The 144179-nt window shown below is 36.6% G+C and overlaps 1 protein-coding gene across 4 annotated transcripts; it reads left to right on the forward strand.

Annotated features, from left to right (window-relative positions):
* The first annotated feature begins 16215 nt into the window (after positions 1-16215).
* Positions 16216-87271, forward strand: LOC131425141 (methyl-CpG-binding domain protein 5). 4 transcript variants are annotated; one of them, XM_058586759.1, is made up of 9 exons: positions 16216-16961; positions 36712-37446; positions 64076-64199; positions 70543-70669; positions 70915-73991; positions 74055-74148; positions 74751-75005; positions 85122-85440; positions 85622-87271. In XM_058586759.1, exons 2-9 carry the CDS (start codon positions 36731-36733, stop codon positions 85983-85985), a joined length of 5076 nt encoding a protein of 1691 aa, XP_058442742.1. In that variant the 5' UTR covers positions 16216-16961; positions 36712-36730; the 3' UTR covers positions 85986-87271. The 4 variants fall into 4 exon arrangements, with proteins under 4 accessions (XP_058442742.1, XP_058442743.1, XP_058442744.1 ...); XM_058586760.1 differs by lacking the exon at positions 85122-85440 and adding an exon at positions 75297-75366 and having other exon boundaries at positions 85622-87270; XM_058586761.1 differs by lacking the exon at positions 85622-87271 and adding an exon at positions 75297-75366 and having other exon boundaries at positions 85122-85380.
* Positions 87272-144179: the final 56908 nt, after the last annotated feature.

A 144179-nucleotide genomic window follows, 5' to 3' on the forward strand; every position in this document is an offset into this window, starting at 1 on the left:
TCTTCCTTATAAACTAATACATAAGAAATAAATTTCTTTTGAAATCGTTAGTCTTCATGCTGAAATTTACTCTGCTGATAGATTTTAAGAAACCGAGATCGGTTTAGTTATCTCCAAAAAAAACAGAGCAGATTGAAAAAAAAACGTTCCGGCCCTGGAAGCAGATACATGTTTCAAAGGTCATTAAGAGGAATAATAATGCAAGGTATCTTACCAAAATTGAAAAAGCTGGAAGTTTCCATTAACTGTTAGTAATGTTATCTGCAATCTGTCAATTTTCACTTATTCAGAGATATGTTAGATTAAAAATAATAAGCACTAATCGAATAAATAAAACAAAATTTCAATTTACCTTGAACTAACAGAGCAATTTTCGAACGCAGATCATTTTTCAGTTTGTTTGTTTATTTGAGCTCCTAGTGTTCCTTGGTAACTAGTTCGTAGCAACTAAAACAGTGTTGCTCTAGAAGATTATTTTTATCATTTCCAAGGGGTCGCTATATTTGTGGTAAATGATGGTAAATCGTTCACGAACACTTTTTATTCCTATTTTTCTTCGAAGTGTCTGGTCGTGTCGTCGATGGCACCCTCAGGCGAGTTCGCATTGAATCTCATACATAGAAGTAGGGGAGAGAAATGTCAACTTCTTTTGGCGCGCACGAATAATACGCGCCCATACAAATGACATGATATGTTGAATGTGATGCCGTGCGATGGCGTTACTGGACTGAAGACTAATTTCGCTCCAAGCTGACAGGGTCTGTTAAAATTGACTTCCTGCACGCAACTCTTGTAAAGGGCGAACAGTACTTAATGTTAAGTATTTTGTTGGCTAAGTATTGAGCAAGCACCAGAGAAAACAGATATTTTCCAGAGCTGTGCGCCGCCGCGCCACGCCGCCGCCGCCGATAATTTCAACACGCCGCCAATTTAAGAAAAAGATGATCAGCGCGCCATTTTAATCGTGCCGCCGATAATATTACCACAGACTAACAGACAGGACACTCAAATTAGATTCTTCAATCATTTTAACGGTCATTTCGAATATTCCTTTATTTGGGACAGTACTCACATGTGTCATGATGGCGCCACGTTAACCTATCAAAAACATCCTGTCTGTCATCTAGACTGTGTTTATTTTTTTCATTTACCAACAGAGTTGCCATTCATGCAGAATTACCTGTAATGTATTGATTTGTATACGTCCATGCGAATTTCATGCAGGATACAGATTTAATACATATTCACTTGCTTCTGGTCTGCCGCCACTTAATTTCGGGTGAAAACTACCAACACAATAAAAAATAGTCTAGATGAACAACGTTGAGTCAAATAAATGGTTACCTTCCAACATCGCGAAAAAGTTAAATATATTATCAACGTAATCCAATAATTTATTGTGACGATTCATTTTCAAAAATTTTGATGAAATCAGGCATCCCTGCAAGCAGCTGATCGGTGCTGACAAACGAGGGGAAACCAACTAGTAAAAAAAACTTTTACGTAACACAAGGGGTGTACCGATAGTAAATAGTTCGCGCAGTACAATATAGGTGGAACTAGTGCATCACGAAAAATTATTTTTATAAGAATTTACTCATACTGTCATGTCTGTTAGTCTGTGATATTACATCAGCCGAAAAAATGATTTTGTCAATGTGGAAAATTGTTTACAGTTTTCATGAAAATTCATTGAAAATTACAGTACAGTCACTTTCCTCCTACTTATACTGAAACTCAGTACTACCGTTGTCAACCGAAGCCAATGTCATTTGATTCAAAGTCTATTTTCTGTCTTTATTTAAAAGGTTTTGAGCTATTGGCACATTATCGCAACATTATCGGTCGCAACATCTGAAAATGAAAAATGGAACCAACAAAAGGAGGGTCCTTCCGAAAAAAAAATAATGTTAGGTTTTTTCGGATTAACATTTTTTTTTAGAAACCAGTGTAGTGTTGATTTTTAGGGTACTAGAATGTTTAGCGATCGAGTACCATTTATTTTGGATACTTTATTTGTTATTTTCGGGCATTTGAAAAATGGTATTGAACAAAGTTTCATGCTCCATTCTAAATAAACGTTAGTTTTCGCACAATAAATTAAGATCAACGTTACCAACTCAAAGTAAAAACATTTTCTTCTACTTCTACTATGACTTTTCAAATGAATTTACCCGTTTTTATAAGAAATCGTTACAAATGTGATGTAATTAAAATTTGAATTTGTTAATTTGATATTATTTTTGATATCTGAATGAATTTGAGCGCCAACTCGATTTTATGTTAATTACATACGTACGAAAAAGATATACTTATTTTTTGAGTTGATAAAACGATTTTTATACATGATAATTATCAACTATGTAAAAAGCGATTTGAAAAATAGTTCCGAATAAAACTTCATATTTCTTGCTGATAATAAAAAAATCCCTTTGTATATGAATGAAATATTTATTTAAACAATAGTCAACCATCTCCAAATAATCGCACTTATACTCATCTCAATTTCTCTTCTAATTCGATGCATTCAAAACCATTTACCATCTCTATTCACTACGTTGGCTTTAATGGATCACATAAACATTAGGATCTTTGATTGTAGGTCGACAAAACAATAAGATAGAGAAATTGTTGTCAGGAAACAGCGTCACGCCGATTCGCCGCCGCCGCTGGTCAAAAAGACGTTTCAGCCGCCGATGTTGACATTTTTGATCGGCGCACAGCTCTAATATTTTCTCTTATTGGGAAAATTACACATAAATTTATTGCACAGCGTCTTTTGATAATTCTAGCAAAAAAAAAGACGCTGAAAGAGTCAATTCCACAGCGGGAAACACGGCTTGTTTGAGCCCAGGGATATTTCAATTTTTGAAAATGTAATTTGTTCGGCTGTGAACCTAAAATTAATATTTTCAATCAAATATACTTTCTTGTTTTAATCAATTTTCATTTAACTGGTGACAAATATCGATATTTATCGATAATATCGATATTGAATAGAGATATATCGATATTATCGATAACAGATTTTATTCGATATTTCCAGCCCGGTGGCAAGGATAGGGCGCTCCAGCAAGTGCTAGCGTGGCCAACATTTGGGGCATTTGGTGGGCAATCAGAGCGCTCAAAGTACGGTAAACAAACATTCGAGCATTTCAATTCGAGTAAAATCTTAATTTCCTTATCATAGTGATGATATTCTGATCGATAATTTGCGGGGAAGTGCTTTAAAGGGTACGGAATAAACAAGTAGTTTGTAATATCCAGATTTTTGTTAGCCATTCTTCTTCATTGTTTTGGTTTTTGCAGAATGATGCTGGCCACAGTTTCATGACGTCATAGCAGGAGGTTGGATATTTCCCATCTCTAATAGAATGTGGTGTTGGGCAGAGATGCCAGGTAAAAATTTCAAATTTGTTCAGACAGGGTTGCAAAAGTCTGTAAATCCGAAAACATCTACACTGAAAATAATTTGCACGCTACAATCACGTGTAATACTATGTTCACACTGGCCGAAAATAACATGTTTTAACGATACACTGAGCAAAATACCATAGTAACCGTAGCCTGTTATCCATTGTCATTTCAACTATACGCTTAAATAGTAGCAACAATCATGATATATGACTATTCACCATCTGTATTGTATAAATTACTAGACAACAAAGACTACGACTTGACTAAACTATTTGTATTTATGACTTTTCTGTCATGGTCATCCTGACAATGGTAGCAAAGACACCATATCAACAAGATAGCCAGCTCTCACATTTCCCGAACAAATCTTTGGCAACATCCTTTTTTGCTAGCATGGCGCCCTCAGACGAGATCGCATCGAATCTAGTACATAGAAATAGGGGAAAGAAATGTCGAATTCGTGCGCGCCATAATAGCAGCACTGCGCACCCATACAATTGGCATAATATATTGAATGTGATGCCGTGCGATGGCGTTGGTGAACTGAAGATTGATTTCGCACCAAGCTGACAGGGTCTGATGGTAGTCATCTCAAATATAAGAACAAATAGTTAAACTCACAATTTCTAGTAAGGTGAAATTGCTCTTGAGCATTGACGAAATAGTTATTGTTACTATGTGAATATGTTCACAGGATAATAATATTACAATAAATAGATACATGGTTTAAAAGAAATTATGAAGTTTGAAAACACTATTCATGTAGTCCATATCAACAGAATTTATGTAGTAAGCACATTATCGTATAGTGTTTTTTAACCGACTATGTTTTTCATTTGTGCTGACAATACAAATTGTCAATAAACGGATATACTTTGTTATTGTCACATAAAGTTACAATACAGCAGACAATTTCGTAACACATCAGTGAATGATTTGAAAAAAATGTATATTGTGATTTATATTGTGCAATTTGGAAGGTCTTGCAGGTGAGTAAATTTTGTAGCCTAACTAGTTTTCGTCGTTGAAATTAATTTTTTCAACAATTTTGCCGGTAATGGCTGTTTTCTAGTGAAATCGATGTCCTGTATAATTTTTATTATTCGTTATCGGTCGCTGTAGAAACAACATCAAGCGATTGATTAAAAACGACGAACATCATCCGATTCCCGGATTCAAATCGCTCGAATCCGACGGAAAAAATAACAATATATGGCAGGTGGGTATTGAGGTTTGCTTCTGGACTTGGCTATTAATTTCTTCCATTTCTTCTTCAGGAAAAACTTCACCGAACAGAGCCTGGGATTACCAGTTGCAACTAAGCAATGCTGCTCCGTGTCTACGTTGATAATCAATATTTCACCCTGCACATCATCATTTTATTTGATGCAAAAATAAAATAGAATTCAATGAAACTATTTTGTTGTTCTTGTTCTAGAATTCAAATTCATGAAATTTTTTAACATTAGCTCATGTTTTGCTGATCTTCAGCATTGTTGAATCAACCACTGCTTTTAGTTTCAAAATAATCAGAAGTGAAATGTCAAAAATACCATGACTCTGGTTATAGCAAAAACTACAATGTAAAAAAAATATTCGGTCATGGTTAGGCTAACCATCTCAATCGTATTAGTTATTCATACAATACACTGTTCAATATTACTATTCTAGAGCCGATACCATTCATAGTAAACATGAACTTGACTATTGTTGAAATCATCTGATTTCATAGTCGGCTGAAAACCACTATACGCTCATGGTCAAGTTGGCCCTCTATATAGTAACAGTTACCATACTATTTTTCTGAGTGTAGTAATATAAAGTTAAAACCGCACTGTTCACACTAAGAAAAATGGTTGTACCTATCTGCGTTGCCAGGTCATTTTTCCAAAAATATGTAGTCGGCGCAAAAATCTATCTGTATCATATTGGTATCAATATCTCTTCTACATAAGTAGTAGAAAAGGTGAGCGAAAAAAAAGGTCCCACGACAACCTTTTCTCATGTCTATTCAAGCTAAAAACCAAAATCGGTACTTATCTGTGTGATCCGTGAATTATCGGTATTTTGGGAGAGCATATCTGTATTGTGATATAGAGGTCAAAAATCTGTATAAATACCGAGAAATCGGTATACCTGGCAACGTTGGTACCAGTTTTCAGTTTTGTTCTGTTATGATTACATGGCTACTTTGATGGAAAACTGCTGTTGTTGAACAGCTTGTCAATTGACATAGTCGAAAAGTGAAGGAAAATGCTAGCAGGGTTGTGCTTTACTGACAATTATATCATGTTATTTCGGGAAAACATGTTTTAATGTGACGTTTATGAATATTAAATAACGCAAAAGTAAAACATGTTATTTCGCTTAAAACATGAAATCGGAGTTATAACATGTTTTAACTCATAGTGTGAACACAGTATAAAGCATTTCACGCGTTTTTTTAGAACGGCAAATAAGCCACCTGTCATCTTCCACCTTCGAAAGAAATTGCAAGCGAGCTATGAACGATAGATTATTAAATTTAACACCAGACGAAAGAGAAAACTTTTCTCTGCCGTTTACTATTATGATTTACTCTCAGCGAGTGCCGAGTCATTCGAACTTAGTTTCCAAAGTGAATGTTGATGGATGGCTTATTAGCTGCCCTTACACGAATCATTAAAAATGTCATTACTAAAAAATAATATCATTTTAATGAACGTATATGGTGCAGAAATGACGAGTTTTCCATCAAATTTGAAATACATCATTACTTAGTCATCATTAAAAATGACAAAAATAATTCTCGTGTAAAGGCCGCAAATTCAGCAGCTGCAAGATTCATATGCGTGGTCTATAATGTAACTGAAACTGAAAAACAAACGTATCCCCAGCAAGCCGTTTTAGTTTTATTCATTCGAATAGTTCTACTGCCATATTTATATATATTTGAAACACAGATAAAACGCTGCTGGAGCTAGAAGTTTTTTTTATGAATTCTTGATTTAAATTTTAAAACTGAAATAAATAATTCATCTAGAACTAGAACACTCCTGAACGTGCCCTCACTGCTTGTAGAACAGATGAAATTCGTGAAAATATACACTTAACTCATAAAATGATATACCCAAGTAGCATGTTAAGTTGCTGTCCTATATTTTTCTACTGATTGTGCAATTTATCAAGTTAGTTTATATCACTATTCTAGTAACTGTTGTGTTATGGAAAAAGCGCAATTTTTCTGTGTTGTGCAACAATACTTTCAAGTTCATCCGTTATTACGAACATTTATTCACAACGATTGTGCAACTGATAGAAAAACTCATACGTCGATCCCATCACAAAGGCAGTAATAAAATCAGCAAAAAAAAAAAAACAATTGTGAAACTCGTGAGAACTACTAAGTAATGTAAATAAGAAATGGAATGACGTTTACCAAAACATGCAAACTTAATTTCTAATGATTAAGTTTCACATTTGATTTTCAATACAACTGCTCTTAACATAAACATGGATCTTATGAAATAATCTGCACATGAAAAATTATAATGCGACATAATGTAGAATAGATCTTTTGTGTTTTTGTAAATGAAAAATCGATAACGAACTGTATTTTTATAGTGAAACATGTTTTCGTACGCCCGAAATTTTCAAGCGCCTTTGAATTAACGTGTTTTTATGATTCTAAACCAATTTCTGTGAAAATCGTCGGGATGGTGTTTAAAATACGTGTATTCAAACATTCTTCAAAATTCTCAGACGATTTTGATCAAACTAAGGTGTAATTAAACCTGAAAAATCTCGAAATGAGTTTTTCTTGAACATTTTCCAATATGGCATCGATGGTAACAGTGAGTTGAATAGAAAATGGTTCACCCAACCTAATTACATATATTATCTAAATAACAGGAAACATTAGCATGTTAATATTTCGGAAAGTAATTCCACAGACTAACAAACAGGACACTCAAATTAGATTCTTCAATCATTTTAACGGTCATTTCGAATATTCCTTTAGTTGGGACAGTACTCACATGTGTCATGATAGCGCCACGTTACCCTATCAAAAACATCCTGTCTGTCATCTAGACTGTGTTTATTTTTTTCATTTACCAACAGAGTTGCCATTCATACAGAATTACCTGTAATGTATTGATTTGTATACGTCCATGCAAATTTCATGCAGGATACCGATTTAATACATAGTGCCAAAATTATATACATAATTTTACACATGTGCCTACTTCTCATCCTCCAACGCAATACAAAATTGAACCCGTCTTGTTACAATATTTACTTGCTTCTGGTCTGCCGCCACTTAATTTCTGGTGAAAACTACCAACCCAATAAAAAATAGTCTAGACGACACGAAACTTATGAGTCCAATCATCGAAATTCGGTATCGAAATATGAACGATCAAACTGAGTCGATCGGGTATATTTGTACTATTCTACGAGATGCATGAAATTCGAGTGCAGCAAATCGAAGATACTTAAATATTCGAGCTTTATTTTTTTAATCCATTCCAGAATCGCACTTCGTATACAGGTACGAATACACATATAAACCGAATTCATATTTGCTCTTTCTAACGACTTTTGAAAGTAAAACTATTTCAATTGTTCCATAAATCTTTTTAAATTTACACATCTGAGTTTGTTCCAAATCGTTCAACCCTCGTTGCTGATCAGCGTACATGTTGTAAAACATTACGCTGTCATATTTCAGACATACGAGAAACTCCTCTACTCCTGCTCTGTTATTTGCAGACCTTCGCAAAACATGTGTAAAATTTGTTGAACATGAAAGACACTTGAAAAGTGCGGGAATCAAGCTTCTTAGGATCTGATCAAAATTATAGGTGCACATTGTGAACCACCCATAAAAACAAGTTTCCTTCAAATAATTTGATAATTTATTCTCAAGCTGAAAATAGTCAGTAACTACGATTTCCGGCGTCTGAAACCTGTTAAAGTAGTCAAATGTCATTTCGGATACATTCAAACAATAAATTTCTTCGCTTGTTCCGTGCAGACTGGCACGAAATTTCTAGTTTGATGACAATATATTAAGCTATAGTGATGTTTCGGAAACTCGATTGGATATTCCTGAAAAGAATGACCAGCATCATGAATGAGTTTGATAACACTACATTACAGGTAGAGCTACTGGATAGCAATGATGATGATATAAGATGACGCATGTCTGTCATGTCAAATTTGGATATTGGGCACCTAGTTCTAGTCCCAGTTCGGTTGGTGCAAATCCAAAAAGTTAAAGTTGTAGATTGGGAGAGTTTCTGAATCTGTCACCAGTCACGTTGAACGTCCCCAGAGGGACGAGTCCCCGACCGATGGCTCGCGGCACCTTGTACAGCTACGCACATTTTCGATTTCTTTAGAATAATCTTTCGTTTTTATTAATTTGACACTGATGACACACAATTTTAAATAATATAACTGTTTCAAAACTTTCTCAAAAGGTTTGTTTATTTATTATAGGGCTCCTTGGTAACAAGTTCGTAGCAACTTAAACAGTATTGCTCAAGAAAATTATTTTTATCATTATCAAGGGGTCGCTATATTTTTGGTAACTGGCGGTAAATCGCTCACGAACACTTTTTATTCAGATTTTCCTTCGAAGTGCCTGGTCGTGTCGTCGGTCTAGATGAACAACGTTGAGTCAAATAAATGGTTAACTTCCAACATCGCGAAAAAGTTAAATATATTATCAACGTAATCCAATAATTTATTGTGACGATTCATTTTCAAATATTTTGATGAAATCAGGCATCCCTGCAAGCAGCTGATCGGTGTTGACAAACGAAGGGAAACCAACTAGTAAAAAAACTTTTACATAACACAAGGGGTGTACCGATAGTAAATAGTTCGCGCAGTACAATATAGGTGGAACTAGTGCATCACGAAAAATTATTTTTATAAGAATTTACTCATACTGTCATGTCTGTTAGTCTGTGGTAATTCTCTCCTTTTTTATCAGTTTAAATCTTCTAGTTGAATTAAACAACAATGCAGTATAGTCATTTATCTTAGAGGGCCCGACTTTTGTAATACGCACTGTGGGTATTATTTTGGCAAGTCCGTGTGCTGGATTTGCAAAAACAAGTTGCACAAGCGGTAATATATAACTATGGGAGTAACTATGATGACATTAACTTTTCGTTCAATATCTTTAAAAAGTGATGTCAGTTCTGCTTAATTTTTTTCGCGAGATGAAAACCGAATACAAATTATCTGATTGATTTTTGTTTGCATTGCGTATATAACGCTCTATTCCTGCAACTTTTATGATAATAATCTCATATCTGCAAGTTTTGCGTTCAATTCAAACAGATAAATCGTGCACAAATTTTTTGCAAGTTTTGAATTTTATATCAATGTTTTTTCTAAAACTGAAGAAAACTGCGCACACTGATCTAAAATTTCATGAGGCAGCCGAAACAATGCGGACTCTGCAGAAATATATTTTTAGCAAGGTTATTAATTCGGCTTAGCATTTTTGCCTTGCGGAGAGCATCAATCATTTCAGTAATTTTTCTTCCACAAGAGATTTATAGCAATTTCGACGTATATTGTATCCGGTACAATTATGACAGCCGTTTGGAAAATTTTTGGCAAGTTGTACGCCTAGCACAGACACGCCCTAGTATAAAATTTGGCTAACCCCTAATTGAATCTAATCTCGCATCTTAGTGAGTTTGCACATGAAATTTTGAAACAAATCGCTTTGGTTATGTATTGAAAAGAAAAAGCATATTCAATTGAAGTGATGTTTACATATGAATCGATCGTGCAAATTTTTATCAGTATAAGACAAGACCTGACAACTGGGGGCTGCTTTTGTTCGAAAATTATTCATTCACACTTGCTGGCGATAACTGTGAACTCAAATGGAAACAGTCACCTTTAGTTTATTAGGTTTTGCACGATAACGAAACAAACGAACTGCTGATGAATCAAGTTCATCTTTGACAGCTGCCGTGTGTTTGTTTTGTTTTGCGACTGCAAATTTAAAATTGAAAAATGACGAGAAAGTGCCTGTTAAAAACGTGTTCCAAAGTGAAAAGAACTGAAAAGATCGTCCTGTATGCGTTTCCATCTTCAAGGAGCGATATTTGAATAAATCTGTTTAGCGTGAAACGACTTTCAATTTTCAAATTCAAATGATGAACCTCTGATGAACTTTTAAATTGTAAACAAATACAGGGCGACTGCCAAAAAAAGTTCATTCTGTTCATTTTTGTGAGGTTAGGTTATGTTCGTGTACCGGTCGGAATAGTTTTCTGTCATCGAGCTGATGTTCATGCCTATTCATTCGAACTTGTTCACTTTCGGTGGCTTAGGCAGAGAAATAGGTGGGTTTATGCGCTCTTGGAACGGAGCAAGCGGAACTTCAAATGACTAGGTGAGGTTATTCAATTGACGATGAATCCAGGGGATCTCACTGGATTATGACCACGAAAGTCAATTGAATGATTTGGAATTCACTGACAGTGAAAGGCCAGAAATTTCATTTTCATCAAAATAATTTCATTCGAAAATGAAATTTTACAGCACTGCCACAGGCTTCAATTTTTCTATAAAGTATGATACATAAATCCGACTTGGCGAGGAAAAAAAAACCTCGCGGAAGTTTTGAAAGTCTGTTAATTTTGACGAAAGTCTGCGAAACACTCGTTTTTCAAAAAACTGCAAGAAAAGTCTGGAACAAAAAATGTCTGCAGCACTATATAAGGGCATGTTTAGGAGTGTTCCAGTTCTAGATGCATAATTTATGTCGGTTTTAAAATTTGAATCTGAAAATTATAACAAGAAAAGCTGGCAGCCCCAGCAGCGTTTTACTTGTGTTTCAAAAATACCAAAAATAAAACGGCCCTGTATACCAGTTTTAAATTTGACAGTAGAACCGACGACATGACCAGACACTCCGAAGAAAAATCAGTATTAAAAGTGTTCGCCAACAATTGAGCAACCTCTTGGTAATGATGAAAATTATCTTCTGGAGCAACACTGCTCTGGTTGCTACGAGCTTGTTACCAAGGTTCTTCAAAAGTTCAAATAAACATAAACAACTTAAACAAGTAACGAGAAGAATTTTCCAATTTTCATTCAAATTCAACCGACTGTTTCCTCTATTGCGGAAGATGATTCAAATTTGGTAGGGAATCGTCATCCAGTCACTCAACAAATTAGCAGCTTCGATCCCTTCGGTGACTATTGCGTCAGTGATATTCCATTAACGGAGCCTTACATCCATTGGATACGAAAAGAGGTCTATTGTATTCGCATATCGTTTGTTGTACATTTCTAAAAGAAGAAAACCAGAATCCGGTACTTCAATTACCTGTAGGTAAAAGCTTCAAACATCAACATTATTCAAACGTATAATATCTTTTTAAAACTTTCTATCAACTTCTTGGTTTTTAAGGTAATCCAAATTATGTTGTTTGCGTAATTTCTTTTCGCAAAATAAGCTTTAAAGAATGGGATGGGAAAATTAAATACTGATTGTTACTATACAAGCATTTCCACATATCAGTTCGAAATGGATATTCGCATAATACCGATTTTCATATGAGACTGAAATACTAGAGATTTTCTCTTGGCAACGTAATATCACATTTTAATAATGTTGGATGATGATTGATGATATAAATTAAGATATTGAATTAAAATACTATTATTAATGTTAATATTATAAATGTTTCATACAAAATTGTTTAAGACAAAACCAACAAATATGTGAGATATGGACACAAACTCCTTAACAATAAATTTTAGGGACCGGTCCTTTAATAAACGGAAGATATTATCAGACATACAATAACGATATGTTAATTATTTTTCATTCAATATGGAATTTTTTTTAATACTATTCACTCTGATTAGATCGAAATACTGGCTCGTGGTGAATGTATGTATTAGAAGAATTCCACATTACATGAAAAATTATGAGCAGATATTTACACAATCTTCTCATTTTATTGGTTGACATACAGACAAACCCGTGTTTTTTGTCACAAATTGTATACTACAAATTTACACGAAATTTATTTGTTTCTATTACCGAAACCGGTAGCCACTGTGAAGGTAACGGCTGGCTGGGGATACGTTTGTTTCAGTTTTAGTTCTATTATAGATTACCCATATAATACTTCCAGCTGCTCAAGTTGCTCTAAGAAATCTGTAGATTTGCAGACAAATCTGCAGACCTGGCATCTCTGGGGCTATGCCAGAGCAGCGATGCCAGGTAACAATTTAAAAAAATATTTTCACAGGGTTGTTTATAGCGAGGGGGTCGACAGATCCGGATAATGCCAAGAAAAACTTGAAAAGTCAATAGTGGCCCTTACACGATCATTAAAAGTGTCATTACTAAGTAATGACACTTCTGCTCAAACGCTCGTCATTACTGCATTACTGTACATCATTACTTTTTAGCATTACACGTTCATTATTAATGATGAGTATTTGTAACTACTCCAGCAATAGCAATATTTTTATTTTCGTTTAGCTGAAAATAAATTTGATTTGCCATTGAAACGTTAAGGTTAATGAAATATTAACAATTTAAATCTACACTTTGTCATTTTTTCGCGTATAGTTCTAAAGATATTCATCACTTCCACAAAAAAATAAGAAGAAGAAATAATGTTGGTAATGATGGAAAATCCACAATTCCATCATTACTGAACTCGTAGACCTTACACGATCATTAAAAGTGCCATTACTTTTTAGTAATGACACTTTTAATGATCGTGTAAGGTCTGCTAATGGAAACTAATCAAATTGCATTTATCTTCATTAATACATCTAACCGTTGATAAGAAAGTCGAAGCACATGCGATCTCCCCTAAAGTATTCTTGTATTTTCCTTCATGACATTTAACGAGTTGTCAACACAACGCAACCAATCAAGAAAATAAATTGCTGGATAAGAAAATGCGTTTTGTGGTGCATTAAATAATAAAAAAATTCATGAATTTAAATATTTGGCTTGTTAAGAACTATAAACATGAACGCGGGACTATGTTTGACATTTTGAAGTAGAATTTTGAAATGCAGTATAGTTACAGTTCGATAAAAAAATCTAACTATATACAAATACAACTACTCGAGAATAAATTGTTATTGGTTTCCTATTAGTAAAACTGTCTTAATCGCTAAATTTTGCGAGAATTTTAGACGTATTGAACATCATCTCTACTGCAGGTTAACATAAATCGAGACGCCAGAACTAAAGCTCTTGCACGAAATAAGTCATTACGCATAGCTGTAAAGTACCACATCAGCAAATGTTTCGCAACTAATTTCTGCAATGAATATTGAAACGTAAAAGTAGTAGTTTTACACAATAAAACTATTTGTATTGAATACAATTACAATTACAATTGAGAGAGTATGGAAATTAAATTCGATTGTGCTAACTGTGATATTTGTTCAGAAGATCTTCAGCATAGCTTCGCGTCGAGCTTATAGCTGGTTTGATAGCGATCGCCTTCTTGGCTGAAAAGCAATTTTAACAGATAATCTCGGAAGTATTTATCACTCTATTATGTGATATTGTTCTCTACTTTCGAAATAATAATATTTCGAACCATCAAAAACCGAAAAAGACGATTAATCCTTTTGGATTAGGAATAAAGTTTTTAAGTGTCGTCCCCCTCGAAATATGCATCGATCTCTTTCTCAACTTGGCGATGATATGCAATTAGTGATGTATTTTTTTACTCGATTAATCAAAATAATCGATTAAAAGGCTAAAGTGATCGATTATTTGTAATCGATTAACGACAGTGCCACTAATCGAGCTAATCGATTAATAGCAATCAATTAATCGAGATTTATATCAGTTAGACTGTGAACCATTTCGCGATTAATTTTAACTTTTGGCAGAAATCTGACACTTGAGTGGTTATTTTGATGTTGTCAAAAATAACTCTGTTCGAGAGCATGGTTATTTTTGACAGATCGATGGTTATTTTCCGACACTGAAAAAATTCAACCAACAGTTTAAGTTAACCGCGAAATGGTTCACAGCCTTAGTAGATAACGTTTAGCCTTAGGCTGCAGACATAGTGGGCGCGAGAAGCTCAGCCGAGCTGGTGACTAACATTGGCAAATCAAAAGCGAGAATGACACTAGTAGCTAATCAAGAGGACTTAGAGTACAAGTGAGCAATCGGCTCAGCTTTCACTCTGACAGGGTCCCTCTGTTTTGCTGTAAGTACGTTTCCTGCTTTGGTCAGCACCAAGCTCGGCTCAGCTTCTCGCACTCACTCTGTATGCAGCTTAAGGCTAAACGTTGATATGATGAGAGTTGCAGTTTCATCTGTCTTAATTCAAGGAAATATGAACACAGACTAACAGACATGACAGTATGAGTAAATTCTTATAAAAATAATTTTTCGTGATGCACTAGTTCCACCTATATTGTACTGCGCGAACTATTTACTATCTGTACACCCCTTGTGTTATGTAAAAGTTATTTTACTAGTTGGTTTCCCCTCGTTTGTCAACACCGATCAGCTGCTTGCAGGGATGCCTGATTTCATCAAAATATTTGAAAATGAATCGTCACAATAAATTATTGGATTACGTTGATAATATATTTAACTTTTTCGCGATGTTGAAAGGTAACCATTTATTTGACTCAACGTTGTTCATCTAGACTATATTTCATTGTGTTGGTAGTTTTCACCCAAAATTAAGTGGCGGCAGACCAGAAGCAAGTAAATATTGTAACAAAACGGGATCGATTTTGTATTGCGTTGGAGGATGAGAAGTAGGCACAATTATGTATATAGTTTTGGCAATATGTATTAAATCTGTATCCTGCATGAAATTCGCATGGACGTATACAAATCAATACATTATAGGCAATTCTGTATGAATGGCAACTCTGTTGGTAAATGAAAAAAATAAACACAGTCTAGATGACAGACAGGATGTTTACGATAGGGTAACGTGGCGCCATCATGACACATGTGAGTACTGTCCCAAATAAAGGAATATTCGAACTAACCGTTAAAATGATTGAAGAATCTAATTTGAGTGTCCTGTCTGTTAGTCTGTGATATGAATTTCAGTTTAAATAGTGATTTTTGATCCATTATGCCCACGGTTACAATGTTCATACATTTTACCATCCGTTTGATCATAGATTTTATTGAATTTTCTAGACATTTCAACCACATTTTCTTATATTTTTGCTTGCTGTATGATACACTAATGGTAAAGATTTGATATTCAACACATATTTTCATTTGGCAGCTCAGATTCTGTTTAGAATAATTTGCTCGATTAATTGCATTAATCGATTAATGCTTTATAGTAATCGATTACACTAATCGACTCTACTTTTATTAATCGAATACCTAATAATCGATTATTACGAAAAATCAGACATCACTATATGCAATACAGACTCTCATAGTAACAGACTGTCGAATACCTCTCAGGTAGCCAAACGAACCGTCAAACTCCCATGCTCTAGCATAGGAATTTGACGGTTCATTTGGCTCCCAAAGAAGTATTCGCCGGTCTGTTACTATGAGAGTCTGTAATATGCAAGTATGGGCAGAAGGGCCCCCTTATAATTTACTGAATCTGTGTAAGTACTCAATTTTTACTAATTTCCTAGTAAAGTGTATGTTTTCGAATACTATTTTAATCCTGGCAACACTGGCTTCAAAGAGGGAACGAAAGCGAACACAAGAATAGCGGTCCCTTTCACACATTGCCTTGCACAATTTTTTTCATTCAGCAATTCGCCTGTCATATCGAAAAATGAGTTTGGAGTGTGTAGTTATAGTTGACGGTGGCTGCAGTCTTTCGTGTTTAGCATCTGATTTTTTTTTACCTTGTGAAAGCGTTTATTTTTAGTAAATACACCTAATTCATAGAATTCCAGATTTGCCAACGGATTTTACATCGTTTTATTCATGGATGTCGATGTTCTAGACAAAAAATGTGTGGATGAGTGTTGTGATAAGCCAGAATGGAAGAAATCTGGGTTTGGTGATTTTTTCTTCATTTATATAAAAACTGCTGGCTGAATGGAAAGTGGCTGCTAAAAGAGTATGGGCGGAATAGGGGAAACAGGAGGCTGAAAATAAATTGTGCAAGAAACGAATGAAATCAGAGAAGAAACGGTGGGAATAGCAGTCAAATTGGAGCAGGTGTGATCAAATTTATCAATAAAGTGTGTACAAAATACTCGAATGAAACCGACCGTGCACTGATTTCTTTGTGTTTATGAGAAAGGTTACTAAACATAGTAATGTTGGAATTGTCGGGTCCCTGAGTGGTGATCATTCCGAATAAAATTGTCCGCGGAAGTCATTGGTCTGTGCGAAAGAGATGACCGAAACTAGATTGAAAAGTGGTGGCATAATCTCGCTAAAAGAGTCGCGATGTAATCGCGAGGTGAAATTTTTGTACTAGCTTAATAGTACCAATAATGATGTGGATTTCTGTGTAACTGAGTGTACAAAATATCCCGCTATGGCGATATGCGACCAATGATTCTGCGATAAAAAGGTAAACATTGTCCCGCATTAATATTGATTTTTTTTCATATATCCCTGGTGTACCACACAAAGAACTGCTTTGTTGAGCATTGTTTTGAACGAATTTGCGCAATGATTTATAGTCTGTAAGAGTAGGTGTTAGCAGACATGAATGATGAGTAGTTTGTAAAGGAAAATAAGGTGGAAAATATACTCAATCGTACCACCAGTGGATTCATAATAACTTCGATGATTGTACGAAGGAACAATTTCCTTATGTCCATTTATAAACCGATAGAGCTACTCTGAAAAGAATTTTGGCGAAGAATGTGGACAAATGAGATATGGAACGATGATACCTATTTAGTTATTGATTTAAAGGGATAATATAAAAAAATATTCTGAATATTATTAAAGTGCTATGATGGGACAATTGTGCGATACCCTTTGTATAAAATAAAACACTATACCTAATTATTCGAATTACGATCGTCGATTGCATTGTAATCTTTGTTATTTATTATGCCTTATTATTAAATAATACGGGTTGGCGGTTCAATGAAGCGCAGTATGGTTTGCAAAATCAGTTGTCGTATGTTCGAGCCCCGAACTAGAAGTATCCTTAGGCTGTGGACCATCTCGCGGATTATTTTAAGTTTTAGTTAAAATTTGACAGTCGAGCAGTTATTTTGTCGTCGAAAATAACCCTGCTCGAAAGCATGGTGAATTTTGACAGATCGATAGTTGTTTTCCGATACTGAAAAAATTAAAACAATGTTAATTTCAAATATTTGGTGAAAATTACTTTCAACCGTGGAAAAAACCCAATAAGAAGTTTCAATACGTTGTCAAACGCAGTAGGTTTTACTCGAAGTGTTTTTCTTACGTTTTCTGTATTGCACTTGATACCTCTTGATAGAATTTCAGTGCCATCATTGCTAATCATTGCTTCAGCAAACATTTGAATAGATCATACAAACATTACAAATGTTTGAATAATCTTTTATATTGTACTGTGTACCGAATAATATATTTTTCTATTTCTTTAGTGCAGATTGAAAATGAATAGATTTAGTTTATAAATGGTAAAATTGTTAATCATATCATTATAACCGAAAACAAAGCTGTTATTTACAGATTGCACTTTTTATATTTTGAAATTTTATCTAATTGAGTCAATTTACTATCGTTCATCTCAAATCTCAGTCGCAGTTGCAATAAATCGACGCGTTTGCAATAAATCGACGGTGATTGCCGAAAATTTGACCGAAGCTGCTCGATTTTTATCTATATTGTATACAACTTTTTCAATCCGGTAGAAGATGCTACAAGAATTCGCTCAATGCATGAACCTCGAGAGAATTTTTCTACATTTCTTCGCTCCACTTCATACTTAGTATTTTACGGCCCTTAAAAAATTGCAGTCTGATAATGATCGCCGATGTGTGAAACTTACCAAGAGAGAATCGCAAGTTGACAATTATCGCAGAAAATCGAATCGATGATTCAACTTGATGATTCTCATACTAGGTTGCAATATTTCAAAACCCTTGTGTGCATTCACAGACATTTTCATAGACACAACTTATACAAAGGTTATATGCACATAGTTAGAATAAGCGGCAATAGTAAAATGATTCTATCGCAATTATCCACTGCCCATACAGAATCGGATCGCGAAACGAGAATAAGCGATTCGTTTATTGCTTAAGAGAGAATCCCCACAGCAGCGTGCTAGCCGTTGATTCTCAGACAGGTCATCGAGGGAAATTCGCTCTCGCACTGGTGTCTACTCTATGTCAAATTAACCATGCCGGTTTTTGTTGTTGCGATGATTTCCGTCTCTCTTTGATGGTACTGATACAATCGTGTGAAGAGTTGCGAGTGAGCTTTCTTTGATACGATAAAAGCCATCCTTGGTTCCAAGTATAATTGTCCCATATATACGGAATCCCATACTACATGGGATAATTATGCGTAGAACGGCAATTTATATTTCTATATGTTAGTATATGGATACAAACATGCAAAACGAGTCTATCTCCTTTGTTTCACTTTTGATTATCCAACAAAAACCGAAATACGAACTAATCATAAACATAGAACGCTATTAAAATGCTTTTAATTAAAAATAGATCTTATTATGCACATTTTTTATGTTAAACTATTTCCTTATATGTCAGATGTTAGGAATGTATGTAAAACAACAACCTAAACTATTACATTCGCGATAGAGTTCAAATTAAAATTCGATTCGATTCTTGAAAAAAAAACTGGTTTGATTCAACTAGTTGTGTAATGATGCCTTTCTCATATTATTATTTTCCATATTACCAAGGGATTCATTAGAACACTACACATTAAAAAATTAAGCAACCAGTTTTTAAGATTGCTTCTGCATAAGACCATAAGGTCTTTTGTTTGAATCTAATTCAGTGAAAATCTACTCAGTCATCTATTAGAGATAGTAATATCTTTCATTCTATTCTAAGTCTATGAAAATCGATGTAGCCGTTCCTGAGAAATCGGAGTGAGTTCCAATTCAAAGTGATTGATCACTCTTTCATGTACTGCTGGCAACGAAAACCGAATACCGGTATAACTGATATGATTTTATTTGGCCATCTACTATCACGATCTGCCAACTCAAAGTATCAACCAATTTAAAGGAATTCGTTACTCATCGCATGATCACTTATGAAAAAATACTCTCAAATTTGCCATTTTGACATGGCCAAAATGGTATCGGATGACCGGTAAACAAGAAATTCCGCTAAAACGTACCGCTGGAACGTTTAAAAATCTTCTTCCATAACAAGATAATAAAAGTCAATCACAGTGCAATGAAGTTTAATATAAGGCAGCCATGTTGGGGACACTTACCATGTTTGTGGTAATTATAAAATATATTTCAAGTACTATATAAAATATACACTCAAACTTCATTGGTGAATCCTTTCAGATTAACAGTATTTATAGCAATTTTATCATGGTAATATCCGAAAGTCATGGTAATTCCAGAACTGGGATTCAGTGGTTCATTCTTGATTTGGCTTCTATTATATCTATCCGACCGTGAAATGATGGAAAAATAGGAGACTGTAGTACACTTCACCATTCGCTGTTAACTCCGGAGTTCCTCAAGGAAGTCATCTCGGACCGTTCATATTTTAACATTATCTCAATGATCTGCATCTTTCAATTTAGTGTATCAAATTATCTTTTGCCAATGGCTTTAAAATATTTTATGTTATTAATGCCACAACTGATTCAGAGTTCCGGCAGAGACAATTGGATAATTTAACAAATTGATGTTATATCTACAGAATGGTTCTGAATGCCTCCAAATGTACCGTCATATCTTTTAGTTGCAAACAAATTATAGTGAAGCATAGTATTTCACAAACTATTCTCGAGCGGATATCGTCTGTTAACGATCGGGGTGATCCTAGATTATAAATTGAACCTTAAGCAGTATATTGAATTTAATATCTCCAAAGCCTCCAAGCTTTTAGGATTCATTTTTCGCGTTACGTAACGACTTCGATGATATACATTACTTTGAAGCACTTTATTGTGCTCTACGCTTGAATATGTTACAGTTGTTTGGTCACTATATTACCAAAACGATATCAAACGCATTGAACCAATCAAGCGCAAAATTGTCCGTTTCGCACTTCCCCGCCTTCTATGGAGATACCCTTTGAACCTTCCAAGTTACCATGACAGATGCAAACTAATTGACCTCGAATTCTACGTAAGTATTTCAAAAGAGTCTAAAAACTTTCTCTTTCGACTATATTTGCGTGAATATGCAATGATTCGTTACATATCTGATACTGTTAGAAAGGAGAAAATATTTTCCTGCATTCTACCTGAATATTCTGTAAGTAAACGTGAAAATTAAGGAGTTATTAACAGAAGAGAAAGTATTCATCGTCGTTATCTTTGAACCTATGCATTTCTTCGGATCCTCTACGCTAAAACTAATTACGGATATAACGAACCCATTGTCAGTATGTGTCTCGTATTCAATCATTGGTTCAGCACATTTGACTTTCAGCTATCCCGTAATCAAAAAACTGTTCCTTAGATTACTGTCTAATTAGTTTTAGTTGGGTTTAGTCTAATTAGTATTGTTGTATAAGAACTAGGTAAGAAGAAACTGTGTCATAATAAACAAACAACTTCAATTCATCTGCATTCTTGATTGTCCATTTTTTATATGGCGATACATCAGCAATGCTTTCATTGGAAATGTTCATATAATGGAAATGTTCATATATGTTCATATAAGTAGTTTTCCTCATTTTTTCACTTTAAATTTTTTTCCCCTTAATGGGCTATGCTGGCCGAGGGTGGGGGTTGCAAGGCTCCACACTTTCCATACCGGACGAACTAGGCTATGGCGCCCAAATGAACACTAGTAACAAAGGAGGAAACCAGCCTATCATTGATAAGATCCCTCCAGCATGTAACCCAACCGACAAATTCCTTCACGGTAATCAATTGGCAACGAAAGATACGAGTATCTTCTATAGCAAGTTCGCCAGAGAATTTGTCACTTGGACAGGAAATGTCAATCATTGAGCCGTCTGTCTGTACCGTATCGGTATTTTGTCATTCTACCAACAACTTCTGTGTTTTTAATGTCTTCGTTGATGAAACTTCGGAGAATTTCGTATCGTATCTGCTTCGGTCTTGATCCTGCTTTCCTATATAGTCTTTTATGTCTGAAGCAGTGCATACAATTATTACTTTAATTATCTAGAAATAAGTGAGTGAAGCACTAGTGTGAAACTGAGTGAAATGAACGAATGTCAGAAAAAAGTATCAAGCATTCAACAACGTAATCTAAGAGAGAGCTACATTTACCATGCAATCAAACTACTAGGTGTGCAAATTTTGGACGATGCTGTCCACGCTGTTTGCGGCTTCCAGCGATAACTAAAAGGATACGATTCCATTCCCCTTTCTGAGCCAAAGGACAGGAGAAACAGAAATATAGAATTAATACACATTGCAATCTATGCACACATACATACATACATACCATCAATCATGGGAGATTTGTTTAGCATATTTAATTTCCGTTCTGTCATATTAATTGCAATGTGCTGAGGATTATGAGCAGTTTTATGGTCCTTTGAGAAATATATTGAGTATTTTATTAATCGTAGTTCCGTGCTCAGAGTGATGAAGTTATAGTAAGAAAGAAATGAGGTATTGTGGAAAGAGAAATTACAAAGTATTCTAAAATTGACAACATTGATATCTGTAACAGGAATTACATCTATTTCAGAAACACACATCTCACACTTTCAGTTATAAGTTCTGTGTCAAAGTTGGAGAAATTCAAACCTTTCTCGGTCTGAGAGTGTATTTACACCTGTCCGAATCAGTTTCGTCGTCGTTGCAATGTGTCATAACATCAGTGCCGGTACCGAACCGAATCGGAAAGGCTTGAAAGTTCCTTCACGGTTCAAAAGATGTCAATTTACTTTTATTCCTGATAACAATAGTTCTCCTTTTCGAATTGAATTCACCAGCTGAGGACGAGTATGATGTATTATTATGCATCAAGTTAATCCAAATTAATGATCAATTCCAGGTATAAGAATGCTTGAAACTTGAAAAAAAATCATTTTTTTTACATTTATAAGCGAACGATCGATCTCGGTATGGTCTGATTGCGTCCAACTTCTTTACCTTGTAGGCAGTGTAAATTAACTCCCACCCCCATTCGCCAAGCGGTGGTATGCGCCCTGTAGCTCATTATCCAACGACTAGGGCATTTCTTTTATTTTTTTAACTAAAATTATCTTTTTAATTTCAGTTCAAGTGCCTATTTTAAAACTTTTATAAAAAAATTCGATGATGCCATAACAAAAGAACCATCGAGCGCACACCTACGACATAAAGAAACTGTATTGAAGCTTTCTTTAATATTTGAGTAGAAAGTTTATTGTGCTGGGGAAAACGCGTCATTTAGTCGGAGTACACCCAAACCTCCGTTTACGAACACTTTTTATACGTTACCTCTTTTTACGTATCTCTTTTTACGAACCAAATCCCAAATAACGTAATCTTTTTTTACGAACAAAATCCCAAATAACGTAAACTTTTTTCAAGGAATATCAAGAAACCGGAAGTCACCATATTGGATGTCAGAACCACCTCAAACATCGTTTTCTGATATCTACTCATCAATCCCGTTCCGAAAATACCCATATTGTAAGGGTTTTCAAGCAATATAAAGAATCCGGAAGTCGCCATCTTGGATTTCAGAACTACCTCAAACATCGTTTTCTGATATCTACTCACCAATTCCGTTCCGAAAATATCCATATTGTAAGGGTTTTCAAGGAATGTCAACAAATCGGAAGTCGCCATTTTGGATTTCAGAACCTCTTCAAACATCGTTTTCCGACATCTACTCGTTAATCCCGTTCCGAAAATATCCATATTGTATGGGTTTTCAAGAAATATCAAGAAACCGGAAGTGGCCATCTTGAATTTCAAAACTGCTTCAAACATCGTTTTCTGACATCTACTCATCAATTCCGTTCCGAAGATACCCATATTGTTAGGGGTTTTAGGCAATCTCAATAAAGCGGAAGCCGCCATCTTGGATTTTGAAACGAGCCCAAACATCATTTTCTTGCACTTACTCATCACATCCGTTCCGAAAATAAACATATGATGCGCGGTTTCCACAATAATCACACAAAACTTTTTTTACGAAGTAAATTCCAAATAACGTAAACTTTTTTTACGAACCAAATCCCAAATAACGTAAACTTTTTTTACGAACCAAATCCCAAATAACGTAAACTTTTTTTTACGAACTACCTCTTTTTACGAACCCCCGTTTAGTTCGTAAATGGAGGTTTCGGTGTATAGTATTTCGTCATTTAGTCTGTGTGAGTATTTCGATAGTTTGCATGGGACAGAACTCCTAACCTTTTAGAACCACATGAGTGAGGTTGGACAACTGCACATCATTATAATTTACGATCAAATCAGGCGTTCCACAAGGCGTAATTCGGGACCATAACGTTTTGCATTGTTTTTTCAACGATGTCTCACTTGCTTCCCGAAATGTATGTATATATGTATGTATGTATATGTGAAGACACCATCAGTTCAAGGCATTACCAAAGTATGCGGGTAGATTTACAGTAGATCCGAATTTGATTATCAGATAGCTTTCAAATAACTGCTGTTAAGAAGGCCAAATTGGGTTTTGAGGACCCGGCAATCCACTCCATCATCCAGTCATTCACTCGTAAGATACCCTGATGCACTTCCTACCCCTCCCCATTGGCGATATAATTGAGCATAATATAATATAATACAATATAATATAATGTAATATAATATAAGACGATAATATAGGAAATAATGTGTTATGATACAATATATAACAGTTAATGTCGCAGTACTGCAGGAATTATATTCCTCTTTTAATAATAATAATAATGATAATAATAATAATTATTATTATTATTATATATAATATAATGTAATATAATTCAATTCCATACATAATGAATAATGTAAAAAACAACAAATATATGTTGCAATAAACTATGATGAATATTGCATTTTAGTATAGGCTTCAACTTATATGCAATTTCGCATCCTCTCATTCTGTTACTAACGCAGAATGCGATAGCACCCAGTCGACGCCGTCATCATGTCATCATAGACACACGGGGAGGCATGAGATAGGAACCTGTGAGGTAAGTCCATTTGACGACCATGTCTCACTTGCTACCCGAAATGGCTACAAACTGATTTATGCAGACGATTCAGAATTGTATCTCGTAGCTTGTACTGTGGCGGAAGTTGTAAATGTATGCTACTAAAATGTTCGGTAACGGCTATCCTTCGCACTGCGAGATAAAAAGTCAGACCCGGAAGCTGTTAAAAGGCTTCGAGTACGTATATTTCATCGTCCATCAATATACAAGGAAATTGTTGCAAAAATTTGGTGTAAAGCCCCTTACATGACTTTCTGCAGCAAGATTTTACTTGTCATCACGGTAAGGGACCTTTTTCACTTTGTACGCCTTCAGTCCTTTCCTCTGTTTCACTTTTTGTGTATATGATTTTGACTTCCCAACTTTGCGAGTCATATATCGCACAGAAAGGTTAAAACTTTTCTCAACAATGGCTATCACCTTCCGCCATCCGATCCACAGTCGAGCGCTGGTCAAAGTCTAAGACGAAACGCAAAGAAAAATAAAAACGGTTATGTGCCCCAACCACAAATCTAGTTTAACTTCTAAATTTCATTTTGTTAGTTTTAGTTTCTTAGCAAGATCGCGTACCGATAAATTCGGATTTTGCTGCCGTTCGTATAAAATGCGTTTGCGCACTTCCACTTGATTCGACGTCATGTTTCTGAATGTAACAAGATTAAAACAATGTTGTATCTCATAATAGTAAGCGATTGTTAAAATTTAAAATCTACTCTGAAAGAAAAGTGTCCGAAATTTAACGTGGACAAGCTTTATTTGTGACTAGAGTTAATCGAGTGAGTGATTCCGGAATACAATTACGTCATTACGCATTACGTCATTACGCATTACGTCAATTGGGGTTCATTCGAATTTTTTTTCTCACTGCCTGAAGACATTGTATTGCTCACTTGTTTGGCCTATTCTTGAGAACACGTCCGTACCCATTGCTTATGTAGGGGAGACCGGGGCTAGTTGGCCGAGTTTCGCTTTCAGAATTTCTGTACGCTTTCTGCTTATAAACGCTTTGCTCTGTCATGAAGATACACCTTTTGAGCACATGTGTGATTTTTTCATTCCTGTATGAAAATCAGGAAAATAGCTATTAACAATCAGATGCGGAGGAAAAAATCGGCCAACCAACCCCAGAGCCGGGGTTACCCACCAGCGCCGAAAAAAGAAAAAAAAGTGCTTCTGCACAAACGACAACACAGAAACACCTAAAATTACGTCGGTACGTGGGTGACCTAATGCTCCACCAAAATCATTATAGATGTCGCCACTGCGCACAATAGTCTTTTCAGAAAAGCTGCTCTGCCAAACGGCCGTTCGGCCAACTAGCCCCGGTCTGCCCTACATATTTTTTTCCATTGGAACTATCATTATTAGGTTTTAGAATGAAAATTGTGACTGTGAGCGAGAAAAGGTTATTTCTTAACGTTTACTGTCATGCTATTTGAGTCGCTCATGTGTAAGACCTCCTAAATGTCCATCTATAAAGTACAAAAATCTTTAAGACTTCTGATCGATTTTGAGATTAGTGGGCAACGGAAAACATCTTCTAAATTTGTAGGTCATATTAGTTGATGACCGTACAAACTTACTTTAGCTATAAAGGTTCCTGTATCAGGTTCCGGGTGTAGTGTTCTAAATTTCCATAACGAAACTCACATGTATTTCTTAGAGATGATTTGAGGTTTAGGGACAGATAAAAGTTCGAGGATTGATATTGATAGTACCTACACGGAGAACCCTTCGATCACAAAATTGCGATATCGCAGTTTTTGATTTTTGCGATAGTTGATTTAACTAATTTCTTTTTGATTCAATATGGTTTTTGATTTGCATATATGCAAGTAGTTGAAAAATATGTTGTTTTGAATGCTGTCAAATGCCGGAGACAGTTAAAGCAAAACAATAATCGCAATGCAAAATCAACAACTTTTTTAGTTGAAATCTGTTCGCAGCAATTGACAGCATTTTTTTCAAACAGTTAAATTAGTTGTGTCTACCATCGATTCTGCTAGTCGAAAACCAAAAATGACAGTTTAGTTAAAACAACAATCGATTAGTTGTACCAAATTTTAACCAATCGAATTCTGAAAATCAACTAATATTCTTGTTGAAATGGGATCGCGGGTGGTTCAGTGTATGAGCTCCCTCCGGACAGTACCAGCCTAGATACCGTGTGGAATCCGGCGGAAAAAAATGAACCAAGAACAGATCTACTGGGTTCCTGCTTCCATGTCGTAGACGGGCGACAATTGCAGGAGTTTCTTTTTCCTTTCAGTTTTCAGATTTTCAATGTTTCACTTCTGATTACTCTATTTTACTAAATTATCTCTTCATTCAACCTATCAATTTCCGTCTAGCTTCGGAGAAAGGTTTTGTTTGGAATGTTTTCTTTTTCCATGTTATTGATTGTCTTTCAGGATTATAAATTGAATGATAAAAATCAACTATCGCGCAAATCCGTTGATTTTACAAAGTTAATAACAGAGATAACAAATATCGGTATATTGAATACATAGTAAAAACACTTATTATTAATATTATTATTTATCTTGGTAGTCGGTTGTTGACCTTCATTTGGTGATTTGAAATGATTTTAAAACAACTGTTTAAAATATGCCAATGCAATGAATCAACTATTTTGTCTAAATCCTATTCACTCGTTTATTTTGTATCACGTAATTTCATTTATAAAAAAAACCTGTTTTAATCCACCTAGTGGTGTAATGATGCCTTTTTCATGTACATATAATATTGTGGTATTCTATTCAATTTTTTCTCTTCGATTTTTGAAAGAAATCAAGAGATTGTTTATGCATAACATACAGAATAAAACAGTGCTTTGATTGCGTAAGTCATCCTTAAGAAAACGAAATGGGTTCACTATTATATGCACTTCCGGACCGGAACCCGAGAATCGGTATAATCAAAGTCGGTTCGTACAGCCACCAACTAATATGACACACAAACTCTTCTAGTACGCACTCTAAATTACGATTCAAATGTTTGTTGCATCCGAAAATATTTTAAGTGACGGTGTACAATATTGAACACACTTTACCTTATAAATCTGGAACCGGAAGTCGGATTCGGATGAAATTCTGGAATTCCGTATGGGATCGAAAGACCTTTCATTTGAATCTAAGTTAGTGGAAATCGGTCAAACCATCGCTGAGAAAAGTGAGTGAGATCCATTTTGGTATATATGACTACTATTTCCGGTACTTCCGGAACCGGATACCGGGAACCAGAATAGCCGGAATCAGTTTGTTTAGTTGCCTACTGATAATGACTATCAATTTGTGTAGTTTTGAGACCAGTTTAGAATTTTTTTTACGTTTTTTGTTTGCTGGTTTAAGTGACGGTGTACAATATTGAACACACTTTACCCTATAATTCCGGAACCGGAAGTCGAATCCGTATGAAATTCAGGAATTCCGAGAAAACCTGGTGAGATTATTTGACACATACACACATACATACACACACATTTATTTATTATTATTGTAATATCCATCGGATACGAAATCTACATGGATATGGAATATGGCATCACTTACAATCATTTCGAAAAGTTTAGATGAGGCAGAGAGACTGGTAATCCCAAGGTAATTAGCAACATTTCGCCGATCGCCATCTTTAAATATGGGACAAATGTACGATTGCTTCCATATGCACGGGAATTTTGCCTGCTCAAAAGATCGACTAAAAATTGTACTCAATGGTTTAGCCAATGCACCAATGCATCGATTTAAATTGCTCAGCTCGATGAACTGAGTCGAATGGAATATGACACTTGGCCCTCCGGGCCAATTTTCACTAGTCAATTTTTCAAGTGATTGCATAACCTTTCTATATGAGAAAGGCAAAAAGGGATTTTTTTTATTTACGCGATAGTATTGCTAATTTTTCTTCAGTTTCCTCGAATAAGAGCTGTGAATCAAGACTTCCCGGGACTTCAATATAGGATATTGTTGAAACGTTCACTCGGGAAGTCAGTGAGTTTAGTGGTGCATAAGAGCATCTTGAAACCGGAACATACTGAGTCGCGCGCGAATAATACCAATACTGAAATTTTCACTAACAAATATCATTCTCCCGTGACAATGGTGGAGTGCGCAATAGTATATACGTACGTCTCTAGTAACAACAAGTGTTGGGCTAACTCCCGTTCCTTAGACGAATTCTGGGGTTACCAGTAGATGTACATTGAAGGATGATTCGGTCTTTAATCGTTCCATTAATGCACGCTAATGCTTGTATTTTTTTCTACTTTGAAGTAGTCCTCCAAAAGGATACTATGACAATCTCACAAAACCGGCATCATGATCTTTCCAATCCACTGAGCCTCCCTTCCTGGCACTAGTGCCGCTTCGAAGAACGGCTTCAGTCTATTGTCGGGTAATCACTTTACTCTCTGATGTATAATAATGTATCCAACCAAATATGTACTTCGTAGCGAACATTTTTTTGTTTCTGTTTCGGATTTCGGGAGGGGTACGTGCCTGCTTGAGAATAGTGACCAACTGATTGGAATCGACTCGCTGTAACGCCAGCACCAGCACTAGTAATTGCAAAACTAAATAACGGAGTAATTGAGTTTTAAAAATTGGAACAATGAAAAATAAAATGCATAGCTTTCGAAGGCAACTACTGTGAATAACATCTAATTTTAAACTGTTCATATCTTCTCACATCCCTAGTAATACATTTCCTTTCCTGTGATGTTCGTAGAGATGCTGTATTACCCGCGGTCTCCTGAAGGACCGAATATCGAACTAACATTCCTTTCCTTCCTTTGTAGCACAGGTTTTGGTCGTGGCCAGCGTTATTGTTGGCCATACCATGTAACGTTTGGGTAACTGAGTATGCACAGTGAAAATAGCGTGCTCCTCGTATACATAGATTTGTTGATTAATTGTGAAAAAAGCTCATTCACGAATTGCAACTACAGGCGGTCATTTTCAGCGCAGTTTTTATGCATCGAGAAACTGTTGATTATTATTAGAAAATACAATCAATTGTGAAACTTTTCTGAACATTTTTGAATGTTTTTTTAGTTTTCCGTTATTTCCCCCACTCACGAAGTCTACCGACCATATGGTTATATCTGTTTTATAAGTCATCGTAAATTTATATGCATGTTTCCAGTTCCTCTTCTGCTATTCCGTTAAGGCACAAAGAACGATAACACAGGCAAGCGAAAAGAGTATAAATTAACTAATTAGGTTAGACTGGCTCATATTTCAATTCACTAACAATCTAAAGGAAGAATAAGTTGAGCTTAATTTTGTTTTCGACTTTAGTTCAACTGTGAGTTTGAGCAAATGATTTTCAAACAACACTAATTGCGCGACAGTATAGTTAATAAATGTTACCGTACTTTGAAAATAAGTGCTGGTGGAAGACATTATGTGCAGTAGCGAAGCCTTTGTGGTATTCAAACTTGTTCTCTGCCATACCTATGCTTACTTGCATTTCTCCCCTTGCTGTATGTCTTTTATATAATAATATGTTCTATCTGTTTTGTTATCTTCGTAGTGCGGTTCCAGTTCCTTTTCCGGGCTACCTTCAGGTTGAATTTCAACTGCACCCAACTTCGCTTCTGTTGAAATATAGCTTCAGTCCAGATTTCTAAATTAAACGGTTCACTATCGAGACGATTTAATTTTCAATCATCAATCGTCTGTCGAACGAAACCGGTTCTGTATGAATGTACTGTGTTTTCCGTTTACTGGCTACAAATTGAACTATCGCATCGTGAGCATGGTGGAAGGAAAATCAATTAAATTATATTTGTCTGTTCTTTCCTGACAGTATTGTTTTTATATAGCCGCAACACTTTCGCGCGTATGACTATTATACGAATAGGCTGCACGGGTGAAAATGCTTATAGGGTACTTGTCAGTAGTTTCGACTCTTAGAAATTAATGGGATGCTGAATAAGATAGACAGCACAACAATGTTCTGTCTATTAGTTAGAAACATGTCTACAGGCATACTTTTTTTAAATGGTAATTAATATGTTGCATGATCCATAGTTATATTTGTGTGTGCTAGCCAATCATTTGTATGTGTGTGTTGGAGGGTTTATACTGCTTTCTGTTTTCTTACGCAACTAGTATGCCAAATGGTCGGTGTGATTTGGGCAAATAAACATTTCAATAACATCAATCATCATTATTACTACTTTGTATAATATTACAATTACACGTTTAAGTTTTAAAATTCTGTTGGCGTTGCATGAATTTCGGACAACATTTTAAACAGTGTGATATAAACGTGGCGTTTAACGCGTTAACACAAAATAGCTTTACCAGATACGACATATAAAGGGTTTACAAGACGGTTTCCACTACAAAAGATGCGCTTGTACCGGTAATGATCAACGACCGAGGTGGCAACCTTTTAACCGTATGACTCTGTAACTACCAGGATACTGTAAATACCAGAATTTTTTTATTTGTATTTTGTTGAACGAACAGAGTAGCAAAAGTAAAATTTGGGGTTAGGACAACGGGCAAATAGTGAATTTACCTCTGACAGACGTTAGGCTTAAGTATATTACGGCTATCCGAAAATATAAAAAAAGAAAGACCGCATTTGAGAAAGCGTCGAAATGTCAATTGACTGGCGGGCTGATCTCATATGCTCTATTCATAGAAAGGACACCGTACTCGATTATAAAAACTATCGAGCCATAACGCTTCTTATTACCGCATTACAAGGGCATGTCCTGATGCATACTGCGGTTGTAAGTAGAATCCTTTTGCGGCAAAAGCAAATTCGATGGATCGAAATCGGGCGCCAAGATAGTTGAAGTGAAATATTATCCATCCGGGACGCTAGACGAATTGAAGCAGGGCAATGCATTCTTTTTGACGGAGGACTACGCCTTTCTTTAATATACTGACCTCGGTTTAATTTCGCTAATTTCACTCTGAAAGCGTTATAAAATTTCTCTAGATTTGATTTCTTAATAACTTTTTCTCAGTCTGATTATTTTTTGAAATCAAAAGGAAAATGTTGTTAGATAATATCACATTTATTACGTAACTATTGATTAAATAGTGAAAAAGTAGGTATAAATACTAAACACAAACATCATTCGAGTCTATTATTACATCCTCTTGCATGTTTGCACGTTAAACTGTGAATGATGTCGATGCAGAGCGATATGAAATGAGTACTGCGAATGTTGCGTCGCAACACTGACTGAAATGATAATTTACGGTTTTTTAATGAACAGTGGATGACAACAGAAGGGCGTTTCAAAAATATACTATTCGTGGGAGAAATTTCTTCGCTGGAAGTTGTCTTGCTTCGGATGCATGTAAAAAGTACAACAATTGATAAAAGTATTTCGTTCATGTAGAACGGAATTCGTGTTTCAAGTATCTCGTATTTTTAAGGAGTTTCATGTCTTCTGGTGCGAGGAACAGGTCCATATCTTTCGATTAATCTAGAACATGACAACGTTATTTTATTTCGAAGCATCAAAAAGCATCGAATAGTATATGTTTTTTTAATTTATTGGCGGTGATATCACAGAACCAATTAATCGTTTAATCTCAAATTGTTAATGTGAGGTTTCTAATTGCTAAAGCTAGTTCGTGAACGAAAAAAATTGTCGTTGGCAACGCTTTTGCCTTTTTCTATTTAAAGAATTACTGGAGATACCGAGGGGCTGGGGTCCACTAGGAGATTGATAGTACCTATTAGCTCTCTCCGGACAGTATCAGCCTAGATGCCGTGTGGAATCCGGCGGAAAAAAACTGAACCAAGAATAGATCCACTGGGTTCCTGCTTCCATGTCGTAAAAGGCGATAATTGCAGGAGTTTCTTTTTCCTTTCAGTTATCAGATATTTTCAATGTTTTACTTCTAATTACTCTATTTTACTAAATATCTCTTCATTCAACCTACCAATTTCCGTCTAACTTCGAAAAAAAGTTTGGAATTTGGAATGTTTTCTTCTTCCATGTTATTGATTGTCTGTCAGGATTATAAATTGAATGATAAATAAATAAATAATCTATAACTATTGCGCAAATCCGTTGATATTACAAAGTTAATAACAGAGATAATATTGAACACGTAGTAAAAAACACTTGATATTAATATTTCAAAAAATAAATTAATATTTTTCTTGGTAGCCGGCTGCCCAGATCAACCAATATAACGAATTAATAGTTTTAATAAGTAATTAAAATAAGAAAGCGGAAATAATAAAGAATAATAAATAATAAATAAAGACGCGCGTGAAATCTGTTGACCTTTATTTGGTGATTTAAAATGATTTTATAACAACTGTTTAGAATATGTCAATGCAATGAATCAACTATTTTGTCTAAATCCTATTCACTCGTTTATTTTGTATCGCGTAATTTCTTATATAAAAATAGGGAAGTTTTCATTCTTTGCGCGATAGTATTGCAAATTTTTCTTCAGTTTTCTCGAATAAGAGCTGTGAATCAAGACATGCCGGGACTTCAATATAGGATATTGTTGAAACGTTCACTCGGGAAGTCAATGAGTTTAGTGTTACATCCGAGCATCTTGAAACCGGAACATACTAAGTCGCCCGCGAATAATACCAATACTGAAATTTTTACTAACAAATATCCTTCTCCCGTGACACTTGTGGAGTGCGCAGTAGTATATACGGTCTCTAGTAACAACAAGTGTTGGACTAACATCCCTTCCCATTCCTTAGACGATCTACGTTCTGGCCTGGCCGGCGCCGGTACTGATCAATGAATTCTGGGATTACCAGAAGATGTACATTGAAGGATGATTTACCAGTCCCAGGATGGATCATCTAGAAACTCCCTGTACAATTTCAGCTAATCCCGATCAGTAACGGAGTAGCAACCAGGGGTGGTCGCTCAAGCTCAAGCTCAAGCTCAAAGAATTACTGGAGATACCGATTCACAATTCGATTCAAAACTACTAGGTCGGAAAATGTCTGTGTATGTGTGTATGGGCAACTTTCAAAGATTTTTCTCAACTCAGAAATGGCCGACCGGGTTTAACAAATTTAAGCTCGCTACCTTTGGGATGTGAATCAAGTTCGAAGATCAATTGGCTGGCGGCTCCAGTTCTGGAGATATAATTATATGTATGTATGTATGTGTGAAGCCACCATCAGTTTAAGGCATTACCAGTGTATGCGGGTAGACTTACAGTAGATCCGAATTTCATTATCAGATAGCTTTTATATAACTGCTGTTAAGAAGGCCAAAATGGGTTTTGAGCAGGGCCGGTGAAACATGTTAAGCCCAGGTGGGTAATTTTTCATACCGGGGGAACGACCGACCATTTCCAAGTCTACCTTAATTTACTTCAATGCCCCATAAGCAGAATCCACATAAACAAAATAATGCGTACTCCCCCGCACAATGAACTCGTTACTTGTAAAGTTTAGAATTGGTCATATCTGGTGTTTTTTTGGGATAATAGGCAGTGAACTATGTGTCAACCCTAAAGACAGTGGCGTCTCGTCCTCATGTGCACCTCCTGCACTACACAACCGGTCCCCAACTTCATCCAAATTCAATAATATTTTTGAAATCTTTATTCATTCGATGAAAGCAGGTTGAATCGCACCGAAACTGCGTGTATTTACACGCATCTCATATACATCAGACATAAAATTTCAAGTATCTGTTGTCACTGTGCTAGTGTCTTTTCCGTGCACATGAGTTACTGCACAGATTCAAGAAGAGAGAATTACTCAGTTCAGCTCTGAGATTTGTTTGTTTAATGAAAAATCCCGTCCGAAAATATATCGTTAGCTCATTGTATTGAAAAACACAAGCGAATTTCCATTCTTCAATCTTTAGTTTTCACGTACAACGAACTGTTACATCTACTGTCATACCACATAAGCAGTGCACAACTAGTCAATAAGAGACGCCACTGCTTAAAGTGTGTGCTTTTGTGACTCGATTAATGGGCGAGCTTTGTGACCCAAGGATTCTCGGTTCAAGTCGCGGTAGTCGCTCTCAGTATTTATTTTGTCAACGACCCTACCATGTTGAAAACACCGGTTCTCGTCCGATCACCGAAGTTAAGCAACATCGGGCGCGATTAGTACTTGGATGGGGCCACTGCTTAAAGAGGATCTTCGTATGCTTCAACTCTCGATGAGAAGCATTAATAACAGTAAATAAAAAAAGTCTCTTTTAATCCACCTAGTGGTTTAATGATGCCTTTCTCATATTACTCATATTCTCATATATATTACAGTAAGTCAAAATGCGCTTATTATAGTAATTATGTTTCTTCTATTTTTCCACGGCTGTCGTTCGTCGTTCGACTTAAATTTCCGAATAAAGCAAGGAAGATTGTTTAGACGTCATAGTTTACATTTTCTGTATCGTTACTTCGTTTTTATATCGTTTTTTTCCTCGGTTTAATACAAATTGTGGTCGGTCATCGGGGATCGATACTCTTGACGGCTTGCAATTGTCCTGTAATTTCGAAACCGGGGGTCGGGTCCAATTTTTTTTTCAAAAAATTTGTATGGGTCAGAAGACCTTTCGTTTGAAACTAAGTTAAGTTACACTAGTTGGCGGTTTGAAATTTTAAGTAATCCCCTCGCTGTGATTTCGAAACCGGAAGATAGATCCAGACAAAATTTAGCACTGGCCTATTTCATCGCTGAGTATTCAGAGTGTTTTCCATTTTAGAGTATTTATTCACTATTTCCGGTACTTCGAAAACCGTATACCGGTGAAACTGAAGTGACCTTATTCGGTCATCAATTACAAGATCTGCAAATTGGAGAAATTTAATAATCAATTTTAAGGAATTCACTTCCCTTCACTGTGAAACATTCATGAAACTGCTGAGAACGGGTACGATCATTTCTGTTGAATTAAAAGATGGAGTTTTTGGTCATATGTTGCCATCAAAATATGTATTTCACGTTAACGGCTTATGAAGTACTTTCTCCTGAAAATGACATTTTTATACTGAGCACCCTACTTCTGGAACCAGGGGTTTGATCCGAATGAAAATTGGGATATTCTTATTCCATTTCCGAGAAAAGTGAGTGGCAATATTTGTCACACACACATACACACAGATATTTGCTTAGTTCGTCGAGCTGGGTCGAATGGTATATGACAAAAGTCGTTTTTCAAAGTTATTGTATTGCCTATATGAGAAAGGCAAAAAGTCATTTTTTATTTCAATTGTTGAAAATCACTGTGATTGCACCTGAGTGATTGTTCTGTATGAGAGAGGCAACAAGTTTTTTTTTCGTCTGGTGTTTCAATTAATACTTTTTAAAGTAAATATTAACACATGGTGTATTGTCCGCTTTCACATAAACAGTCCTGTTTTCATGCATTCAGTGGTGTAATGATGCTTATCTCTTTACTAGTTAGTTGATAAATCGAGTTAAGTTCCATTCCGAAGTTTTCTGATCTCTATTTCCGTTGCTTCTGAAAATGGAAATCTCGGACCAGAAAAGCTGAAACGATTTTTTACGCATTTGCATCATCATTTATATGACTAATAAAAATTTTTAACACTCATCATTCTATAATTCCAAAACAGAAAGTTAAATGGGACCATAAGATTTTTCATCTCAGAGATATCATATTCCGGTAACTTTTAAACGCTACATTTGGCATTTCTTGAATCGAAAATAGGTATCTTCGAACTGATTTTGTTTGGCCATCATCTATCAAGATCTGAAAAATTTCACACTTTTTTGGTGTCGTCACAACTATAACGGAATAAAAAGTGACTCCGGAATCAACCGAAAATCGGATTAGAGTAAAATTCAACGACATGCTTGGGAACCGTAAGACATTTCAATTCATCGCAATGATTTCTCTCTTGTACGCTTATTTTCAAATATATATTGTTAAAACGTTTATGTTCGATGACCGATTGTATATCATTGAAGAATATTGTTCAGTTCAGAGGACTCATAAAGTAAACATATTAGTTTTCTGAACGTCATAATCGTATTTGGATGTCTAACATGTAATTTTTTTTTGCTTTTCAGCTGTATCTCCACTGTTTAAATGGCAGCATCGAATGCTGATGTGATGCGTGGCAGCATATCATCTGCTATTGCACCTAGCTCGGCTATTCAGCAGATTGCTCATCATCAGTTGCCGACGAATTTGGCCCACCAACAACAGCAACAACATTCGATACCGAACCATCACATCCAGCAACTGCAAAATCTAACACAGCAGTCCACGACGATCGCAACGCATCATCACATTCAATCTCAAAATGCCATGCACACCCATCATCGGGTGCAACAGCACCAAGATCCTGGTCAATCCCTGTCATCAGGACTGCATCATTCGCCCCATGTACTACAGCAACAAAATCTTGCATCGGTGCAACATAAGATTTCCCAGTACAGTGGGAATATTCATAACTTAATGTTCGCTTCCACCGAGAATCCTTCCGCGGCAAGTGGTGAGACCAGTCTTGCCGGCAGTGCAACTGCTAGAGCTAGTGTTGTGAACAACGTGGTTGTAAATATAGCTAGTGTGAATCAATCGCCCAACATTGCCAGTAAAGAGAGTGTGTCATCTTTGGCAAGCAGTAATAGCAATTCAATTGCAAATCGGGTAACTACAAGTGTTACCCACATTCCCACGGAAAATGTCCAAATCAGTGAATCTAGTTTAGTCAGTACAGTAAGGACCAATTCTGTTAGCCGTTCTAATGTTGCACCCGGGTGGCGAAGGATAAAGTACAATAGCGAAGTGATTTACATCAGGTGAGTTCATTTTACGGATTTACCGTGTTCAATACAACTTCGTTTGATGAAATGCCATATCACTAAACTTAATAACATCTTGTCAGGTGATAAACGACTTTTTTGTTCACTAATTTAACACAGTAAAAATTAGGATGCAAAAAAATGTACCATAAATTAGAAACTACGGGTTGAATACAGTATGTGGTATCGAAGTCTTCGTTTCTACCTACCATTGTTCTGTATGGTGATTTTGTATAAGTCGAAGAACTATGTGTAAGGAAACGGTTAGGAGAAAGTTTTTTGAAGAAGTTCGCTACGCTTACTGGAGGTAGCCTGAAGTGTCAAGCTGTGCGGGGTCATGAGAAGGGATGAATGGTCACACAGTCTGTCCCGAAATAGATTTCGTACATCCGATTGCTAACGTGCAGTTATGTTCTCTGTTCACAGATGAAATTGAATTGCATCATATCTTTCAGAGGCTCATAGCACATGTTAACGGGTGAAACATTAGTTTGACACATTTTTGCTAAATTTACCGCACGTCACCAGTTTGTGATTATCCTGATAAGGTAGTAAGTCTGAATGATTTATTCAATAATAAAATTTAGTATAAACCCCTGTTTCTCCAACTGCCTCACACTCGGCTAATATTAAAGAGAGGAGTCGATCTACTGACAGAGAATCATTCATTGTAACACGTTCCAGCTCCATGAAGTTAGAAAATCGATAACATTTACTGTGTTCTTAAGGTGCAATTTACAATTTTAGGAAAACAACTATTGTTTCAAAACGCTAGAGCAGTTTTCTTCACTGTCGCTGAGCGGAAATTGAAAAACGAAAAATCAGTTCATTTGGTACATTGTCCTTAAAAAACTGATTTTTTTTCTTAAAGATTCATTCGTCAGTAGCGGATAAAGCTGCTTTTGTGTTTTACAACAATGGCTTTTTTCCTTATATTTTTGGTTGAACCTTGAGCCAATATAGAGGTAAACATTTAAAAAGCGCCTAAAAGTAATTGACAGTTTCTTATTGTTTACTCTCTTTTGACTACATCTCCATATCTCCATATCTGGCACTGTTCTAAAAATGGAAATATTGCCTTTCATTCTACACGAATGTTTTGTAAGTAAACGTGAAAATTAAAAAGTTATTAACAGAAGAGAGGGTAAACAAAGAGAAACTATCATTGGTTTGTGTGACTTTATGAAATGTTCACGTCGATATGACAAATCAATTCAAACTAACGGTACCAGTGGTTATCAAATCTGCACCGTTCATCGTATATTGTGTTCATGTATTAGTTAGAGTGAGATCTGCTATCTCTATTTGATACGTTGCCTCTAAAGATACGATAAAAGTGCTGTATTCACTTCGAAATATCAGCGCCAATATAACAGAAATATTTAATATTGTTCATATTAATCTCAGGGCCGTATCAAAGATATTACATTGCAATCAGTTACTTGTAGACCTAGGAATCTGTAAAATAATAACGAATTAAAGTGGACATGTTTTATTAAAATCAACTTTGCGGTACTTCTTTTAACAATGAATGTCGGGTTTCTCTTTTGCTCGAACGAGAACCTGCTATAAGTCATGAAAATAGTGTTTTCAATCCAAACTATTAAAAATTATTTCAATCTTTGTAATTTAATCAATTTTTTCGTTAGTCTAGACAAAGATAATTTTTGATGTCGAATGAAAAAATTGGTTAAAAATAATCATATTCTAACTTCTAGAAATTAACATAAATCAAAGTCAAAAATCTATTAACTGTTTTGTTATTTTTGATATTCAGATAAAAATTGATTGCCAGTATCATGATTGAAAAATTTCGAAAATCATGAAACATATCTTATCATGAAATCATGCCTATTGTTCATAATTTCTTGAGCAAAATGATGCATAGCATGAAAACTTTCATGGGAGATGAGTTATTGTTCATGATATGAGTCATTTCGCGAATAAAATTATGAACAATAGGCATTATCTCATGGGAAGACATGTTCCATGATTTCGTGATATTTTTTTATCATGGTACCTACTATGGATTGTTATCCATGTACTTTTCTATTGTGTTTTCATATAACGAGATTTCATGTCGCTCGTATAATATATTTTGCTCCTATTTAACGCGGAGACGTGATTTTTTTTTTCAAAGTTTCAATTTCAAAAGTGGATCAATACAGCCTTGATTGTCATATCTATGGAACAAATTAAGGGGCGGGTAGGGTCTAGAACTTTTGAAAAATCATTTATTATTTTCTTTAAATTGTCTTATAGTAAAACATTTCAAGAAAATTCTGTGAAGTTTTCAAGCCTGTTGGAACGAAACTCTGGAAGTTATGGACCTTATCTATGGCTATCTCATCCTGCGAAGAAGCAAGAGCTCGTCGCACAGGCCCAAGATTTCTACTTCGATTGACTTCAAAATTTGACAAAACATTCTTAAAATGTTTCATTATAATAAATTATAAAAGAAAAAATATCATATATAAGTTCAGTTTTTGTAATGACTGAGCGGAAACATATATTGGAAAAGCCAAATGAATGAAAAACTAACAGAAAAGATGATTTATTGGAAAAAGATATGCTCAGATGCAGGACTCGAACCTGCGTTCTTATGTATTTCGTGCATACGCGCTACCATTTCGCCACTCTGAATCTTGTTATAGTCACTCTAAAACGACAGTCAGACATGGTAGAACGTACATCGAACATGGTCTACATCCTGGCCGTCACCCGACCGATACCTTACATCCAAACATCTTCTCTGTCCCTCAAACACTAGTCTTCTCGCCTTATACCTATTTTTTTTGGCTTGTCACCTTCTTTAATGGTGACAGTCGGTGGCTGGACATCGTCATTGCAAAAACAGGAAAAATATGATTTTTGAAAATGTTAGACCCTATGGGCTAATGGAGTAATTAATTGTTAGCATTAATTTTACAGACAGAAAACTTTAAACGCATTTTTCTCGAGAGCAGGTTTTGAAAGTCCGTGTCCATCGTCATTCAAAAACTACTGCCCCAATTTTTTTCAAATTTTGAACACATTTTCTACATATAAAAAACCCAGGCATGTCCAAACACTGCACTGCACTGCGTGCTTCATATAACCACCGCCACCGCGTGTATTGAAAATGCCATTGCGTGCCAGTGCACAAAGAGAAACACGAAACGCAATATCCGAAGCCACGGTGCTCGTGGCGCTGTTTTATTTTCGACACTGGTGTTTCAAGCTTCGGCATACACCGAAACCGCGTGCTTTTAGTTTCGTTAAACACCGGAGCCGAGTGTTTTCAATTTCGCGAAGGCACCGAAGAGCACCCATGCGTTGGTTATATTGTCAATCAATTGAATTCAATCAGACGCGTATTGATGAAAAAAAAATTAATCATTCAAACGCATTTTTCGTCATACCGTGGCGCTATAGGTGCTTATAGTACAAGCAACGTATATGGCAAAATCGGAAACACTCGGTTTCGGTGTTTGCCGAAGTCAGGAACACTCGACTTCAGTGCTGCCCGAAAATCCAAGCACCGGTGTTTGACAATTACACGGCCACTGCTACGGGTGCTTTTTCTACTGCGTTCGGTGTGTGTTTTTCAACACGGGCACGAAGCGTAGCATTCAATACTCCTGGTGGTGTGCTCACGAGTGAAGGTGAGTACCGTGCAGAACGGATCCGTGTTTTTGCCATGCCTGAAAAAACCAGACCCCAACGTTTTCTTTTTTGGTGTTTTTTACTTTGGGCAGGTTTAACAGCTACAAAATGGCGGATTTTTTCGTAAAAAATATTAGTTTTCACTTCAAGCAACCACCAAAAATTAAAAAAAATCAAACATAAACGTCGGGGTCTTCTTCTCTAGCTATGTTGCATTCATTTGTTCCCTTCTGATTAGTCTGCGCTGAGATACAGTGGACACCGCAAATCATGATATTTAAGAAGCGTCCTCAAAAATATCACTTCACCGACTTATTCCACGAAAAAAATACAAAATGTTGTTCGAATGTTGCTTTTTATCAAGCAAATATTTGAATTTATTTTGTTGAACAATAGTCCTGGAAAAAATTCGCAAAAATTATGATTTTTTTCATCGTTTAGACCCTACCCCTTAAACAAAGTGATTAAACAAGGTGTGAGACTTTCATGTCAATTTTTATGATTTTTACTAGACGGTGTTAAAAATTTATTTATCGGTTTTTGCTAGTTCTTGGAATATTATTTTAACTGCAACATATAAATATACAAGAATACAATCAAATGTATTTGCTCAAAACATCACTTTAATGTTTCCGCAGAAGTTATAAGTTCATTCATGCAATGCAACTAGTACGAACTTGATTCATGCAATGCAACTTGAACGAACTTTACTTAGAATCAAGTAAACAATTCAATTCTATCAAGTAAACAATTCTATAATTCTATCTATGCATTAATCTATTACATAATCCATCAAATTTATCACATGACTCAAAAGGTTCAAAATGATATCCGGGAAGAGAACTAAAGTTACGTGCTTCGAATGAAGTACATGCTCATGATCTGGGTGATTTTTATCCTAAAATCATGAATAATCGTCATGACTTCTTGAAAATGTAAAATGATTTGTTTCATGACTGTTTAATCATGACAATGGTAACGAATTTCATTCCGTGTGGTAAAATGCAAAAACACCTCATCTTTGATATTTATCCCGATAACTTTCGCCACAAGCACAATGATTAGTCTCGGATAGTCCAATTCGAAGGAGATGTGCATCTAACGTGTAATGATTGGACATGAGTCTGGACATCACACAAATCAAATCCCTACTCACATTCAGTCCCCTGAACCATGCCTTTGTCGATATTTTAGGAATAATTGTATGCATCAATCGACCCAGATCATCTTTATCCCAAGAAGCTTGCCAGCTGGTTCTTAGGTGAAACGCGCTAGTATTCGTTGAAAGCAATCGGTTTCCCATAAATTTCACCCTCAACACCACCACATTTGGCTAGAATGTCGGCTATTTCATTACCTAGAATGGAGAAATGAGCCGGGACCCAGACTATAGTGATTTCATAATTATCATTCAATATGTCGTTCAGGCACTGTTTTATTTTGGCCAACCAAAACGGTTCATTTTGGCAAGGCAAGATAATGCCTTTTGCCAATATTAAGATAATCCCTTTTCGAGGGAATTGGCAAACATCAGAGGATAACAAGAAGGTTTTCTTCGGTGTATTCATTACCCAAACAGCTTTAATCATTCTCTGAAACATTACTGAAAACACCAAATTAATCGCGAAATAAAAAAACTTACAACGTCATTTTCCGGTGCATCATACCGAGTGAATTTTCACTGTCGGTTAGAAAAGATTGCGATGCAAAAAGATAGCGAAACTGTCATTCGCATCGATTCAACCTCTTCGAGACCACGAGTCACAAAAAATATTTTTAAATTGACCGTTACAATGACAAATTTCTATTGTTTAGGTGGATTCATAATGAATTCATTTTGATAATGCGTATGTGATCTGCCATCGGCTAGAACTGGCACGGATTTTTTTAGGCGTGCTATTAAATTATTACAAAAAAATGTAGTCCACTCCAAAAAGTTAGTCGTCTTTGACATTTGTTGATGCTTTCAATGATCAATGAAATAACACTTGTCGCTAAGGAATATTACCAGTTGAAACTGTAATCGATCTCAATCCACCAGTCGATTAATTTCTCTTGTGGCTCTAATGCTAGTTAATTTCAATACAACAGACAGCGAAGAGGTTAAAACAACTGTCCAATATTCTGGCAGAGATGCCAGGTAAAATTTTATGCGTCCGCGTTCTAGAAATGCTTCTATGCGAGCCCAAAATTTAAAATTATGACGAGAAAACCAAACAAAAACCCTACAGTATTAGCAAAAGTCATTAAATTAGAGGTTTGTTTATAAAAACTTCGAATATCGGCAAAAAAGCTTGCTTAATTGCAAAGTCTGCTAACAAACGAAATTGCAAATTTACATACCAATCTGCAAACCTGGCATCCATGGTCTGACGCTCATTATTTCCCTATTCTGTGACGATTCCGTCGCATTCTATGTCCAGCTGAAAACCACTATATCAAGATAAAAATATATTCAGTCACCTCAAATTATTATTAAAAACTCATCCTGCAGACGTTTATCAAGATGTTTAGGGCTTTTGCCAACTTTTGTATGGAGAGGCATATCGGTACGATGCTGCTAAACAAACTTCCCTGCATCTATTCAATGAACAGTTTTATCAAGAATACCATATTAATATTGCTACATACATACAAGTCCCATGAGAAAGACATCATTACACCACTAGGTGTGATTTTTTACACAATCTTCCTTGTTATCAAAACTTACTAAATAGTTATTTTGATCATTTATATTTTGTTAACTAATTTAAGAATAGTTAATTTTTGTTAAGAATTCAATAGTTTAAACAATAATTTTACATTGATACCCTCAATGAAAAACTTTGAAAAAAAAAAATACTATGACTGTAACGCTGGGTTTTCATCTAAAACAGGATTTTTTTCTCAAATCGAAGACTATGGTACATATTTAATGTCTCCGAGTCTTTTTTTTATGTAAAACGGACAATATATTTAAAGTATCTTGTAGTGATTTCCGCGAATTTATTTTTCTGTATATAATAGTCTATAATCACTTCATCATACGTCAGTTTTCTTAGTGTGTTAGCGGTGACTGAACAATTTTCAATATCATTCATATAAACATTATTTAGGATAAGGCCCACGACTAGATTGCGAGACATCGATGTTATTCATTCTAAGAGTAAATTCAGCAGTTTGAAATTTTATATGGGAGATCTATAATAGAACTGAAACTGACACAAACATATTTCCAGTCAGTCATTTTAGTTCTACTGTCAAATTTAAAAGTTTGCTGCCGTTCTATTTTCATATATTTATAACACGAATGAAACGCTGCTGGAACAACCAATTTTTTTATTATAACTTCCAATTTTAAATTTTAAAACTGACAAAAATTATACATATAAAACTAGATCACTCCAGAATATGCCCTAAATGTTATTAAATCACCATACATTTAATATTTCACGGAATCTCTTGCTTTGATTCGACTGAAATCTCGAAGTCAAGTCAAGGTCGGTTTAATGCTAAAGGGTTCCAAACCGATCAATGTGTGGTTAAATTAAATGATGATGTTTTTTTTTAAATATTGATGGTATTTGTGGTTATTATGTTTGGGTAAATATTGATGGGTTATGTGGTGTGAACACTTGCAAAATCCGTTGTTTTTATTGTTAATTCTAAATGGTTATGAATAAAATATATGATTGATTTTTATAATACAAGAAGTAGCGCTATACTCGATATGACAACCTCAAGTATATCACTCCAATACTATTCAGAGACAACCATTCGCATCGTCATTGTCACCAAACAACCACGTTAGCCATTCTCTGCATAGCAGCGACGTGATTTCGTTGTCTGTTTTTACAATATAAACTTGTTTCGTTCGTTTTCGGTTCCACAAAACGTGTTTCAGTAACAACAACAATCACAAGACAACTAGCAGACCAGAAGATCAACGCCGTGTAAAAAGCAAAATATCAAGGTTCAACGCTTGTGTACAAACTTTACGCTACGCTGCCTGTTGTAACCTCAGATTATTAGCGATTTCTCTTTCGTTGTTCGCTTTTTTATGTTTTTATGATACCCCTCTCACAAACTGGAGAGTACATATAGCGGATGGAATTGGTCGACATACTTCGAAGTTGGCATACTTCTCACTCACCTCGAACCGTTGAGTTTTATCCTATAGCATCATAAAACATAATTATTGTCTGACCGCAAGCCTAAGTTCTGCTACACGAGCAGAAGCTCGATGTGAGGAAGCGCTGTGAAATGCATTTTACTGCCAGCCTAATGACTATTGGTTTTATTTTGAGCACTTGATCGCTTTGCTAATGAAAAGAGAATACAATACCAGTAATGAGGCCATCAACGCCCTTCTTCAAGTGGTTTTGTCGATTTCCCGTACATTCTCAGTTACTTCTCCTATTAGGATATATCCGAGTACTTTTGATGAAACCGCAATCTTACCAGACATGAATGTTGGTTGTTTATGTGGTAATAACTATATCACAGGTACTCAGTAACTCAGTATCAATAATGGTTCTGACCAGCTTACAAGTTGCGTTGAAAAGGTTACGGGGAAGGTGTAAAACAACTAGAAGCAATCAATCAATAACTTCCAATAAACCAATAATTAACTAGATGACTATTTGAGCATTTTGCACATATTTGGGCGTTTTGTTGGTTTGTGAAAAAAGCACATGTTTTGTTTCTATTTCTTCGCATTTCGCATTCGGCAAAACAGGATCTGGGAGGAAGCGAAGGAAACTTTCTATATATAATCAACAATAGTTTGTAGTTACTATACTTACTGAATGGATCGTAGATTCTCCTGTCCTCTTTTTAGACTAATTCCATTTTTTTCTAATGGCCACCAGAATTTTTTTCCGAAATATTTTGTCAGAAAATAATTACGCAGGTAATGCCAAACAAAAATGTAACACGTAAATGATAGATGTCTAGCCGAATTTCGGCAAAAGCTAACACATATTACTAAATTTCGAAGACTTATTTGCTGATCTCGGAATAATTGTTAATCACCGATGGGTTCAGCAGAAGATTTTGCCAAATCTCGGCAAAAAGATGTACTTTACCGAAATATCAGAAAATCTACTAAACCAATCTCGGAAAACATAGTATTGATTACTGAGCAATCAGTAAAATTGATCTGTCTCGGCATTTTACTTAACCGAGCTTGAGAATTGGGTTTAACTGTGCACAATATACCAGTGTAGGTAAAAGATTGTATTTTAGAAGTGCGTGTAAATGAACTGCAATAAGGCTCGCATATGAACTGTGTGTAAAATTTCCTCAAGTACATGGCGATTACTTGCAGATGCCACCACGATCGACATGACTAATTAGGTTTGATTGATTCACGTGTTATTCAAACGACATCGAAATATAGTTGTCTTCTACACTTAGAGAAATCGCGTGAGAAGTGTTAAAATGGTTGCAGTTGGAATATTCCTATAACAGGTAGAATAATTTTGTTATCGTTCTGGAACGTAGTGGAACGTATTGAAAGCTCGCAAACAGTCGAGTAGGTGGTCGCAGTGCGGAGAAATGTAAATCAATTGTCACATACGACTATCAACTGGCCACATGTACAGTAAGGTACGCTTGATCTTGCAAACAACTAGCCTAGTGTCTGGGAAAATTAGACCTATACTGTTACCAACACTACAACGCATTGGTATCGAAGGAGTAGCATATAATTGGTTTGAAAGCTATTTATTTGATAGAACTCAGAGAACTGTTTTCAACGATGTTGTGTCTAGTTTCCAGGGTTGTTGTGTCTACTTGGTGTGCCTCAGGGTAGTGTTTTAGGTCCGATTTTATTCATTATGACATGAAGTGAGTTTTACGGTTTTGTGAAATAAATTTGTTTTCTGACGATACTGTTCTGTTCATTACAGCTAAGGATTTGGATGAAGCGGTTGCACATTTGAACGAAAACTTACATTCTCTGGCTTAGTGGTTGAAATTCAAGCAATTAAAACTGAATGTCGCAAAAACTAAATATATAGTTATTTCTTCTTTAAGCACTGGACGTGAAGCCAACATTGAAATTGATGGAGAGATTATTGATCGCGTTAGAGAGTTGAAGTATCTTGGAGTTATAATTGGTGAAAAGCTAACATTCAAATCTCACGTTAACAACATCATCAAGAAGGTTGCCAAAAAATACGGTGTATTATGCCGCATGAAAAATGATTTAACGACCAGTAGTAAAATTTTCCTGTATAAATCAATAATCTCTCCTCACATTGACTTCTGCTCATCGATTCTGTTCCTTGCTAACAACACGCAAATATTGAGACTCCAGTGATTCCAAATTAAGGTCATGCGATTGATTTTGAAATGTAATAGATATACTTCCACTAATATTCTATTGAACGCATTACAATGGCTTTCAGTGAAACAGAGAGTGTATTATTTAACAATGGTGTTCATTTTTAAAATCTTAAATGGAATGCTGCCTCGATATTTGTGTGATCGGATTGAAAGAGGAAGTGACTTGCATAGGTACCATACTAGAAATGCGTCTGATGCGAGAACACCAAGTTTTTTGTCAGCCAGATCGCAAAACTCGTTATTGTACAAAGGGATTAGTTTTTTCAATTCGATGCCAGGACGAATCAAGCGGGCTGCAACATTGTGGGAGTTCAAAAAATTGTGCATTTCGCACATAAAATCTATTTTGTAATTAGATCTTTAATGAATTAGTGCAATTTGATTTTTTCGAAATGACGAAGATTGTATTTATATAATTTTTATTTTTTTTTCAAGTAAGACGCATTAGGTTGTTATGTTCTGTATGATGATGATGGATTTTTCATAATTTGTTTAGTTAAAAAAAAATGAGTTGTCTACAAAAGTATGAGCCTCGCGCGCGCAAAGCAGGTAAAGGCAATCTGGAAATTGAATATGACTGGAACTGGATATGTTCTCTTTTATTTTTGAAAGCTTTAGCATTCTACGTGTCGAGTTCGAATCTTGATTTTGTAAGATTTGCTGAATGATTTATTGATTATATTTCGTAAATAATCGGGATCGGAAGTTGTTGATGGAATTGGGCTTGGCTCTGCTCATCCGCAGTCTCGTTACTCCATCGTAGCCGATGTTTGTAACGATGAACTGGTCCGGCGGGAAGAGCCAGGTGAATTACTGTCTGATACTGACAAAGATATCGGGTTCGATAACCCTGGATAGTAAATCGGAAATATTTGAATGTTTTCTTGTTCTCAGTTGTACTTTAGAAGGAGAATCTATACCTGCTGGATTAACCAGATTGTTTTATATTAAGTTAACTGGTTAAAATATGTGATGCAATACTTATTATCATTTAGATAAATCGTCCAGCTCACACCTTTGTAGGGGTATGAGGCGGGACCATCATCATCATCATATGTGTTATCTGTGGAAATACCATGCCGCAGTGCGGAGAAATATAAATCAATTGTCACATACGACTATCAACTGGCCACATGTACAGTAAGGTACGCTTGATCTTGCAAACGACAAGCCTAGCGTATGGGAAAATTAGAATTAGAATGCAGGGAACCCCACAACAATGTTTTTTAGACTAACTGCGACACCGAATCAATGGACTTGGGACCTCCTTTACTCGCTGTAAATGAACTCCGATGGAAAAATATAACAATATTCAGGTATATTCTTATTTTGTTAAAACAGTCACGTTAAACCTGTGAGAATAGGAAAAAGTGTGCGTTGTTCATACCATTATATCTTCGAAACCAAAAGCTTCAGCCATTTGATTTTTGAACTTGATCAGTAACCCAATAGTGACCTAACAAATGTTGATAGATCTTTGCTTCATTGTAGAAAGTAAATTTTATAAGTATAAAGTATTGCAAAAAAACCTGAATACTTGATTCTGATTTCCCAATTCTCCAAATTCTTCCTTCCAAACACATCAGTCCAAATTAATTTGGGCCAAGTGTCCTAAACCATTCGACTCAGTTCGTCGAGATCGTAAAATATGTGTGTTAAAATAATGCCATTGGATTTTCTCGAAAATTTAAATTGCAAGTCTTGCGGTTCTATACAATTTTCTTATGCTTGATTCGAATCCGACTTACAGTTTCGATATTACAAGGTGATGTACTAAAAAAAAAAAGAAAATGATGATCACTGACTTATGTCATAGATGGTACAATCGAAATCGGTTTGTTTGACCGTCTACTGATAGAAACTATCAATTGGAGAAGATTTTTCGCCCTTTTCAGTGATGGTATATTTCAGGATTCGAAAGTCGGATCCCGATGAAATTCAGGAATTACGTATGGGACCACAGGAACTTTCATTTGAACCTAAGTTTGTGAAAATCGGTCGCGCCATCTATGAGAAAACATAACACACACAGACATTTTGTGTACTCGACGAACTGAGTCTAATGGTATATGACACTCGGCCATCCGGGCTTCGGTTCAAAAGTCGGTTTTCATAGTGATTGCATAACTTTTCTACATGAGTAAGGCAAAAATAGATTCAGATGAAAGATATTCAGTCTTTGAATTTCAATCGGCTCCGGTTTACGGTTCCGAAATTTGTGGTGAGTGTTCAAAATTTTAAACCGTCATAACAAAAGACACAAAAAGTATACGAAATCTTCAAAACAGGCCACAAAACTATCCAAATTAATTGACCTTGTTAGTTGATGGTTTTCGGTTCGGAAAGTGCCGCAAGTTGTAGTCACAAATTCAAAAAAGAAAATTTCATCCATTTGTCATATAAACGTTATTGAGAAAGGCGTCATTACAATACTATAAGGATAAAACAGTTTTTTAACAGTTTTAGTTGCAGAAATTATAACCCTGTTGTGGTAATCACCTATGGGATCGCACGAATTTTCTGACCCCATGTTTTGGGAATTGAACTCAAGAATGCTGCGCTTAAATATGATCGTTTTACCAATCACGCTATGTCCGCACAGTAACATTAATGTATCAACAGTAAAGATAGATTTGCTACATTGTATGTTCTTTTAAAAGAGTAATTTTAAAATATAATTGTTTAAAAAATAATCGTTTCAGCTGTAACATGGCCTATTGCAATGTTCCATTGATGTTGTCGAATTAATTAACGGCAAGCTATCTTACGAAGGCACTACTAACAAAGTCAAAGCTTGTTGGGCCACCACCGACAAAAAAAAACTTCCGCAGGATAACATGCTTCTGGCTGCAAAAGTATTCTGAAAGTTTCCTCAGGCGATTCACATGAGAAAGGAAAATGATGGAAATTAATCAAAAACCTGTTAGGCAGCATAATAATTTGCCGATGGTTCCTTGTACTGCATTTTTGTTTTATTATTTCATATACAGCCCATTATCACTGATGGAAAATTTTTCTTAACAGATATTCAGTATTGTTAAATCTATTACTCGTACTATTATCACTAGTTATTGTTGAAACAATTATTACTTATTACAAATGCTCTGTGAAGCGCATAATATCAATTCGCAAGAACCCAATCAGAAACTTTCTACAAATTTACCATAGGATATATAGGGTAGTAGTAAAGTCAGATCCAGTAGTCATCTCGTATACGACAACTATTAGTTAGAGCGAGATCTGCTGTCTCTGTTCGATAGAATGACCCTAAGGGTAAGATGAAAACAAGTGCACTTCGAGTTTTTGCGTCCTACAACAGCAGTATTGAATAATTTTCGTTAGTGCTTCTTAGAGCCGCAACAAAAATATGCGATTCCATCACAATTCTTTCATTGAAATTCGAGTAATTGGTAAAATATTATTGTGACTCTACTAATGAAATGACTATTGGTAGAATAGTGAACAAGTAATGTGTATTTATTAAAATATCAAGCTTTTATGTGCGAATCTGGATTCGATTACTAACCCCGGTGATCAACAGTTTTGATGATCGACGATCCAAAACCGCTATAACTTTAAAGAAAAGACTTTTTCTACTTCTTGCTGATTGGCGTCGCCTCGCTTGATGTCACAACAGCTCTGGCTATGTTGTCAGTTAATTTTCGTTTACAGTCGAATGGACTTTTTTTCACTGGACTACCAGTGATAGCCTCGCTATGTTGCAACACCAAATCGAGACAGTTATTTCTTTCTCGCGAAATAATCGAATTTTTACACCACACGAACACGAGGCGATTTGCTCACTCGTTGAGAGTTTCACCGGAAGTGGTTTTTATTACTCAGCCTACAATCAACGAACTGTGCTACGATCGAAATCAATATTTTCGCTCTAAGAAACAGTATCACAACAATGTTGTTGTGAAAAATGTGCTATACTTTTGCTAAGGAAACACAACATCCCGAATAGAAGATGGAAGATCTCATCGGAAATCGGAAAATATGTGTCTCTTGAAGGTGATTTTCCAAATTAGTTACAATTCAAATGTAATTTTGATTTGGTTTTCTGATTGAGAAGCTGCAGCTGCAGCAACACGTTACTATAAAAACTCTTGAGAATTCTTAGTCATATTTCTGTGATTCATACATCAATTGTCCTAGAATTTGTCTGTATAGGTTTCACTTAATGTGAGCTATGTATGTATAATTTACATTTACAAGACAAAACTTCATCCGAACGCCTTGGTTTCGAACATATCCATGCCTTGAAAACGTGATAAAATCAAGTTTGTCATTCTTTTGCGTGAACTGTGCGCCGTCTGAGTGGAATTTCAGAAATTATTACGTAATGTCCATAGGTTATCGCATTTAGGCAATCTGCAAACACAAGAGTCAAAAGAAAGGAAAACCGTAATAATGGGTTTGAATGAAGAAGCAAAAGCACAAAAGATTGAAAAACGCACGTTGATCGCTATTACTGTTGGTCTTGTTTTTGCTCGACATCATTTTGTAACAACGATAATTGCTGTCTGCCAGTGAGAATGGCAAAACATCGAAATTATCCTGCGTTGCATCTGCGTTGGAAAGATTGGAGAGTACTTTAAAGAATAAATTTTTCGTGTACAGTAGCTGGTAGGGGAACGCGCCCGGTTGAGTCTTTGCTTTTCTGTGAGTGATTCTAGATGCACTCTAACGGTTATTTCATTACATCACTGTGCATTTTCGAGATGAACATTTATTCTTGATATTTAGAATGTATAATAACTGAACGTCTGAAGTTATATTCAAGTTTTATAGCTAACATCGTTTATTAAAATCTAAATTATCGTTTCAGTCATCGTGTTCAAAATGAGGTCACTGAATCATTGGTTCTTCACAATAGCTTTCTATTTTTTTCATTTATATATTTTTAGTTGCCCACCACACTCCCCCATAGCAAAGAGCTTCAATTAGAAGCCACCTGGTTGTGGACATAACTACTCTCTGCTTGAAAAAAACAATCAAAATAACATATTAATAAAACCTACGCTGAGATTGATTGATGTGCATTTGATTACTACTAACTACTAACTTTAAGTGCAACCCCAGTGGAAAAAAAAAATCTTATTAAGGGATCCACAATTCATTACCCGGGTTGTTGGTTCAATGCATAGGGCGCTGGTCTTACAAGCCAGTTGTCGTATGTTCGAGCCCCGACCTGGACGGATTCTTAGTGTCAGTAGGATCCATAGTACTAGCCATGCAATGATTCTGTACACTAAGAATCGGCTGCGAAGTCTGTTGAAACAGAAAGGCCAAATTCCACAAATGGAATGTAATGCCAGGGCTTTGCTTACAATTCATTACTAAGCTAAGTTAATACAAGTATTAAAAAAAAACAGAGTCTAGCTATATGAATTACTGTTATGCTGTTAATGATCTTTACATTTATTCGGTCCAGTTTGTGCTTGTAGTGGTGCTTCAGTCTAGCCTTGAAAACGTTACTGTAGCTTGAATGTTTCTTGTGACTGCTCGAACACTAAACAAGATATTGTTACGCCGTGGTTTTCGAGGATGATATAAAGCTAGAAACTGCAAATTATGATGAGTTAAGGGGTTACGCAGGTTATCATGAATGAACAGCAATGCTTGAATATCACATAAGTATGATATTGGTGGGATATTATGATTACTATCAGAGTACAACAATAAACTGAAGGCCAGTTAAGTTTTATTAAAAGTGTTTTTGAGACATCTGTTTTGTAAAGTTTGTAGTTTTCTCTAATAAGCTACTCGACTGAACTATTCAGGAAATACCACACACTTAAAACCAATTCTCGAGCTCGGCAAAGTAATGTGCCGAGACAGATGAGCAACACAAAATTTTGCTGATTGTTCAGTAATCAATATTATGTTTTTATTCGTTTAGTAGATTTACTGATTTTTCGGCAAAGTGCATGAATCCACACCTGGGTGAAATCTGTTCCACCGCCCCTGATGCCTATTGTTAAATTTTTCCTGATCTGACAAAAATGTTGGTCGTTATAGATACGAACGTTTGTGTATAAAACAATCTGGTACTGCGAATAAACACGCTAGTGAGAAACAAGTGACCGGCAAGTGATCATCAAATGAAAACAAGAGATAGCTCAGAATTGAAGAAAGAAGTCCAAAATGAATAGATTCTTCTATTGGGATTGTGTAGACGAGTTTTCTAAAAAGTGTTCTAAAAATTGCCGAAATCTCGTGGAAAGTAATATTGTCAAACTAATTGAACTACGATTTGCTTTTCAAAATTTAAATTTTTTACTTAACAAAAATTTAAATTTTACGATTCATGTCGTTTTGAGTTGAACAAACGAACTCCTCTATCTAATAGCGATGACTTATCGAGTAGTTAAGAGAAAGATTTTTGTAAGCATGTTAAGAGTCAGGAAACAATACAAGAAACATAAGAAACACCAATAGAGTCAACAAATTCAGAAATACAAATTGGATTTTCATCCTTTGTTCTACTCCGGTCTAAGAACTTTAAACTATTAACAGGATCAGGAACTCACAACGTGTGTGTATGCACTATTCACGACAATGTTTTTAGAACACACTTTTTTGCTCAGATGTTTATCTTGACGTCTCAGGCGAAAACCAATTTACGACTTTACGACCGCAGACATATGGTAGTCATGTTTTGGTACCTCGTTGGTATCGGTTTGTGCTCAAGTGCACATCACTGTTTTGATTGTTTTACATATCACAATCAGCTCATCAATTTTAAGTGTTACATTGAAAATAAAAAGCCTGTTTTAATCCACCTAATGGTGCAATGATGCCTTTCTCATATCTCTCATATATACATGCGTGGATTTTCGCAAAACAGTTTCCTTTGATTTTTGAAAAAACAAAAAGGTTTGTCCATGAACTAATATACCCTACAGAGTGCAACAGTTCTCAGATCTGTAAGACCATCTCAAAGAAAACGAAGTGAGTTTCACTATTGCAGGTACTTCTGAAAACGGATATAATCAAAGTCGGTTCGAGAAAAATGACTGAGATCCATTTTTGAGTCTCTAGTCACAATCTCCGGTCGTTAATCGAAAACCGGTAACCAGGAAAGCCGAAATTAATTTGTTCGACCGTCTACTGACAATGACTACTGATTGGAATAGTTTTGAGTAAAGCTTAGAAATTATTTTACGTGTTTTACTCACCGCTTTTAGTGACGGTATAAACATTTTAACAATATTCACCCTGTAACTCCGCAATCAGATGTCGGATCCGAATGAAAGGAATTTAATGGGGGACCACAAAACCTTTCACTTTTTTAACTAACTTAACTTTTAACTTGAACCTAAGTTAAATCGGTCAGTCCATCGCTGAGAAAAGCGAGTGAGATCCATATTGGAATATATGATCGCTAATTGGAATAGTTTTGAGGCCAGTTTAAAATTGTTGGTGACGTTTTTGGTATCGCAGCATTAAGTGACGGTATCAAATTTTAAAAACACTTCACCCTCTCAATCCGGAACCGGAAGTCGAATCCGGATGAAATTTGGAAGTTTTGAGACCCTTCATTTGAAGTTAAGTTTTCTAAAATCGGTCACACTATCTCTGAGAATATGGAGAAGTAATTTGAGTTAGGAATTTTTACACTAATCACTCTGTAACTCTGGAACCGGAAGTCGGATCGAAATAAAATTCAGCAACTTTGCGTGTCTCTGTAAAAAGTAAGTGCACTTATTTTCATTTTTTTTCACATATCACCCTGTAATTCCGGAACCGATTTTTATTTCAACTGCATCAATTTTTTTACATAGTCCTCATAATTACCTAAACCATTGCAGAAGATACCAAATCGATTGGACCCACCGTGTCTGAAATATGTATTATTGAAAATTTTCAAGGGATTTTAAACTTAGTCCCTTCTCAAAAGTAAGGCTAGAGTTGAAGTGACAAACTTATGATGCAAATTGTCTCTTTTGATCATAAGGAATATGCAAAATTTTAATCAAATAAAAAATCGACCTACGATGGCATATGGAATTGCTCTCAGGTAACTTTTTGCTATGAAGAAATTTCTTGCTTTGTGAGTATTTTTATAGACTTTAACTTGCGTTGATCCACGTTGGGTCCTTTGCCAACAAAAAGCAATCCGCATTAGTTTTCAATCTTTGCTACATTATGATGTGAAACGGTCGGAATTCGATTCTCACGAGGAAGTAGAAACTTCATTAGAAATATCGTAATCGTAAATCTGAAGAATTGCTATAGATGACACACGGAAGTTCTATGCGAAGGTGAACCGCTTGCGTAGAGGCCAAACGCTACTGGGCGAATAGACTTTAGTGGAAAATTTCTCACGAATGTTTACGATCGTTAGGTGGAAGCAGCACTCTGGTGAAGAATTAGTCAATGGAACTAGCACTGGAATCCGCTAATGGAGCTGAATTGAAAGGGGTTACTGTCACCTTACCGTTCAACTCGAGAAAAATAGACCATGTCTTTCGAATAATCGAGAAAATGTGGAAATAATTTTATTGCAATGAATTACAAAGCATCGAGTAGTACATGTTTTTATGTTTGTGATATTCGCATATCCAAAGGTTAGGCATTCACTGTGAGATCCGATTTTTGTGTCATAACATTCGAGTCAAGTCGTCGAGATCAGCAAATGTCTATATGTGTGTATGTATTTATGAAACATTTGTGTGAACCCAATTTTCTCACACTTTCACAAACTTAGATTCAAATGAATGGTTATAAAATGTCATATAAAATTACTGAATTTTATTTTGATACGACTTACAGTTCCTGAATTGCAGGGTGATTAGTGTAATAATTTTGATTAAAATTATCAAACGTGAAAACTTTTGATTACCGGAAATAGTGATAAATACCTTCGAAACGAAACTCATCAGAATTTCTCAGATATTTTCATCCGATTTTCACAAACCTATCTCACAGAACTTCTATTTGGTTTAAATTCCATCCAGATCTGACTTGCAGTTCTAATAATATTATAAGGTGCCGAATGTTAAAAATTTCATACCGTCATTCAAAGTGACAATGCGAATAATATAGAAACTCTTCAGGACAGTGCTTGAGATTATTCTATTTTGTGGGCCAATCCAACCTACTTTGACTATACCGGTCTCCAGCTTCCGGTTTAATAAGTACCGGAAAAAGTGATACAATATTCCCAAACCGAGCTCACTACGATTTCTCGAAAAGACTGAGCCGATATTCATAAACTTATTATTATTATTAATATCATTTATTTTACCCCGGCTTTAACCTTTTGGTCGTTCACCGGGGGGAAACGAGAATTGTAATTACATGTCATTTTGAAAAAAAAATTGAGTGTTTTTTTTTTATTTCAGTTTAAACTAGGAAGCGAAAATTCGATGAAGAGAGTAACTGGTGAGGTGTTAGACCGGATAGTCCAGTGGATGACTCCAGTTATTGTTTGAGCGGAGCGATGGTGTTTCTAGTTGATATTGGGCCGCGGAGAACATCCCTGGGGACCTACCCCAGCGGATGGCCCACGGTGAAGATTCGGATCCGATGGCGATGGTGTCCTAGATTTCGTTGGGTCAAATGTCATCGGCCCCTCGGTTTGTTCGATGGTGAGATTTGAGAAAAATTTAAAGGAGAAGAGCGTGAGAGAAATTTTTTGTTTTAATGGCGGTATATAGTGTTAATTTTACTGATTATGTTACTTTTCCGATCGAAATGATGGACAGACGAGGGTAGGGGGAAACTAGCAGAGGTGACCGTCGGACCTAGAAAAGTTCGAATTAGTTCTGCGGCTGAGGTGGCGAACCAATAAAGAGTGGGGAGACGAGCGGATGTTAAAGCCGAATCTGGAGACAAAAGCAATATGTTTTTTTTTGTTTGGTTTAAGCGACTGCCGAGATGAAGTGGCGGGCGAGCGGAACGTGGTGCAAGTGCGCAGGTGCTTGGATCAAGCCGATAAACCGGGTGCATTGGATGGCGTTTCTAGTGTAAAAGAGAGCTGATGTTTTTTGGTTCGAGCTAAGCGATATTGAAAGTGTTGTTGATTTTTTTGGGTCTCAGGGTTATTAGGGATTGTAGGTGAGTCTGTATACCATGTAGTTTGATAGAAGGGAGAGGATCAGGGCAGGGTTTATAGGGTGTGGAAGAGGTTGGCGTCTTTTAGTAAGTTGATGAGGGTAATTTCGGCTACTGGGAGTTTTTGATGTCATACTGTACCCGGAGGTTGTGAAATTCCGGGCAGTTGACTAGTATGTGCTCCACTGTAAGCGGTGTGCTGCAAGTGGAGCACATAGGTGGTGGATGCCTCGAGATGTAATGCTGATGGGTGAGGCGTGTGTGACCCGTGCGTAGCCGTGAGAGGACTCGTTGTTCCCGGTGGTCGGTGCGATCCGTCCATTTGGACAGATCCCCCTTAATCTTGGGCAGGAGGCCCCCGGATGATCGCCAGTGCCGTACGAAGTTATCCGTGAGCTTGATTCTAAAATCAGTTAGAATGTCAGTTGACGGCACTGCGGAACTCATCCGAAGGCTTTTCCTGCCCATAGCCGCGAGTAAGTCTGCCTCTGCGTTACCCGGGATCCCGCTATGTCCAGGAATCCAGCATACTGTGACGTTGCTGCCACAGTTTGTCTCGATGGCCTGGACATATGGGTGTCTGGATCTTCCCGTCTCCAGAGCAGTGATTACTGCTAAGGAATCGGAGAAGATCACCGCCTCGGATCCCAGGGGGATGACTTTAAGGCATTCAAGTATGGCTGCGGCTTCCGCCGAGAACACCGAGCAAGAGGGTGGTAGACTACGGTGTATGGAGGTGTTGGGTCCCCATACATCGCGTTAAAAAACGACAGAGACTGCGAATTTAACACTCAAAATTAAACTATGTCAACCGATCGAAGTGCCATCTGCCTAACTGCCTAAAATTGTTTCACAGCAAACCCATCCACGAGTGTTTATTATATTTTATTTTTGCCTTTCTCATATAGAAAGACTGTGAAAACCGACTTTTTAACCGAGTGCCGAATGTCATATATATTTCAGAGATGGCTGGACCGATTTTCTAAAACGTAGATTCAAATGAAAGATCTTATGGTATTAAATAAAGCTTGCTTCAAATAGAATTGGAACAAAGACAATTGCCTGTATTTCAGTTATTTATTATTGTATTCAAGATCTTTTTTTATACAAATGTAGCGTTTTCTTCATACTTTTAAGAAAAAATACGGATAAAATTATTCGTCACGGTTTTGAAGGAATTCTCGAATTTTTCCTGTAACACGGCTCAGTAGGCGGCGCACACCTTCTTCGTCCATCGTTTTAGCTATCTTATTCCACCAGGTCGTCATCTGATTGATGTCTTTGACAACGTTTCCCTTTGCCTTGAGTCTCCTCTTCATGATTGCCCAGTATTTCTCAATAGGGCGGAACTGGGGGCAGTTGAGTGGGTTAAGGTTTTTCGGAACAAACTGGACCACTTTCTCTGCATACCATTCTTAAACGGCTTTGCTGTAATGACAGCTTGCCAAATCTGGCCAAAACATTACAGGATGGTCGTGGGATCGAATGAACGGCAAAATTCGTTTTTGGAGACACTCTTTTTGGTATAGTTCCGATGTCATTTGTCTTATTTGTAACGAAAACTTTCGTTTTTTTGCCGCAGCTGCAAATGCCCGGCCAAATCATAAATTTTCTTGCAAATTTGTCGGCAAAAACAAATTTAAATTTGGCTGGAACATCCCCCCGAGCCGTTGCCAAGTAAAATTTTTGACCTGGGATTTGACCGAAGTCAGCCTTGACACAGGTTTCATCGTCCATCAGAAGACACCCGTTGAACTTGGTCAGCACCTGGTCATATAGTTTCCGAGCACGAATTTTGACCACACTATTCTATTTCATGGTCCGATTTGGCTGTTTGCTAGCTCGATACGACTCGATTCCTTCCCGGAGTCGAGTTCTCCTCACGGTACTATGGGCAGCACCGAATTTTCTGACCAAATCACGGTCCGACAGATTAGGATTCCTCTTAATCGTCTTCAAAATCTTACCACGCAATTTCCGGTCGACAGTTCCACTCCGATGATTGGCTTGAGGCTTCCGAATCGTCGTCAATGTTTTCTTATACCGTTTGATAACGCGCCATACGGTATTTCTGGGCAATTTCAGCTGTTTAGCTAGCCTAGATGCAGACCACAATGGATTTTCCAAATAACTGTGCACAATTTTTTTTCCTTCTTTCGGCTTCCATGTTGATTGTTTACAAAGTACAGTCGATTTTCGGAATGTCAAAAATCATACGTGAAGCTGACAAAATTCCCGACACGTGGGCGCCAAGAGCTTCCAAATCCGTCCACCAGGAGCGCCACAATATGAGCAAAAGTTTGTTCCAATTCTAAATGAAGCAAGCTTTAGCATGCTATTGAATTTAATTTGGATCCGACAGTCGGTTTCGGTGGAACTGCCCAAGTCTCCCAAGGATCGCACAGTGATGCCTCTCCATACAAAAGTTGGCAAAAACCATAAATACGTCGATAAACATCAGCTGGATGATTTTTTATTAATAATTTGAGGTCTTTGAATATATTTCCATCTTGATAACGTATGAAAAAAATATTCGATCCACCTAAAAGTGACATGATGCACCGCTCGCTATGGACCGTAAAATGACGACTTTTTTTAATAAGTTAACTTGTGTATTTTTATTTATTTCGTGATTGATTAGGAGCTTTCATTAATGTTTCAAATAATGATTAAACCTGTATGGAAAATGTATACACAGAGAAAAAAAACCTTTTCCTTATATCTTGAAAATATCAATTTTCTCCAGAAGGGCTTATCTTGATATTTCTATTTTCTGATATGCTGTAACATATAACTGATGTAGTTTATTGCACTATGATTGAAGATGGGAGAGTAACAATCAAAAAAGTGTTTTTTTTTGTTTTTAACAAAAACTCTAATTTTTGGAAAATGCTCTGCATTTTGCATTTTTAAGGTTTTCGACTTTATGAAATAACATAAACACAAGTACAAAATAAAATTTGGTTGAATACTACCGCTTTACTAATAATAGGGGATTTTTATTATGTTAAAGTATCTTATTAAACTATGTAAAATGAAAAATGACGAAAAAAAAAGTCCATAAAGTGGTTTTTGTGGTTCAAATTTGAAAATTTTTATATGGACTGCAAGAAAGTTCCGGAGAACAGAAAAAGTGCATGTGGTGGGATCAACTGGGCGCTATTTATTATGAGCTACTCAAATGCGTTTGGACAGAGCATTGCATGAAAAGCGGACGCAATATGAAGATCTTCATGGCATAGTATTTTTTCTTCATGCCAATGCAAGACTGCATGCTTCGAAAGTTGCAATGCAAGACTGCGTGCTTCGAGGGTTGTCAGACATTGTTCCATACGGTTGCCATTTGCTCCAATCCATGGCGCATAACTTGTCAGGTCAGTGTCAAAAACTACGACACCACCAAAAATTGGATCGATTCGTTTGTCGAGGAAAAGGAATTTTTCAAACGTGGTATTCGAGTCTTAGTGGTGGTATATAACGCTGGACGGATCAGGGTCATGTCGCCGAAAGCCATTTCGCCGAAAGCCGTTTCGCCGAAAGTCATTTCGCCGAAAGGGTCATTTCGCCGAATGTCATTTCGCCGAATGGGCCACTTCGCCGAATGTCATTTCGCCGAAAGCCATTTCGCTGAAAGGGTCATTTCGCCGATTCCTGCAATTGTCTTAAACTCGGAATGAGAATCGTTTTAAAATAAAGACAAATTGAAGATGATAACGTTAACGCCCGTTTTGTTGACCTACAATTGTACTTCTTGAATAAAGATTGATTCATGAACCTCAGAACGGAGTTCCCAAAGAAACTTGTTGACTATTACCCTTTAATCATCAAAGCAAGTCCATAGGTATCTACCAAGCAAATGTATGTGGTATTTTCCGTTTACTGAATAAAAAAATATCTAATGTGGCTTCGCCACATCGATTTGATTCGTGTGCTGTCCGACCTCGCTACCGCTCGTTCGGACCTAACTAAAGCAAAGAAACCTAGCTTTGAGTAGACCGGGCAAACGAGGCGGTTACAGGTCTGTATGCAAGAGGCCGCCGCTTCCGACGGCGGGTCGGCGGCCAACTCAGCCGGCGTCGCCCCGGCGGCTTTATGCCGCCGAGCCATCTTGGCTTCGGTTATGTGGCTGCGCCACATCAGCTATACAGGAGGCATAATAGCACAAAAAATAATTTTATGTATTCGAAATTACCCTTTTGGCGAAATGACCCTTTCGGCGAAATGACCCTTTCGGCGAAACGACTTTCGGCGAAATGACCTATTCGGCGAAACGACTTTCGGCGAAATGGCATTCGGCGAAACGACTTTCGGCGAAATGGCTTTCGGCGAAATGACCCGCTCCCACGCTGGACTATACTTTGAAAAACGATGGACTATGCTTTGAGAAACGGTACTGCAATGATACTCTCACTAAAATAATGAAACTTTAATAATTTATTCCAACACCTGATATACTATAAATAGATTCATATAACGACATTTATATAGGTGTTTTATGTTATGTATGTTATAAATATTCTGATTTCACTTATCATAAAGCCGTTCATTTAAATTTTACTGACACCAACTTCAGTTACAAAAGTCTGGCCCTTGTTTCTGTGATTTTTATTGTCGACCCCGCAAACTATTTAAAATTACCTTTAAGGTGCAGAAATGTGCAGAATCGCATAGTGGTTTCTGAAAAGTAGAGAAAAAATGCTATAAAATCAAATAATATTGAACAGTGGCAGCCCTTTCCTACCTGTATAGAACTCTAATCGCAAAACATCGTCATTGCGCCATATATTTTGTATGGAAGGATGAAAAGAAAGTTTAAAATACCCTATCTTTGAGAGGATATGGAGGGATTATTTCTTATTCAAAAATTTTTATACTTTAAACTGTAATCCTTCACTTATATGAGAATTCAAAATACAGTGCAGGAAAAAAATAAATTAATTTTTTGGATTTCTGCCACCGTGGTATCACTGTGGATCGGCCCAAGTATTCCAAGACACTCAATTTTCTCGGAAATTGCTCTACCGGTTTACACAAACTAAGATTCAAAGGAATGGTCTTATAATTTCATAAAAATAAAGCTCACATTATCTCAAAAGCTACTATGAAATTTCATCCGGGTCCGACTCTTGGTTCCGCAGTTATAGGCGATGAGTGTCAAAGTTTTCAAAACGCCATATAGAATATGACAATATGTACAACACCGATACGGGCAACGTGGAAGAAGAAAACACAACACGAACGATGCGTGTTTTGTTCTATTGTGTACACGCTATAAAGAAAACGAAACGGTTACGGATGTCTGCTACTGATGTGTGATATTGGTAAAAGACGAGGCTGTGGTTGATAAAAATTTTAGGAATAGATGATAAGTGCAGTCGAAAGAATAAAAGAATGTCAATGAATTTAAATTTATTTGAAAAAATAAACATTCATCGGAATTTCAAGCTTCGCGATACAGTAATACCGTGTCTGTGGTGTAGTGTTGTCTATTATAACAATAATAATAACAATAATCCTACATGTTTTATGCTGCTGATTCATGCTGTTTAGCTTGACTTACATATGCCAAAGTAACAGAAACGCAGGTTCGCTTCGTTTGTTAGATTTCGTTTCATTGGTTTAATCGAAATAGAGCATGAGATAGTAAGTCTAGGTTTAACTAAATTCAAAACCGTTCCAATTTGTAGGTGATATTTGTTGCTGGTAAACAAGCCAACTTCGGCTATTCCGGTCATTTGAATCCGGTTTCGGAAGTATTGGAAATAGTGATTAAAAACTGCAAAATGGATCACTTTTCTTTAAGATAACCAAATCGATTTTCACAAACTTATAGATTCAAAGCAAAAGTCTTACAGTTTCATACGAAATTCCGAAATTTCTTGTGGGTATTTCTTCCGGTTCCGCAACTACAGCATAAACAGGGTTTGAAGACTTTGTTAGATTAAGTCCGAACAAACTTTCCTATTTCTATTTAAAACACAGTTGTTTTGGCGAATTCCACAGTAATATTTATGATTTTATGAGTAATATGAGAAAGGCATCATTACACCACTAGGTAGATAAAAACGGGTTTTTTATTTACAATGTCTTATTATATTTCTATTTACTAAAAATCGGGCTAGCCTAAACTCCGTCGACAATTCGGGGAACGTTTGATCAATGGATTTATTTTTCTTCGTGTTAAACGCTAAGTTTAAGCCGCGTGCGTGAAATCAATAACCGTACAGATATTTCCTGCGACCGTGCTTAACTACGACGTGTGTAAATATAGTTAAGACTGCGAGGAGGATCTATTTGGTATTTTATTGTTTTAGTTAAGGATTAGATATCGACATTATTTCGTATCGCGTAAGGTGTTGTTGTTTGATTGATGATCCCATTTTCAAAGATTTGTAGTCGGAGGAAATTTTACCACAGCGAAGATGTTCAAAATGACTGCTAAGTACACAAAGTGCCTTTGCTAGTGTTCATGAGCTGAGATTATGATCGATATCATCAGCTTTTTGGTTAGCAATTTGAGAAACATCTATCGAAGCACTTCTTAATAAATCTGTCTTACGCATTTTTTCTCTTCCTCATTTTTCAGTCCTTCTGGTGTGCCGCTGCGAAATTACAACCAGGTGAAGGAGTATCTGTTGAGTGGCGGTACTTGCAAGTGTGGTTTACCATGCCCGTTTCGTCCTGATGTGTTCTTCGAGTTCAATTCACAGGTTAGTCAAACTATAGTTTTAGAATAAATAGAATAATTTTAGTATAAATAGAATAAATATTACTCGACGCGTGTATGCATGAATGTGTACGTAAAAATCTTGCACTAATCTTGCTCGCGAAGATGACAATATTGTGACAAACTTTGTGTCTAAATGAAATATACAACGTATGATATTGAGTTGACTCAGCAATTACTGAGTCATGATAGAATAAATTTTGGAATTCAATCATTGATTATTCAGAGAAACTTTTACGATAAGATCAATTGTGCCTTCATTATCTTACTTCACTATTTTCTCAATTACTGGGCCTACACCAAGCCGTAACTACAGGGAGCCTAAGAGGTTAGTTGATCCAGAGTCCCGCTTCATAGGGGAATTCCCGGCCTTGCCAAGAATTACTTGGTGAAACAGGTGATCTGTTAGTGTGGCAAACTTAACAAGCCGTATATTCAATCGATTAGTTTATGGCACCTGGTCCTCCGGGCTTCTGAAAATGTTTAAGCGAATTCTATACTATATTTCCATCTAAATTTATTTTTATTGAAAAACAAGGTGTAAAAAATGTTTGTCAACACAGAATTGGTTGTATGATATATTTTTCTGCCAGCAATTAGCAGTTTGAATGGATTTAATTCTATAAAAGTTTGGATTTCTTATATTAGACCATGTCGTATTCGAACGATGACGGAGCTAAAAACAAACCGTGTTAAACTCGAAACGTAACGAAATGTAATGAAAATGTAGGGTAGGGTAAAGTGTTATGAAAAGATTGAGATATTTTTAAATGAGTTATCAATTTTTTGTTATCAAGGTCAATTGTGATAGTTATAGTAAGAAAACTGAAAATTTTGACATAAAACATCAGATCTCGAAAACAACGGGGAGACCTTTCATATGAGACTGGTTTGATAAAAATCGGCCCAGCAGTCTTTGAGGTCTCAACCTCGTTGTTACCAACACACATACACAAACGCTTGCTCAGTTTGTAGGATCGTATATGAAACTAGATCATACGGGCCTTGGATTTTTTGTTCCACAATTTGAACGAATTCTATACCTATAAACCTTCACCTGTTGACTCTGTAAGATATAAGGCCGTATCAAAAAAATGAATTAAAACATATCACGCTATGGTTTACTCATAATTTAGTCAGATGTGAATAGTTGACGGATTCTGACAATTTCGTTTGATTGGTATTACGATAAGAAATCTAATTTTGGAACATTAAAGTTAAGATATTGTCAAAAAATTGAAAATTTTTACATAAAAGTTTGTACAACTCGGCAAGTAATCATCAGTTCTGTTTTTAACAATAGCGTACATAGTCCCAGGAGGACCTTTCATTTGCAATTAGTTTGGCCAAAATCGGTCCAGCTATCTCTGATATTCAAGACTATTATTTTGCGCACAAATACAGACACACATACAGATACACATATTTGGAGTACAAATCAATTCGGTCCGTTAAATGCATTTATTTCGAAATAAAAAGGATTTAACGATTAATTAAAGCACTGTCCATCGCGTTACTACTTTTTTCCATCTCTCAGGGAATTTCCGAATAGGGGGTTGGGGTCCACTAGGAGATTGATAGTACCTATTAGCTCTCTTCGGACAGTGCCAGCCTAGATGCCGTGTGGAATCCAGCGGAAAAAAATGAACCAAGAATAGATCCACTGGGTTCCTGCTTCCATGTCGTAAAAGGCGACAATTGCAGGAGTTTCCTTTTCCTTTCAGTTATTAGATATTTTCAATATCTAACTGAGTGAAATAATTCACTTCCGATTACTCTATTTTACTTAATTATCTCTTCATTCAACCTATCAATTTCCTAGCTCTAGCTTTTATTAGGAATGTTTTCTTCTTCCATGTTATTGATTGTCTTTCAGGATTGTAAATTGAATGATAAAAATCAACTAATGCGCAAGTCCGTTGATATTACAAAGTTAATAACAGAGATAACATATATCGGTATATTGAATACATAGTAAGAATACACTTGATATTAATATTTCAAACAATAAAATAAGATTTTTCTCGGTAGCCGGCTGCCCAGATCAATCAATATAACTAATTAATAATTTTATTAAATAAATAAAATAATAAAGTGGAAATAATAAAGGATCAGGACGCGCGTGAGGTCTGTTGACCTTTGTTTGGTAATTTAAAATGATTTTATAACAACTGTTTAGAATATGTCAATGCAATGAATCGACTATTTTGTCTAAATCCTATTCACTCGTTTATTTTGTATCACGTAATTTTATTTATAAAAAATAGTTTTTATTCTTTACGCGATAATATTGCAAATTTTTCTTCAGTTTCCTTTAATATAGGATATTGTTGAAACGTTCACTCGGGAAGTCAGTGAGTTTAGTGGTGGATCCGAGCATCTTGAAACCGGAACATACTGAGTCGCGCGCGAATAATACCAATACCGAAATTTTTACTAACAAATATCCTTCTCCCGTGACACTTGTGGAGTGCGCAGTAGTATATACGGCCTCTAGTAACAACAAGTGTTGGACTAACATCCCTTCCCATTCCCTAGACGATCTACGCCTGGCCGGCGCCGGTACTGATCAATGAATTCTGGGGTTACCAGAACATGTACATTGAATCTAGAATTTCCCTGTACAATTTCAGCTAATCCCGATCAGTAACGGAGTAGCAACCAGGGGTGGTCGCTCAAGCTCAAGTTCAACCTCTCTCAGGGAATTTCCGAATTCCATCTCGAAAAAATGTCTCGTCTTTAGATGTGATTCATGTTTGAAGCCAATTTTCGATTTCTGCGAAAGAAGTAAACCGTTGACCTGCCTGCGGATAGTGCTGCATCCGTCGGAATAACCAGTAATCAGAAGGAGCAATGTCAGGAGAATACGGTGGGTGCGGCAAAATTTCTAACTAGGGCGTTTCCAAATATCATTTAGGGGTTAGCCAAATTTTGTGCTAGGGCACATAACCGTTTTCATTATTTTTACGTTTCGTCTTTGACTCATCAGTGCAGAGCAGTTCAAATTGAACTGCTTAGTGCTAAACTCGGCAGTTCAATTTGAACCGCTAAGCAGACGTAAAGTTTCTGCTACTTACAGAACACTTTTTGTTTTGCAACGAAGTGCAATGTCTTTTCTGACGTGCCGAACGAAAACGTGTTTTCGACTATTTCTGGCCGATGCAGGTATGGTCATTTAGGGGTTAGCCAAATTTTGTGCTAGGGCACATAACCGTTTTCATTATTTTTACGTTTCGTCTTTGACTCATCAGTGCAGAGCAGTTCAAATTGAACTGCTTAGTGCTAAACTCGGCAGTTCAATTTGAACCGCTAAGCAGACGTAAAGTTTCCAAATATGTTTTCAAGACTTTTGCGACATGAGACCACCGAGCGTTGTCAATATGACTCAATATATCATATTCGTTCTCCACATAGGGAAGCATTGGTTTATTTTGAGTTTTCTCAATGACAAACGGATTTCACGAAATCGACTGCATGAAAAAATTGTTGATGGCATACAGATCTTATCTCAATGTCGTTTACAAGACCTCCGCTTGTCTAATGTAGCCGCTTTGAATGGGCTTCCTGATCGGATGGTAGCTGCGGTCGAACTTGCTATAGCACTATATCCTTGTAGCCGGGTGGCTTCGCATGTATCTATAGTAGATTCCTTTAATATTTTGAATGCCGGCTAATTGTGCCACTAGATTTTCATGAGAGTGATTTGTGATAAGTTTTGTGCGTAATCTAAATTGCATTCATATTGGTTAAATCGAACGAGGGCTATGAGTAATAATTCATACCAAGCAGTAAAATTGATTTTCATGTGCACCCCAGCAGGTGATTAAGTATTGTTTTACTCGTCATCTAAGCCAACTGACGACGTCTAGTGTGAATGTAAAATTGTTTTAAATTTATTCCGTAGCATTTCAGAAGGGTTGCTGTAATTACTGCCTGTAGCAACGGGAAACAAGGGGTAAAATTTTTCATTGTCTAATTGCGTGTAAACTTGCAAAAAATTGGGGGGTGAGATCTTGGCATTGTTTATAATTTTCTGAGCACGGTGATTCTAGTGGTGGTTCCACAGTTCGATGCGATTCTTGGTTAAGTTTGCATATACGTTTGTTCCCATTTACTGTTGGGTCATGTCAACTTCATGATTCGAACGGTAGTTAAGTATTTTAAAACCTATTTTTCGAAGGAAGTGGTGTTTTAATCTACTCCGTCGTGTTTGTGTCAAGTCCCATTTATCACTGAGATTGCATGTCAAATATATGCTGTGCTACGAATGCATTTCCTTCTTTCTATGTTTAGCGGACTTATGTAAGGCAATTGTACCTATATTCATCTAATTAGTGTTGGTACCACATTATCTGATTATTTTGTTTTTTTTTGGCCGTTAACCAACGGTTAAAATTATATACAATATCAATATCTTTGCGTCATCCAGGGAATTCTGACAAAGCAAGCAAGATCCTACGCATATCAGTCCCATCGCACAGTGGTCCAGGAAGCAGCATTAGCCGAAAACAATTCTTGGCATAGGACTACGTCTTTCTTTACTGTACTCACCTGGGTGCATTATCAAAATTTCAAACTAGTCTTCTGTGAGCATATCTGCTGTTGGACATTCGCAGTGTGAGTTTCGCTTCAAACAAAAGTGATTGCATCATCCAGCTTCTGGTCGTTTGCATTGGAGGAAAAGAAAACGAAAAGTGGGAAACGATGGGGAACATTATACAAAATTGCAAATCGAAGGTAAAAATCATCAGTTTAGTGCAAATCTAGAATAATTTGATAGGTTACGCACTTTTCGCTGTGCGAAATTCGCACCAAACGCCAGCATACAGCATATCAATATCACAGAAAATACCTTCTGAAAGCCGGAAATAAATTCCGCGATTACATCATTCAGCTGCAGATCGTTTTGCGTGCGAGTAACAGAAAAAATACATTTAATAGACCCGAAAACTTGCGGAAAATTCATCAAACTATGACCACAACGGAGAGAATACATATACAAATCTAATACAGTTCTAAGGGCCATAAATGATAGTGTTATAACCCGCAATTTCGGTCAAATCATTTAGTTCCAAACCATTTTTAGTGTCTCTACATAGAATCAAGCAAAGAGTTAATTGGATTTCGTCAAATACATTTATTTGGTTTTATAAAATCGATTTTCAATCAGAAATAATGTCCATACGACGTCCAACTTCATGGGTGCCACGATTCGGTGCGGAACGTTAACGCTGTAGGGAAGGGCACACAAGCATGTGACAGATTTACTTTGTGCGCCGTTCGCTAAACGAGAGGCAACCGATTTGTTTGGAATTTGCTCGTGGAAATAATTGTCAACTGTGTTGAAAGTTGGAAAAATGATAACCCCTTTTCAGAATCCAAAGCATTTTACAAAGATCTAATGAGATTTTACTTGAAATTGATAATTTATTAGTAGAACAATGTACCAAAATAAATGTTCATTTTTAATCTGCCCCTTGTCGACAGCAGTCCTACTTCAATCTCGCGATTATGTCTACAACGTTACCTACTACAATTTTTTTTGCTATAGTAATTTGAAGATTGTCCTAACTATCAACTAACCATAGTTTAAAAAAAAATATTTCGAAATCTGCACAAGATAGAACAATGCTTTCTTTGGAAACTTTGTGGAAGTTTTTTAATCTGTATTACAAGCCGCTCTCATTTTAGAACGATTCCCATATCTAAGATAACGCGTTCTTCTTAAAATAACAGATTTTGAACCGAGAAATATTGATGATGTGATATTTTACGAAACTTAGAACTAAACGATATGCGAGTTTATAAGCAAAATATATATTTTATGTTGTCTGGTTCGATAGTTATGGAAATTTTAAATATAAGTTTATAAATAAGTTTTTCTAAATAACGCCATCTTAATGTGAACGAAAAGAATCCATTTGATTGAGTTTGAATGTTCATATGCTGCAGTTTTTCGTGCGCTTGGATTTCACATTTCGTTCGTCTACTTGTATACGCAAAATGTGAGAACTGGATATCTTATTTAGTATAAGCAAAGACATATGGTAAGATTATGTCTTTGCGTATACAAAATTTGAGCCGAATAAAAAAATATAACAAAATCATCATTCGAATTCAAATGAAATTGTTTAATATGCAATTCATTTTGTTCGTTCTTCCTACATTAATTTGAACTGAGTTTTTACTTTCCAAGATCAAGGAAAGTTTTTTGAAGAATTGTACTCCTATGAGAATATTATGAGAAAGGCTAAACTACTTGTCTAAGTAAAAAAAATGTAGATTTTGTTTAATCCAATCTTTCCAAATTTCTTTTTTTACATCAGGTTCCCAATTCCAATTTTGATGGCAAAACTGACATACCACAAAACTTTTGTCTTCATCACACGAGATTGATGGAAAAAGTGGAATTAGTGCGAAGAGGAAAGAAACAGGATGTCAACATCAAAACAGGTGATTGTTATTAAAATTGAAAAAAAAAACAAATCATTGGATTTACCGATGTGGTTGAGTTTGAAAACGTTTTGATCATTTCTATTTTGCGAACACTTGAATATTTCTCATGAATAATGAAAGGCTTTCTTTCATATCACTATTATTTAACAGCCCTTTGTATTAAATCTAGAGATTTTACACAATACGAAGTTGATTAAATGTCCACGATAATAACACTAGTCCATAATTTAAATGTATTGCAGCTTCCAGCTCAAGATTGTTAGTATCGGAACCTAACCCAACCATCGGTAGTGAAGTGAGAGCTCTGTTTCCTACAAATACAAATTTGGATAATAAAATGTTTGGAACTGAGATTTCAAATGCAGGACACGATGAAATGTTATCAGCACCCCAATTAAACACTCAACATGACCGAGAATTGGTTGGTATTCCCCTGTCGAAAACTCCTCCTTGGCGAAAGCACGCTTCTGCCTCGGCAAATTCGGCGCCACTGGTATGTATTCCGGCAAACCAACGACAAGTACAGTCAACGAGCTCAGTGCCAGTTAAAACTTCCGTACAAACTATAAATCAAAACGAGCAGGTAGTCAAAAGTAGTAAAATAACAAGTGAATTATCACATTCATCCGGCGGGTGCATGACAATGGATAATATCAAATCGAAATGTGCTGCCAAAAAACGACCTAATTTCAAGGACGATCCTACAGGGTACTTGAACCAACAAACGGCTATTTTACATAGTTCAATATCCACATTGCACAGTCCCGATGGGTCTTCTTCTTCTCAAGAGAGTCCACAGCTCAAAGTGGTGAGTAGCTATGGCCTTGTAGACACAAATGAATCCTCAGATTCGGTAAGAGTGAGAACAGAAGCTCAAACAGTCAATACAACAACAAATGCTACTGGGCAAACAATTACGCATTCAGCAAACGGTATGATCCAGGTACAGCAAAACTGTGATATTAGTCATATGAAGCTCCAGCAACAGTTGCAGTTTCAACACCAACTTCAGCGGCAGAATCAATTGGTACGGCAGCATCATGAGCAACTTCAATTGTTGCAGCAGCAGCAGCAACAACAATCAATAGGAAATGATGAATCTTCTAAAGTTAATACTCATTTCGTTAAAGTTGCACAGGCTTCTCCGATTTCTTCTAGTAGTATTACTTTTAGTACCAGTCGGACACCGGATGTTACTTCCACCTCTTCAAGCACACCAGATTTAAAGGACCCTGGATATGGTGGGACCGTATCAACATCAAATAGAAGTCCTCTGTTTAATACCAATGTCGGTGCAATACGTTCCGAATCTCCTGAAGTTTATTCCAGTAAAACTTCGTTCAACGCAAGTCCACACAAGACTCCAGGTATTCGTAACAATACAGTTGCCTTCGCAAGCAGTTCATCTGTACCGTGTAACACTATTACGTCAGTTCAAGCGAACAGTAAACCACTTACGGTTACTAGTACTAACATGGTGAGGCTAGCTAAACCTGGAATGAAAGAAGCGGAAAGCGATGGTCAGTCGATCAATTTAGGGGCGAGATTTGTCAAAACCGAAAAGATTATGGTACATAATTCCGCCCCGACTGGTACACAAAATGTCATAAGCTTCAACCAGCAACATTCACCACAGAGCCAAATAATATCACAACCTCAACAGGTTCTTATGACTTCTAATGGTCAGATTCTTGTGATGTCGTCTCATGCAAATAAAAATTCTGGTCAAATTGTTGCGGGCAACAATCTGAACAACTCTACGTCGACTATCGGACAAAACGTGATCATTCCTCAACAGGCAATGATGGGTAACAATGCAGCTCACTTTGTAAATGTAGCGGGAACTACACCTGGATCCAGTGCAGCGGGAAGTGTTATCAACAATGTCCCATCTGACCAAAATTCAAACAATAGTGGAATTATGCAGAACATGACTCAGCATCCAACGAGCATAATTCATCACTCTCAACCTAATGCAAACTCTAACTTTTTGATCGGCTCCCCAAATAACATGCAATCGACTGTGATATTGAATAATGGGGATGTAATCCAATCTGGACAACAAATGTTATCGTCGAACAATCCACAAGTCATGCATTCTGGTAATATTATATCGACAGCGTCACCGGGAGCGAATATTGGCACGAAAATTATATCAAGCGGAAGCAACACTAGCATAATTACCAATCAATCCAACATTAATCAATTAATCAACCCAAATAATAGTGCAGTAGCCTCTATGCAATCCGGTACTGGAGGAAGTTTGTCACAACAAGTTATGTTGAACAGTTTGCACCCCAACAGTATTGTTATACAACCTAATTACAATTCCGTGCCAGAGGGCATAGTTAATCAAGTTGTCAACCAAGACGGTTCAACCACGTCTTATATTCAGCAACAAAATCAGCAAAGACTCATTTCACCAGATTCTAAAAAGAGAGCGAAGAAACGGAAAAGTAACAATACGACTAGCAACCAGATCCTTTCGCCAAACAGTCTTTTACTTCCGCAGCAGCCCAATCATATTGTAGGACCTCAACAACCAGCGCAGCAGCAACAGCAAACCATTCAATCCGTCAACCAATCTGGTGCAGTGCTGCAGATTACTCCACAGTACCAAACACAGAGTTATCAGCTGAGTCCGGGCATATCGGGACTAACAATAGTTCCACAGAAAGCTCAACAACAACCACAACAGCAACAGCAGATTCTTCTGCAAAATGGCCAGATTATTACTCAGCCCTACAATATCATCAGCCAACAAGTGCTACTTCCAACAGGGTTTGTTATGGCTCCTGATACCACGTTGGTTCAAATTCAAAATGTAGCAGCAGCACCTTGTGGTAGCATTATAACTACTCCCCAAGGAATGATTATTCGAGCTCAGAGTCCTCATCAGCAGAAAAGTTTCCTGTCGCCAAACTCTGGTCAACAGTACATTGTGAATAACAATGGTCAAGTTAGTCCCATGGGAGCTCAGATTTACGGTGGACCGGTTAACATAGTAGTACCGCAACAACAGACTGGACCTACTACTTCTTACGTTCAACAGAATACAGCCTTAGTTCAACAGCATCCACAGCAGATTGTCCAGATTGCAACTGCTCTAAACACTAGCACGGATAATAGTAGTACGGCCAGTAGTACAAACGATAGTCCTTCACTACCATCAACACCTCAGCCAGTGATGCAGCAGAAAACTCACTCGACGTACCTATCCGGAGCTGCATCTCCTCCGGATACGACAACGCACAGTCCAAACAGTCCAGACTGTGCATCGAGCGAGAAAAGTACAGGCAGTTCGGACAGTGTGAATATGGTTGGTATTAATCGAATATGATATACTGATTATAATGATAAAAACGAATCTACACTTTCACAGGCTATGGTACAGTGCGTGTCCAGTTCGGAACCAGATCTCATTGCTGATGGTGCGCAGTCCCCTTTGGATTCAAGCGAGTATTTTGAACAAGGAGGTAAACTATGTAGGATAATTGAAAAATTTATTCATTAAAAATACCAGCAACCAGGAAGGATGTAATATTTTAGCCTTTCAATAGTCAGATTGCAAATACTAGCTGAATTTCGATTCCAGTCAATTGAATTGAATTTTACGTTTATATCACAACATTTTTAATAAGAACTGTTACTAAATTCTAAATTTGCTTGAGTTTTTGACAGTACTACCCAGATATCGAATTCCATTACCCAATATCGCTGTTGGTAGAGTCATTCATTTATTAATCTTCTCCTTAAATCAAAGAAAGTTAGAAATTCCATCACATTTCAATATCCAAACGTTCTTTAGTATTATCAATGATTGATCGTTTTTTTTTCTTTCAAGTTTATAAAAATTAATCGCGTCAATATAAAATACTCTCCAAAAGCTTCAATGCATTGTTATTCACTATTTTGTCAGATTTTACAAAACCGTGTTGCGTCAGATTGTTTTTTAATGATATCAATGATTGAATGAAGAAGTTTGGGTAACATATCTTCAAAATATAATTCAGATTTGTCTCAATAATATGAAGTTTACCTAACACAAATCTTCGTTCTAATTTTTACCATATGTAAGCTATCGCTTATCAACGAATTGCATACAAACCGTCTAAAATTAGGCGAATACAAACGCACCAACCGTCATCTCATATTCAAGGCGACTATTCAAATGGTGACACAACTAGCAGCAATATCAATGCCAATAGTAACAAAAATACTAGTCTACAACAGACAACGCACTCTACGTTGCACAATCAGCCACATGCTCGTCATACAGAGCTGGTGTCACATGGAGGCTCGTCAACGCAAATCGCTCAGCCTGATTCACACGGTAAGCACCTCAGAATTTATAGTTCGGCATTTAATTATAGTTTTTGAGTGTGTGTGTATGTGTGTACTGTAAGGTTTCGGTTTTACTACTCTGCATACTATTACTATCGCATCAATCTTCTCATAATCTCACAAATCGATTTCCATCCATCATTCGTAATCACTTTTCACATGGCTCCGCTTATTTCCACATGTGCTACACGAAAATGACCAACAAGATAAAGTTAAATATTTCAACAACGTGTGTGACGCGAAAGTTAACTCATTTTCATTTTTGCCGCGGGTCGCAAAGGAGGCCAACCACATCATCAGCAGCAACTACAGCATCAACCACTGACTCAGGGTCACTTCCATCAGATGAGGTTAGCAGGCAAGATAAGATCATCATATCGATAGCTAAACGAGGCAAACAGATTTGACGCTACTGAAATATTAATTGACGATGCCAAGTTACGCACATTTCACATATTCATATCACATCTGTTTGTTTCGAGAATTAACGTCCACGGCAAAAATTGTACCATTGTACGAGAGAAACAAAATGCTTGTTCAGGGAAATGTTAACGTGCCTGTTGATTGATGTTAATATTTGTCTATCGTTGAGCAACTTAGTTGCATAATAAATACTCATGAATTCGACACGCTCGTATCGAAGTATACATGTATGCATTAGAGATCACATTATTTAAAGCTTACCTCGCTACGCGTACATTATTGCTTTATTTCCACTAGCATTTCTTAACGTATATTTTGGATTTTTTTGCTTAAATCATTTCTTTATTTTGCAATCTTTTAAAATGAGCGTTGAAATTTCTTTCGTTCCATTTTATTTTTATTTCATTGTGGAAAGTGGTTACACTGTAGTTGTTTAGGAATTGACATCTTATTATTCTTTTGGCTTTGGTTTCACTTGTCCTAATGCAATATGGCTGTGATTCTTCGGTAACTTGTAGCTTTTTCTAAGCGAACCTTTAACATAATCATTCTAACATAATGAATACCTTAAAAAAGTGTGTTTGATGTAACGAGAAATTGATTTTTGCATGTTTCTTAATTTTGATTTCCATTTTTGGAAACAGTAAATAGGCATATGAACAACTGAAGACAAAATTCGGATAAGTGTATCTTAGTTTTGAAAGCCTGGATAAGTATTAATGAATGTCTGAACCGGATAACATTAGAATATTTAGAACAAAAATAAGACATGGATTTTAAAGTGCAAAAATTATTTAACATAACATTTAACATCTGTTTTTCCCATTCAAAGTTTCTTTCAATGCGGGACAGGCATGATGCGATTGGTTGTCACGGCAGTTGACTTAGTTTCTAGTCCAGTATTTGCACTCTATGTTTTTATCCGGAAGTAGAAATACACCAAAACCTCAATTTACGCCGTGCAGCTTTCGGCGTCAAAAAATATGAATAGATCCATAGATATCTGTATCATACAAATTTCCAACAATCTGTTTGTACAGATTTGTTTTTAATGTTTGTTTAAGGCAACCGTTTCTACCTATTTTTCAAAACAGTTTTGTATTATTTCTCATCTTGAACTGATTAAAAAAAGACCGGCCTTCGCGAAAATCCGTATTCATTTGGTATTTAAACATTATGGTTTGGAAGTGAACATCAACACTGTTTGATATCGATTGACGACGAATAATCCTTCCGTGCACCAAATATTCAGCAAGAAGTATTTGAAGGATGTTTTTTTTTAAAGTGTCGAAACTTATTTTTTCTAAGTAAAACGCACAAATATTTAAATTTTGACTCAAGATTTGGTTTCATTTGAAAAATCAACTCGTGACAATTAGTTTTTGAATATGACTTCGAGCATATGGCCTCCTTGGCTCTTCTGTGGTGGCTCCAAACACCAGCGTGAATTCTACTCCAAACAGTGCACTTTTCTGTATAAGAGTGTTTTGAGAACTTCGAGAGGATTATTTTCGCTATACAGGGTCCGGCACTCGAAGTGTAACCAATTAAAAAGACCATAAATTCAGTTTGGAAAATTACTTTTACTTGATTCAAAGTACAAAATGTGTAAAAATAATACAAAATTCAGAATCAATTCACTTTTGCTCGATATGACCACCTTTTGCCTTGACTATGGCCTTGAGACGGTCAAAAAACGAATCGCAAGCTGCCGAATGTGACTTGCAGGTATTTAGGCCCACTCGCGGACAATAACTTTTTTCAGCGCCTCGAGACTGGTGTATCTTTTAGTTCGGACTTTGCTCTCCAAAATGGCCCAAAGAGAATAATCCATTGGATTCGCATCTGGTGAATTCGAGAGCCATTGTGTGGACGTGATGAAGTTCGGAACGTTGTTTTTCAGCCATTCTTGGTTCACTCGAGCTTTGTGAGACAGTGCCGAGTCCTGCTGAAACGTCCATGGTCTGCCACCGAAATGTTTGTCTGCCCACGGCTTCAAAGCAACCTCCAGAATACTTTCCCGATAATATGTCGTATTTACCTTGACGCCAGGCTCGATGAAAACGATTGGAGAGCGCCCATCTGCGGTTACAGCGGCCCAAACAATTATCTGTTGCGGGTGCTGCCTCCTGGTGGCCAATCGATGACTCAAATTCTCGTATGAACGGTCGGTCAAGTAAACCCTATCGTTTTGAGAGTTTACGAATTGCTCAATTGGAAAAATTTTCTCGTTAGAAAATACAATGTTCGGAAATTGACCGCTTTCGGCCAAACGAAGCAACTCCTTCGCTCTCTAAAGTCAAGATTTTTTTTTCGCGTTCACTTTTGGCAAAATGCTTTCTTGCGCTTGTGAACAATACAACTCCGAACTGTCATTTAGCAAATTTCTAGAGAGCTGATGCCCGTGCGTCAGCTGCGCGAGCGGTCTGAAGTTGGTTACACTTCGAGTGCCGGACCCTGTAAAAACGGCAGTTTTGTTTGTTAACAAACAATTCCAAAAAGCCTAGATGCGGTTCACAAACTAAGTTACACCCCTCCGATTTTTGCATTCAATCGTTAATATATCGTTTATGTAGTGGTGCGAAATCAATGAAGAAGAAGTAGATAGATTGCAACTACGCAAGGTGTGGCAACTCATAATAAGAAATATTTTTTGAGGAAATACATGTTGAATGTCAGTAGTAGGTTTAAGATACTCTATTCCAAGTAGTTGCCTGCGAAAGATATGCATCTTTTGAAGCGATCCAGTCGTGAAGCCATTTTCTTACATCTACATAACGAGTGAAGCTTGAGACATCGATTGAAATAAATGATAGTCGGATGGGACCAAGTCTAGGGAGTTTTGCGAATAATTTGCGAATTATTTCACTCTAGTCAAATTCTGTAACGTTTATGTGGTCTTCACCAAATATGACTCCTACCTTTATAATAGTATGAAGAAATTCTCAACTGTGACGTGAACGGAAAAATTCACGGAAAGACCGATATCAGCATTTTGGCGAAAAAATTAGTTGATTTTCTGATTTTAGTTAGTTATTTTTTGAGACAACTAAAAAAATCTTACTTTTGCTAATTTAGATTTTTTAATTCTAATTCCCTTAATAATAATAATAAAATATTTGTTGAAAAGGCTATTTTTTAGTTGAATTCACCAATTAAACGTGCTGTCATTTCTTAGCTAAGGCACACTTCATATCCATTCAACTATTCTTTTAGTTGAATTAGAGAAATAAAACGTTGTTTTCAACCAACATAAATGGTTGAATTTGTTTCTGCCATTTGCAGCTATATGGCGCTCTGTCACCGAAATAACGTTAACACCGTAATGACTACTATCCACTAGATGGCACACTACTACCGAAAAATATTTCAGTCGCGGCTATCTTTTCTACATTGGCAGGTATAAATACAATGTTGTATTGGAGAAAAAGACGTAAACAAAAGATAAACTTCTTTTTGAAAATCGCTGTTTTCTTCATTCGACTTCGCGAAATCGACTCTCTCACTGAAAACTTTGAGCACTCGGAAAACAAATACCGAATACAAGTAGTACACCGGCGTGGCCCGGAAGGTTGAAAGATACAAAAAACATCATTTGACATGTACAATTAGAGTGCAACATTCGGAACTCACTTCACTGTTCCGCGTAAAAACATTATTACGCATAATCGCTTCAAATGCGCACCAATTCTGAATAAACACACTTACCACTAAGAGTTTACGTCATTTTTACAAATCGGTTTAGAAATTTATATATGGATATAGCATAACACATGCGAAAAACATCTAAACAATTTGCATGCAGTTTCAACAAGGAATCAGGAATCAGAACAAATTGGCTCAAATGGCACGTTCCCCTTAATATTTGGAGATTTGTGCCTTGCCATCAATTTGTTTTTAGCATCATTTTCCCGATGTATAAGAGGGAAGGACTGAAAGGAAATGGTAAGGGTTGGACTAGGAGGATGGGAAAAATTTACGACACGAAAACACATAAAAGCAGAAGTAAATTCTGCACCCCTAAGGGATGCTGAACAATCTGCTGAGGATCACATTTAGTGGAAGCAGAAGTAAATTCTGAACCTCTACGAGGTCCCGAACAGTCTGCTGTTAATAAAACCTCCAACCCCCGAGAGGATTTAGAGATATTACAAAAGCGACACCATTCTGCACTCCCGGAAGAATGCAGAACGACTCGCAGTATGTACGAGCAGAAGTAAATTCGGTACCCCCTAAAGGATGCCAAACAATCTGCTAAACCCTATTTAAGGTGTATACAGAAGGGATTCATTCACTCCAGGAAGAACGATGAACCCTTCTGACTATAGCTCCTTACCACATTGGGTGAGAAACGAGAGAATATCCTTCAATTTTAGCTCCGCATACACAGACTCAACCATGTATGGAGAACCAAAAACCCGGATACGTAGCTGCGTCAATGCGGGACAGTTACATATCAGATGATATGAAGTACCATAATCGCATTCACACAAATCACACGAATAATACTCAGCACGTTGAATAGTAGCCATGTGATAATTGAGTTTGCAATGTCCAATCAGAGCTCTGACCAGAATACTGCAATGATACTTGGAGAAATGCAGTAGACACTTTGACATTTTCAGATTTAAATCTGGTAGAAATGCTTTTGTCTGAGCGCAAGTTTGCATGCTGCGCCAGTAGCTGGCATGTTTGGGTGTAGCCCAAGAACGAATCTTGTGCTTTATCCAACTAGTTGAAAGTGATAAAGCTGGTTCAGGGCCAACGAAATCATTCGTTGCACCAGCTCTAGCCAACTCATCAGCCCATTCATTTCCAGTAATACCAGAATGGCCGGGTACCCATAAGAAGTAAACAGCATTTGAAATGCTGAGGTCTTCAATTTGAGTTCGACATGCGATCACTAGATTCGACCGAGAGTCATTCGAACTGAGTGATTTTAAGGCTGCCTGACTGTCGGAACAAAAATAAATTCGTTTACCACAGATTCTCTGCTGAACTGCCAATTGTACTCCACACAGAATCGCGTAGATTTCTGCTTGGAACACAGTACAGTATCTACCAAGTGAATGAGACTGTTCCAGCCTCATTTCACGACAGTAGACACCAGCACCAGCACGACCATTCAACAGAGAACCGTCCGTATAACAAACTGTGTGTTCATCAAGTTGTCGTTCCAGACAACCAGACAACCATTCCTCACGAAGAGGATAGCTCACATTGAATGTTTTGAAAGGAAAACTGCATGTGAGAGTTAGGTCACTAGGAGCGAGTAAATACTCATCCCACGTAACCATTTGAGACCACAAGCGAGTGTGGCTGGTAGCATAATCTAATGGGTTACTGTTCCAAAGTCCTGTAACCTTAAGACGGTATGCACAAGATAAAGCTTCTTGTTTTAGAAACACATGAAGTGGTTTAATGCACAGTAGCGCCTCTAGAGCAGCAGTAGGAGGTGTCGTGAATGCTCCTGTTATCGCCATTAGGACCATCCTTTGGAGATGATTTAGCTTTGACTGAACTGTCGCGACTTCTCCTTTCTGCCACCATACAAGACATCCATATGCTAAAATTGGTCTAACAATAGTTGTGTAGATCCAATGAATATATCTGGGTTTGAGTCCCCATGATTTTCCAAAAGCTCGTCTGCATTGGCCGAAAGCCATGCAAGCTCTTTTAATCCTGAAGTCAATGTGAGCAGACCAATTCAGTTTTGAGTCAAGAATAACATCGACGTATTTAACTTGATCGACCACAGTGACCTCTGAACCGAAGAACTGTAATGGACGAGACCCTGTGATTATCCTACGATGAGTGAAAAGCACCATTGATGTTTTGCCCGGATTTACAGATAATCCAACCTGACAACACCATTGTTCAACAGATCGCAGGGCTTGCTGCATTAAATCAAAGAGAGTGTTAATGCTTATACCGGTCATCAATATATGATAATCGTCGGCAAAACCATAAGTCAGAAATCCAAGGTTATTAAGTTTCCTTAACAAACCATCAGCGACTAGGTTCCATAAAAGTGGGGAAAGTACACCACCTTGAGGACACCCACAGACACTCAGCTTTCTAATCTCTGCTTGCCGAAGCGATGAACAAAGAAGTCGATTGTTAAGCATTGCGTGTATCCAATTTGTGATACTTGAAGGTATGCCATGACCACGGGCTGCTTCCAGAATTGAATTGAAAGACACGTTATCAAAGGCACCTTCAATATCTAGGAAAACTCCCAAGCAAAATTGTTTTTGCGAGAAAGCTTTTTCAATGTTGTACACAACATCATGTAACAGGGATGAACTCACTTCACTGTTCCGCGTGAAAACATTATTACGCACAATCGCTTCAAATGCGCACAAATTCCATTTTACGCGAAGAGTTTGCATCATTTTTACATATCGGTTTAGAAATTTATATATGGATATATCGTAACACAGGCGAAACACATCTAAACAATTTGCAAGCAGTTTCAAAAAGACTGTCCCTTTTAGCTTTTTAATGGATTGTTTTGTTTTGACACTCCTCATGAGTTTTTAACTAATAAACTTGTTAATAAAACCAATTTCATTTTTGTTTTCTTTGTGCTGTCCTTCAGTAAGGATGGTGATAGATAAATAGAAACAAATTTTCATATTTTAATAACAAAATTAGTTGTCAATGAAAATTTCGTGTTGGATTGAAATATTGCTGGTTTGTGTCCAGAATATTCGCCAACTAAACACATTCTCTAAAAATAAGAGTTTTTTTCAGCAAAGTAAATTCTCAATTTTAACTAATTTCATAGTTATTTTGGAAATTTTGTTGTTAAAATCAACTAATCAACAGTAGTGCGAATTAGGCGCAGAGCTAATTTCGGTCGTTCCGTGTATCAATTATTTTTCTGAAGACCATTTAACAGCTCTTGGATCATTGAATCAATGAAGCAGAAGACTATAATTATAGATTTTTATTTCTTACAAATGAAGTGAATTCGTAAAAGAAAAACTTTATTACATTTCTTTTGTGGGATTTGACCTTCTGTTTCAACAGACTTCGCAGCCTATTTATTTATAGCGTACAGAACCATTGCATGTCTGGTGCTGGCGAAAAATAGAAAAAAAGCTTTCTAACATTCAGAAAAAAGCACTTCCATCCTTTCTAAATGCTAAAAACCTAATGAAGTAATCTGAATTCTTTTAGTCTTACCTAATAATTCGAGCTGAAACAGAGCATTTAAAAGTTGTACATAATACACCTGTTTTGGTTTGTGTGTGTGTGTAACTATTCAAACACTTCAAATCTCGAATAAACCATCCATCCATAGTTTGTATACATGTTTCACACGTGATTCGTGAAACACGTCAACAAAATCGTTTTTATTTAATCTGACATACTAGAAAACCAGAGATGCCAGATCTGCAGATTTGTCTGTAAATCTGTTGCCGCGACCTTATTTTTTGCTCGCCAAATCAGTTTAGCGTATCATAATTTATAGAGAAATAAAGACATATGTGCTAACTGCAAATTTTTTCGGACTTTCGCAACTCTGCCGGAAGATATTTCAAATTGTTACCTGGCATCTCTGTAGACGACCTCTTTCATGCGATTAGTATCTTTTTAAAGTGAAGAAGTAACATGAAAAACTATACGTAGACACTCGGAAACTTTAAGTTTGTCATGAAAAATTGTCATTTAAACACTAGATGATAGTACATATCAAAAGTAATAAATTTTCTTGTAGATAATTTCCTCCTAGAAGTAGCCGTTCTCGAGATATTTAGATATGAAATTCAAAGTACTCAGATTTTTTTTACGCAGTTTTGGTTAGTTATACGCATTCGTGTATTTAATTTAGAATAATTGTTCTTGTAAGTAGATTTGTTAAAATGGTGCAATTGAACGGAATTATTAGAATTCCATGTCTAAATGTCTCGAGAACGGTTACTTCTAGCAAAAAAGGCCACTACGAGAAAATTTATTGTTCTTAAGCTGTAAAATCATTTTTCATCAAAAACATTTGAAATTCCGCAAAGGCATACAAATTGTTTGACTTCCTCCTTTTCAAAAAAGCACCTATCAAATTATTGTCAAATGTTGATTTTGATAATGAGTTTAGGTAGAAATTTTTTTTTCTATTCATTTTCCAATTTTTAAATATTAAATAAATTTTGTTCAGTGTATATTGCCGCATTTATTTCCTACAGCTTCTTTTTAGAGACCATTTTTTACCAGTCACGATTCGAAAAAAGTAAATGCAAAATTGCATTCGCCATTTTCGAATGTCCATATTGAGTTGAATTGGTCTTTCCATCCGTGCAAAATAAATACTTGGTTATACTAAAGTATTGTGCCAAGTTTCATTTTAATCGGAGTATAAAATTTGATGGCTTGTCACACTTTTCTGGAATTGATACATACATTTTGTGTCAATACCGAAGTATCTTAAAACACCTCGGTTTACGACCATATGGTTAAAATCTAAGCTGAATAAACGTATATAGTAATATATTTTTATGGTTCAACTATAATTATATGTTAACTCCAATATGTCCCCCAAAAAGTAGGATAATTTTGAATGTGAGTTGTAAACGATTTGTGGTACTTCCAAGTCTGATATTACGGGAGAGTTCATTAGGGAATGTTATGACTGTACATTGCAGGGCCAGCGAAACGTTTTAACGTTTTTTGCGTATTTGAGGACCGACCTTCTATTTTGATGTATTCCTCAAATATAATGGAGTTGTTATTCAAATACGACACAATATAGTTTTTTAGCGATTTTATTTATTATTTCGCGTTACTAGAAATTTTTCCTTTTATTATTATTTCTAATAATATTACTAATGTTTCCCGGTCGAAATTTCAAGTGGGAAATTAACACAAGTGGGTTCCACCGGCTCTGGTACATTGAAAGCAACTAGCAATTTCAATCAATCCCAATCAGAGGATTAGCAGCCAAGGGAAGTCACTCAAACTAAGGCTCAAGGTCTGCATCTCTTTAATGTAGCTTTTTCTGCACATTCAAATTGTCAGGATATTTCATGCTGCCAACAATCGTATTTAATTTATTTAAATTTGGCCGGAATATTCAAAAATTTAGTATACACAATATTATTTTCTATGCGCAACTGAATAACAAAAATGTATAAAACATAAATTATATTTTAAGCTAACATACAACAATCACACTGTTTTGCGATACCGTCATTTTAGTAGACTAGGTTCGACTGGTATAGTCGACTACATCTACACCAGCCTACCTCTCTATCCGCTCCTACGGTTTTTACCGGATGTCTTGTACTAGTCTATTATTATTCCCTCTATAAATGGCTGTGGAATGGCTCGCATCAAACTCTGAAAAATGATTAAAAAATTGTTGCATAACCCTGGGTCTAATACTTTCATGTGTCGTTTTTTAATCATATGAGAAAATTAATTACCTTAAAAGGTTATTTTTACAATAATCACGAACATTTCTCGTCTCGATTTTCCTAACATTATTCATTTAATAAACGTTTCGAATCTTGTGTTTATGTTCGGTGCTTGGAATTGTCAGTGGTGCGAGAGGCTTACCAAATCTCATCAAATTTGTTCATTTTGTTACTCACCATCGTATAGCGTGTTGTGGCACTAACCGATTTAATTCCTAAATAAAGTAGTTCAATAATGACGAGAAAAATCTAATATCCCGTATTAGACTCTACAACGCAAGTTTCGGCACAAGAAAATGCAGCTCCGTACCAAAGGGCGCTGGTTTCTCCCACCGCCGCAAAAAGTCCCGGGCCTACAAAGTCGTTCAACGTAGGTGAATTGGTCTGGGGAGCAGTTCGTGGTTTCCCAGCTTGGCCAGGCAAAGTGATAGAACCGGCGGATGATGGCCGTACGATCCCTGTCGATTGTGTATGGGTCCGTTGGTTTGGAGGTCGGCCGAATGCGGAAATGGTTGCCGTAAACGGACTGAAAAGCTTGTCTGAGGGCCTTGAAGCTCACCATCGAGCCCAGAAGGATGCTAGAAAGTGAGAAATATTTATTATTTAATAATGCAGGACTGTTTAAAAAAAAATGTTAGGTTATCTTTATGCACTAGGTTTTGGTGCTTGATGCTAGAATTCGCTATTTGTATTGTACATATTGTGCTAGTTGACAGATGTTTTCCTAAATTATATGAATAAAACTAATAACCTTTTCCTTTCTTAGGGGACGGAAACTAAATCCTCAGTTAGAACGTGCCATCCAGGAGGCGATGATGGAATTAGATCGTGCTGCGGATACTCCTTCGCCATCACCACATTCATTGTCTGTAGTTAACTCAAGAGATTCCATTGTTGCCACTCAGACTATCACCATAAAAGCTCCGCCTACGGGTAGTACAGCTTTACCCAGCAACTGTAACTCTATAGCACTACCTACAAATAAGCTTGCTAAACCTTGTCGAAGTGCTAAATCGAAACTCGTTAAAATTGCTCCCGCACCACCAGCCATTGTTGAAATGAGTAGTACGACTTCGACAAATATAAGTAGTTCAAATATACCCATAATAAACCGCACAAAAATGAAATGAAACCACACTACATTTCACCGAAAGCTCTATGTGTTCAAGCTTCCGAACATATGCGAACAGTAAAAGCTAAGCACAAAGTGCTGCCATCTACACATCACTTTTCATATATGCTAAAAATCAGTATCTTTTATAGCAACATGCACAGAGCATTGATAGAAATTAGACCTCGACCATGGTGGGTTGCCGGTAGTCCATGTATTGTTAGACTCGATGTCAGCGATGTTCATGTGATTATTCTCTAATCCCACTAATTGCATTTTCAACCAAAAAAAAAAGCGATAACCTGTATCCGTTTCCTACGTACTTTTATCAAATTATCGGTTTAGTCATCTAAACCGAATAAATTTTACATACACACCCAACAGACAATAAAAACGAATAAATATTGATTTATTCCCCAACAGTTTTCATTATCGAGACAAATCAAAGGACAGTTTTATCACAGTGTAATGTCAATGTTTTAACACTTGAACGTATATAGACATTAACCGATAACAGCCTATAAATGTTGAGTTAAAACGAGGGAGCAATCCCAACTATTAACTGCTGTATGAAATCATTAATACTTGTATGCATGAACGTGACATTATGTACTTCTTACGACCTAACAGTTTCAAGTTTTACACGATGGAATTTCAATCCTAATTTTTACAACATTAACGATCATGTCTTTTGTTTGTTTTAATTTAAACTGTTGGACCTCTAGATAAATTAGCAGTTGCATTCTAAGTAATTAGTTAAAAATTATAATTTTCGTTTTTTTTTCAAAAGTGATTTGAATTCATCTATTGCGGTGTATGAAGATCATAGATCGATCGATTTAAGTTGCTCAGGATCATTTCACTACTGTCACTTTTGCCATGTTGATACTTCTTATGGTGACGTGATGTTGATAATGCTTATGAAGGTGACGATGTAATTTAGAATAAGTGTTGTTAAAATAGTATTGATTCAGTTACAATTCTGCTGATGTAAAAAGATAAAGAAAATTGAGTATGTGTTATCTAAATTATTGAATTAGGTTTTAAGATAACGGAATAAGTGAATTAATGTACATTAGTATAGTGTTTTTTTTTCTCTGAGAATTAATTTGTTTTTTTTTTTTGCTTTCGTTTGTTGCCTAGGTAATAAGAATTCACGCTAGAAGTGGCTAGACATAACGGACTGAATGATCCATTATATTTTGTTTTCTTACTTTTTAAGTATCCTTGTATAAAGATTAAATTATTTATTGATTTTTTTAAAACATCAGTTAGGTTGACTAATAAAGTGTTGTTGAATAAAAGAAAAAAAAGGCATTCGCGTATATTCTTCGAATTATTCTTTTACGCAGGTCCATAAACAAAGCCTCCATTCCCGTAAGTATGGAATTTGACCTTGATTCGATAAATATATGGCGTGTGACAGATATGAAACTTATCTCCCGAGTAATCGGATCAGAGCTGCGAGCACCATTACTATCACTTTTCATTACTCCTCATAGAGTTCATTATGTTCAGCTTCCATTAGAACCCGGACAGATTCTAACCAGAATGGGATTTATGATCGCGAAGTGATGCTTTACCGCATGAATGACATACGCTGGGACTATACTCGTCACAAGTTGCTGAGCGAGTGTGAGATAATCGATCGGATAATTGAACAAAAGTATAAGAAGTACTATGACATTAAAACGCCTGCAACATCACGGTTGCTAAATTGGACAGATTCGGATTCGGTTCGAACATTCTTCGTTGGTCACAGTCATACCTCAGGAATCGTTGTTTGTCAATTTATCAACTTATTTATCAATTTATCAATGATCGCTTTTTAAGAGTTTCTAGCACCATCCGAAATTATACTGGGAACCGTAAAGGGAACTATCACCCTCATTCTTGTTTACGTCCGTATCCGCAATACGATGAACGGGTACTTTCGAACGAATACGAATAAGCCATTCTTGTTTTCACTCGAATGAATTCGAACGTGACACGTTTGCCACAAAATATTCAAATATCAGTAAACTTCTTAAAATAAATGCTAAGCCTTGATGTAATCAGTCCAATTCATGTGATTAACCATATGCGAAACGCTAGAATGTATGCCATTTTAGTTTCAAACGAAACGTGTATTCGAACATCATTCGTACGAACGAAATGTCCCATTCCCGTTTACGGACGAATAGACGAAATGCCGTGGTTTCGATTCGTCAGTTTAATGTTGCGAATCAACCGTTCGAACACATTGAAAAAAGTTTAACCGATCTCTAACAAAATTATTTTCGAATCTAAAGGTGATTTGTAATCAAATCATAAGTTTGTGTTTTGCATAAATCATTTAGCATAGCAGTATAGTAAAATGCTGTTTTTTCTGGGGAGCCTTTGAATATATGCGAGGTTCAAAGTTTTTACGCATCAATTTTGCATCTATTAAGTACCTTAGGGGCTGTCCATAAAAGACGTCACGCCGCAAGGGGGAGGGGGGTGTTTCATAAAACGTGACCTTTTGTGACAGGGGGGAGGGGGGGAGGTTTTTGGAAAGTGACGTCAACTATTTTTTCAATGAGCGCATTTTTGAAATACCTAATTATATTACTGCTTTGCCCTATTTCCTGAAAAAATCTCCACAATAAACGTTTACATTCTATAGGAAAACGTGTATTTGTTAATGTAAAAGCTTCTTCTTGTGAATTCGGAAATGAGTGATGCAGGGAATCATTTCTGTTGTGATCAGTAAAAGTGCACGGAGGAGCGAGTAAATTAGCGAAATTAATAATATAGTAATATGAGTAAAAAAGAAAAAGATGTCTTCAAACGGTTTAACTTAAGTTATGCACTGACAATTTTTTTCAGTAATTTGATTTTCTAGCATTGATAATAGTATACTTAAGTTCTTTATTACATGAAAAGGTTTTTAAAAATGTTTTACACTTTAATTCCACTGTTGGTCTTGGGACCGAACTGTTTCACTTCTTAAATCGAACTGACTAACTTGTCCTGCCTGAATGTTCGTTAGACCTGACTACCTAGCCCTAAACTATTGATTCAGCGGTTATCCTGTCCGAACATGTCGAATCGTCGATGCGGCGTGGAGGTTTCGGCTGATGCAATTACTGATGGTTCCTGGCTGATGCAACTACGGTGGCCGGATGTCTGCTGCGATGTCAGCGGTTCAATAATTGGTAACGGGGTTGTTGACATCTCTACGCGTTGGATACACTGGCGTCTTACTGCTGGCGCGTACTTTGCTAAGGTCTGTGCGTACGGGCCATATGCTATTCGGGTTCGTCCATAACTTCCCCCTTCTTAGATTGAACCGTCTCGGTTCAACCCTAATTGTGAGCTGTCTGCAACTTTGTCTATTGGAATTCGAATAATTAGTTTCAGTTTAAGTTTGTAGATTTCTCGTATGATGAATGTAACGAAGGTTATGACGAGACATGTGATTAAAACTATGGCTCCAATGTTAAATACTCTGGTCCTTTTTGTAATGGTTTCTAGATACTCTAGCTTATGACGGTTATGTACGTGTAACAGTTCCAAATTGGTGATGGGCTCAGATATTAATTCTGATTCATTTACGTGCACTAAATGGAGTGGAAGGATAGTGGGTTTGGTTTTTCCTTTGAAAATCTTGTTGTTGAACTGCGTTCCATTGAGTTTTATGGAGCAATTTTCGAATGACACAAGGTATGTTCCTGTCAGATTTCTTGATCCAAAACCACAACTGTTCTGCATAAGTGTTGGTTCAATGGAGTTTTTTATCAGTACTCCAAGGTTTTCGATTGATTTGAACTTCGAGAGCGTTGATGGCTTTGTAAAAGTACAAGTACCAGGATTTCCTCGTAATATTGGATGGAGACATTTGTCGTTGGATATGTTGAAGAGATTTTGTATGTCACAAATACTGTTTTTCTCAATGTTATTGCATGGATGTTCTACCAGATATGATTCGTTGTTGCCAACAATAGCGTTGGTAGCGTTTATTGCGATGATTTTGCCGTTTATGGGAATGGTTTCTATATGAAGTTGTACATATTCTCCTCGTCTAAGCTTGGGAATTTTGATAAGGACTATTATGTCTGAATCGTTATGAAAAGCTACAGGTTCCAGAAACTCATAAGTTTGATCGTAGCTTTCAATTGATATGCCTTGTGATTCCAACAGTTGCGTTGCAAATTCCAGTTCTGGAGGTTGTAAGAACGTTTTTGATATTATACCAAGTTTCGATAGTTGTATTGATTCGAAGATTGTCATCAGCTGGTGGTGGATCATGTCGATGTTGAAGATGATGCTGTGTACGTGTAGAATGTGTTTCCAGTCGATTGGCCTGTCTAAACTCAACCTAGCTTGTTTTATGATGCTATCAATTTCTATAGATTGTCTATAAGCTTCTTTTGTTAAATTGTTAATCCTGCTTTCAAATAACTCATTTACTCTGACCTGTTCATTGTTTTCTGTAATTAAAGCATTGTTTGAATATTTCAAAGATTCCAATTGATTTTCAATTTTGAGTAAATCTTCATTATCAAGGTTTCCCGTTATCATTTTTATAGTAGATCCAAGAAAATTGAGAGATCTTTTTGTTTTCCTTCGTTTTATAGTTAAATTTTCTAGTACAAAATAAGCTTGGCTATGTTTTTGTTTTAAAATGTTGACTATTTCGATAATATTTGAATTTTCTTCTAGTTTGTTAATAATTGTTTTATATTGTTTTAAGATAATACTAAATGGATACAGATTGAATTTGTGAATTAGCGTGTGGGAACCTTCTTTTAAAAAAACGGGTTTGGTTTTGAAAGCAACAATGCCTGGATTGTTGTTTAGTTCGATTATTTCTATGTCAGAAGGACTGATGAAATCGCACCACAGAAGTATGATGCAACAATAAATTATAGTAACTCTCGGTGTCATCTTTCAGCTGTAAAGAAACATTAAATTGAAGACAAAAAATGGGATTATTAATTATTGTTAGGGTAAAATATTTCGTTTTCGTTTTAGCTTAGTTTTGTGGATTTTTCTTCCGCTCTCGTCAATTATGTTAGTTTCCCTATTTTCTACTACTTTTAGTTCTTGATATCGAGGTTGGTGTTTTAAATTATTGCGTTTTCTCTCGAAGATCGTGTCATTTAAAGAGAAATTTTCAGGCTCTTCTCTGCTCTTGTTGAGTTTTTCTAAATCTCTGAGCTTCTTTTGTTCATATTTTTCAGAAAAGATTCTGTAGAATATCTCTTTTTGTCTAATTCTTTCTTCTAAATCCTCGGGTACCGTTTCCTCATTTTTAAAGCCAAAGAATAGCTCTTTAGGGGTTAATTTTGTTTGCGAGTGTATTGATTCGTTATAAATAGAGACTGCCAAATTAATTTTTCCTGTTTCTGACAAATCTTTTGTTGTTTCTCTAATACTCAAGATGTTATGCAGTTCTCTCAACGTTCTGTGAACAATTTCAACCGTTCCGTTGGAAGAGGACTGCCCAACACTTGTATAATGGTACTCAACATCATTTTCTTCAAGGAACTCTTTAATTGTTGTTGAAGTGAATGATGCTTCTTGGTCCATGACGAGAAGGGAAGGTTTTCCTACGTTTGAAAAGAAGTGAGTTATAGCTTTAAGTATGTGTATAGCGTTGCGTGTCCTTAGAGGGATCGCCATTGTTAGTCTTGAAAACTTATCGCATAATGTTAGATAATGTTTGTTATTGATGATAAAAATGTCCATATGTACAATTTGCAACGGTTTTGTAGGTTTATATTGTTGTTTATATGGCCTTCTTTCATACTTAGCTGTTTGGCATAACCTGCAAAGGTTGATAAATTTGGTAATTTTTGATTTCATATTCGGGAAAAAATATTTTCGGGATATGTGGGATTTAGTTTCGGTAATGCCTCTATGGTTTGCGTTGTGTTGTCTTTGGATTATTAGGTCTTGTTCAAGTTCGTCAGTTATGTCTTCTAGCAATTGTTGCGTCCAGAATATTTTAAATGTCTTCGCTCTGGAGAAATAGTTCTTGTATATTGTTTGTAAACTACACAGTATCTTTTCGCTACAGTAAATGCCGGTAGTGCACCTATTTGTGGCGTATTCCTTCAAAATGTTGATTAATGAGGCGGGACCGAAATTGGTCTTTTTGATTATAGTTCTATGATAGTTTCTAAATAAGGTTAGAGATTCTTGGCTATCCTCGTTCGCTTCTTGCAGAATAATTTGATTTCTGAAGTCGTTTAGAGGCCTAAGTGTCGATGGGATAAAGTCGCTATCGTCGGTATCCGCAGAGTGTTGTGTCATGTCGTCACTGGAGGAGGAGTTTGCGTTTATTTCTGTTTGCTGTTCTGGTTCAGGTTCGATACGAGAAAGTGCGTCCGCATTTGTGTTTAATGTTCCTTTTTTGTACTTGATTTCGAATTCAAGTTCTTCTAAAGCAAGTTTCCAATGTAAAAGTCTTCGGTTTAAATCATTTTTCTGTCGGAGCCACACGAGTGGTTTGTGGTCCGTGCGTATTTCAAAATGGGTTCCATAAATGTACGGTCTAAAATGTTTTGTTGCCCAAACAATGGCTAACAATTCTTTTTCAGTAGCAGAATAGTTGCATTCTGCTTCATTCAAAGTTCTTGATGCGTATGCAATAGGGTGTTCTTTACCGTCATCGAATTTTTGGGACAAAACTGCTCCGAGTGCGAAGTCGCTTGCGTCAGTTTCGAGAATAAATTTCTTGTTAAAATCAGGATATTTTAAAATGGGATCGGTTGTCAGTAATCGTTTACAATCATTGAAGCAGTTAATGAATTGTTCGTTATGAATAATTTTTTCATCCTTTTTTTAAACATTTCGTTAAAGGTTTAGTTAGTTTCGCGAAGTCGCGAATAAATTTCCTGTAATATCCAAGTAAACCTAAGAATCCTTTGATTTGAGTAGTGGTCTTTGGAATTGGCCAACCTAGAATTTTTTCAATTTTATTCGGATTTGGTCGAATGCCGTCTTGGGTTATTATATGGCCTAAAAACTCACATTCCTTCTGAAGGAACTCACATTTGTCTAGCTGAATTTTTAGATTAGCTTGAGCGAGTGTTTGAAGAACTTTGTTTAAATTGTCGAGATGTTGCTGAAGTGAATTACCAAAGATTATGATGTCATCTAAATAGACTAGGCAACACTTTCCGATTAAATTTCCAAGAATGTGATTCATTACACGCTGGAAAGTTGCTGGTGCGTTTTTAAGTCCGAAAGGCATACGTATGAATTCAAAATGTCCTTGGTCCGTACTGAAAGCGGTTTTCGGCCTGTCCTTGGGATGGACTTCAATCTGGTGGAATCCAGATTTTAGATCTAACGTAGTGAAGTAGGTACTACGACCAAGCCTATCGAGTATTTCCTCGATTCGTGGGATTGGAAATTTGTCATCCACGGTTTTTTCGTTTAATTTGCGGTAATCTATGACAATGCGCCATTTCTTCTTGCCGCTAGCATCAAGTTTCTTTGGAACGATCCAAATTGGAGATGTCCATGGTGAGATGGAATTCTGGATAATTCCATCTTCAAACATTTCGTTTACTTGCTTCTCGACTTCAGCTTTGTGAACCTGGGGGTATCTGTATGTTTTCGTGTGCACTGGAATGTCGTCAACTGTTTTAATTCGATGTTGGATTGTGGAAGTGCAAGACAATTTTTCTGAATCTTTGTGAAGGATTTTGGAATATTTAGCAAGGGTTTTCAATAAAGCAGGTTTTTCTTCAGAGTTAAGATGACTACTTCTAATCATTTTTTCTAATTCTGCGTAGGGTGTGTGAGATGTTTGATGCAGGTGATTTAAGTTTATGTTATTCACCTCTGCTACCTGTATTGTTTTTGCCGGATGCGTCCAATGAAATGTCACGGTTTGGCCGAAATTTCTTATCGGGGCGTTTACGAAACCTTTTTCTGCATGATACAATCCTGACTGGATTACTGCATTGTCTATTTTTATATCATTAGGAAGGTAAACGTTGCCACTGTCTTGAGAAACAGGGAGTTTAATGATTCTCGTCGAATTTTCAGTCAGTGTGATCTGCGGCGGACCTAATTTCCTTATTTGCATGGCAAGTGTTTTTTGTGGGAGAACTAATTTATGATTGCTCACGTCAATAAGAGCTTCTAAATCAGAGAGTGTTTCATAACCAATGATACCGTCGAAAAATTTATGAAAATTTAAAAGGTAAAAATGAACTTTTTGTTTCATACCGAAAAGTGTCGTAATAAATTTTTTATCAGCGGAATGTTGCCCTGAAGTGTTCGAGATTCGAATGGTTTTGCATTTTTCTTGTTTTGATTTTGGGATCAGACGGGGAGAAATAAAATTTTTGTTTGAACCACTGTCTACTAGTAATTTTGTATCTTTGTCAAAGAGTTTAACTGTTACATAGGGTAATCCGTTTATTGCATTCAGGTCAGCGCGTTGTGAGGAAAGACAATTTGAAAATTTACACCAGATTCTTCGGCTTCTACTTCCTCTTCGGTGTCGCTTATATCTAATTCGTTGTCTTCCTGCTCGGCATCGTGATTGTAAATTCTGTTAGAACGCAACGATGGGTCTATTTCCATTGGTGTCGTTTTTTGCCTGTCTGATGAATTTTTGTGCCGGGTTGAAGATTGTGCTTCCGGGTATTTATTGTATGGTTTATTAAAAGGCTTAAAATTTTTGTTGGAATTAGGTTGTTGCTCGAACGCTGCTTGGGTGTGTGTTTTAGTTTTCTCTGCATTTTGGAATCTACACAAGAATGCATAGGCATCCTCTAAATCACTTGGTTGAGCAGTTTGAGCATATCCGAAATATGGTTTACTGAGTCCATTTATAAAAGCAGCCAAACATTCTTGTTCTAGAAATTGGTTTATTGCTTCCCAGTGTGCCAAGTATGTTTGATTTTGCTTCGCTAAAGATTTCATGTTAACCATAATTTCTTTAGTGCGTTTGTAATAAATGTGTAAAGATTCGGTCATTTTCAATGACCAGAGTTGTGTTTGGTAAGTCGCAATGTTATTGCGATCACCATAAGCACTGTGTAACATGTCTGCTACCTCCTCGAAGGTAGTAGGGTTTCCATTTACACATATCATGTCTCGGGCTTTGCCTTCGACTTTGGTTATCACCGCCTGTTCGTACACGGCAAATAGATCCGGTGCTACGTGTGGTCGGCATAAATTTAAAGCTCTTCTGGCTGTGTCTAGCCAATGAGTCAATTGTTTCTTATTCCCGTCGAATGATGGAATCATCCGAATTGGATCAGGAATTCTAAAGAAGTCAGTGCGGCGTTCCTCCATTATGGGAGCTTGCCGTTGTTGTTGTTGCAGTTGTTGCTGCTGCTGTTGTAAAGTGCTATTCTCCATTTGGAGAGCACCGATTCTTTGTTCCAAGCTTTGAATTTGGTCAAAGATGGCTTGCAAATTAACGTTTTCCATTTCAGAGAACTTTAAGGCTCTTACTTTTGGAATAGGATTGAATTTGGGCATAAAGTTTTTAGTAAAAGAAAGGGAGAGATTACTCACGGTTCCTCGTTCTTGAAGGATTTAAATCCACCGCTTTAGTTGAGATCCTCCAATTGATTGACGCGAATCGCCTACGGGGTGAGGGATGGCTTGCGATGCTTCTCGATGAAACTTCTCCGCCGGTCAATCAACGTTCCGGATTGAACACTAATTTGTAGGTTTTACTTAATCGTAAACTTTCACTACACTTGTTGGAGTCTCTTCACTAAGTCGTAGAACGAGCCGTACGACTGCGCCACTTAAGTTCTTTATTACATGAAAAGGTTTTTAAAAATGTTTTACACTTTAATTCCACTGTTGGTCTTGGGACCGAACTGTTTCACTTCTTAAATCGAACTGACTAACTTGTCCTGCCTGAATGTTCGTTAGACCTGACTACCTAGCCCTAAACTATTGATTCAGCGGTTATCCTGTCCGAACATGTCGAATCGTCGATGCGGCGTGGAGGTTTCGGCTGATGCAATTACTGATGGTTCCTGGCTGATGCAACTACGGTGGCCGGATGTCTGCTGCGATGTCAGCGGTTCAATAATTGGTAACGGGGTTGTTGACATCTCTACGCGTTGGATACACTGGCGTCTTACTGCTGGCGCGTACTTTGCTAAGGTCTGTGCGTACGGGCCATATGCTATTCGGGTTCGTCCATAACTTCCCCCTTCTTAGATTGAACCGTCTCGGTTCAACCCTAATTGTGAGCTGTCTGCAACTTTGTCTATTGGAATTCGAATAATTAGTTTCAGTTTAAGTTTGTAGATTTCTCGTATGATGAATGTAACGAAGGTTATGACGAGACATGTGATTAAAACTATGGCTCCAATGTTAAATACTCTGGTCCTTTTTGTAATGGTTTCTAGATACTCTAGCTTATGACGGTTATGTACGTGTAACAGTTCCAAATTGGTGATGGGCTCAGATATTAATTCTGATTCATTTACGTGCACTAAATGGAGTGGAAGGATAGTGGGTTTGGTTTTTCCTTTGAAAATCTTGTTGTTGAACTGCGTTCCATTGAGTTTTATGGAGCAATTTTCGAATGACACAAGGTATGTTCCTGTCAGATTTCTTGATCCAAAACCACAACTGTTCTGCATAAGTGTTGGTTCAATGGAGTTTTTTATCAGTACTCCAAGGTTTTCGATTGATTTGAACTTCGAGAGCGTTGATGGCTTTGTAAAAGTACAAGTACCAGGATTTCCTCGTAATATTGGATGGAGACATTTGTCGTTGGATATGTTGAAGAGATTTTGTATGTCACAAATACTGTTTTTCTCAATGTTATTGCATGGATGTTCTACCAGATATGATTCGTTGTTGCCAACAATAGCGTTGGTAGCGTTTATTGCGATGATTTTGCCGTTTATGGGAATGGTTTCTATATGAAGTTGTACATATTCTCCTCGTCTAAGCTTGGGAATTTTGATAAGGACTATTATGTCTGAATCGTTATGAAAAGCTACAGGTTCCAGAAACTCATAAGTTTGATCGTAGCTTTCAATTGATATGCCTTGTGATTCCAACAGTTGCGTTGCAAATTCCAGTTCTGGAGGTTGTAAGAACGTTTTTGATATTATACCAAGTTTCGATAGTTGTATTGATTCGAAGATTGTCATCAGCTGGTGGTGGATCATGTCGATGTTGAAGATGATGCTGTGTACGTGTAGAATGTGTTTCCAGTCGATTGGCCTGTCTAAACTCAACCTAGCTTGTTTTATGATGCTATCAATTTCTATAGATTGTCTATAAGCTTCTTTTGTTAAATTGTTAATCCTGCTTTCAAATAACTCATTTACTCTGACCTGTTCATTGTTTTCTGTAATTAAAGCATTGTTTGAATATTTCAAAGATTCCAATTGATTTTCAATTTTGAGTAAATCTTCATTATCAAGGTTTCCCGTTATCATTTTTATAGTAGATCCAAGAAAATTGAGAGATCTTTTTGTTTTCCTTCGTTTTATAGTTAAATTTTCTAGTACAAAATAAGCTTGGCTATGTTTTTGTTTTAAAATGTTGACTATTTCGATAATATTTGAATTTTCTTCTAGTTTGTTAATAATTGTTTTATATTGTTTTAAGATAATACTAAATGGATACAGATTGAATTTGTGAATTAGCGTGTGGGAACCTTCTTTTAAAAAAACGGGTTTGGTTTTGAAAGCAACAATGCCTGGATTGTTGTTTAGTTCGATTATTTCTATGTCAGAAGGACTGATGAAATCGCACCACAGAAGTATGATGCAACAATAAATTATAGTAACTCTCGGTGTCATCTTTCAGCTGTAAAGAAACATTAAATTGAAGACAAAAAATGGGATTATTAATTATTGTTAGGGTAAAATATTTCGTTTTCGTTTTAGCTTAGTTTTGTGGATTTTTCTTCCGCTCTCGTCAATTATGTTAGTTTCCCTATTTTCTACTACTTTTAGTTCTTGATATCGAGGTTGGTGTTTTAAATTATTGCGTTTTCTCTCGAAGATCGTGTCATTTAAAGAGAAATTTTCAGGCTCTTCTCTGCTCTTGTTTAGTTTTTCTAAATCTCTGAGCTTCTTTTGTTCATATTTTTCAGAAAAGATTCTGTAGAATATCTCTTTTTGTCTAATTCTTTCTTCTAAATCCTCGGGTACCGTTTCCTCATTTTTAAAGCCAAAGAATAGCTCTTTAGGGGTTAATTTTGTTTGCGAGTGTATTGATTCGTTATAAATAGAGACTGCCAAATTAATTTTTCCTGTTTCTGACAAATCTTTTGTTGTTTCTCTAATACTCAAGATGTTATGCAGTTCTCTCAACGTTCTGTGAACAATTTCAACCGTTCCGTTGGAAGAGGACTGCCCAACACTTGTATAATGGTACTCAACATCATTTTCTTCAAGGAACTCTTTAATTGTTGTTGAAGTGAATGATGCTTCTTGGTCCATGACGAGAAGGGAAGGTTTTCCTACGTTTGAAAAGAAGTGAGTTATAGCTTTAAGTATGTGTATAGCGTTGCGTGTCCTTAGAGGGATCGCCATTGTTAGTCTTGAAAACTTATCGCATAATGTTAGATAATGTTTGTTATTGATGATAAAAATGTCCATATGTACAATTTGCAACGGTTTTGTAGGTGTTGCTGTTAGTTTATATTGTTGTTTATATGGCCTTCTTTCATACTTAGCTGTTTGGCATAACCTGCAAAGGTTGATAAATTTGGTAATTTTTGATTTCATATTCGGGAAAAAATATTTTCGGGATATGTGGGATTTAGTTTCGGTAATGCCTCTATGGTTTGCGTTGTGTTGTCTTTGGATTATTAGGTCTTGTTCAAGTTCGTCAGTTATGTCTTCTAGCAATTGTTGCGTCCAGAATATTTTAAATGTCTTCGCTCTGGAGAAATAGTTCTTGTATATTGTTTGTAAACTACACAGTATCTTTTCGCTACAGTAAATGCCGGTAGTGCACCTATTTGTGGCGTATTCCTTCAAAATGTTGATTAATGAGGCGGGACCGAAATTGGTCTTTTTGATTATAGTTCTATGATAGTTTCTAAATAAGGTTAGAGATTCTTGGCTATCCTCGTTCGCTTCTTGCAGAATAATTTGATTTCTGAAGTCGTTTAGAGGCCTAAGTGTCGATGGGATAAAGTCGCTATCGTCGGTATCCGCAGAGTGTTGTGTCATGTCGTCACTGGAGGAGGAGTTTGCGTTTATTTCTGTTTGCTGTTCTGGTTCAGGTTCGATACGAGAAAGTGCGTCCGCATTTGTGTTTAATGTTCCTTTTTTGTACTTGATTTCGAATTCAAGTTCTTCTAAAGCAAGTTTCCAATGTAAAAGTCTTCGGTTTAAATCATTTTTCTGTCGGAGCCACACGAGTGGTTTGTGGTCCGTGCGTATTTCAAAATGGGTTCCATAAATGTACGGTCTAAAATGTTTTGTTGCCCAAACAATGGCTAACAATTCTTTTTCAGTAGCAGAATAGTTGCATTCTGCTTCATTCAAAGTTCTTGATGCGTATGCAATAGGGTGTTCTTTACCGTCATCGAATTTTTGGGACAAAACTGCTCCGAGTGCGAAGTCGCTTGCGTCAGTTTCGAGAATAAATTTCTTGTTAAAATCAGGATATTTTAAAATGGGATCGGTTGTCAGTAATCGTTTACAATCATTGAAGCAGTTAATGAATTGTTCGTTATGAATAATTTTTTCATCCTTTTTTTAAACATTTCGTTAAAGGTTTAGTTAGTTTCGCGAAGTCGCGAATAAATTTCCTGTAATATCCAAGTAAACCTAAGAATCCTTTGATTTGAGTAGTGGTCTTTGGAATTGGCCAACCTAGAATTTTTTCAATTTTATTCGGATTTGGTCGAATGCCGTCTTGGGTTATTATATGGCCTAAAAACTCACATTCCTTCTGAAGGAACTCACATTTGTCTAGCTGAATTTTTAGATTAGCTTGAGCGAGTGTTTGAAGAACTTTGTTTAAATTGTCGAGATGTTGCTGAAGTGAATTACCAAAGATTATGATGTCATCTAAATAGACTAGGCAACACTTTCCGATTAAATTTCCAAGAATGTGATTCATTACACGCTGGAAAGTTGCTGGTGCGTTTTTAAGTCCGAAAGGCATACGTATGAATTCAAAATGTCCTTGGTCCGTACTGAAAGCGGTTTTCGGCCTGTCCTTGGGATGGACTTCAATCTGGTGGAATCCAGATTTTAGATCTAACGTAGTGAAGTAGGTACTACGACCAAGCCTATCGAGTATTTCCTCGATTCGTGGGATTGGAAATTTGTCATCCACGGTTTTTTCGTTTAATTTGCGGTAATCTATGACAATGCGCCATTTCTTCTTGCCGCTAGCATCAAGTTTCTTTGGAACGATCCAAATTGGAGATGTCCATGGTGAGATGGAATTCTGGATAATTCCATCTTCAAACATTTCGTTTACTTGCTTCTCGACTTCAGCTTTGTGAACCTGGGGGTATCTGTATGTTTTCGTGTGCACTGGAATGTCGTCAACTGTTTTAATTCGATGTTGGATTGTGGAAGTGCAAGACAATTTTTCTGAATCTTTGTGAAGGATTTTGGAATATTTAGCAAGGGTTTTCAATAAAGCAGGTTTTTCTTCAGAGTTAAGATGACTACTTCTAATCATTTTTTCTAATTCTGCGTAGGGTGTGTGAGATGTTTGATGCAGGTGATTTAAGTTTATGTTATTCACCTCTGCTACCTGTATTGTTTTTGCCGGATGCGTCCAATGAAATGTCACGGTTTGGCCGAAATTTCTTATCGGGGCGTTTACGAAACCTTTTTCTGCATGATACAATCCTGACTGGATTACTGCATTGTCTATTTTTATATCATTAGGAAGGTAAACGTTGCCACTGTCTTGAGAAACAGGGAGTTTAATGATTCTCGTCGAATTTTCAGTCAGTGTGATCTGCGGCGGACCTAATTTCCTTATTTGCATGGCAAGTGTTTTTTGTGGGAGAACTAATTTATGATTGCTCACGTCAATAAGAGCTTCTAAATCAGAGAGTGTTTCATAACCAATGATACCGTCGAAAAATTTATGAAAATTTAAAAGGTAAAAATGAACTTTTTGTTTCATACCGAAAAGTGTCGTAATAAATTTTTTATCAGCGGAATGTTGCCCTGAAGTGTTCGAGATTCGAATGGTTTTGCATTTTTCTTGTTTTGATTTTGGGATCAGACGGGGAGAAATAAAATTTTTGTTTGAACCACTGTCTACTAGTAATTTTGTATCTTTGTCAAAGAGTTTAACTGTTACATAGGGTAATCCGTTTATTGCATTCAGGTCAGCGCGTTGTGAGGAAAGACAATTTGAAAATTTACACCAGATTCTTCGGCTTCTACTTCCTCTTCGGTGTCGCTTATATCTAATTCGTTGTCTTCCTGCTCGGCATCGTGATTGTAAATTCTGTTAGAACGCAACGATGGGTCTATTTCCATTGGTGTCGTTTTTTGCCTGTCTGATGAATTTTTGTGCCGGGTTGAAGATTGTGCTTCCGGGTATTTATTGTATGGTTTATTAAAAGGCTTAAAATTTTTGTTGGAATTAGGTTGTTGCTCGAACGCTGCTTGGGTGTGTGTTTTAGTTTTCTCTGCATTTTGGAATCTACACAAGAATGCATAGGCATCCTCTAAATCACTTGGTTGAGCAGTTTGAGCATATCCGAAATATGGTTTACTGAGTCCATTTATAAAAGCAGCCAAACATTCTTGTTCTAGAAATTGGTTTATTGCTTCCCAGTGTGCCAAGTATGTTTGATTTTGCTTCGCTAAAGATTTCATGTTAACCATAATTTCTTTAGTGCGTTTGTAATAAATGTGTAAAGATTCGGTCATTTTCAATGACCAGAGTTGTGTTTGGTAAGTCGCAATGTTATTGCGATCACCATAAGCACTGTGTAACATGTCTGCTACCTCCTCGAAGGTAGTAGGGTTTCCATTTACACATATCATGTCTCGGGCTTTGCCTTCGACTTTGGTTATCACCGCCTGTTCGTACACGGCAAATAGATCCGGTGCTACGTGTGGTCGGCATAAATTTAAAGCTCTTCTGGCTGTGTCTAGCCAATGAGTCAATTGTTTCTTATTCCCGTCGAATGATGGAATCATCCGAATTGGATCAGGAATTCTAAAGAAGTCAGTGCGGCGTTCCTCCATTATGGGAGCTTGCCGTTGTTGTTGTTGCAGTTGTTGCTGCTGCTGTTGTAAAGTGCTATTCTCCATTTGGAGAGCACCGATTCTTTGTTCCAAGCTTTGAATTTGGTCAAAGATGGCTTGCAAATTAACGTTTTCCATTTCAGAGAACTTTAAGGCTCTTACTTTTGGAATAGGATTGAATTTGGGCATAAAGTTTTTAGTAAAAGAAAGGGAGAGATTACTCACGGTTCCTCGTTCTTGAAGGATTTAAATCCACCGCTTTAGTTGAGATCCTCCAATTGATTGACGCGAATCGCCTACGGGGTGAGGGATGGCTTGCGATGCTTCTCGATGAAACTTCTCCGCCGGTCAATCAACGTTCCGGATTGAACACTAATTTGTAGGTTTTACTTAATCGTAAACTTTCACTACACTTGTTGGAGTCTCTTCACTAAGTCGTAGAACGAGCCGTACGACTGCGCCACTTAAGTTCTTTATTACATGAAAAGGTTTTTAAAAATGTTTTACACTTTAATTCCACTGTTGGTCTTGGGACCGAACTGTTTCACTTCTTAAATCGAACTGACTAACTTGTCCTGCCTGAATGTTCGTTAGACCTGACTACCTAGCCCTAAACTATTGATTCAGCGGTTATCCTGTCCGAACATGTCGAATCGTCGATGCGGCGTGGAGGTTTCGGCTGATGCAATTACTGATGGTTCCTGGCTGATGCAACTACGGTGGCCGGATGTCTGCTGCGATGTCAGCGGTTCAATAATTGGTAACGGGGTTGTTGACATCTCTACGCGTTGGATACACTGGCGTCTTACTGCTGGCGCGTACTTTGCTAAGGTCTGTGCGTACGGGCCATATGCTATTCGGGTTCGTCCATAACTGTATATCATAAGAATTTCTCTTATCTGATTCTGATGCAGTTTATTCAATTGTACTCCATTTGAAAAAAGGCGGGAGATCAACGATTTCAGACGTAGATCATGTCATGTCTTATCTTGATCATATGTGATTTTCCTCCACCAACATCAAAGCTTATCGAATCATCCAATGATTGAACTTACATAAATAAAGAATCATTTTAGCTCAAAATCACTGCCCATTGTGTGACGGAAGATCAGTACCGATATTGAACGATGTGATTTAAAATTCACTGATCAACTGATCATGAAAAGATTCTCCGGCAGTGATCTCGTTTTGATGAGGTTTTGGTCTTATTTTCTCAGCCCTGTATGCTACACTAAGGAAATATTATTCTTTACCTAAAACAATAATATATCTGTGTACCCCTAGGAGGAATAAAACAGATGATTTAAATGTTTCATCAATTCCAACCAAATACTTTTGTAAATTTGTACAATTGATATTAATAAAATAATTCCGATGATTTTGTAGTTTTAGGGATATTTTTTAATCTAATGACAGCATGTAATAAATCGATTTCCCTCATATTTGTATGGTTTGTCATACATATTGAGAATGTATTGAGATGAATTTTATTTATTTTGAATTCGTGACATGTGACATAGGGGGGGTGGGGGGACTTTGCTTCTGTGACAATTTGTGACAAAGGGGGGATGGGGAGTCAAAAATCGTAAAAAAAGTGTGACGTCTTTTATGGACAGCCCCTTATGGAAAATACGCCATGGGTAAACATGCTTTATTTTATATTAAATGCATGATTTTACCAATGAAATAAATATGTAGGCTATCGAAAACATGACAAAATTGCAAGAAAAATGCAACATATTTTACGCAGATACTACTGATCGGACTGCTATTTCAAATGCTTTTTTTACTTTGCACGAAGTTTAATTTTAAATTTTATTTACCGACTTGAATAAAATTGGTCCTGAGTACGATATTTATTTATTATGTAGCATTCGTCACTTCCTTGATGCTTGCAATCTTCATTTAAAAACTACCTGCGCTACCGATCCTTCTTTTGCACAGGAATCGCGTACGTACACGTTCGAGTGAAAACAAGAATGGCTTGTTCGCATTCGTTCGAAAGCATGTGTTCGTCGTATGGTCGATATGGACGTAAGCAAACATGATGATACAAAATCAGTGAAAAAAACAAGTCAAATAACAAATGATATCAAAGATTTTTATTTACAACTCAAATCTATACCAGAACTGATATTTTAAAGTTGGTTGGATGGGCGTTGTTTTTATGCATGTACGATGTTTAAAAGTGTGATTGATTCGAACGTAAACGGGAATACGAATTTGCTTTACTTTCGAACGTATCGCATACGGCCGTAAACAAGAATGAGGGTGTATACCTTATGATCAAAAAAGAACCGGAATTTTCATTTTAAAATTCCCGCGCTTGTCCAATCGGTAAACTTTTATTCTCTCAACGTTGGCAACACTTTTATACACATTCTGTCAAATTTTGACGCATATCGTACGATTAGTTTTTGTTTGGCGTCTATACAAAAAGTTGAAAAAATTTCGTGTGGTGATTTTTATAATGGATGAAAATTTAGAACAACGTGCGTGCATAAAATTTTGTGTTGCAAATGGATTTAAGTGTTCCGAAACGTTGAAAATGTTAGAAAATGCCTTTGGTAAATCGTGTCTAGGAAAAACACAGGCATACGAGTGGTATAAACGCTTCAAAGGTACAAGCTTGGATCATGATGAAATCCCTGGCCATTCGACCATTACGTTTACGACGAAAAAACAGAACACTTCAATTCAAATACTCTAAATGGATCTATCAATAAAAGATCGACTAGCGATAATCATCTTGGCGTCCATCTTGAGGAACAATATGCATCAGTTACAGCTTTGCTAAAACTAGACTAGATGCGCACAGTTTGAAATCCCTTTCCTGTTCGCTTGTTTTTTCAATCGGTCTAGACACACTACAAGCGCGGTTATTGTAGTTATGCATCGTAGTTTTCATAATAATTTCAACACTATTCAGGAGTATCTATCACTTTCGCCATAGCATAAAGTAACATTATGATGCTGGGAATATGAACTCGATTTTGTGAAGCTAGTGTTAAGCAAAGTATGTTATTACCAGGGACAGGGAGAGTATTGCTAATATCATTTATTTAACCCCGGTTTTAAGCTTTTGATCGTTGTCAGGAGGTATTATTGGTTGGTTCTGCCACAGGGTATTAATGAAGTATTTTTCTCGAGCCAAAAATGTTTTGAAATAAAATTATGAAGTTACAGAATTATTTATGTTTTTCAAATAAAGAAATGTAATCGCTGTGAGAATCAACTTTTGAATAGAGGCCGAGAATCTTATACCGTTTGAATCAGTTCACTTATTTCGCAAAGTGACTGTGTGATTAGTTCAATAAATTATTCATGTTTTCTGGACTTGTTAATTGATGGACAAGTAAACTCAATTCGACTTTACTGGTTCCGGAAAGTAGTGGGCGAAAGATATTTTTGAAATGGTTTGATCGATTCTCACTAACTTTGTATAAATCTAAAAGATTACTTCCGAAATGACATATTAATACGTGTAAAATAATTCAAACCGTGATATGAACAAAATATTAAAATCAATTAGTATTTCGATCGAAATTAATGAAAAACTCACTTGGAATGGAAATACTCGGAACTCTGTCAGTTAGAAGGTTTTGTTATTTTAAGAACAAATTAACGGATTGATGAGTGTGTTTCACAATAAAACATAATCAATAATTAAACACAGTACTAAAGAAACAAATTAGAATAGTAACTTAACCCACCATAGTTAGATTCAATATACTCTATTTGTACTACCGTCAATCATATGTATTAAAAAACGTGTTGTACTGTGTTACAACATGCAGATCATCCAAATTTATTTCCATTTGTATGATCACCGTCTTGCTATCCTCGTCAGCTGATTGTTTTTTTTTTCATAAATACGTTTATTTCTTAAGGCAGTTTACATAAGTTTTTCTTCGCCGTAGCATCACTTTTACATAATATTCTTATCCTAATTTAATTCTAACATAGTCACAACGTTTTGCATTTATTAAAACATATTCTCTTATTACTTAAATATCACCTTAGGTAACTCGTCATTAATTATGAAATCTACTCGGAAATATTATTTGAACCAAACGATTAACTTCTATAAATTATAAAATAAGCTGTTATTTTCAGACATTTTGTTAATAATTTCATAAACTGTTTCGAGTTTGTTTGTATCATTACATTATTTTTATTCTAATTTAGCTATTGGTTGAACTCATGGACGCAACTGGGATCAGAACTAAGTCTTGAAAGGGGCCTTTATTAAATTGAAACTCCAGTTTTCTTTATGAAATGATAAATAAGTTTCATGTATGAAAGGTCACGACAAGCAAGAATGTCTCGAACTGGGATATTGGATAGTCTACCTTGGGTACGCAAAGAATTTATTAGTTGAGATCTGACATCACGATACTCCACGCATGTCCAAACGACATGATCAATATCTCGATAACCTTCGCCACAAGCACAATGATTAGTCTCGGAGAGCCCAAGCTGATTGTTCATTTATATTATTTTTCCAAAGGTGTCGCATTAGAAAGAGAAAAGAAGGTGCTTTGCATATCGCGTTCTCTCTGACAGCAACCTAAGGACCACCTGAAAATTGTTGACTTATGACCACTACGGTTTTTTATGGCGACTTAGCCTAAAGTGGGAAGTTTGGGCCACCCTCCTCTGATAAGAAAAATCGGAAAAATATTGCTGACTTTCGAACAGCTCAACAATAAGATCAGTAAAAAGTATCATTTACCGATCGATCGGTAGAGCTGAGCTAAGACTCATTTCTTCATAATTTTATACTGAATTATTTATCACTCCGTACTGAAGTTTGGGGACATTTACATAAAAATTGTAAATACACGAGATTGGTAAGCTGTAGAACATTTCTGCTATTTTGGTCGGTTTGGATGAAAAACTGGTAAAATATCATCTTTGGTCCCACAAAATCGATTTATTTAAGTTTGCTCGAAAAAACATTAGGCTTACTGCCCAAAACATGGAAAATATTCAGATATCCAAGACTATATCTTTCTGAAATCGTTATTAGCTTTTCAATTTCAGTAAATTATGTAATTATCCGAAATTTAATTTGTGCTGATGATGATCGCTAAAAAACATCCTTCGTATATTAGTAAAACAAAAGTTTACCATTTGTATTTTTTATTCTCATTTTATAGATTTTACGATGGATTATTCTTTAGCTTGGGATTTATTGAAAAAAAAAATTTTTTTGACAAACAATGATTTCCACTTCGAGTCACTAAAACTCTAAACGTAGCGAAATACTTAACAATTTCTTTAAACTCGATATTTGATTTTTCTAGTTGAGAGAGAGGTACAAACAATACTGATCGTTCAATAAAAATACATCTTTGAAGATAGTAACATCGACAAAAGGTTCGAAGCGGAAATCAAATTTCTTCTTGTCCTTATTTGATTAAACCTAGCTTCTATTGAGTTGTAAACACAGCCTAAATATATTTTATGTATGGATAGATTACAGGAAAAGGCTTCTGTGTTTCCGTGAAGAGACTTAGAAAAGTTCTTTGAAGAATCCCTTAGAAATGCATACGTTTGAAACAAAGATATAATTAGAAATAAAAATGCAAGGAAAAAATGATATTGTCCTTGATATTGATTTTAGTTGCTGAATATGGTGCATTCTGAGTGCATTCGCAAAGGTAATAACACCAGTATTATGCAGAATTATGCCGTAATCTGATTTTTCAGAACAGAAACAAAGATATTTCATCCGTTTTTATCATAATTTGTTTATTGGTAGTCGCGTAATCCTCAAAATAACGTGGTAGCTCCACAAATGAAATGATTATTAGTACAATAACCCTATGTAAGATGAATGCATTTCTAAAGCCATAAATTTTAATCTATTTTAGTCTGGATTATTCTAAACATAAAATATAGTCAACACAAAAATTGTACAAGATAGGCTCATGCAAATGCAATTCTTCATGTAAAAACAGGTCTTGATACCAGATAACAAATTGCATCGTTCGAAAAGATTAAAGCATAATATCAACGAATTCCTAGTTTAATAAAATATAATCAGTAGTTCAAATAGATAAATAGTTTGTCTTTACTCAAAAATAATACTTATGCATGTGAAAAATTAATTCAATCAACCTTTCACTACACACCTTCTGAGCAAACACCGTAAAGTACAGCGGTAGAATACATTTTCGTCCGCAGCTGTAAAGTACTTTTTCATCCGCAGTAGAGTACATTTTTGTCCGCACTAGAATACTTTTTTTTCGTTGGCGGTAGGAAACTACAGTACATTTTTGAAATCTACGGGAGTTTCAAGCAGCAGTACAAGGTTGTACCATCAAGAAAATGTAGAATGAAGTAGAACAAAACTTATGTCGTTTTCGTTTTTAAATTGCACTACACTGGTGTAGCGAAAGCTGCACTGAAACCGTTCGTTTTTGCAAATTGCACTACACCAGTGCTACACTTTTTCTGCACCGATACCACTGGTGTAGCACTCATCAAAAGTTTGGTGTAGCTCTGTGCAATGGAATCGTTTATTGTAGTCAATGGTTACTGTTTATGTTTTTGTCATTTTTGTTCGTTTATTCATGCCTCAGTGTAGCACTGCACCGGTGTAGTGCAAATTAAAAACGAAAACGCCATTAGTTTTACCTGTACCGTTCTGATCGTCGCTAATACTCTCTCTGCGGTAAATGTACCATCAAGCAGTTGTAGCAGGCTGTAGAATTTTGAATGTGTAAAATGTACAAGGATAAATGTATTCTACCGCTACCATTTGCATCCCTAGTTATTACTAAAAATGCACAATAGAGAAGTTCTGTCTGCGTCAAGTAATAGCAAGGATCAACTCATTGGTGTCAATCACTCATAAAGACGCTTTAAACATTCCTTTGTACTCGGTAGTAAAACCAGTAAGGCAGGAGAGCCACTCCTCAACTAGTTGGGATAGTATAACAAAAGCATTTCATTGTCCATGCATTATACTGACATTTATCTCTTCTATTGAAAAGCTTGCCATTGAATGAAAAGCAAAAAGCTTCAGTTAGAATTATCGCAAAGAGAAGCGTTATAAAAATAATCGCACTGGTGCCATTGTAAAATGAATGTGAAGATGACGGGCTGTTTATCGAAGTAGAAATGATTCTTTGGTCGTTACAAGCGATATGACTTCCAAATTAGATAGCTTTTGTTTGTGGCATAATTCAAAATTGCCATTTAGACTTAAAAATACCTAATTATAGTATTTGAACATATAATGGTATTGAACAACTATGAATTGCATTCTGAAAGATTACTTACAAATAATATGAATTGGGGATTTTAGGAATATGCAGTAGTTATTTTTTTTTCGATCTTCATTCTAAGTTATCTTGCCTTGTTTATATTTTTGCATGTCCCTCTCCCTTTTTGCCGCAGTTTGTTCTGCTGCCAATGATTTAGATGGACGTATTTACTCCAAAACATACTGGGCGCACACGTACAAATTGTTCTTCACAAAATACTCTTGGCCCTTGATGAACAGGAAATATTCATCAAATTCCCATTGAGTGGACGCAGGAGGAGTTTCGAAAAAAAGTTCTGGCACTGTACCTAAATAAAAACGATATATTTCGTTTCTAAAAAGCTGTTTTTCATTACTTCCATCCGTACCCACTTCCTCGATGGTTTTCCGAATGCCCAATTTAACACTACTTCAATTTATTCGTTGATTCTTAAACACTAAAATGGATCTATGAAAATGATAATGGGAGTTTTGTTTCTTAGAAAAACAACTAGCGCGTGACTTATGTTGTTATTCGAAAAACATAGGCGTATTTGTCCTGGTCTCCCCTTGAATCAAATTTATGGTAACAGTGGCGTACCGAGGAAATTTGGCGCCCAGGGCAAAATAAGAGTTTTGCCGCTCCCATCGTTGGATTCTTCGGAGAGCAAAAAAAGCTGAACCAAAATCCGGAAATCCGCAAAGATCTTCGACGAGCAAAAAAAAGGTCCAAAAAAATGACTTTGCCGTCCCCTTCAAATATTGCGCCCGGGGCGAATGCCCCCTTCGCCCCCCTCTAGGTACGCTACTGTATGGTAATATACCATAGTAGCAGCAATCTGCGACTTAATTTCTTTTAGTATTTAACTAAATAAAACTTCAAATAAAAGGGACTGATTTGGCTTAAGAAACTTACCAAGTTAAGCAGCCTGTTTATGAAATAATTATCCACAGTATCTTCTAGAATACATTATTTAGCTTCTATGCAGCGACAGGGCTTGCATATTGAAGCAACGAATATGAACGAAAGGGTTTCACCATCTGTGCTATTCACACACATTCGTATGTCAGGTAGAATTCACAGCGCAACCCAAGCCAGGAGAGCTGCTTCGTTCGTTCATTAGTTCATGAATATGCCCGCTTGCTGAGACCTATGCTTCATGAGGTTAACATTTGATGAATGGTTCTCATATTGTAGATGCCTATGAGGAAACTAGTTTCATAACATTTAGTTCCGATGAATATTAATTTAAAGAACATTGCTTTTAGTGTTTCTAGGATATATACACAGTGTAAACTGCCAAGAAACAAATTGATCGTTTTGAAAATGGGCTCAAATGCAAAATTTCTGCTATAAAATGTTTAAAGTCTGTTTGAAATGTGATCAAATTTGGTCTTGGAATGCGAACATTATGTTAAAAATGATTTCTGTAAACCTACTTTTTAAAAATAAATCGTAAACATTGCCTATATGACGTTGCTTCGCGTCTTGTAGCACACCGTGAGGAAAGGTCTTCTTTCTCGTACAATACTAACGAGAGTGAACCCTTCACTTCATTACATTGTCATGGATTGCTTAGTTCATGTGTTAACTGAGAATGAGAGCACAGACAATTTACTTGGCAAGGGGAATTGGTCTGCTCAGTAGCATATACTCTCACGCATCCAGTTTCTCTCTAATATAGGTCTCTCATTCAGCTATGTCAAGCAAAGTGTTCACAGCAGATATTTTTTGTTGCTTCGTTCGTTTGAGGATTCACAATACAAGCCCTGTGCAGCGAGAAAGTTCACGCTGAACTTGTTCAGTACTTTTAAGTTTTCAAACGTTTCGCATCTACCAATAAGCAGCAAGAAAGCGGATGTTTTAAGTAATTGTAGAACTTTTGGTTGCTTAAATATTTTAGTGGGTACACGGAATAATTTGCAGAAATAATTGGAATAAATTTTTCATCTCTGTTCGATCCATTGGCTCGAAGGAAAAGATGATAATAGATGCAATCGTTTTGAATTTTCACTTTGCTATAACAGGAGTACATTTTTCTTTTTATTTTTGCTGTGATATTTTTATTTGTTTGAAATATTACATATTTATTATAGCACACTGTTTAAATCTTTAAGTTTGTAAAAATTGACTCAGACATCTCCAAGAAAATGAAGAGAGTTCCTTTTTGCCTTTCTCTATAGAAAGGTATTAGAATTGCTGGAAAAATCGACTTTCGAACGGAACCTCGGAGACCCATAGTGTGAATTACCATTCGACTCAGTTCGACGAGATCGGAAAATGTCTGTGTGTGTATGTATGTTTTGAGTTTTTGACCACTATTTCCGGTGCTTCGAATGGTATATGACACACGGCCCTCCGGACCTCGCACCAAAAGTCGGTTTTCATAGCGAATGCATAGTCTTTCTATATAAGATTCCCTCTCCGACATATCCGATGTATTTTTAAATCAGTTGTAAGTAATATTACACTAAGATTTTTTTCCTTTTGCATAAGAGTATAAAGCTAATTAAATAAAACATGAAATGGGACTGGTAGTATGCAAAAAAACGAATTTGAATCTCAATTTAATAAAAAAAAACTACTTATTTTTAACATTTTACGGGAGTATTGAGTTTTGATCTTCAATTCATCTCGTAATTTACATGCTAACGCCACCTGCACTCTGTTGTTATGTATGACATATTGTCACTATCGTCATTGTCACCATCGAGAATTTCGTACTTTTTTGGGCTATTTTGCCTTTTTATTTATCAAAGAATCCATTGTATACAATTTAAAAAATACTAACAAAGAGAAGATCCAAAGATCTGGTGCAACCAACATAATCCGTATCCTCGTCCACTTTATGATTTCGAGCTTTCTCTTTGTATCATCCATTGGTTGTTAAATATACTCATATAATTCCCTGCCTCCAAATAAAATAAAATAAAATAAAATAAAAAAATAAAACATTGACTGGAATTAAAAACAAATTGAACTTAAATTCAATTGAAATCAATCATTTTAAAAAGAGGACTTATCAGGAAAACAAAATATTCAATATCAAACTACATTATTACTATAACACTTTTCATACCACCCTGCAGTAATATTAATTTCAACAACTTGTACTTCAGTTCGCTTTCACATCTCATCCAAGTCAGTCGATTTAACAAAACCGCTTACCGTCGGGACGGAAAAAAACCAAGTACAGTATTGTGTAGTGAACAATAGAACGAAATGAGTGAACCAAACAAACAAAAGCTACCGCCGACACGTAATTGTACAATTGTTGTTGACTTCAGGCAGTGCAAAATTCGACCTTCGATACGAGAACTTGAAGGTTTGCTTAAGGAGCAAATGCATCTTGACATTAAACGTGTACATTTACTTCAATGCAATAAGACAAATAATGTTGTTTACATCCAGTTTTATAAAGAGTTGGATGCAATTAAATTCGCAAAAGACAATAACAATGTGCACTATGAGGAGCACGAGAACATTAAGTACAACATTCCAGTATATATGGAAGATAGTGCTATAGAAGTGCGTGTGCATGATCTTCCCTCGAGCGTCACCGATTCTTATATTCGCAAAACAATGTCCCAATACGGAGAGATTCTCTCTATCGAAAAAGAAAAGTGGAAGAACTTTTCCCCCGGTATTCTAAATGGCGTACGTTTGTTACGCATGCGCTTGAAGAGGCCTATACATTCTTATGTGACTTTCGGTCAGGATACAAGAATTCCGTACAAATCACTTGTTACCTATGACAATCAGATGGCCACATGTCAATATCGCCAAAAAGCGGTTCACTACGGTAAGCCATGTGATAAACTGGACAAGAAGACAACCACACCAAGGGACAACGGTGCTTCCTTAACACAAACCCCAGGCAACCCCAGTAAACCTGTGACAGCCACCAACAACAATGAAGCATCCCCTTCAACGAAACCATCAGTATCCCCTATAGAACAAAGTACACCAGCTGCAGTTAACAACTTACCCTCCAACCAACCAGCAACTGCAACCAATGTACAACAAGGCGCATCTACAGCAACTCTCAACGAGCCCAAGACTACCATAAACAAGGAAAACGAAAAGAAAACGGAAATCACATACAACACCGATGATGAAGCAATGGATGATGAGATAAGCCGCGGACAAAGTGACCCCCGATCCTCGTTGGATGGAAATGGAAACTCATCTCCCCCTAGAAAAAGGGTGACAACGAGATCCAATAGCAAATAAAACATTGTTAAGTAACAAAAGTGTAAGCCAATCGGCCACGTAAAGCTTTTACGTAAAAAGGCCAGAATAAAAATTTTATTATAAAAAAACAGCTTGTACTTGCTTTTCATGAGTAAACTCTACAAGGTAGAAAAAAACAAATAGCAAATTTAATAAAATATTGTTCTCATTTTTAATACATAAAAAATAAAAGTATAAGCTACAGTAAACCTGTTAGGTGTTCACGTTCTATCATATATCATACGCTAGGACATAATGGGTTAATGTCGATTCATGAGTTGGAACTTTTTTATTGGTTTTCCGAAAAGTCTCAATAAAGTTTTAAAACTATTAGTTCTTTCAACTGTGATATATTCGCATTTTATCAGCCAGTGAGCACCACCATTTCAATTCGTTAGTTGATGTTGCTTTCCTATATATTTAACCCGATTATGGAAATTCATTGAAGTAAGATGAGGCAGGGAAATGCCGCGAGTAAGCACAGAATTTCCTGCCAACGTTAATAAATATTAAATTCGAAGATTTATGAGGTGCTTATCAGATAAATTGATGACAATAAAGTTATTTAGCTGCTGTACCAGAAAATATCCAGTCAAAACTCATATTGTGGCAGCAGAGATTTGTGCTGTCTGGATAAATTTTATCGCTTGCAATGGACCCGTTTAAATCCTCATCAAAACCCAGTTTCGTTCTTATGGATGCTATATATTGATCCGGAAATGGGTGCGAACATTGTTATGTTCATGATGATTGTGCATTTTATTTGTAGGACAAACCCACACTGATTTAATATGCCTAATACGTGAACATTTTGATACATTTTTGTTCGATTAGATTTATATATACTCTTCAGACGATGTTAAAGCTGTCTTGTTTTGAAGGGAATAAGGTATTTCTATAGTCGAGGGCGGCAAGTTCCATGAAATATTAGGAGGGCACAAAACTTATTACGGCAGATAATTAAATTTTGCAATATAAAAAACATTTTTATGAAGGGAACGGAGGAGTAGAGCAAATATAAAGCAACTAAGTAAGCAAGTTTAGTTTCTCTTCCGAATGTTTTGACACGATCACAAAACATTTTCCTTACTATTTCAGTAATAGTCAATATTCGAAAGTGGTAAAGTATAGCACATTGTAGTAAATTAGTTTAAAACTTGTAGTAACTTGTAGTAACTTACTTAAGACATATGAACGATTACGGAGACTAACTAGGGGGATACGGAAAAAGTGTTATATCACTAGATATTTCTAGCAAATTTTCAAATATTTATTCCATTTGCCAAAATATTGGGAGGGCATGGCCACTCCAATAAATCTTTTGAAGGGACGAAAAGTGCTTGGCCCTCCCATAGTTGCCGCGCCTGTCTGTAGTCACCGTATCCTAAATGAAAATCATGCAAGACTAGACTTGAAGAGAAACAAAAAGTATTACAAGACACCTCTCTCAACAGCACTTTTATTTATCAGCATCAAGTAGAGCCAAGCCCGATGCGAAATTGGAAATCGTTTTTGACATACCTTTATACCCGAATGGCTCAATGCTGATTTTACTATATGCTAGTTGTCGTATGTTTTGGATGGATTCTTAGTATCAGTCAGATTCTGTAGCACTAGCCTCTAAGCACACTAATAATTGGCTTCGAATTCTGTTGAAACAAAATGTCTGTACTCTGATCTCTCTTCAAGTGTCGAAACAAAATGTCAAGTTCCACAAAAGCAATGTTATAATACCTGAAGGCTTTTTGGCATATTTCGCAATGCAAATCATTAAGCACCCTTCCAGGTTGAAACCTCATTGTACGTTTTACTACTACTGATCCTTGATCACTAATGATTTTTGGTTTTGAGATATTCCCAGCATATCCGGACATATTTCCTGTGATATTCAATATAATATCATCTCCGTTTTCAAATCTATCTGGAGTTCCTCAAGGCAGCAATATGGGTCCACTTTTGTTTTTGCTGTTCTTCAATGATGCTGTTTCGCTGCTCAGTGTTGGTTGCGATGATTTGAAATTGTATCTTGAAGTTCATTCTATCGACGACTGCATCCGGCTTCAAAATCTTCTTGATACATTCGTCGCCTGGTGTCATAGAAACTGGCTTATTGTCACCATTGCAAAATGTCAGGTCATAACGTTACACCGAATACTGAATCCAATTCGATTCGACTATGAAATTGATGGACAAAGGCTCCAGAGAGTTGATCATGTTAATGATCTTGGTGTTTTGTTAGATGCTAAGCTTACCTTCAATCTACATCGTTTATCTATAATTTCAACAACAACAACAACACGGCAATTAGGTTTCATTGCGAATATCGGGCGAGACTTCAAAGATCCGCATTGCTTGAAAGCGTTATATTGCTCCTTGGTTCGTCCTATACTGGAAAGTGCTAGCCTAATTTGGAATCCGTATCAGCTGGTTTGGAACTTACGGGATTGAACGCGTACAGAAAAGATTTGTTCGTCTTGCTCTAAGAAACCTTCCTTGGAGGAAATCGCTTGAGCTCACACCATATCCCGATCGCTGTCGACTGTTCGGACTCGACTCATTGGGACGACGCAGAAAAATTCAGCAAGCTGTTTTCGTGGCAAAACTGATTAACGGTGATATCGACTCTTCTGAGTTTCTGTCTCTACTTGATTTCCGTACTTCACAACGATCGCTGCGCTCCACCAGTAAACTGCAGCCGAGATTTCATCGAACGACGTTGGGTTATTACGAACCCATAACATCTTGTTTGAGAACGTTTGGCACTGTTGAACAGCTTTTCGATTTTGGTGAACCAACTCACACATTTTCACAGAAAGTACTACGTTCTGCAATTTTATGACTTGACCGATACATATTCATTAAGACCATTTTATTGTCTTAATGAATATTTTTTTGCAAATTTTTTTTTATTCATCAACATAATCACCTTTTAGGGTGATACAATGGTTCCAACGTTTTTCCAATTTTTCAATACCATGTTTATAAAAAAAATTTATCTTTCGCTTCAAAATAAGCTTCTGTTTCAGCGATGACCTCATTTGAGCCAAATCTTTTTCCCTGGAGCATTTTTTTAGGATCAGCAAAGAGCCAGTAGTCACTGGGGGCTGAATCTGGCGAGTATGGGGGTGGGGAAGCAGATCAAAGCCAAATTCGTTCAATTTCGCCATTGTTTTCATCGACTTGTGGCAGGGTGCATCGTCTTGATGAAAAAGGATTTTTTTCTCTGCATGTGTGGTCGTTTTTTTTGCGATTTCCTCCTTCAAACGCATCAATATAATAATCACTATTGATCGATTTACCTTTTTCGAGGTAGTCTATGAAAATCACGCCATGCGTATCCAAAAAAACTGACGCCATGACTTTGCCAGCTGACTGCTGCGTTTTCGGACGCTTCGGACGGCTTTCGCCAGCTGTGCGCCACTCAGATGACTGCCGCTTCGACTCTGGAGTGTAGTGATGTATCCATGTTTCGTCCATGGTCACGTAACGACGCAATAAATCTTTTTCGTTGTGAGTAAATAGCGATAAACTGCTTTCTGAATCATCGACTCGTTGCTGTTTTTGTTCCATCGAACACCCACTTGGAAAAAACCTTTTTCATGCTCAATTTTTCATGAAGGATAGTAAATACACTTCCATATGATATCTGTGTCATCTCAGCAATTTCACGGAGCTTCACTTTACGATCTTTCATTATAATTTTTGTCACTTCACTCACATTTTCCGGTGTAACGGCTTCTACAGGTCTACCCGAGCGTTCCGCGTCATTTGTGTCGGTACGACCACGTTTAAACTCGGCGAACCACCGACAAATCGTTGTCTTTGACGGACAAGAGTCCGGATAACATTTTTCAATCCATTGTTTCGCTTGCACGGTGTTTTTACCCATAAAAAACAATCTTTTATCAAAACACGAAACTCGGTTTTTTCCATTTTTGAAACAAACTACAAAACGACTTTACTCCAACCTCGATAACTCAGCTGTTTCTGGTCGGATCGACTTGAAATTTTGACCCGTTTCAAGCAAAGGTTAGTACTCTAGAAAGACGTGGTTACTGGTTTACTACGAGCGCCATCTCTGCTTTGGTCTCGGTACTTATTGATCCATGTGTTATATGTTAGGAATGATTTCATTACAATTTCGTTTCACATGCTCCTATCTTAAAGATTGCTGATTTCTCCTAAGCCTATTTCAATGAGCTTAGGCTCCTTTGAAAGCTACTATTGGGTTGTGGATCAAGTTCGATAATCACATGGCAGACACTTCAAGGATTCGGAGATATAATCGTACAAGTGACTTAAATGTCATACCGTTTTGCCTTTTTCATATAGTAAGGTTGTGGTATCACCGGCTTTCAGTTGTGAAAAACAGGCTTTCGAACCGAGGCCCGGACGGTAGAGTGTCATATCATTCGACTCAGTTCGTCGAATTGAGAAATGTAGGCATCGAAAGTAGGCTCAAAACTATTCCAATCAGTAGACATTGATAGTAGACGGCCAATCAAATGGATTTCGGCTATCCTTTTCTCAGAGATGGCTTTACCGATTTTCACAAACTTAGGTGCAAATCAAAGGTCTTGTGATCCTATACGAAATTCCTGAATTTTCTTCTAATACAACTTCGGAATTACACGGCAATAAATTTTTCAACCGTTGCACAGTGGGAAAAAATGGACCAAAAACGCGACGATTTTTTTGAAGGCATGATACAGCTGACCACAAAACACGCTTTTGGTGTAAAATGGTCCGTAAAATCGATTCCATGTATTTAGAAGGACCGCACGAAACGCTATCATGTTCATTTTACCCCAAGTTCCCTTTTTATACTGCATTGTATTCGAGCTTAACTATATAACATGAAACCGAAGAACTTGCAGAAGAGCGAATAGAGTGTTTCCAATGTAAAAAAGTCTAACAAATCGATTGCATATAGTTTTATTGACAGCAGAAAACTCGTTGCACCGTTTTACCCCATTTCTTTTCTAGTTATAATATTCCGTTGAAATATGATCTACAATCCAAAAGCAGATTCAATGCGATCTATCAATATTGGTTCATAATACGTGCAAAACATTTGTGATCCAATCAAACACAATGGGAATGACAGTACTAGCCAGTTTAACCCGTTTTACCCCAATTTATATCAAAAGTCGTATTTCTGGTTAAACTTTCTCTCGCATACCGAAAGCAGGCTGATTGCGGTTGATGAAAATCGATTGATATTACGAAGAAAGACCTGAAAATAGGATTCCAAATGAATTCAATGATCGCACGAATCTTTTTATACCGTTTTACCCCGCGTTTTTGATCGTTTTTCCCCACTGTGCGTTGTTTAAAGTACGATGTCAAAATCGTACTGAAAAGTTGGTCCGATCATCGGAACGATTGAGCACGATATCGGCCCGATCTTAGCGCCTCAATCGGGACGTCATCGGACAATTCTGCGCCATTTGCATCAACCGCGTTAACCTGAAAAGTTATACCCGTTCTCGTCGTCGTGCTTCTTGCTTTGGTATATAGACACTCTTTTGTTCTAGCGATACACAATGTAAGCAATCTTGTTCTTCCGTTTCCGGAAGTACCTGAAATAGTGGAACTCATTTCGTTTCCTTAGAGAAGTCCTAACCGATGTGGGAACTGTTTTAGTTTTGTAGGTTATACTAGGTGATGCAAAACAAAACTTTTCAATAGTAGAAGAAAATTATTGTGAAAAGTACCACAATATTATATATGATATGAAAAAGGGATCATTACACCACTAGGTGGATTAAAATAGTTTTTTTTTTCTATACGTTCAATTTTGTCAGAGATGGCTTAACCGATTTCAACAAACTGTGACTAGTTTGGAAGCTAACATTGGGATGTGAATCAAGTTCGAAAATCACATGGCTGTGATTTCAGGTTCGGTATATATAATCCTAGAAGTGACGTAAACGACAAACTACACTTTTTTACGCTCTATTTTCTCGGAGATGGCAAACTGAGGTTCATTTGGAAGCCTTTCATTGGATTTTGGATTAAATTTGAAGATCACTTGGCAGACACTTCCGGTTTCGGAGATAACACATGGATCAATAAGTCCCGAGACTAAAGCAGAGATGGCGCTCGTAGTAAACCAGTAACCACGTCTTTCTAGCCCTTATGCACTCGAATGGGTACCCGGGTACCTTTTCGAATTTCAAAATAAGAAATTTCTGAGTTAGGTTTAAACTAAGATTCTGCAATTCGGTCAATTCCAAGAACTAGTTGGACCATAACTTCTCATGCTTTGACTTTTCATTTTACAGTAAGGGGGGTCGAATGGGGGGGCTCAAATTTTTTTTATTACGTAAACACCCGAATGGGTACCCGGGTACCCACAAATAAAAATGCTTGTAACTAAGGCAAATTCCATCCGATTTGAATTTTTTCAGTACGGGTAAATTCAGAAATTTATCCACTTTTCGATGGCCGTGTATATTGCTGTAGTAGGTTCTTCTGGTTCCCGTTAATCCGGATTTCCGTAGAATGTTCCGACACTTGTGTTTTCCACCATAAATGTCATTTACTAATTTGAAACTTTTCCAAACCAGCTATTTGAGAAAGGCCGTACCAAAATGAAACATATGTAGAATACACAACGCTGCCAACTGTTGCAGGACATCTCACTTATACATATTTACATCGCCTGAGGCCGAGGGGCACGCAGACCGAATTGATTACATGTTCAATTTCAAAATTTATTGTTTTCGTTACATTTTCATTACACTCCTTATATTTTTATTACCTGAAATTTACTACTGCTTTCACTAATTTTGATTGCATTTAATTACATTGCATACATAACACAAAATTTGGTATTGCGTGCTCCTCGCAATAGGCCTGAAGTACATAATAATTTTCAAACTGAAGATAAGAAAGTGAAGTATATAAGGGAACATACATAAAGTACGTCACGCGTTTAGGGGGGAGAGGTTTCAAAAATACGTGACAATACATGGTGAAAAGATTGAGAAATGCTCGACAAAGGGGGAAAGGAGTGGTAGAAAAATTCAAAATTTTATGTTACGTACATAACGGATGCCCCCTGAAATATATAAACATAACAACTCAGCATAGCACTTGATTTCATATAGCAATTCTTAGATAAGATTACAAAAATACGTGAAATCCGTGTATAAATGCCTCGATGTCGGAACTCATTTAGGATATCCGGGTTCCTGGGAACCAGGAGCATCATGTCCATCTTTATGGGTACCAATCCCAAAGAGCTTAAGTTCCTGAATCCAACAGTGCTAAAATTACTTCAATCGGTTGAAAAATGCTCAACTTACAGCGATTTAAAAAAATGGGTACCCGGGTACCCATTCGGGTGGTTAAAGGTGTTTTTTTTTCGAGTGCACAACGGCTAGAGTACTAACCTTTGCTTGAAACTGGTCAAAATTTTAAGTCGATCCGACCAGAAACAGCTGAGTTATCGAGGTTGGAGTAAAGTCGTTTTGTAGTTTGTTTAAAAAATGGAAAAAACCGAGTTTCGTGTTTTGATAAAACATTGTTTTTTTAATGGGTAAAAACACCGTGCAAGCGAAACAATGGATTGAAAAATGTTATCCGGACTCTTGTCCATCAAAAGCAACGATTTGTCGGTGGTTCGCCGAGTTTAAACCCCATTGTTAGTCTCGGGACTTATTGATCCATGTGTTATAATCGTCATAGTAACGCAAACCGCACTTTTTTTTATTCGCTCTACGTTCTAGGTGACGCCTTAACAGGTATCAACAAACTTTGACCTGTTTAGAAGCTACCCACTCAGCAAGTGATCATATTTTGTTGGTCGTCGAGCGTTTGTTGAACGGCATACTGCATAAAATAACCGTTCAGTTTGCAGGAACGGTTTGTTGTTGTTTTTACTCATACTAAAATAGCGTAGAAATTTTGTGTTATCTTCATATAGAAAGAAAATTTGTTGTTATTCTACATGAAGTAGAAGTATTCTACAGATATGTAGTGTTCATATATGTTGACAAAAACGTTCATAAGTGGATAAAAACGTTCATAAGTGGATAAAAACTTTCAAAATGGCTCAGCTATGGATCTGTCTGCAAGATTTGTTGAACGAAAAAAGGTGCTCGGTTCAATGGTCTGTTTCAAAATCGGCAAACGAAACGGTAGAAGCGACGTAAGTATTGAACACTGAACACAGTTTTGTGAGCTACCCAACCTGAATGAATTTGTGTCAAAATTTAGCCCAAATACGTGTCAAAGATAATCTCAATGAAAAAATATGCTTCAATGAGACTGTTTGAAAGAAAAAGGCATTATCACACCACTGAGTGAATTAGGAGGATTTTTCTACTGATGAATTCGCTAAAAAATTTCTGGTTTTGTTGCTACAGATAAAAAAGAAGAGTATCTGGAAAAGGAAATTCTAGTATTAATCAAGTCAAGTAATGAACCTGTAAAGCTTTTGTCAGATTCGGTTAGTCGAGAGATACTTCTGTGGTACCGTGGCAACAAAATTGAATTATCTTAAAGGATCTCAATCCAATTAATTATTATCAATAATTAATAATTATTTCACCATTTTTATTCAGTGGTTGTGATATTTCACAACACTTGTCACGGTTGTTAGGAATGTCAATTAAAAGAAATCAATTTTTGTTCGGCTTAGCTTTGATCTTGTTTCATTTATTTTTTTCAAGCGAGCAATCCTACACGGAGAACCCTTCGATCATAAAATCGCGATATCGCAGTTTTTGATTTTTGCGATAATTGATTTAACTAATTTATTTTTGATTCAACCAATATGATTTTTGATTTGCATATATTCAAGTAGTTGAAAAATATGTTGTTTTCAATGCTGTCAAATGCCGGAGACAGTTGAAAGCAAAACAATAATTGCAATGCAAAATCAACAACTTTTTTAGTTGAAATCTGTTCGCGTCGCTTCAAAATGTCAATGAAAACAACATCGATGGTTAAAGCGTTTTGTGAAATTGTGTTCATTCGATTTGAGAAATTTATGATAACAAGTGGTTATATAATAGCGGTGTTGTGATAAAGTTAACCTTGTTTAAGATGAAAAAGATTTGGTGACAAATTAGAAAATGTTAATGAATGATCATCTCGTAATCTTCAATCAGGTATGCGCAAAAATTTCATGCTTCAAATTCGATCATTGATTTACTTCCAGCTGAATGTTTTACTTCCAGCTGTTTGATACCGATGATGATGTTCATGCATTAGCAATAAAACGCTTTTTGGCATGAATTTAATTTATGAAAGTAACAGGAGCGAAGAGTTTCAAACACACAGAACGCGCTGCGATTGAATGGCGCGTTTAATTGCCGTCGCAAAATTCCAATTCCCAGCGGTTGATGCACCCAAGCTCATATAAATTGACTAAAATTTTCGCAAATCAATAGCATTGTTCGAATTGATTCAACTATTTGCAATGTCTAAAACAAATAAAACCGATTTATTTTTCAATTAACAGAATTTTGTTCCAATAACAACACCAGTTATTTCAACTAAAATATTTGTTGAAATTGGAAGGTATGTGTCCTAACTAATTGACAGCATTTTCTTTTCAAATAGTTAAATTAGTTGTTTCAACCATCGTTTTTGCTAATCGAAAAACAAAAATGACAGTTTAGTTAAAACAACAATCGATTAGTTGTAGCAAATTTTAACCAATCGATTTCAGAAAATCAACTAATATTCTGGTTGAAATGGGATCGCGGGTGGTTCCGTGTAAGAACATGAATGTACACTTTGTAGAAGTACCACAAATTTCAGAAAACTCACTCCCACATATATCCCAAGTTTATCCCTCATTTTCATGGCTCAGTATATTTTGAAAGTATCTCGTTCAATTATCCGGATAAGTTGCGGTGCAGCCAAACACGCCACACGCAGCGGGTCGTCACATCTTCCCACAACCATTGGCACAAAAACTTTGGTGAAAACATTAAAGTTAAACTCATGATCTTGGGACGAAATAAAATTAAAATCAAATTTAAATGGATAAGCGGTACGGATTCGTTTTTCTCCGCTGCCAGTTATTCTAGTGAGTAAAGATCCAAAGAAAAGAAGCAGAAATTGTTTGGTGCCATGGACCAGTAAACTTACTCTCGTTCCCCTCTTGACATTACAGTTAGCATCACGTTGTCATAAAGCTCCCGACAGGATCTGTGTGCCTGTGCCGCCGTATTTAAAAACTTATAGACGTCGTTTTACTGAAGAATAATGAGTTGCATTACTGGGACGAATATATTGTCGAGGGAACTATTTCTTATAAGAAGAAAACAATACAAGATTGCAAGGAAACTCTGACTGCAATGAGAAAGTATGACGATATATTGTAATCATAAATTTGAATCCTCATGTAAATTTACATTTTAAATTATATAAATGAATAGTTAAAAAAATGTTATCAATGCTCTTTTTAAAGTATGTAAGTATATAAACAAAGTCAAAATATCGAATAGCAAGCAAATTTTGCTATCTCTAGGAAAAATATTAACATCGAATTGATTGAGATTATTTTGATGGATTTCGTGCCGAATCGTATACAAAGTTGGCAGCCCATACTTTGCATAGATCGTTTTTCCAAAATTGATCTAAGGACAATACTTATTTTTATTGATTTTATTCAAACATTAAATCTACCTAACTTTCTACGTAATAAAAACGCCCGTTGAATCGAAAAATTACTTTAAAAATCACATTCTGGCGTTTGCCTGTTAATCAATTTCACTTTGTTTATCACAATTGAATGCTAATATTTATTGTCATGTCACTGCATTTTCACTAAGGAATAATACTTACAATACGCATACGTATTTTGAACTACTTCTTGCAATATTCATTAGTTCAAACTAATAAACTTATGAAACGGATACAATGATGAAGACTACAAAAAGTACTTCGGAATTGGTACCTGTATTGTAATTATTCTGCAGTCTGAATATGGTGAAAATGATTGCAAGAAATAATTTGAATCCAGTCATACATTTTGGGAGGGACAGCTAGTTATGATATATTTCTCATTCAACCTCAATTGTTCCTTGGTGGTTTAAGAGGTGAAATATACCGGCGATCTCTGATGCTAATGCTAATGACATTATAACTTTTATTTGAATCTAGTACTTTTAAGCTATCTCATTTCATCAAGAAACTTGGTCTTGCAGTCTCAATTAAATGTATTCTTTAATTGGTGCAACGTTAACAGGATGGTGCTAAACGCTTCTAAATGTTCCGTCATTTCCTTCTCTAGCAAAAGAACAACGATCAGGTATGATTACACTATTTCGCAAACAGTCCTAAAACGGGAGTCATCAATCAAGGATTTAGGAGTGTTTCTGGATCCTGAACTTAATTTCAAAGGTCATGTAGAATATACAATCTCAAAAGCATCAAAGATCGTATTGCAAAAAATTTCGACAACTTATATTGCTTGAAATTATTATATAGCGCATTAGTTCGCTCAACTCTTGAGTACATTGTCGTTGTTTGGGCACCGTATTATCAAAAGCTGCTGATTGATGCTGTTCAGCGGAAATTCGTTCATTTCGTTTTGCGCCGTCTGCCATGGAGAAATGCATCAAATCTTCCAAGCTGCAAAAATCGATATAGATTTATAAATCTCGGTTTGCTGTCTGTTCACCAGGACTCCATCAAAGCTGTTTTCTTTTCGGATTTAATCCAATCCCGGATTGATTGCGCAGATCTCCCACAACTGCTCAATTTTGACATCCATTGTCGTAATTTGCGATTCTCCGCGTTCCTCGAGCTAGAACTAACTACGGTTCTAATGAACCAGTCTCCAGTATGTGCCGCTTATTCAACAATTGTTTTAACGAGTTCTATCTTCAGTTGTCTCGTAATATTGTCAAAAACCTATTCATTAGTTTCTTTCCTGACTTTAATAATTGTACTATTTTAATGTCGTGATTAATGATTAGCGTTAGCGTTAAAGTTATAGATTAGGATAATGATAAGATAAGATAAGATGATAGTTATGTATCATTTGGATGTATGTAATCTGTTCATACAAAAGATAAGAAAGTTTTATGTCTGTTGAAGAAGGAGGATGACAGAATCTCAGCTCCCCACACCTGGGCAGCCATGTCCACCAGACGGCTACCAAAATTGATTCAGTGACGGTTGTCAAATCCAACAAAGTCGCCTGTATCTAAGTTAGCCGAGCGTTTTCATCTTTTCACCTTCGCTGAAAATGTCAAAGATTTCAATGTGGAAAAATCCTGGTGGATACGGTTGTATCGTTTGAGTTGTATATCTGGCAGCGGCGAGATAGTCAGTCACCAGAATGTCTGCCAGTAATATTTTTCCCGCTGGCAGCGTTTAGTCAGCCATCTGGCAGCCATGCCATGGGTCTGTGAGCTACGATTAAATAAATAAATGGCCTACTGTTAAATAAATGAATAAATCAAGTCAGTTTAGTTGAAAGGCTCTAATTATTGAGTTGAGTTACTGTTAGTTAAATATGAATATACCAAAGCTAAAATTGAAATACAACTTCTTCAACTGACAAATACTTAAACACCTCGAAAAGTAATAAAGATAGTATATCGCCAAAACGACTTTTCCAACTACAACTTCAGCCAATACGAAAGAATGCACTGTGGAATAAAATCTATGAAAACCCGCAAAGAATTGTGTAACTCATGAACTAATTGAGATAATTGATAATGATAATTGAGATAGGTCAACAAACTAAAGCGTTTCTTATGTAAAAATGTCCAAGGAATTCAATGGAATAGTTTACAATGGCAACACGAATCGCAATCCTGCTCGTTTTACCCCAAATGTACAGTCGTTTTGGGGTTTCCTATAACATTCGCTCTGTAACTTGAAAAGAAGTCGAGTGCGGTATTCTGGAATAGCCTACTTTCATGTAAAAAAGTCTGGAGAATCGATTAGAAGAACCCACACTGGCCGCACGAAACTTTTTGGTGGATATTTTACCCCAGTTCCTCCATTTCATGAGATCCTTACTGTAAATCGTCCTTAAATCTTGGCAAAACTTTTTGCAAGTTTGCTGAATCTTCTAGCTTATCTTATGTAAAAAAGTTTGTAGAGCCGAATGGGAGAACCTACATTGGCCGCATGAAACGTTCTGGTTACTATTTATCCCCATTTCTCCATTTCATAATATCTTATTGTGAATCGTCCTTAAATCTCGGTAAAACCGGAAGTTTACTAAATCCAGCTTATCTTAAAGCTTACTTCAGATAGAAATGGAACAAAGACAATTGCCTGTATTTCAGTTATTTATTATTGAATTCAAGATTTTTTTTATACAAATGTAGCGTTTTATTCATACTTTTAAGAAAAAATACGGATAAAATTATTCGTCACGGTTTCGAAGGAATTCTCGTATTTTTCCTGTAACACGGCTCATTAGGCGGCGCATACCTTCTTCGTCCATCGTTTTAGCTATCTTATTCCACCAGGTCGTTATCTGATTGATGTCTTTGACAACCTTTCCCTTTACCTTGAGTCTCCTCTTCATGATTGCCCAGTATTTCTCAATAGGGCGGAACGGGGGGCAGTTGGGTGGGTTAAAGTTTTTCGGAACAAACTGAACCCCTTTCTCTGCATACCATTCTTGAACGACTTTGCTGTAATGACAGCTTGCCAAATCTGGCCCAAACATTACGGGATGGTCGTGGGATCGAATGAACGGTAAAATTCGTTTTTGGAGACACTCTTTTCGGTTTAGTTCCGATGTCATTGTCTTATTTGTAACGAAAACTCTTGTTTTTTTTGCCACAACTCCAAATGCCCTGCCAAATCATAATTTTTTTTTGCAAATTTGTCTTCAAAAACAAATTTAAATTTGGCTGGAACATCCTCCCGAGCCCTTGTCAAGTAAAATTTTTGACCTGGGATTTGCCCGAAGTCAGCCTTGACATAGGTTTCATCGTTCATCAGAAGACACCCGTCGAACTTGGTCAGCACCTGGTCATATAGTTTCCGAGCACGAATTTTGACCACACTATTTTGTTTTATGGTCCGATTTGGCTGTTTGCTAGCTAGATACGACTTGATTCCTTCGGGAGTCGAGTTCTCCTCACGGTACTATGGGCAGCACCGAGTTTTCTGTCCAAATCACGGTCCAACAGATTAGGATTCCTCTTAATCGTCTTCAAAATCATACCACGCAGTTTCCGGTCCACTCCGACGATTGGCTTGAGGCTTCCGAATCGTCGTCAATGTTTCCTTATACCGTTTGATAACGCGCCATACGATATTTCTGAGCAATTTCAGCTGTTTAGCTAGCCTAGATGCATCTAGGCTTCCACAATGGATTTTCCAAATAACTCTGCACATTTTTCCCATTTTTTCTGCTTCCATGTTGATTGTTTACAAATTACAGTCGATTTGCGGAATGTCAAAAATAATACGTGAAGCTGACAAAATTTCCGACACGTGGGCGCCAAGAAATTCCAAATCCGTCCACCAGGAGCGTCACAATATGAGCAAAAGTTTTTTCCAATTCTAAATGAAGCAAGCTTTATGTAAAAAAGTCTGTAGAACCGAATAGAAGAAACTACACTGGCCGCACGAAACGTTTTGATGACTATTTTACCCCAATTCCTCTATTCCATGATATCTTGTTGTAAGTCGTCCTTGCATCTTGGTGGAACTCGTGGAAAGTAATCTGGAGAATCAAATAGAAGAATTTAAATTTACCGCATGAATCGTTCTCTAATATCATATGATTTCTTGATGAAAGAAATTCTGGAGTTCGGAGAATGTAGAGTAAGTAATAACAAAGAAATTAGGCTCATCCAGACCGCTTCAAAACGTGTATTAAACCCACGGAGTTCAACCACTATCATCATCATCAGAGGTACAATCGCCATCAGTGCAGTCACTTTGTTCGTCGTAACTGAAAGGCATGCTAGTACATTTTTCTGCATTGGAGTCGATGTACTCATTCATCTGGTCTTCAACATCTTTATCGAATTTTGATCGTTGGGAGGGACTTTTCATTCTGTACGTTAGGTATGACATTTTAGGGTCGGACCAGGTTAAAGCAGCTTTTACCATGTAAAATTAGGTAATTTTCTCTTCTGAGTCTGATTCTCTAGACATTTTTCTATAAGATAAGCTATCTATAATGAACTTTCAACAATATCGAGATCTCACAAAATGGAGGAATTGGGGTAAAGTAGCTACCAAAACGATTCGTGCGGCCAGTATAAGTTCTGGCATTCGATTCTACAGAATTTTATTACATAAGATAAGCTAGATTAAGTAAACTTCCAGTAAGTTTTACCGAAATTTAAGAAAGATTTGCAATAAGATATAATGAAATAGAGGAATCGGGGTAAAATAGTCACTAGAACGTTTCGTGCGGCCAGTGTAGGTTCTTCCATTCGATTCTCCAGACTTTTTTTTTATATAATATAAGATAGTTTTCGTATGCTTTCAACGTGGATCGCTTAAGACTTAAGGGTGATTTAGATGAAAATTTCACATATTGGAGGAATTGGGGTAAAATAGCCACCAAAACGTTTCGTGCGGCCAGTATAAGTTCGGGCATTCGATTCTATAGACTTTTTTTTCATAATATAAGCTAGATTTAGTAAACTTCTAATAAGTAATATCGAGATTTAAGGACGATTTACAATAAGATATCATGAAATGAAGGAAATGGGGTAAAATAACCACCAAAACGTTTCGTGAGGCCAGTATACACTCTTCCATTCGATTTTCCAGACATTTTCACAGAAAATCAAGCTATTTCAGTAGACCGCATTCGATTTCTTTTCAAGTTACAGAACAAATATTACAGAAAACCCTAAAACGGCTGGGCATTTGGGGTAAAACGAGCAGGATGGCGATTCGTGCGGCCATTAAAAACCATTCCATTGAATTTCTTGGGTTTTCTTACATAAGAAACACTCTTGTTTGTTGCCTTTTTCCATGGTTACCGATTTCTTTGCAGGTTTACTGTTTTTTCCCACTGTAGAATGTGTGATGATGTGACCTTAATACTCCTCAACCTTTGCTTGCATTTTCAAAAATATGATTATCTTAAAGATATATTTAAAAACATTTAAATAATAAGTCGGATGTTTACAGCTTTTAGATAGAAATATAAATTTATATAAATATCATTTTATGTATGTAAAATTTTTCGTTAGTTTATCTGATAAAAAGAAAGTCGAAAGAGTTAATCATATTCAACCTCAACGTCCTTTTATGCAAAAACATGCCTCGACTATCAATCATAGCATGTTCAATGTTTAAAGTTCTGTTTAATGACTGGCCACGGCTCACGCTTTTTTCATAGATTGCTATATGAAGCACAACATGAAATTTCGCACGCTGGACTGAACCAATATTCTTTTGATATAATACGATGAACATCCATTATAGGAAAATTAAGAGTAGAGGTACAACAGCGCTGTGCTTTCCATTCCCGCACAATGTGAACTATCATTTCAGTCCCAAGCTTGTTTCACCGTATTTGAAGCTGTGTAAAAGCTTCTCGTTTATTTAAAAATCGGTAAATTGTTCTATATTGATGGTCATTGAGTTGGAAAAATTGGGAAATGGCACACAGCTCAGCTTAGCTGTTGCCGGTTATGGTACCTTGTCAACGACCATCCCATGCATCATTACTGCCATCCGGATAAAGTGAAAAACTTGCCGGGGAGAATCAATGCACAGTCCGGCCACGTGTATGAAAATATGACCATCGAACGATGGAAATATACCGACAAGCAAAGTGATTCAACAGAGGAATCGAAGCAGAAGAGGGAGTAATATCAGCGAGTTTCACTTGAGTTAACCGTATATCCTCGATTTACCGACAAATTACTCATCGTCCTAATCGATGGAAGCATAAATTTATCACAATTACACTCTTCGTATTCTGCTCCAACAATTGAGGATATCATGCGGTATGGAAAAATGGTCACATTGATTAACATCATGTGATTTTTTGTTGTGATTTTTACAAATTTATTAGTTGTGTATTTAATTCACACGCTTAGATGTAAGTGCGATTAATTCTGCGTGTAATGCTTCGGATTCAATGATCATACGCTAGACTAGTAGTTTCCAAACTTTTTGGTCGAATGTCCATTTTAGATATGTTTTTTTGCCCCCTGTCCAACAGGTGAAAAACTGTAAAATTCCGTGTCTTTATTCAGCTTTTTCGAAGTGATCTCACTTTTTTTCCCAATGAAAAAGTGAGAGATATCCTATCCTATATTGAAATAAAATTTTAATTGAAGATCCTATCAAACGACCTTATGTTTTTATATCATTGTGTTAGAAAAAATAAACAGCGATGGAGACCCAACAAAATCTTACATATCATTACATATCATTAAGAGAATAGAATGTATTTAAGATTGCTAGAGGAAAAGACTTGATCCATCATTTTCCAGCTGTGTTTTCGTTGGATGATGGTTTTACACCACTAAGCAAAGGATGTAGTTAGACAAAAAAAGTATGATTTGAAATGGATATTACAGATAAGACTTGGATTAAAAAAGCTGACTGTTTCATATAACAAATCAGTCTCAGCAACTATTTCTTAATTTTTGAATCATCCCAAAAATCAGTTTGCCTTTAGTTTTTTTTAGAGCTATTATTTACTTCGCTTGGTGCAGACGTTGAAGAATTACTTTTACCTTTTTCGAATATACAGGTTTACCCTTAAGGTCATTCGCCTCTCGAGCCAGGAAAACTTTCTGACCGTATGTGCGGGGTTGGGAATCGAATTGAGGTGGGCTGTGTGAAAGGCATCGACTTACCCATCTTGCTATATTTTTAGTAATCTTTGTTTATGATACTTATCATTGGTAATTAACAAAGACTGCGATGCGAAATAATGACAGCGAAATCTTTTCTAGACCACGAGATAGATTTTTTTAATTGACCACTGAGATGCCAGATTTTTCACAAGCATTAAAAAGTTATAATATTTATTATTGCGAAATTATTGTATTTTTTTACAGAAAAAAAATTGTATTACAGCACGATAAGTGAAAATTTTTCGATTTTCACTGTTAGGTAGAGGATATATAAATCTACTTTGGGACTACTAGTCCCCGGTTTCCATTTCCGAACGGTAAGTTCAACATAAACTGCTACGACTATTAGGTCGCTAATGTAGCGACGTAATTTCAGGTATTTTGTGCATTGTTGTTTTTACAGGAGCACTCTTGTTTTTTTTTTTTGGCACTGGTGAGTGAATTTCTGTTTAAATCAAGCAATATGTATAACGCGAATCAATTTACATATAATTTCCAAAAACGATGTTCAAAATCCTACAAAATCGTATGATGGTTCCAAGTGTTACCTTACTTTTGTTTTATAAATCGTGGTTGCTCACGAAAACATTACTATACGAAAATTTTATAACGAACCCCGTACGTTATAAAATTTGCGTATAGTAATGTGTGCTTTGATATTCGTGAAACACTATTTTTTCTCGGATGAAATATGATATTGTACTAGTATTGATGATAATACGGAAAAATATACACGAGAAACGAGTAATAAAAATATTCAAATGATTAACAAAGAGAAATAAGATATTAGAATCATTGAAAGTTTGAAAATGTTAATAAAAAACAGTTCCGGACGGATGACCCAACCTCTAACAAAACTCGTTCATCAGTATGGAATCTGCTGCAGCTGTAGGCCTCTCCCCAAGTAGAGTGCATGAGCTGTAAACGCAAATTGACACTATTTTTACATATTCTTCAACAAAGGCAGCTTAGTGGAGTGAGAGAAAATGAAAGCTGGCGGACAAAAAAAAGTAAACTGAGGCTGTCGAAACTTCGTATCAAATAGTTAAGACTAAACAGTAAGGAGTGGAGTATTTTTACGTACCTACGTAATACAAAATGGTGTACATAATTTTTTCAATTAACAAATGTTTTCCATTGATGAATTTGACTATTTTTCAAGTATTTCACCAAACTCGGCCAACCTGTCCCAGCCTGGAGTTGTTTGGCCGATTGTTCTTTCTACATCCGATTGTTAGAATGAAAAATGAAATCACATATGGGTTCAAGGGTTGTATTTTCATGACAGCGCAAGCCGTTTATCGAAAACTATAACCAGAATGAGTATAGTAATTCCGAAGGCAAAACTCGGACAATAAGCCCCGGTTTCCCCTATGTACTAGTGATGTCTTTTAACTTATACTACTCATACTGCTTCCTCATCCGCAGTTTTTCCAACCGTCACTTCAGGAAATGATGATAAGTCAAGGTATGGAACCAACCAATTGAGACAATTTAGGTAGACTCATGATTACTTATTTCTAATTGGAGTGAGATAAGTTGTTTCTATTCAATGCTTTGATTCAAAGGATACGGTGCAATATGGTAGATTCACATCGAATTTTTGTATAACTAAAACAAAAGTATTCTGCATTAGTTTATAATCGAAACGATTGCAATGTGTATAATCATAATTTACATAGTAGATAAACCAAATAACTACTATATATAAGAGATTAATCAACAGCACTGAACAAGATCGTAAAAAGGTTTCAATATTTCGTGTTTATTTTTAATTTATAGTAATGAATTATTATTGAAACTGACCTATACCAACAATTGAGCAAGCGACATTTATAAGTTCAAAGACGCCTTTTAACAAACCACGTAGGCGATTGGAAGTGTACACTTTAGTTACAGAATTAGATCCCCGAACATGCTGACACTAGCCGCTCATTCTGGCCATGATTAGAGCATGTGACTAGCACCGTATTTCCATTTCACCAGACCTGAGCATATTCCTCTTTACAGCCATGTTAGCTGTAGGACTTAACTCACAATCATGGTCAATATGTTCCAACTGGTCGTTCACCGAAAAAAATTGCTCCCAGAAAAGGTGAGTTTTTTTTGCGCGTGACACCACATTTTCCAGAGGCAGATGCTACAAATCTGCCAGCGTCCCCGTTGGTAAGCCTAAAGTTAGGCTACTGGGCATGGCCTACGTGATAGGGCATAAGAGTGCATTCACCAACTGCAATAACGCTAAAAGAGCGATTGTCGATTCCCAAAGTGGACTGTAACATAGGTAGAGACATATTTGGAAATGAAATTCATTTCAACTCAGCCCAACTCTCTCGCTTGATTTCATTTTGCCTATTTGTGCGCCTGGATAGCTTCTGTCGTTTTGTGCGAATCGAAGCAATTTATTCCAATCAATTGATAGTTAAGTCTAGCGCTCGAGCTATAGTAAACGGAATCATATGCTTTATAGGATTAATCCAACGAGTAATGTTGTGAAGTTCTGATAAGGTCCCTGATATAATACAATAATTTTCGAATGGCATCGAGCTATCTTTGAGGATAGGATAATTGAAAGTACCAGAAATAAAGTTTTGTTATATAAATAAATTTGTTATATCGTTTAGCCTCACTCTTTTCTATTATTAAAACGTCAGTTGAACTCTGACGTACCCTTACAAAACTAGTCATGTTTCCCAATCTTTATTGAGTTTAAAAAATTCTGCGATCCAATTGCAGGAATCAAAAATTTATTTGGAAACTCTAACAAAGGAAAATTTGGGTTAAAATAGAATAACTCGAATCGTGTGGTAATTGAAACTACCAGTAGTCTTATTTGTGGGATTTTCTATGCACCTACATATTAACATATGTACTCAAATCTAATGTGAGGGGACGGGTATAGCGTGATGGGTAATTCGATGTCTTTCATGCAGTCCGACTGGGTTCGATTCTCAACTCATTTTTAATAACAAGAATTGATGCATTGCATAAAGAATACATTTTTGTTAGATATATTCAGCTTTTTTTAAAGTTTCGCCGTCAATCCTTTATGCACAGTGAAAAACAAAGGAGTGAAATCAGGCTATGATAGTGAAATTGTTTGAGTTATCTCTGAGAAAATATTGTGCTACATACATATAGGTATATAACACATGGATCAATAGGTCCTGAGACTAACAATGGAAACAACATTTTTTTTGCAAATTTTTTTTGTTCATCAACATAATCACCTTTTAGGGTGATACAATGGTTCTAACGTTTTTCCAATTTTTCAATACCATGTTTGAGCCAAATCTTTTTCCCTGGAGCATTTTTTTAGGATCAGCAAAGAGCCAGTAGTCACTAGGGGCTAAATCTGGCGAATATGGGTGTGGGGAAGCAGATCAAAGCTCAATTCGTTCAATTTCGCCATTGTTTTCATCGAATTGTGGCAGGGTGCATTGTCATTGTCGAAAGTAATCGCGCCACCCACTTGGAAAAAACCTTTTTCATGCTCAATTTTTCATGAGGGATAGTAAATACACTTCCATATGATATCTGTGTCATCTCAGCAATCTCACGGAGCTTCACTTTACGATCTTTCATTATAATTTTTGTCACTTCACTCACATTTTCCGGTGTAACGGCTTCCACAGGTCTACCCGAGCGTTCCGCGTCATTTGTGTCGGTACGACCACGTTTAAACTTGGCGAACTACCGACAAATCGTTGCTTTTTATGGACAAGAGTCCGGATAACATTTTTCAATCCATTGTTTCGCTTGCACGGTGTTTTTACCCATTAAAAAACAATGTTTTATCAAAACACGAAGCTCTGTTTTTTCCATTTTTTAAACAAACTACAAAACGACTTTACTCCAACCTCGATAACTCAGCTGTTTCTGGTCGGATCGACTTAAAATTTTGACCCGTTTCAAACAAAGGTTAGTACTCTAGAAAGACGTGGTTACTGGTTTACTACGAGCGCCATCTCTGCTTTAGTCTCGGGACTTATTGATCCATGTGTTAGGGGTTCCGATTAAAAATCGTGTTGTATACAGAGTGATTTTATTTTATCTAAGAGAAATGATAATTAAAAATGTTTTCGTTGAAACGAAAATACGTGTTCTACTTAGGTTTTAATTGCTCCCAGCGGGTTACTCATCACATCATTTTGAGTTATATTTGAAGAAAAGAATTTACGGTAACATGAGTGCATGGCCAAGATTACTCGCGATTTTCTCACACAGAGGACAGTACTGTCCATGATTTGATCGTCAAAATGAATCAGTAGTCTTATACCGTTTTCGTTTTTGAACCTAGACGCGGGCGACTCTGACTCCGAGTAAAACGAACACGTGGTACGAGCCCTAGACAACAACTCATGAAAAAAAGAAAAAATAAACAAACTTGCATGGATGCGTGGTGCTACCCGAGAAAATTTTCAGAGCGAAACTACGCGATTGGAGTCCGATCTAGACCGACCGCAGGTTGCTAGAACGAACATATCAAACGTTGTTTGGGCGACTCTTGGTCAGCTTTCGGGCTGCTCTGATCAATAAACGAAAACGGTATTATTCTTTCAAACCGCTATATCATTTGTACTCCCAAGATGGGTTTGGTAATTGAGTTATTGAAATGTCATATTCATCATTAAAATGACATATTCATCCTAACTTTAATTTCGAAAAGTTGTTGTGGATTTTTCATTTTATGAATGAATTTGAGCAATGGAATTTCTATTTAATCGGTCTTGTCCCCTAAAAAAGCAAAAATTTGTTGCTCTCGTGTGTTCCGCCTTATAATTGTATCGTTACAATTAGGCAAGTGAAGTACGGAAAGTTAGCAAAATTCACACAATCAATCAACTAGTACGTGTGTCAGTTTTATCCGTATTCACGTCACCCAGTTTTGTATCTGACATTACCCTTCCGCCTTTTATTTTCAGTAAAGACTGTCCCAGAAAGTATCGACGCAATCCAAAACCGCTGCCATTTCGCAATGGTTCAGAATCTGTCAATTTTTATGGCTGCGTCCTAACCACTTGTGCAGTTGTTTATTCGTTTTCATTAGTTTGTTTCGAAATGCAGAACAACGTCGAAAAATTGTGTACAAATGGTGCACAGAACGCGGACTGTCACTGAGAAAGATATCAAAAATGGAAGGAGTAAGTGAAAAAGCTGTGCGAAATGCAATCAGGAAGTTCGGTGAGAATAACACCTTTGAAGATAAACAAAACGAAAACGGTCGAAAAAAAGGTCCTGCTAACCCTCTGTTTAAAAAACGTATACTGAAGGCGTTCGAGCAAAAGAAGGAGGTTTCAGTTCGGGATGTGATTCGAAGTCAAATGTTCTTCGTGCTAAAGAACGTGTGAATCTTCGAACCTATAAGAAGCAGAAACAACCAAAACGTAGTCCGAAACTAGAAGCATCGATCAGGCCGAGGGTTCGAAAGCTGTACAATATGATTCTTGCTGGAAATTTGAACTGCATAATCATGGACGACGAAACCTACGTGAAACTTGATTACAAATCCTTGCCGGGACCACAATATTGTACGGTGCGAGAAGGGAAAGTGTTAAACCAGTCCGAGACATCGATTGAAGTCGAAAAATTTGGTAAGAAAGCTATGGTCTGGCAAGCAATTTGTAGCTGCGGTAACCGAAACCCTTCATCACCACTGTTTCAATGAACAGCGAAATATACATCAAGGAATGTTTACAAAAACGACTTCTACCCATGATTCGAAGCCACAAGGATCCTGTTGTCTTCTGGCCAGATCTTGCTTCTTGTCACTACTCCATATCAACGGTAGAATGGTATACTACCAAAAATGTCACTTTCGTCCCAAAAGACATGAATCCACCAAATTGCCCACAACTTCGACCAATTGAGGAATTTTGGGCATTAACGAATGCACATCTTAGGAAACATGTCTCGGTAGCCGAAACCATTCCACAGTTCGAAAAAGATTGGAAAAAAGTGTCAAAACTTGTCGCCAAGAAGTCTACGGAGTTTATTGAGGAACGTTCGCAAGAAGGTGCACCATCTAGTCTTCAATGGTTAAGTAGCGGTGTTAAGTGTTAAGGTGTTGAGAATAATATTTTGTTGTTGTAGTCTAATATTATCAGTATATCAAATAAAATTTGAATATCTAACACTTGTGAATTATTTACAGCGAAATCAAAGTGCGTCCATACTTTCTGGGCGGTCTTTAATTTATTTAGGCGAAACGTGAATAGATTTAAATAAAATATGTGCTTTTTACCTAAACCGGTTGCTTTGTAACCAAAAAAAAAACCTCTAAATGTAAGTACCTTTGTAACCAAAAAAAAACCTCTAAAATTGTTTGTGTTCGCTCTAGTCCCGTACTCCTGTTAATTCTCTGTACGAAATTCAAGCAAATAGCTGTAATAAGGTTGAAACTGTTGCATGAAGCATGCTTTGTGATTAGATTTTTATTATTGTCGTTATAATAACGATAGCGAATGGAACGCAGCAATGTCAATAGAACTTAGAGTTCAAGTGGGAGCGAAAGAGCGAGTACGAGTTTTCATGTGTGTAATAATCAAAGAGTAAGCAACGGCAAGAGTGCGAGAGTGGAGGAGTAACGGGTGCAGGAGGAGTGTGCATGCTTGTCTGTACACAAGTGAATGAGTGAGAGCCAAAAGGAGCACGACTGAGGTGGAGAATGTTTGACCGTCACTAACCAGTTAAGAATCTCATTCAGTAATAGCCGTTCAACCGAGAAGGTTGTGTATAGAAGCGTACAGTTTAACAACGCTGGTTAGTTTACACGCGTTAAATACGACAACGGTTGAACTACAGGTAGAGACCTGTTGGCAGCAGCCGTTAAAACGTAAAATCGTGCTGCATAAGAGAGCCCTAGTGCTGGGCCAAGCTGGTGAAGGAAACAACAAAGGGCGTTTCCCAAGCTCTACCCAGGCCACAATATACAGCCACAAGTGCTGAGCAGGAGAGTGCAAAGGCACATTGAAGAAGAAGAGTGCAAAGGCACACAGAAGCAGGAGAGTGCAAAGGCACACCGGTGCGAAGGCACTTCGGTGCAGAAGCATATCGGTGCGGAGCACAAGGAAGAAGGAGACAAGACAACTCGGTCTTTCCACTGCCATACAACACGCAGGTATACACCGGTGACCTGCGCTGGTTACAGCTGGCGAAGACAAAAGTAAATCGGAAATCGAGTGGTGCTTGATGTCAGGTAGCAGTAGCATCACATCCAACAATCAGCATCCAACAAGAACATCTAGAGCAACGAGAATCTACACGGCAGTGCAACGGAGATAGACAACAATTTCAAGGTAGAAGTTTTTTCTTTTCCTTTTGATTGAGTACTGTGTAGTGTTGGTTTCATTTTTTATTTAAAGTTTGATTAAAAATTTTAATGTGATGGATGAATCCATGGACGTAAATCCTAGCATGAATCCTATACCCCCACGAACGAAAAAATATCAGGAGAGCTCTTCTGGGCCTTGGATAGTCTTTTTTAGACGTATATCAAAGCCATTAAACATTTTACAAATTTCTAAAGGTTTGACATCACGATACTCTTCAATCAAAGAGATCATAAAAGTAAATAACGATAAAATTCGTGTTGTGGTAAATAGTTTGAAACACGCGAATGATATTGTCTCTTCGGAACATTTCATTAAAGAGTATAAAGTTTACATACCCTCCAAAGATGTCGAAATTGACGGTGTTGTTACCGAAGCGAGTCTTTCGGTAGATGATTTACTCAAGCATGGTGTTGGTCGTTTCAAGAACTCTATGCTTGAGGGTGTGAAAATACTGGAGTGCAAACAACTGTACTCAGTAGTTCATGAAGAGGGAAAGAAAGTTTATCGCCCATCAGACTCGTTTCGAGTGACATTTGCCGGGTCTGCGTTGCCGTCCCATGTCTATGTCGATAAAATTCGCCTCCCTGTTCGGCTTTTTGTTCCAAATGTAATGAATTGTACGAACTGCAAAAAATTCGGCCACACAGCTACTTACTGTAGTAATAAACCAAAATGTATTAAGTGTGAAGGGCCTCATAAAGATAATGATTGCAACAAGGAAATTGAAAAATGTATTTATTGTGGAGAAAGTCCTCATGAGGATATTTCAGTATGCACTGCATTTAAAGTACACAAAGACAAAATTAAGCTTTCTTTAAAAGCACGGTCTAAGCGCACATATGCAGAAATGCTTAAAACGGTCATTGATGTCCCCCCTTTGGAAACCGAAAACGGGTTTTCAAATCTAGAGGAACCAGAGGACTCTGACTCTGACGAAAATAGTGAAGGTAATTCGTTTATCACTACCCAAGGGTCAGTTAAGAGAAAGAAGTCTTCTTCCAAATTACCAAAAAAGACACCTAAAATTTCATCTTCAAAAAAAGATCCCCGTGTTAAACAAAAAAAGTCAAAACCAAAGACTGTGCCTCCTGGTTTGTCAAATTCACAAACCAATCCAGGATCTAGCACAGAAAAAGGTAATAATCCTGTGGGCTCTATTTCACAGCCACCAACAGGATTACTGAAGTTTTCGGAAATTGTTGAATGGATTTTCTCAGCATTCAATATATCTGAACCCTTAAAGACCCTCATAATGGCATTCCTTCCTATAGCTAGAAATTTTTTGAAGCAGTTATCAGCTCAATGGCCAATTGTCTCAGGTTTTGTATCTTTTGATGGATAATTTATCACCCGCCGCAAATGATACAATCACTGTCCTGCAGTGGAATTGTCGAAGTATCATGCCAAAACTTGATTCATTTAAAATTTTATTGCATAGCCAAAAATGTGATGTATTTGCTTTATGCGAAACATGGCTTACTTCAAACATAGCTTTAAATTTTAATGATTTTAACATTATACGTCTCGATAGAGACTCTCCGTATGGTGGAGTGCTTTTGGGAATTAAGAAATGCTATTCCTTTTATAGATTAAATATCCCTTCAACTTCTAGTATAGAAGTTGTTGCTTGCCAAATAAACATTAAAGGCAAAGATATTTGCATAGCTTCGGTTTATATTCCACCAAAAGCACAAGTTGGACAGCGACAGCTTAATGAAATGGTTGAAGCCCTTCCTGCTCCACGATTGATTCTGGGGGATTTAAATTCGCACGGAATGATGTGGGGTTCCGTTTACAATGATAGCAGATCATCTTTAATACAAAACATTTGTGACAATTTTAGCATGACGGTATTAAATATGGGTAGCATGACACGGATCCCAAGACCTCCTGCACGCCCAAGTGCATTAGATCTATCTCTTTGCTCAACATCAATTCGACTAGATTGCACCTGGAAAATATTGCCTGATTTACACGGTAGCGATCATTTACCAATCATCATCTCAATTAGCAATAGCAATTGCATTGCTACTTCAGCTAGTATTCCATATGATTTGACAAAAAATATCGACTGGATTAAATACCAAAGTAGTATCTCTAGTATTTTGAATTCAATGGAAGAGCTCCCTCCACTTGAAGAATATGACTTCCTCATTTGTTCGATTCTGGAGGCAGCAGAACAATCCCAAACTAAACGCTTTCCTGGGCCAACGACTAACAGAAGGCCTCCCAACCCCTGGTGGGACAAAGAGTGCTCAGAGGCTAAACTCGCAAAACAAAATGCTTGCAAGACGTTTCTAAAACGGGGAGGAGGAACTCCTCAGAATTTTGAAAAACTTATGGCTTTAGAAACCAAGTACAAGAGCATACTTCGAGCCAAAAAATGTAGCTATTGGAGACATTTTGTCGAAGGTTTGTCAAAGGAAACCTCAATGAGCACTCTTTGGAATACGGCCAGACGAATGAGGAATCGTAACGTAGGAAATGAGAGTGATGAATACTCGAACCGATGGATATTTGACTTTGCTAGGAAAGTTTGCCCAGATTCTGTTCCTACGCAGAGCATTATAAGGGAATCTCCTCCAAATAATGGTTTTATTAATAACCCATTTTCAATGATGGAATTTTCTATAGCACTCTTGTCTTGTAACAATAACGCTCCTGGGTTGGACAGAATTAAATTCAACTTGGTGAAGAATCTGCCCGACCTCGCAAAAAGACGTTTGTTGGAATTGTTCAACAAGTTTCTTGAGCAAAATATTGTTCCACCTGACTGGAGACAAGTGAAAGTTATTGCCATTCAAAAGCCGGGGAAACCAGCTTCCAATCACAACTCATATAGACCCATTGCGATGTTGTCCTGCATCAGAAAATTGTTCGAAAAAATTATTCTACGACGTCTCGACACTTGGGTCGAGACGAACGGTTTGTTGTCAGATACTCAGTTTGGCTTCCGTAGAAATAAAGGGACGAATGATTGCCTTGCATTACTTTCGTCTGACATCCAAATTGCCTTCGCTCAAAAGCAACAAATGGCATCTGTATTTTTAGACATTAAAGGAGCATTTGATTCAGTTTCCATTGATGTTCTTTCAGACAAGCTCCACCAACATGGACTCCCAGCGGTTATAAATAATTATTTGCACAACCTTTTGTCAGAGAAACGCATGCATTTTTCATATGGCGATTTGACAACATTCAGAATTAGCTACATGGGTCTACCGCAAGGCTCATGCCTCAGTCCGCTCCTTTATAATTTTTACGTGAATGACATTGACAGCTGTCTTGTAACCCCATGTACACTAAGACAATTGGCAGATGATGGCGTGGTTTCAGTTACTGGACCCAAAGCTATTGATCTGCATAAACCATTGCAAGATACCTTAGATAACTTGTCCGTTTGGGCTGTTCATCTTGGTATCGAATTCTCTGCGGAGAAAACAGAGTTAGTCGTCTTTTCAAGAAAGCATGATCCCGCGCAGCTTCAGCTCCATATGATGGGAAGAATGATCCAACAGGTTTTAACTTTTAAATATCTCGGGGTGTGGTTCGATTCCAAATGCAAGTGGGGAGGACACATTAGGTATCTGATAACGAAATGCCAACAAAGAGTAAATTTTCTTCGAACAATAACAGGATCTTGGTGGGGTGCTCATCCGCAAGATCTAATAAAATTGTATCAAACAACGATACTTTCAGTGATGGAATATGGATGCGTTTGTTTTCGTTCCGCTGCAAACTCTCATATTATCAAACTTGAGCGAATTCAGTACCGTTGTTTGCGAATTGCCTTAAGCTGCATGCATTCAACACATACAATGAGTCTTGAAGTTCTGGCGGGAGTTCTTCCATTAAAAGATCGATTTTGGGAGCTTTCATCACGCCTGCTAATAAGATGTGAGGTGCTGAATCCCATGGTAATTAATAATTTCGAACAACTAGTCGAGCTTCGATCTCAAACAAAATTTATGACAGTATATTTTAACCATATGTCACAGGAAATCAACCCTTCAAGATATATTCCTATCCATGTCAGCCTCCTAAATGTCCCTGACTCAACTTTATTTTTCGACACATCCATGCAGCGCGAAGTGCGTGGAATCCCGGATCACCTACGCTCGACGGAAATCCCTAAAATATTTTCAAGTAAGTTCAGGCATATTGACTCTGAGAAAATGTTTTACACGGACGGATCGCGAATTGAAGAAGCGACAGGGTTTGGTATGTTCAACAATAATGTTTCGGCCTCATTTAGGCTTCAAGAACCTGCATCTGTTTATATAGCAGAGCTAGCAGCAGTTCATTATAGTTTGAGTGTAATCGTCACATTATCTCCAAACCATTATTTCCTCTTCACAGATAGTCTGAGTGCAATTGAAGCCATTCGCTCTAACATGACTGGCAAGACTGAACCGTTTTTCCTGGGCAAAATAAAACAGTGCCTGAACGACATATTGAACAATAATTATCTAATCACTATAGTCTGGGTCCCGGCTCATTGCTCCATTCCTGGCAATGAAAGAGCCGATATTTTAGCCAAACGTGGTGCTATTGAGGGTGAAATTTATGAGCGACCGATTGCTTTCAACGAATTCTATAGCTCGTCTCGCCAAAGAACACTTGCCAGCTGGCAAGCTTCTTGGGATAGAGATGATCTGGGTCGGTGGATGCACTCAATTATTCCGAATATATCGACAAAGGCATGGTTCAGGGGACTGGATGTGAGTAGGGATTTCATTCGTGTGATGTCCAGACTCATGTCCAATCACTACACGTTAGATGCACATCTCCTTCGAATTGGGCTCTCCGAGACTAATCATTGTGCTTGCGGAGAAGGCTATCGGGATATTGATCATGTCGTTTGGACATGCGTGGAGTATCGTGATGTCAGATCTCAACTAATAAATTCTTTGCGTACCCAAGGTAAACTATCCAATATCCCAGTTCGAGACATTCTTGCTTGTCGTGACCTTTCATACATGAAACTTATTTATCATTTCATAAAGAAAATTGGAGTTTCAATTTAATAAAGGCCCCTTTTAAGACTTAGCTCTGATCCCAGCTGCGTCCATGAGTTCAACCAATAGCTAAATTAGAATAAAAATTATGTAATGATACAAACAAACTCGAAACAGTTTATGAAATTATCAACAAAATGTCAAAAAAAACAGCTTATTTTATAATTTATAGAAGGTAATCGTTTGGTTCAAATAATATTTCCGAGTAGATTTCATAATTAATGACGAGTTACCTAAGATGATATTTAAGCTATAAGAGAATATGTTTTAATAAATTCAAAACGTTGTGACTATGTTAGAATTAAATTAGGATAAGAATATTATGTAAAAGTGATGCTACGGCGAAGAAAAACTTATGTAAACTGCCTTAAGAAATAAACGTATTTATGAAAAAAAAAAACCAGTTAAGAATGCCGTAGA

This window comes from Malaya genurostris, chromosome 1, assembly GCF_030247185.1.
Source record: "Malaya genurostris strain Urasoe2022 chromosome 1, Malgen_1.1, whole genome shotgun sequence".
Taxonomy (NCBI): domain Eukaryota; kingdom Metazoa; phylum Arthropoda; class Insecta; order Diptera; family Culicidae; genus Malaya; species Malaya genurostris.

Excerpts from the sequence above, each read along its gene's own strand:
- LOC131425141 (XM_058586759.1), top strand. The coding sequence starts at position 36,731 with ATGGCAGCATCGAATGCTGATGTGATGCGTGGCAGCATATCATCTGCT. Across the intron at positions 70,670-70,914 it reads GGATGTCAACATCAAAACAG|CTTCCAGCTCAAGATTGTTA; the intron begins GTGATTGTTATT and ends AATGTATTGCAG. Across the intron at positions 73,992-74,054 it reads GTTCGGACAGTGTGAATATG|GCTATGGTACAGTGCGTGTC; the intron begins GTTGGTATTAAT and ends ACACTTTCACAG.